Genomic DNA, 137,240 nt, shown 5'->3' on the forward strand with positions numbered 1-137,240 from the left:
TAAAACAAACAAAAACATCAGTCTGCAATAAAAGAAACATAAAACTGCATTTTTTAGATCTTCTATTTGAGCATTTTTTTTTTACGAAAACAAACAAAAACATCAGTCTGCAATAAAAGAAACATAAAACTGCATTTTTTAGATCTTCTATTTGAGCATTTTTTTTTTTTTACTAAAACAAACAAAAACATCAGTCTGCAATAAAAGAAACATAAAACTGCATTTTTTAGATCTTCTATTTCAGCATTTTTCTTTTACTAAAAAAACAAAAACATCAGTCTGCAATAAAAGAAACATAAAACTGCATTTTTTAGATCTTCTATTTGAGCATTTTTTTTTTACTAAAACAAACAAAAACATCAGTCTGCAATAAAAGAAACATAAAACTGCATTTTTTAGATCTTCTATTTCAGCATTTTTTTTTTACTAAAAAAAACAAAAACAACAGTCTGCAATAAAAGAAACATAAAACTGCATTTTTTAGATCTTCTATTTGAGCATTTTTTTTTTACTAAAACAAACAAAAACATCAGTCTGCAATAAAAGAAACATAAAACTGCATTTTTTAGATCTTCTATTTGAGCATTTTTTTAATAAAACAAACAAAAACATCAGTCTGCAATAAAAGAAACATAAAACTGCATTTTTTAGATCTTCTATTTGAGCATTTTTTTTATAAAACAAACGAAAACGTCAGTCTGCAATAAAAGAAACATAAAACTGCATATTTTAGATCTTCTATTAGAGCATTTTTTTACTAAAACAAACGAAAACGTCAGTCTGCAATAAAAGAAACATAAAACTGCATTTTTTAGATCTTCTATTTGAGAATTTTTTTACTAAAACAAACGAAAACGTCAGTCTGCAATAAAAGAAACATAAAACTGCATTTTTTAGATCTTCTCTTTGAGCATTTTTTTACTAAAACAAACGAAAACGTCAGTCTGCAATAAAAGAAACATAAAACTGCATTTTTTAGATCTTCTATTTGAGAATTTTTTTACTAAAACAAACAAAAACGTCAGTCTGCAATAAAAGAAACATAAAACTGCATTTTTCGACAGATTTTTTTTATGCTTGTAATCGTTATGTTCTACTCGATTATATATATATATATATATATATATATATATTATATATATATTTATATATATATATATATATATGAGCAAACAGTTAATAAAATAGGTTAAAATAACACTTTGAAATGAGTTAAAAACATATTTAATCTGAAAAGGAAACACTAGATAAATGGATAGTCTTTAATCCGCGGAGTTTCGAAGAAATACTTTCCTTCTCATCAGAGCGTAGGAATTAGCAAAATACAGGAGCGAATTTGTCATGCAGAAGTATTTGATGAAACAACAAGTAAGTCAAAGATCTATTATATATATATATATATATATATTTATATATATATATATACATACATATATATATATATATATATATATATATATATATATATATATATATATATATATATATATACGTTGATTTTTTTTTTATTATTAAGAGCGTAAAAAATACTCGCGGAAAAACGGTTTTACCCATAAATATGTTTAAAAGAAAAGTATAGCAAAAACATTTAGTTTATGCTTGCAAAAAAAAAAAAAAAAAAAAAAAAAACCGTAAATGTTTGAAAATAAGCAAGCAACAAAACGTAAATGTTTGGAAAAATAAAACTTAAACATGTTTGTAAAAACAAAAAACAAAAAAATGTAAATATGTTTGAAAAAAAATAAAACTTAAATATGTTTGGAAAAAAACACAAAAAGAACGTTTAAAATTAAAATATAACAAAAACATTTATTTTTATTTCAAGGGTGCCATTATATACATTTTGTGCTTCCATAACTGGGTGGACAGCTGTACGAGCCTTTTTCAAGTCTCACACAAAACACACATTCATATTTCAAGCTGTCATATACATACGCCCACACAAACATCGCGCCCACGTCCACACATGTACACATATTCACGTTCGCGTACATACACTCACATTCACGTGTATATACACACAAGCTTACGTATACACATGTACTCACACACGCACGCATGGATGACGTCACTTCCGCTTTCTAAGGAAATACACATGCGCAAAAGACACTCCGGAAACGAGTATAAAACAAGTTGACAAGCTGTTTCTAATCCCTTTTAGGACTAGCTCTCGGCTAGAGAGGTTGGGCTAACCAACCGCCTCCCCTTTGGGAGGTGCACGCTCGCGCGTCGTCAACACCCCTGTGACTATGTATGGGGCATGAGCTAAAGACTGTATGTATACATTCTCATTCTTTCTCTCTCTATCTACTACTGTTCCCTGAGAACACCTTTGCGTAGCTGACTACTAACTGATGACAACTCTAATATCCTCTTCTTTGTCTACACGCTGGACTACCATTCTCAATTTTCCTACATTTATTTCTCTTCCCACGCGCGAACAAACAATAGTGACCCAAACTTGAGATGAAAACACATTTCCTTTTCTTGCTACAACACCAGTCCTGCAACGAACATTGGTTACATACGCGCGGACATGTTATAACTAAAACGTTCATTTCTTTCAACAGCAAATAAACGACGTTTATCTTATCCATTAATTGAGTCTTTGTTTCCTTCAATTCCATTCGTTTCATTATTCTTTTGTAACGGGATTGGGGTATTTATATATCCTAGTCCCCTACACAGCTAGTAACGCCACCTATAGTTAAACGGAGGAAACATACTCTCTCTTTCTTCATGATTACTCCCAATTTAACTTTTAAAATCCTATTAAAAAAAAATAATTTTGCTAAAAATAAAAAATAAAAAATGCTCGTTAAAAAATGATATAAGCCTGAATTAACCTATCTTGGTGATAAAAAATGAAACAAACAGGGCCACAAGACCGCAAGTTCGGGATCCTATTTCCAGATTTTTATCATTGACTCTTCCAGTTTAATTTATATGTTCTCTTATTGGTACGTCCTGAACCCTTATCTATTTTGAAGTGTTCACTTCACACCTGCTTGGCAAAATTTACAGTTGAATATTAAAACACTGAACTTTTTTTAGACTTGTTTTGACCTGGCCGCTGTTAGCTGTGTATATCTTGCTAATTAATGTTTGCTTTTGTTTTTTTTTTGGGGGGGGGGTTCAATTTCTTCAAAATGAAATCTCCAGATTTTAAAGGAAAAAACCGCTAGGCGCTAGATCCAAAATTTACCCGCTAGATTTCAAACGAACTCTCCAGATCTAGCGGGAAGCCCGCTAAATTGGCAAATCTGGTGCACAGCAGGGGCAGACAACTTTTACAAACGAAGTTTTGCCCGGTCGTAAAATACACTTAAATATATTTCAATTCATGCAGATTTCGTATATATTATTATAGTCAATTCTCTATCGATTATTACCTATTATATTATACCCAATATATAGTAGTAATTTAAAAAATAAAATAAAAACTATGACTCAAGCCAGAATTGAACCCCAAACAAAAACTTATAGCTCTCCAACCAGAATCGTTATCATTTCAGCTATCGTCAGTTTGATAAATTGAACTAATAAAGTAGACACAAAGCAAAGAAATAACGGTAATAGCAAAGCGGGATGAAAAATAAGATGTTCAGTTCGTAGGACTCGTGGCGGAGTTACCAATCATAGGTACTGTCAACATATGGATTATCTTTCCTTGTTGTAATTCTTGCTGTAGGAATTACGTCCCTTATGAAAATAAAGATGTCTTTCTTGAGCTAACATGTCTCGTTTCGTCTCCTTAATATAACACATTCGTACTAATAATATTGAAAAAAGATACAACAGGTACATACCGTGCAGTCACTAACTTGCAAGGGTGTGAGTCGGCGTTCACCAATTTATAATCAGGATCTATCAAATTTTAGGATCAAAGTTGCAGGTGCAGGAATCTTTTAAAGTTATAAAGTAGAAGGGTATCCAAGGGACTGTTAAAGATAAATTTAATGAGATCGCAGACTAATAGAAAAATTTCACCAATTACATAAAAAAATATATAATCTGGAAAATAACACCACTTGAAAGAACTCAAAATCACTATATTAACATGAAATAAACAACATTTATTTACGTATAAAGAATATTAGTTCAAATTGTTCCAACATAAGTGTTTTTTTTGTGTGGAATGTTCATAATACAAGAATAGCAAAGTAAGGATTTTGTGAGAGTAGCATGAGGGTCGAAATTACTGATTTTTATGTACAGAGTGTCACGCATGGCTTGGAATTAATGTTATTATTTTCTGAGGAAAACAGTCCATAATGATAAGAGTGAGAGTGTACATTTGTGTTCATCTCGTAAGGACAGTAGGTTGAAATAAATTGTTTGAAAGAAGAATTAAATTGTCGTTCGATGTGGTAACTTTCCATGATGGGTGTTGAAGAGAAAAACTGAAAAAAACTTATTTTTTGTGGGCATTCTCAGCGAAGCTGTTTTACGTCTAAATAGACGGAGTCTGGTGTATGTGACGATTACAGGCAACAGTAATGGTTACTTGTAGAACTGCATCCCGGACTGTTTGAATTTTGGTGGTTAAATCTTTATATGAAGATGTTCTTGAAAGTTTCAGCCTGTTTATGTATGTGAGGAAATGTAACATAGTTCCTTTGTTCCATGTGTGCAGGTGGTCAAATCACAACGTTGTGTGCTTGTGCATTCTTCATATGCATAGGCATTGAAAATGGTCATTACTATGAAAATGTTCCTGCCGGAGATTTGTTCTGACCATATGTAATGGTTGCTCCAAGTTTAAAATGATCGGATATTGTGTTTTATTGTTTTACAAGAAAAGGGTAAAATGTATAGCAATGCATTTGGGAATGGGCATCTCGCGAGGTTGAGATTTTTGGGTTCTTTAAGTAGAAACTGGTAGACGGACGTCAGTGAGTACTGGAACAGGTAGTTGGACATCAGCAGGCACTGGTACGGGTAGCTGAACGTTAGTGGGCACTGGTATGGGTAGCTAGACATAAGTGAGCACTGGAGTAGGGTAGCTGGATGTCAGTGGGCACTGGAGCAAGTAGTCAGATGTCAGTGGGCAGCGGAACAGGTAGCTGGATGTCAGTAGTCTGTAGGATCTGGTGGCGAGAAGCATTGGAGCTGCAGGAGTGAGCTAGAGTTACTGGAAATGGCAGGAGTGAGCTGGAGTCGCTGGAGCTGCAGGAGTGAACTAGCAAAAAAAATTTTTCTGTATTTTTTTTTTCTCAATTACGTTGATCTATGGATTTGCACAAACAAATCTTTATAATTCTAACGCTAGGATGCTGCAAGATACAGTCTCTATGGCCAGTGATAGTGTTGCTAAATAATGAATGACTAATTAATTTCACACCACATTACTTATAATTAAAAGTGTCTTTAACTGTATTTATTTTAATTTAGGTTCGAAATAAGTCCTTTGATTCTATTTAGTTTATAAAAGATGAAGGTTTTGTGCTTTCTCTATGTTGTTTAAAAATGATCATTGCTATTTTTAGCACACGTGGTTGTGGTGTATTTTAGGAAGTGTTTGTCTATGCTGACTAGCATTTTCTTACAAACATAAGAGTGGTTAGCTAGAAAACCATGACACGGCCCTCTCACTCTATAATTGATCGTTATCAATTATCAAAACAAACTGTGTGGCAGACAGTCATATCAAAGGTTCGTACAGATGAGTGCAAATGTATGTGTGAGGATTGTTAAATTGATGAGTGCAAATGTATCTGTGAGGATTGTTAAATTGATGAGTGCAAATGGGTCTGCAAGGTTGATGAATAGATTTGTGGTGTTTGTGCTTCTGCATAGTTGGTTACAAGTGATAAGTGAGTACAAGTGGGTTTACACGATTGATTTTGTTCTTAGTCTACAAACACATCTGCAGAATCCAAGAGATGAGTGCAAGTGAGTTTGCACTTGTTGATTGTGTTATTCATGTTATGGAATGAATTGTCGAAATTGGTGGTACACTATGATCAAAATTAGTTGCACAAGGTTTGCAAGCAAGGCTGCAGGAGTAAAATGAGTCTGTACTGGTTGTTTGAAGTGATTGTGTCCTTAGTGCATTTATTGAATCATCAAAATTCCATTGAGTTTTTAGTGTGCATGTAGCAGCTTAACTTGTCTTGAACAACTGGTACAACTTCTTCCATCATGGTAGTTGGAAATACCACAACTTCTTCCATGTCTTGATGGTAGTTGGTGATATTTGTGGATTCTTGTGGTGCTCGATGTGAGAGTTTGGTTGTTGCATCTGTTATTAGTTTGGTTGTTGCATCTGTTATTGGTTTGGTTGTTGCATCTGTCATTGGTTTGGTTGCTGCATCTGTCATTGGTTTGGTTGTTGCATCTGTCATTGGTTTGGTTGTTGCATCTGTCATTGGTTTGGTTGTTGCATCTGTCATTGGTTTAGTTGTTGCATCTGTCATTGGTTTGGTTGTTGCATCTGTCATTGGTTTGGTTGTTGCATCTGTCATTGGTTTGGTTGTTGCATCTGTCATTGGTTTGGTTGTTGCATCTGTCATTGGTTTGGTTGTTGCATCTGTCATTGGTTTGGTTGTTGCATCTGTCATTGGTTTGGTTGTTGCATCTGTTATTGGTTTGGTTGTTGCATCTGTCATTGGTTTGGTTGTTGAATCTGTCATTGGTTTGGTTGTTGCATCTGTTATTGGTTTAGTTGTTGAATCTGTTATTGGTTTGGTTGTTGCATCTGTCATTGGTTTGGTTGTTGACTCTGTCATTGGTTTGGTTGTTGCATCTGTCATTGGTTTGGTTGTTGCATCTGTCATTGGTTTGGTTGTTGCATCTGTTATTGGTTTGGTTGTTGCATCTGTCATTGGTTTGGTTGTTGCATCTGTCATTCGTTTGGTTGTTCCATCTGTTATTGGTTTGGTTGTTGCATCTGTCATTGGTTTGGTTGTTGCATCTGTCATTGGTTTGGTTGTTGCATCTGTCATTGGTTTGGTTGTTGCATCTGTTATTGGTTTGGTTGTTGCATCTGTTATTGGTTTGGTTGTTGCATCTGTCATTGGTTTGGTTGTTGCATCTGTCATTGGTTTGGTTGTTGCATCTGTTATTGGTTTGGTTGTTGCACCTGTTATTGGTTTGGTTGTTGCATCTGTTATTGGTTTGGTTGTTGCATCTGTTATTGGTTTGGTTGTTGCATCTGTTGTGGTTTGGTTGTTGCATCTGTCATTCGTTTGGTTGTTGCATCTGTCATTGATTTGGTTTGTTGCATCTGTTATTGGTTTGGTTGTTGCATCTGTTATTGGTTTGGTTGTTGCATCTGTTATTGGTTTGGTTGTTGCATCTGTTATTGGTTTGGTTGTTGCATCTGTCATTGGTTTGGTTGTTGCATCTGTTATTGGTTTAGTTGTTGCATCTGTTATTGGTTTGGTTGTTACATCTGTCATTGGTTTGGTTGTTGACTCTGTTATTGGTTTGGTTGTTGTACCTGTTATTGGTTTGGTTGTTGCATCTGTTATTGGTTTGGTTGTTGCATCTGTTATTGGTTTGGTTGTTGCATCTGTCATTGGTTTGGTTGTTGCATCTGTTATTGGTTTGGTTGTTGCATCTGTTATTGGTTTGGTTGTTGCATCGGTTATTGGTTTGGTTGTTGCATCTGTCATTGGTTTGGTTGTTGCATCTGTTACTGGTTTGGTTGTTGCATCTGTTATTGGTTTGGTTGTTGCATCTGTCATTCGTTTGGTTGTTGCATCTGTCATTGGTTTGGTTGTTGCATCTGTCATTGGTTTGGTTGTTGCATCTGTCATTGGTTTGGTTGTTGCATCTGTTATTGGTTTGGTTGTTGCATCTGTCATTGGTTTGGTTGTTGAATCTGTCATTCGTTTGGTTGTTGCATCTGTTATTGGTTTGGTTGTTGCATCTGTTATTGGTTTGGTTGTTGCATCTGTCATTGGTTTGTTGTTGCATCTGTTATTGGTTTGGTTGTTGCATCTGTTATTGGTTTGGTTGTTGTGTCTGTCATTGGTTTGGTTGTTGCATCTGTTATTGGTTTGGTTGTTGCATCTGTCATTGGTTTGGTTGTTGCATCTGTCATTGGTTTGGTTGTTGCATCTGTTATTGGTTTGGTTGTTGCATCTGTTATTGGTTTGGTTGTTGCATCTGTTATTGGTTTGGTTATTGCATCTGTTATTGGTTTGGTTGTTGCATATGTTATTGGTTTGGTTGTTGCATCTGTCATTGGTTTGGTTGTTGAATCTGTCATTGGTTTGGTTGTTGCATCTGTTATTGGTTTGGTTGTTGCGTCTGATATTGTTTTGGTTGTTGCAGCTGTTATGGGTTTGGTTGTTGCATCTGTCATTGGTTTGGTTGTTGCATCTGTCATTGGTTTGGTTGTTGCATCTGTTATTGGTTTGGTTGTTGCATCTGTTATTGGTTTGGTTGTTGCATCTGCCATTGGTTTGGTTGTTGCATCTGTTATTGGTTTGGTTGTTGCATCTGTTATTGGTTTGGTTGTTGCATCTGTTATTGGTTTGGTTGTTGCATCTGTTATTGGTTTGGTTGTTGCATCTGTCATTGGTTTGGTTGTTGCATCTGTCATTGGTTTGGTTGTTGCATCTGTTATTGGTTTGGTTGTTGCATCTGTTATTGGTTTGGTTGTTGCATCTGTCATTGGTTTGGTTGTTGCATCTGTCATTGGTTTGGTTGTTGCATCTGTTATTGGTTTGGTTGTTGCGTCTGATATTGTTTTGGTTGTTGCATCTACCATTGGTTTGGTTGTTGCATCTGTTATTGGTTTGGTTGTTGCATCTGTTATTGGTTTGGTTGTTGCATCTGTCATTGGTTTGGTTGTTGCATCTGTTATTGGTTTGGTTGTTGCATCTGTCATTGGTTTGGTTGTTGCATCTGTTATTGGTTTGGTTGTTGCATCTGGTATTGTTTTGGTTGTTGCATCTACCATTGGTTTGGTTGTTGCATCTGTTATTGGTTTGGTTGTTGCATCTGTTATTGGTTTGGTTGTACATCTGTCATTGGTCTGGTTGTTGCATCTGTTATTGGTTTGGTTGTTGCATCTGTCATTGGTTTGGTTGTTGCATCTGTTATTGGTTTGGTTGTTGCATCTGTCATTGGTTTGGTTGTTGCATCTGTTATTGGTTTGGTTGTTGCATCTGGTATTGTTTTGGTTGTTGCATCTACCATTGGTTTGGTTGTTGCATCTGTCATTGATTTGGTTGTTGCATCTGTTATTGGTTTGGTTGTTGCATCTGTTATTGGTTTGGTTGTTGCATCTGTTATTGGTTTGGTTATTGCATCTGTTATTGGTTTGGTTGTTGCATCTGTCATTCGTTTGGTTGTTGCATCTGTCATTGGTTTTGTTGTTGCATCTGTCATTGGTTTGGTTGTTGCATCTGTTATTGGTTTGGTTGTTGCATCTGTCATTCGTTTGGTTGTTGCATCTGTCATTGGTTTGGTTGTTGCATCTGTTATTGGTTTGGTTGTTGCATCTGTTATTGGTTTGGTTGTTGCATCTGTCATTGGTTTGGTTGTTGCATCTGTCATTAGTTTGGTTGTTGCATCTGTTATTGGTTTGGTTGTTGCATCTGTTATTGGTTTGGTTGTTTCGTCTGATATTGTTTTGGTTGTTGCATCTACCATTGGTTTGGTTGTTGCATCTGTTATTGGTTTGGTTGTTGCATCTGTTATTGGTTTGGTTGTTGCATCTGTCATTGGTTTGGTTGTTGCATCTGTTATTGGTTTGGTTGTTGCATCTGTCATTGGTTTGGTTGTTGCATCTGTTATTGGTTTGGTTGTTGCATCTGGTATTGTTTTGGTTGTTGCATCTACCATTGGTTTGGTTGTTGCATCTGTTATTGGTTTGGTTGTTGCATCTGTTATTGGTTTGGTTGTTGCATCTGTCATTGGTTTGGTTGTTGCATCTGTTATTGGTTTGGTTGTTTCATCTGTCATTGGTTTGGTTGTTGCGTCTGTTATTGGTTTGGTTGTTGCATCTGTTATTGGTTTGGTTGTTGCATCTGTCATTGGTTTGGTTGTTGCATCTGTTATTGGTTTGGTTGTTGCATCTGTCATTGGTTTGGTTGTTGCATCTGTTATTGGTTTGGTTGTTGCATCTGTTATTGGTTTGGTTGTTGCATCTGTCATTGGTTTGGTTGTTGCATCTGTTATTGTTTTGGTTGTTGCATCTACCATTGGTTTGGTTGTTGCATCTGTTATTGGTTTGGTTGTTGCATCTGTTATTGGTTTGGTTGTACATCTGTCATTGGTCTGGTTGTTGCATCTGTTATTGGTTTGGTTGTTGCATCTGTCATTGGTTTGGTTGTTGCATCTGTTATTGGTTTGGTTGTTGCATCTGTCATTGGTTTGGTTGTTGCATCTGTTATTGGTTTGGTTGTTGCATCTGGTATTGTTTTGGTTGTTGCATATACCATTGGTTTGGTTGTTGCATCTGTTATTGGTTTGGTTGTTGCATCTGTTATTGGTTTGGTTGTTGCATCTGTTATTGGTTTGGTTATTGCATCTGTTATTGGTTTGGTTGTTGCATCTGTCATTCGTTTGGTTGTTGCATCTGTCATTGGTTTTGTTGTTGCATCTGTCATTGGTTTGGTTGTGTCATCTGTTATTGGTTTGGTTGTTGCATCTGTCATTGGTTTGGTTGTTGCATCTGTTATGTGTTTAGTTGTTGCATCTGTCATTCGTTTGGTTGTTGCATCTGTCATTAGTTTGGTTGTTGCATCTGTTATTGGTTTGGTTGTTGCATCTTTTATTGGTTTGGTTGTTGCATCTGTCATTGGTTTGGTTGTTGCATCTGTCATTAGTTTGGTTGTTGCATCTGTTATTGGTTTGGTTGTTGCATCTGTTATTGGTTTGGTTGTTGCGTCTGATATTGTTTTGGTTGTTGCATCTACCATTGGTTTGGTTGTTGCATCTGTTATTGGTTTGGTTGTTGCATCAATTATTGGTTTGGTTGTTGCATCTGTCATTGGTTTGGTTGTTGCATCTGTTATTGGTTTGGTTGTTGCATCTGTCATTGGTTTGGTTGTTGCATCTGTTATTGGTTTGGTTGTTGCATCTGTCATTGGTTTGGTTGTTGCATCTGTTATTGGTTTGGTTGTTGCATCTGTTATTGGTTTGGTTGTTGCATCTGTCATTGGTTTGGTTGTTGCATCTGTTATTGTTTTGGTTGTTGCATCTACCATTGGTTTGGTTGTTGCATCTGTTATTGGTTTATTTGTTGCATCTGTTATTGGTTTGGTTGTTGCATCTGTCATTGGTTTGGTTGTTGCATCTGTTATTGGTTTGGTTGTTGCATCTGTCATTGGTTTGGTTGTTGCATCTGTCATTGGTTTTGTTGTTGCATCTGTCATTGGTTTGGTTGTTGCATCTGTCATTCGTTTGGTTGTTGCATCTGTCATTGGTTTGGTTGTTGCATCTGTTATTGGTTTGGTTGTTGCATCTGTCATTCGTTTGGTTGTTGCATCTGTCATTGGTTTGGTTGTTGCATCTGTCATTGGTTTGGTTGTTGCATCTGTTATTGGTTTGGTTGTTGCATCTGTTATTGGTTTGGTTGTTGCGTCTGTCATTCGTTTGGTTGTTGCATCTGTTATTGGTTTGGTTTTTGCATCTGTCATTGGTTTGGTTGTTTCATCTGTTATTGGTTTGGTTGTTGCATCTGTTATTGGTTTGGTTGTTGCATCTGTTATTGGTTTGGTTGTTGCATCTGTCATTCGTTTGGTTGTTGCATCTGTTATTGGTTTGGTTGTTGCATCTGTCATTCGTTTGGTTGTTGCATCTGTCATTCGTTTGGTTGTTGCATCTGTCATTGGTTTGGTTGTTGCATCTGTTATTGGTTTGGTTGTTGCATCTGTCATTCGTTTGGTTGTTGCATCTGTCATTGGTTTGGTTGTTGCATCTGTAATTCGTTTGGTTGTTGCATCTGTTATTGGTTTGGTTGTTGCATCTGTCATTCGTTTGGTTGTTGCATCTGCCATTCTTTTGGTTGTTGCATCTGTTATTGGTTTGTTTGTTGCATCTGTTATTTTTTTGGTTGTTGCATCTGTTATTGGTTTGGTTGTTGCATCTGTTATTGGTTTGGTTGTTGCATCTGTTATTGGTTTGGTTGTTGCATCTGTTATTGGTTTGGTTGTTGCATCTGTCATTGGTTTGGTTGTTGCATCTGTCATTGGTTAGGTTGTTGCATCTGTTATTGGTTTGGTTGTTGCATCTGTCATTGGTTTGGTTGTTGCATCTGTTATTGGTTTGGTTGTTGCATCTGTCATTGGTTTGGTTGTTGTATCTGTTATTGTTTGGTTGTTGCATCTGTCATTGGTTTGGTTGTTGCATCTGTTATTGGTTTGGTTGTTGCATCTGTTATTGGTTTGGTTGTTGCATCTGTCATTGGTTTGGTTGTTGCATCTGTTATTGTTTTGGTTGTTGCATCTACCATTGGTTTGGTTGTTGCATCTGTTATTGGTTTGGTTGTTGCATCTGTCATTGGTTTGGTTGTTGCATCTGTCATTGGTTTGGTTGTTGCATCTGCCATTGGTTTGGTTGTTGCATCTGTTATTGGTTTGGTTGTTGCATCTGTTATTGGTTTGGTTGTTGCATCTGTCATTGGTTTGGTTGTTGCATCTGTTATTGGTTTGGTTGTTGCATCTGTTATTGGTTTGGTTGTTGCATATGTCATTGGTTTGGTTGTTGCATCTGTTATTGGTTTGGTTGTTGCATCTGTTATTGGTTTGGTTGTTGCATCTGTTATTGGTTTGGTTGTTGCATCTGTTATTTGTTTGGTTGTTGCATCTGTCATTGGTTTGGTTGTTGCATCTGTCATTCGTTTGGTTGTTGCATCTGTCATTGGTTTGGTTGTTGCATCTGTCATTCGTTTGGTTGTTGCATCTGTTATTGGTTTGGTTGTTGCATCTGTCATTCGTTTGGTTGTTGCATCTGTTATTTTTTTGGTTGTTGCATCTGTTATTGGTTTGGTTGTTGCATCTGTTATTGGTTTGGTTGTTGCATCTGTCATTGGTTTGGTTGTTGCATCTGTCATTAGTTTGGTTGTTGCATCTGTTATTGGTTTGGTTGTTGCATCTGTTATTGGTTTGGTTGTTGCGTCTGATATTGTTTTGGTTGTTGCATCTGTTATTAGTTTGGTTGTTGCATCTGTCATTGGTTTGGTTGTTGCATCTGTTATTGGTTTGGTTGTTGAATCTGTTATTGGTTTGGTTGTTGCATCTGTCATTCGTTTGGTTGTTGCATTTTTCATTGGTTTGGTTATTGCATCTGTCATTGGTTTGGTTGTTGCATCTGTTATTGGTTTGGTTGTTGCATCTGTCATTGGTGTGGTTGTTGAATCTGTCATTCGTTTGGTTGTTGCATCTGTTATTGGTTTGGTTGTTGCATCTGTCATTGGTTTGGTTGTTGCATCTGTCATTGGTTTGGTTGTTGCATCTGTCATTGGTTTGGTTGTCGCATCTGTCATTGGTTTGTTGTTGCATCTGTTATTGGTTTGGTTGTTGCATCTGTTATTGGTTTGGTTGTTGCGTCTGTCATTGGTTTGGTTGTTGCATCTGTTATTGGTTTGGTTGTTGCATCTGTCATTGGTTTGGTTGTTGCATCTGTCATTGGTTTGGTTGTTGCATCTGTTATTGGTTTGGTTGTTGCATCTGTTATTGGTTTGGTTGTTGCATCTGTTATTGGTTTGGTTATTGCATCTGTTATTGGTTTGGTTGTTGCATCTGTCATTCGTTTGGTTGTTGCATCTGTCATTGGTTTTGTTGTTGCATCTGTCATTGGTTTGGTTGTTTCATCTGTTATTGGTTTGGTTGTTGCATCTGTCATTGGTTTGGTTGTTGCATCTGTTATTGGTTTGGTTGTTGCATCTGTCATTCGTTTGGTTGTTGCATCTGTCATTGGTTTGGTTGTTGCATCTGTTATTGGTTTGGTTGTTGCATCTGTTATTGGTTTGGTTGTTGCATCTGTCATTGGTTTGGTTGTTGCATCTGTCATTGGTTTGGTTGTTGCATCTGTTATTGGTTTGGTTGTTGCATCGGTTATTGGTTTGGTTGTTGCATCTGTCATTGGTTTGGTTGTTGCATCCGTCATTTGTTTGGTTGTTGCATCTGTCATTGGTTTGGTTGTTGCATCTGTTATTGGTTTGGTTGTTGCATCTGTCATTTGTTTTGTTGTTGCATCTGTTATTGGTTTGGTTGTTGCATCTGTTATTTGTTTGGTTGTTGCATCCGTCATTGGTTTGGTTGTTGCATCTGTCATTGGTTTGGTTGTTGCATCTGTTATTGGTTTGGTTGTTGCATCTGTCATTGGTTTTGTTGTTGCATCTGTTATTGGTTTGGTTGTTGCATCTGTTATTTGTTTGGTTGTTGCATCTGTCATTTGTTTGGTTGTTGCATCTGTCATTGGTTTGGTTGTTGCATCTGTCATTGGTTTGGTTGTTGCATCTGTTATTGGTTTGGTTGTTGCATCTGTTATTGTTTTGGTTGTTGCATCTGTCATTGGTTTGGTTGTTGCATCTGTTATTGGTTTGGTTGTTGCATCTGTCATTGGTTTGGTAGTTGCATCTGTTATTGGTTTGGTCGTTGCATCTGTCATTGGTTTGGTTGTTGCATCTGTTATTGGTTTGGTTGTTGCATCTGTTATTGATTTGGTTGTTGCATCTGTTATTGGTTTGGTTGTTGCATCTGTCATTGGTTTGGTTGTTGCATCTGTTATTGGTTTGGTTGTTGCATCTGTCATTTGTTTGGTTGTTGCATCTGTCATTGGTTTGGTTGTTGCATCTGTTATTGGTTTGGTTGTTGCATCTGTTATTTGTTTGGTTGTTGCATCTGTCATTGGTTTGGTTGTTGCATTTGTTATTGGTTTGGTTGTTGCATCTGTTATTGGTTTGGTTGTTGCATCTGTCATTGGTTTGGTTGTTGCATCTGTTATTGGTTTGGTTGTTGCATCTGTTATTGGTTTGGTTGTTGCATCTGTCATTGGTTTGGTTGTTGCATCTGTTATTGGTTTGGTTGTTGCATCTGTTATTGGTTTGGTTGTTGCATCTGTCATTGGTTTGGTTGTTGCATCTGTCATTCGTTTGGTTGTTGCATCTGTCATTCGTTTGGTTGTTGCATCTGTCATTGGTTTTGTTGTTGCATCTGTCATTCGTTTGGTTGTTGCATCTGTCATTGGTTTGGTTGTTGCATCTGTTATTGGTTTGGTTGTTGCATCTGTCATTCGTTTGGTTGTTGCATCTGTCATTCGTTTGGTTGCTGCATCTGTCATTGGTTTGGTTGTTGCATCTGTTATTGGTTTGGTTGTTGCATCTGTCATTGGTTTGGTTGTTGCATCTGTCATTGGTTTGGTTGTTTCATCTGTTATTGGTTTGGTTGTTGAATCTGTTATTGGTTTGGTTGTTGCATCTGTCATTGGTTTGGTTGTTGCATCTGTTATTGGTTTGGTTGTTGCATCTGTTATTGTTTTGGTTGTTGCATCTGTTATTGGTTTGGTTGTTGCATCTGCCATTGGTTTGGTTGTTGCATCTGTTATTGGTTTGGTCGTTGCATCTGTCATTGGTTTGGTCGTTGCATCTGTCATTGGTTTGGTCGTTGCATCTGTCATTGGTTTGGTCGTTGCATCTGTCATTGGTTTGGTCGTTGCATCTGTTATTGGTTTGGTTGTTGCATCTGTTATTGGTTTGGTTGTTGCATCTGTTATTGGTTTGGTTGTTGCATCTGTTATTGGTTTGGTTGTTGCATCTGTCATTGGTTTGGTTGTTGCATCTGTTATTGGTTTGGTTGTTGCATCTGTCATTGGTTTGGTTGTTGCATCTGTTATTGGTTTGGTTGTTGCATCTGTCATTGGTTTGGTTGTTGCATCTGTCATTGGTTTGGTTGTTGCATCTGTCATTGGTTTGGTTGTTGCATCTGTCATTGGTTTGGTTGTTGCACCTGTCATTGGTTTGGTTGTTGCATCTGTTATTTGTTTGGTTGTTGCATCTGTTATTGGTTTGGTTGTTGCATCTGTCATTGGTTTGGTTGTTGCATCTGTCATTGGTTTGGTTGTTGCATCTGTTATTGGTTTGGTTGTTGCATCTGTCATTGGTTTGGTTGTTGCATCTGTCATTGGTTTGGTTGTTGCATCTGTTATTGGTTTGGTTGTTGCATCTGTCATTGGTTTGGTTGTTGCATCTGTTATTGGTTTGGTTGTTGCATCTGTTATTGGTTTGGTTGTTGCATCTGTCATTGGTTTGGTTGTTGCATCTGTTATTGGTTTGGTTGTTGCATCTGTCATTGGTTTGGTTGTTGCATCTGTTATTGGTTTTGTTGTTGCATCTGTTATTGGTTTGGTTGTTGCATCTGTTATTGGTTTGGTTGTTGCATCTGTCATTGGTTTGGTTGTTGCATCTGTCATTTGTTTGGTTGTTGCATCTGTCATTGGTTTGGTTGTTGCATCTGTCATTCGTTTTGTTGTTGCATCTGTCATTCGTTTGGTTGTTGCATCTGTTATTGGTTTGGTTGTTGCATCTGTCATTGGTTTGGTTGTTGCATCTGTCATTGGTTTGGTTGTTGCATCTGTTATTGGTTTGGTTGTTGCATCTGTCATTGGTTTGGTTGTTGCATCTGTTATTGGTTTGGTTGTTGCATCTGTTATTGGTTTGGTTGTTGCATCTGTCATTGGTTTGGTTGTTGCATCTGTTATTGGTTTGGTTGTTGCATCTGTTATTGGTTTGGTTGTTGCATCTGTCATTGGTTTGGTTGTTGCATCTGTCATTGGTTTGGTTGTTGCATCTGTCATTGGTTTGGTTGTTGCATCTGTCATTCGTTTTGTTGTTGCATCTGTCATTCGTTTGGTTGTTGCATCTGTTATTGGTTTGGTTGTTGCATCTGTCATTGGTTTGGTTGTTGCATCTGTTATTGGTTTGGTTGTTGCATCTGTCATTTGTTTGGTTGTTGCATCTGTCATTGGTTTGGTTGTTGCATCTGTTATTGGTTTGGTTATTGCATCTATTATTTGTTTGGTTGTTGCATCTTTCATTGGTTTGGTTGTTGCATCTGTTATTGGTTTGGTTTTTGCATCTGTCATTGGTTTGGTTGTTGCATCTGTTATTGGTTTGGTTGTTGCATCTGTTATTGGTTTGGTTTCTGCATCTGTTATTGGTTTGGTTGTTGCGTCTGTCATTGGTTTGGTTGTTGCATCTGTTATTGGTAAGGTTGTTGCATCTGTTATTGGTTTGGTTTTTGCATCTATTATTTGTTGGGTTGTTGCATCTTTCATTGGTTTGGTTGTTGCATCTGTTATTGGTTTGGTTTTTGCATCTGTCATTGGTTTGGTTGTTGCATCTGTTATTGGTTGGGTTGTTGCATCTGTTATTGGTTTGGTTGCTGCATCTGTTATTGGTTTGGTTGTTGCGTCTGTCATTGGTTTGGTTGTTGCATCTGTTATTGGTTAGGTTGTTGCATCTGTTATTGGTTTGGTTTTTTCACCTGTCATTGGTTTGGTTGTTGCATCTGTTATTGGTTTGGTTGTTGTCATCTGTTATTGGTCTGGTTGTTGCATCTGTTATTGGTTTGGTTGTTGCATCTGTCATTGGTTTGGTTGTTGCATCTGCTATTGGTTTGGTTGTTGCATCTGCTATTGGTTTGGTTGTTGCATCTGTCATTCGTTTGGTTGTTGCATCTGTTATTGGTTTGGTTGTTGCATCTGTCATTCGTTTGGTTGTTGCATCTGTCATTTGTTTGGTTGTTGCATCTGTTATTGGTTTGGTTGTTGCATCTGTCATTCGTTTGGTTGTTGCATCTGTCATTCGTTTGGTTGCTGCATCTGTCATTGGTTTGGTTGTTGCATCTGTTATTGGTTTGGTTGTTGCATCTGTCATTGGTTTGGTTGTTGCATCTGTCATTGGTTTGGTTGTTTCATCTGTTATTGGTTTGGTTGTTGAATCTGTTATTGGTTTGGTTGTTGCATCTGTCATTGGTTTGGTTGTTGCATCTGTTATTGGTTTGGTTGTTGCATCTGTTATTGGTTTGGTTGTTGCATCTGTCATTGGTTTGGTTGTTGCATCTGTCATTGGTTTGGTTGTTGCATCTGTTATTGGTTTGGTTGTTGCATCTGTTATTGGTTTGGTTGTTGCATCTGTTATTTGTTTGGTTGTTGCATCTGTCATTGGTTTGGTTGTTGCATTTGTTATTGGTTTGGTTGTTGCATCTGTTATTGGTTTGGTTGTTGCATCTGTCATTGGTTTGGTTGTTGCATCTGTTATTGGTTTGGTTGTTGCATCTGTTATTGGTTTGGTTGTTGCATCTGTCATTGGTTTGGTTGTTGCATCTGTTATTGGTTTGGTTGTTGCATCTGTTATTGGTTTGGTCGTTGCATCTGTCATTGGTTTGGTTGTTGCATCTGTTATTGGTTTGGTTGTTGCATCTGTTATTGGTTTGGTTGTTGCATCTGTCATTGGTTTGGTTGTTGCATCTGTTATTGGTTTGGTTGTTGCATCTGTCATTGGTTTGGTTTTTGCATCTGTCATTGGTTTGGTTGTTGCATCTGTCATTGGTTTGGTTGTTGCATCTGTCATTCGTTTTGTTGTTGCATCTGTCATTCGTTTGGTTGTTGCATCTGTTATTGGTTTGGTTGTTGCATCTGTCATTGGTTTGGTTGTTGCATCTGTCATTGGTTTGGTTGTTGCATCTGTCATTCGTTTGGTTGTTGCATCTGTCATTCGTTTGGTTGTTGCATCTGTCATTGGTTTTGTTGTTGCATCTGTCATTCGTTTGGTTGTTGCATCTGTCATTGGTTTGGTTGTTGCATCTGTTATTGGTTTGGTTGTTGAATCTGTCATTCGTTTGGTTGTTGCATCTGTCATTCGTTTGGTTGCTGCATCTGTCATTGGTTTGGTTGTTGCATCTGTTATTGGTTTGGTTGTTGCATCTGTCATTGGTTTGGTTGTTGCATCTGTCATTGGTTTTGTTGTTTCATCTGTTATTGGTTTGGTTGTTGAATCTGTTATTGGTTTGGTTGTTGCATCTGTCATTGGTTTGGTTGTTGCATCTGTTATTGGTTTGGTTGTTGCATCTGTTATTGGTTTGGTTGTTGCATCTGTCATTGGTTTGGTTGTTGCATCTGTCATTGGTTTGGTCGTTGCATCTGTCATTGGTTTGGTCGTTGCATCTGTCATTGGTTTGGTCGTTGCATCTGTCATTGGTTTGGTCGTTGCATCTGTCATTGGTTTGGTCGTTGCATCTGTTATTGGTTTGGTTGTTGCATCTGTTATTGGTTTGGTTGTTGCATCTGTTATTGGTTTGGTTGTTGCATCTGTTATTGGTTTGGTTGTTGCATCTGTCATTGGTTTGGTTGTTGCATCTGTTATTGGTTTGGTTGTTGCATCTGTCATTGGTTTGGTTGTTGCATCTGTTATTGGTTTGGTTGTTGCATCTGTCATTGGTTTGGTTGTTGCATCTGTCATTGGTTTGGTTGTTGCATCTGTTATTGGTTTGGTTGTTGCATCTGTCATTGGTTTGGTTGTTGCATCTGTTATTGGTTTGGTTGTTGCATCTGTCATTGGTTTGGTTGTATCATCTGTTATTGGTTTGGTTGTTGCATCTGTTATTGGTTTGGTTGTTGCATCTGTCATTGGTTTGGTTGTTGCATCTGTTATTGGTTTGGTTGTTGCATCTGTCATTCGTTTGGTTGTTGCATCTGTCATTCGTTTGGTTGTTGCATCTGTCATTTGTTTGATTGTTGCATCTGTTATTGGTTTTGTTGTTGCATCTGTCATTCGTTTGGTTGTTGCATCTGTCATTTGTTTTGTTGTTGCATCTGTTATTGGTTTGGTTGTTGCATCTGTCATTCGTTTGGTTGTTGCATCTGTTATTGGTTTGGTTGTTGCATCTGTCATTGGTTTGGTTGTTGCATCTGTTATTGGTTTGGTTGTTGCATCTGTCATTGGTTTTGTTGTTGCATCTGTTATTGGTTTGGTTGTTGCATCTGTTATTGGTTTGGTTGTTGCATCTGTCATTTGTTTGGTTGTTGCATCTGTCATTGGTTTGGTTGTTGCATCTGTCATTGGTTTGGTTGTTGCATCTGTTATTGGTTTGGTTGTTGCATCTGTTATTGTTTTGGTTGTTGCATCTGTCATTGGTTTGGTTGTTGCATCTGTTATTGGTTTGGTTGTTGCATCTGTTATTGGTTTGGTTGTTGCATCTGTCATTGGTTTGGTAGTTGCATCTGTTATTGGTTTGGTCGTTGCATCTGTTATTGGTTTGGTTGTTGCATCTGTTATTGGTTTGGTTGTTGCATCTGTTATTGATTTGGTTGTTGCATCTGTTATTGGTTTGGTTGTTGCATCAGTCATTGGTTTGGTTGTTGCATCTGTTATTGGTTTGGTTGTTGCATCTGTCATTGGTTTGGTTGTTGCATCTGTTATTGGTTTGGTTGTTGCATCTGTCATTGGTTTGGTTGTTGCATCTGTTATTGGTTTGGTTGTTGCATCTGTTATTGGTTTGGTTGTTGCATCTGTCATGTGTTTGGTTGTTGCATCTGTCATTGGTTTGGTTGTTGCATCTGTTATTGGTTTGGTTGTTGCATCTGTTATTGGTTTGGTTGTTGCATCTGTTATTTGTTTGGTTGTTGCATCTCTCATTGGTTTGGTTGTTGCATTTGTTATTGGTTTGGTTGTTGCATCTGTTATTGGTTTGGTTGTTGCATCTGTCATTGGTTTGGTTGTTGCATCTGTTATTGGTTTGGTTGTTGCATCTGTTATTGGTTTGGTTGTTGCATCTGTCATTGGTTTGGTTGTTGCATCTGTTATTGGTTTGGTTGTTGCATCTGTTATTGGTTTGGTTGTTGCATCTGTCATTGGTTTGGTTGTTGCATCTGTCATTCGTTTGGTTGTTGCATCTGTCATTGGTTTTGTTGTTGCATCTGTCATTCGTTTGGTTGTTGCATCTGTCATTGGTTTGGTTGTTGCATCTGTTATTGGTTTGGTTGTTGCATCTGTCATTCGTTTGGTTGTTGCATCTGTCATTCGTTTGGTTGCTGCATCTGTCATTGGTTTGGTTGTTGCATCTGTTATTGGTTTGGTTGTTGCATCTGTCATTGGTTTGGTTGTTGCATCTGTCATTGGTTTGGTTGTTTCATCTGTTATTGGTTTGGTTGTTGAATCTGTTATTGGTTTGGTTGTTGCATCTGTCATTGGTTTGGTTGTTGCATCTGTTATTGGTTTGGTTGTTGCATCTGTTATTGTTTTGGTTGTTGCATCTGTTATTGGTTTGGTTGTTGCATCTGCCATTGGTTTGGTTGTTGCATCTGTTATTGGTTTGGTCGTTGCATCTGTCATTGGTTTGGTCGTTGCATCTGTCATTGGTTTGGTCGTTGCATCTGTCATTGGTTTGGTCGTTGCATCTGTCATTGGTTTGGTCGTTGCATCTGTTATTGGTTTGGTTGTTGCATCTGTTATTGGTTTGGTTGTTGCATCTGTTATTGGTTTGGTTGTTGCATCTGTTATTGGTTTGGTTGTTGCATCTGTCATTGGTTTGGTTGTTGCATCTGTTATTGGTTTGGTTGTTGCATCTGTCATTGGTTTGGTTGTTGCATCTGTTATTGGTTTGGTTGTTGCATCTGTCATTGGTTTGGTTGTTGCATCTGTCATTGGTTTGGTTGTTGCATCTGTCATTGGTTTGGTTGTTGCACCTGTCATTGGTTTGGTTGTTGCATCTGTTATTTGTTTGGTTGTTGCATCTGTTATTGGTTTGGTTGTTGCATCTGTCATTGGTTTGGTTGTTGCATCTGTCATTGGTTTGGTTGTTGCATCTGTTATTGGTTTGGTTGTTGCATCTGTCATTGGTTTGGTTGTTGCATCTGTCATTGGTTTGGTTGTTGCATCTGTTATTGGTTTGGTTGTTGCATCTGTCATTGGTTTGGTTGTTGCATCTGTTATTGGTTTGGTTGTTGCATCTGTTATTGGTTTGGTTGTTGCATCTGTCATTGGTTTGGTTGTTGCATCTGTTATTGGTTTGGTTGTTGCATCTGTCATTGGTTTGGTTGTTGCATCTGTTATTGGTTTTGTTGTTGCATCTGTTATTGGTTTGGTTGTTGCATCTGTTATTGGTTTGGTTGTTGCATCTGTCATTGGTTTGGTTGTTGCATCTGTCATTTGTTTGGTTGTTGCATCTGTCATTGGTTTGGTTGTTGCATCTGTCATTCGTTTTGTTGTTGCATCTGTCATTCGTTTGGTTGTTGCATCTGTTATTGGTTTGGTTGTTGCATCTGTCATTGGTTTGGTTGTTGCATCTGTCATTGGTTTGGTTGTTGCATCTGTTATTGGTTTGGTTGTTGCATCTGTCATTGGTTTGGTTGTTGCATCTGTTATTGGTTTGGTTGTTGCATCTGTTATTGGTTTGGTTGTTGCATCTGTCATTGGTTTGGTTGTTGCATCTGTTATTGGTTTGGTTGTTGCATCTGTTATTGGTTTGGTTGTTGCATCTGTCATTGGTTTGGTTGTTGCATCTGTCATTGGTTTGGTTGTTGCATCTGTCATTGGTTTGGTTGTTGCATCTGTCATTCGTTTTGTTGTTGCATCTGTCATTCGTTTGGTTGTTGCATCTGTTATTGGTTTGGTTGTTGCATCTGTCATTGGTTTGGTTGTTGCATCTGTTATTGGTTTGGTTGTTGCATCTGTCATTTGTTTGGTTGTTGCATCTGTCATTGGTTTGGTTGTTGCATCTGTTATTGGTTTGGTTATTGCATCTATTATTTGTTTGGTTGTTGCATCTTTCATTGGTTTGGTTGTTGCATCTGTTATTGGTTTGGTTTTTGCATCTGTCATTGGTTTGGTTGTTGCATCTGTTATTGGTTTGGTTGTTGCATCTGTTATTGGTTTGGTTTCTGCATCTGTTATTGGTTTGGTTGTTGCGTCTGTCATTGGTTTGGTTGTTGCATCTGTTATTGGTAAGGTTGTTGCATCTGTTATTGGTTTGGTTTTTGCATCTATTATTTGTTGGGTTGTTGCATCTTTCATTGGTTTGGTTGTTGCATCTGTTATTGGTTTGGTTTTTGCATCTGTCATTGGTTTGGTTGTTGCATCTGTTATTGGTTGGGTTGTTGCATCTGTTATTGGTTTGGTTGCTGCATCTGTTATTGGTTTGGTTGTTGCGTCTGTCATTGGTTTGGTTGTTGCATCTGTTATTGGTTAGGTTGTTGCATCTGTTATTGGTTTGGTTTTTTCACCTGTCATTGGTTTGGTTGTTGCATCTGTTATTGGTTTGGTTGTTGTCATCTGTTATTGGTCTGGTTGTTGCATCTGTTATTGGTTTGGTTGTTGCATCTGTCATTGGTTTGGTTGTTGCATCTGCTATTGGTTTGGTTGTTGCATCTGCTATTGGTTTGGTTGTTGCATCTGTCATTCGTTTGGTTGTTGCATCTGTTATTGGTTTGGTTGTTGCATCTGTCATTCGTTTGGTTGTTGCATCTGTCATTTGTTTGGTTGTTGCATCTGTTATTGGTTTGGTTGTTGCATCTGTCATTCGTTTGGTTGTTGCATCTGTCATTCGTTTGGTTGCTGCATCTGTCATTGGTTTGGTTGTTGCATCTGTTATTGGTTTGGTTGTTGCATCTGTCATTGGTTTGGTTGTTGCATCTGTCATTGGTTTGGTTGTTTCATCTGTTATTGGTTTGGTTGTTGAATCTGTTATTGGTTTGGTTGTTGCATCTGTCATTGGTTTGGTTGTTGCATCTGTTATTGGTTTGGTTGTTGCATCTGTTATTGGTTTGGTTGTTGCATCTGTTATTGGTTTGGTTGTTGCATCTGTCATTGGTTTGGTTGTTGCATCTGTTATTGGTTTGGTCGTTGCATCTGTCATTGGTTTGGTCGTTGCATCTGTCATTGGTTTGGTCGTTGCATCTGTCATTTGTTTGGTCGTTGCATCTGTCATTGGTTTGGTCGTTGCATCTATTATTGGTTTGGTTGTTGCATCTGTTATTGGTTTGGTTGTTGCATCTGTTATTGGTTTGGTTGTTGCATCTGTTATTGGTTTTGTTGTTGCATCTGTCATTGGTTTGGTTGTTGCATCTGTTATTGGTTTGGTTGTTGCATCTGTTATTGGTTTGGTTGTTGCATCTGTTATTGGTTTGGTTGTTGCATCTGTCATTGGTTTGGTTGTTGCATCTGTCATTGGTTTGGTTGTTGCATCTGTCATTGATTTGGTTGTTGCATCTGTCATTGGTTTGGTTGTTGCATCTGTTATTGGTTTGGTTGTTGCATCTGTTATTGGTTTGGTTGTTGCATCTGTCATTGGTTTGGTTGTTGCATCTGTCATTGGTTTGGTTGTTGCATCTGTTATTGGTTTGGTTGTTGCATCTGTCATTGGTTTGGTTGTTGCATCTGTCATTGGTTTGGTTGTTGCATCTGTTATTGGTTTGGTTGTTGCATCTGTCATTGGTTTGGTTGTTGCATCTGTTATTGGTTTGGTTGTTGCATCTGTTATTGGTTTGGTTGTTGCATCTGTCATTGGTTTGGTTGTTGCATCTGTTATTGGTTTGGTTGTTGCATCTGTCATTGGTTTGGTTGTTGCATCTGTTATTGGTTTTGTTGTTGCATCTGTTATTGGTTTGGTCGTTGCATCTGTCATTGGTTTGGTCGTTGCATCTGTTATTGGTTTGGTTGTTGCATCTGTTATTGGTTTGGTTGTTGCATCTGTTATTGGTTTGGTTGTTGCATCTGTTATTGGTTTGGTTGTTGCATCTGTCATTGGTTTGGTTGTTGCATCTGTTATTGGTTTGGTTGTTGCATCTGTTATTGGTTTGGTTGTTGCATCTGTTATTGGTTTGGTTGTTGCATCTGTCATTGGTTTGGTTGTTGCATCTGTTATTGGTTTGGTTGTTGCATCTGTCATTGGTTTGGTTGTTGCATCTGTTATTGGTTTGGTTGTTGCATCTGTCATTGGTTTGGTTGTTGCATCTGTCATTGGTTTGGTTGTTGCATCTGTTATTTGTTTGGTTGTTGCATCTGTTATTGGTTTGGTTGTTGCATCTGTCATTGGTTTGGTTGTTGCATCTGTCATTGGTTTGGTTGTTGCATCTGTTATTGGTTTGGTTGTTGCATCTGTCATTGGTTTGGTTGTTGCATCTGTCATTGGTTTGGTTGTTGCATCTGTTATTGGTTTGGTTGTTGCATCTGTCATTGGTTTGGTTGTTGCATCTGTTATTGGTTTGGTTGTTGCATCTGTTATTGGTTTGGTTGTTGCATCTGTCATTGGTTTGGTTGTTGCATCTGTCATTGGTTTGGTTGTTGCATCTGTCATTGGTTTGGTTGTTGCATCTGTCATTCGTTTTGTTGTTGCATCTGTCATTCCTTTGGTTGTTGCATCTGTTATTGGTTTGGTTGTTGCATCTGTCATTGGTTTGGTTGTTGCATCTGTTATTGGTTTGGTTGTTGCATCTGTCATTTGTTTGGTTGTTGCATCTGTCATTGGTTTGGTTGTTGCATCTGCTATTGGTTTGGTTGTTGCATCTGTCATTCGTTTGGTTGTTGCATCTGTTATTGGTTTGGTTGTTGCATCTGTCATTCGTTTGGTTGTTGCATCTGTCATTGGTTTGGTTGTTGCATCTGTTATTGGTTTGGTTGTTGCATCTGTCATTGGTTTGGTTGTTGCATCTGTCATTGGTTTGGTTGTTGCATCTGTTATTGGTTTGGTTGTTGCATCTGTTATTGGTTTGGTTGTTGCATCTGTTATTGGTTTGGTTGTTGCATCTGTCATTGGTTTGGTTGTTGCATCTGTCATTGGTTTGGTTGTTGCATCTGTTATTGGTTGAGTTGTTGCATCTGGTATTGTTTTGGTTGTTGCATCTACCATTCTTTTGGTTGTTGCATCTGTTATTGGTTTGGTTGTTGCATCTGTTATTGGTTTGGTTGTTGCATCTGTCATTGGTTTGGTTGTTGCATCTGTTATTGGTTTGGTTGTTGCATCTGTCATTGGTTTGGTTGTTGCATCTGTTATTGGTTTGCTTGTTGCATCTGTCATTGGTTTGGTTGTTGCATCTGTTATTTGTTTGGTTGTTGCATCTGTTATTGGTTTGGTTGTTGCATCTGATATTGGTTTGGTTGTTGCATCTGTCAATGATTTGGTTGTTGCATCTGTCATTGGTTTGGTTGTTGCATCTGTCATTGGTTTGGTTGTTGCATCTGTTATTGGTTTGGTTGTTGCATCTGTCATTCTTTTGGTTGTTGCATCTGTCATTGGTTTGGTTGTTGCATCTGTCATTGGTTTGGTTGTTGCATCTGTTATTGGTTTGGTTGTTGCATCTGTCATTGGTTTGGTTGTTGCATCTGTCATTGATTTTGTTGTTGCATCTGTTATTGGTTTGGTTGTTGCATCTATTATTTGTTTGGTTGTTGCATCTGTCATTGGTTTGGTTGTTGCATCTGTCATTGGTTTGGTTGTTGCATCTGTTATTGGTTTGGTTGTTTCATCTGTTATTGGTTTGGTTGTTGCGTCTGTCATTTGTTTGGTTGTTGCATCTGTTATTGGTTTGGTTGTTGCATCCGTCATTGGTTTGGTTGTTGCATCTGTCATTGGTTTGGTTGTTGCATCTGTCATTGGTTTGGTTGTTGCATCTGTTATTGGTTTGGTTGTTGCATCTGTTATTGGTTTGGTTGATGCATCTGTTATTGGTTTGGTTGTTGCATCTGTCATTGGTTTGGTTGTATCATCTGTTATTGGTTTGGTTGTTGCATCTGTTATTGGTTTGGTTGTTGCATCTGTCATTCGTTTGGTGGTTGCATCTGTTATTGGTTTGGTTGTTGCATCTGTCATTCGTTTGGTTGTTGCATCTGTCATTCGTTTGGTTGTCGCATCTGTCATTGGTTTGATTGTTGCATCTGTTATTGGTTTTGTTGTTGCATCTGTCATTCGTTTGGTTGTTGCATCTGTCATTGGTTTGGTTGTTGCATCTGTTATTGGTTTGGTTGTTGCATCTGTCATTCGTTTGGTTGTTGCATCTGTTATTGGTTTGGTTGTTGCATCTGTCATTGGTTTGGTTGTTGCATCTGTTATTGGTTTGGTTGTTGCATCTGTCATTGGTTTGGTTGTTGCATCTGTTATTGGTTTGGTTGTTGCATCTGTTATTGGTTTGGTTGTTGCATCTGTCATTGGTTTGGTTGTTGCATCTGTTATTGGTTTGGTTGTTGCATCTGTTATTGGTTTGGTTGTTGCATCTGTCATTGGTTTGGTAGTTGCATCTGTTATTGGTTTGGTCGTTGCATCTGTTATTGGTTTGGTTGTTGCATCTGTTATTGGTTTGGTTGTTGCATCTGTTATTGATTTGGTTGTTGCATCTGTTATTGGTTTGGTTGTTGCATCTGTCATTGGTTTGGTTGTTGCATCTGTTATTGGTTTGGTTGTTGCATCTGTCATTGGTTTGGTTGTTGCATCTGTTATTGGTTTGGTTGTTGCATCTGTCATTGGTTTGGTTGTTGCATCTGTTATTGGTTTGGTTGTTGCATCTGTTATTGGTTTGGTTGTTGCATCTGTCATTGGTTTGGTTGTTGCATCTGTCATTGGTTTGGTTGTTGCATCTGTTATTGGTTTGGTTGTTGCATCTGTTATTGGTTTGGTTGTTGCATCTGTTATTTGTTTTGTTGTTGCATCTGTTATTGGTTTGGTTGTTGCATCTGTCATTGGTTTGGTTGTTGCATCTGTTATTGGTTTGGTTGTTGCATCTGTTATTGGTTGCGTTGTTGCATCTGTCATTGGTTTGGTTGTTGCATCTGTCATTGGTTTGGTTGTTGCATCTGTCATTGGTTTGGTTGTTGCATCTGTCATTCGTTTTGTTGTTGCATCTGTCATTCGTTTGGTTGTTGCATCTGTTATTGGTTTGGTTGTTGCATCTGTCATTGGTTTGGTTGTTGCATCTGTTATTGGTTTGGTTGTTGCATCTGTCATTTGTTTGGTTGTTGCATCTGTCATTGGTTTGGTTGTTGCATCTGCTATTGGTTTGGTTGTTGCATCTGTCATTCGTTTGGTTGTTGCATCTGTTATTGGTTTGGTTGTTGCATCTGTCATTCGTTTGGTTGTTGCATCTGTCATTGGTTTGGTTGTTGCATCTGTTATTGGTTTGGTTGTTGCATCTGTCATTGGTTTGGTTGTTGCATCTGTCATTGGTTTGGTTGTTGCATCTGTTATTGGTTTGGTTGTTGCATCTGTTATTGGTTTGGTTGTTGCATCTGTTATTGGTTTGGTTGTTGCATCTGTCATTGGTTTGGTTGTTGCATCTGTCATTGGTTTGGTTGTTGCATCTGTTATTGGTTTGGTTGTTGCATCTGGTATTGTTTTGGTTGTTGCATCTACCATTCTTTTGGTTGTTGCATCTGTTATTGGTTTGGTTGTTGCATCTGTTATTGGTTTGGTTGTTGCATCTGTCATTGGTTTGGTTGTTGCATCTGTTATTGGTTTGGTTGTTGCATCTGTCATTGGTTTGGTTGTTGCATCTGTTATTGGTTTGCTTGTTGCATCTGTCATTGGTTTGGTTGTTGCATCTGTTATTTGTTTGGTTGTTGCATCTGTTATTGGTTTGGTTGTTGCATCTGATATTGGTTTGGTTGTTGCATCTGTCAATGATTTGGTTGTTGCATCTGTCATTGGTTTGGTTGTTGCATCTGTCATTGGTTTGGTTGTTGCATCTGTTATTGGTTTGGTTGTTGCATCTGTCATTCTTTTGGTTGTTGCATCTGTCATTGGTTTGGTTGTTGCATCTGTCATTGGTTTGGTTGTTGCATCTGTTATTGGTTTGGTTGTTGCATCTGTCATTGGTTTTGTTGTTGCATCTGTCATTGATTTTGTTGTTGCATCTGTTATTGGTTTGGTTGTTGCATCTATTATTTGTTTGGTTGTTGCATCTGTCATTGGTTTGGTTGTTGCATCTGTCATTGGTTTGGTTGTTGCATCTGTCATTGGTTTGGTAGTTGCATCTGTTATTGGTTTGGTCGTTGCATCTGTTATTGGTTTGGTTGTTGCATCTGTTATTGGTTTGGTTGTTGCATCTGTTATTGATTTGGTTGTTGCATCTGTTATTGGTTTGGTTGTTGCATCTGTCATTGGTTTGGTTGTTGCATCTGTTATTGGTTTGGTTGTTGCATCTGTCATTGGTTTGGTTGTTGCATCTGTTATTGGTTTGGTTGTTGCATCTGTCATTGGTTTGGTTGTTGCATCTGTTATTGGTTTGGTTGTTGCATCTGTCATTGGTTTGGTTGTTGCATCTGTTATTGGTTTGGTTGTTGCATCTGTTATTGGTTTGGTTGTTGCATCTGTCATTGGTTTGGTTGTTGCATCTGTCATTGGTTTGGTTGTTGCATCTGTTATTGGTTTGGTTGTTGCATCTGTTATTGGTTTGGTTGTTGCATCTGTTATTTGTTTTGTTGTTGCATCTGTTATTGGTTTGGTTGTTGCATCTGTCATTGGTTTGGTTGTTGCATCTGTTATTGGTTTGGTTGTTGCATCTGTTATTGGTTTGGTTGTTGCATCTGTCATTGGTTTGGTTGTTGCATCTGTCATTGGTTTGGTTGTTGCATCTGTCATTGGTTTGGTTGTTGCATCTGTCATTCGTTTTGTTGTTGCATCTGTCATTCGTTTGGTTGTTGCATCTGTTATTGGTTTGGTTGTTGCATCTGTCATTGGTTTGGTTGTTGCATCTGTTATTGGTTTGGTTGTTGCATCTGTCATTTGTTTGGTTGTTGCATCTGTCATTGGTTTGGTTGTTGCATCTGCTATTGGTTTGGTTGTTGCATCTGTCATTCGTTTGGTTGTTGCATCTGTTATTGGTTTGGTTGTTGCATCTGTCATTCGTTTGGTTGTTGCATCTGTCATTGGTTTGGTTGTTGCATCTGTTATTGGTTTGGTTGTTGCATCTGTTATTGGTTTGGTTGTTGCATCTGTCATTGGTTTGGTTGTTGCATCTGTTATTGGTTTGGTTGTTGCATCTGTTATTGGTTTGGTTGTTGCATCTGTTATTGGTTTGGTTGTTGCATCTGTCATTGGTTTGGTTGTTGCATCTGTCATTGGTTTGGTTGTTGCATCTGTTATTGGTTTGGTTGTTGCATCTGGTATTGTTTTGGTTGTTGCATCTACCATTCTTTTGGTTGTTGCATCTGTTATTGGTTTGGTTGTTGCATCTGTTATTGGTTTGGTTGTTGCATCTGTCATTGGTTTGGTTGTTGCATCTGTTATTGGTTTGGTTGTTGCATCTGTCATTGGTTTGGTTGTTGCATCTGTTATTGGTTTGCTTGTTGCATCTGTCATTGGTTTGGTTGTTGCATCTGTTATTTGTTTGGTTGTTGCATCTGTTATTGGTTTGGTTGTTGCATCTGATATTGGTTTGGTTGTTGCATCTGTCAATGATTTGGTTGTTGCATCTGTCATTGGTTTGGTTGTTGCATCTGTCATTGGTTTGGTTGTTGCATCTGTTATTGGTTTGGTTGTTGCATCTGTCATTCTTTTGGTTGTTGCATCTGTCATTGGTTTGGTTGTTGCATCTATCATTGGTTTGGTTGTTGCATCTGTTATTGGTTTGGTTGTTGCATCTGTCATTGGTTTTGTTGTTGCATCTGTCATTGATTTTGTTGTTGCATCTGTTATTGGTTTGGTTGTTGCATCTATTATTTGTTTGGTTGTTGCATCTGTCATTGGTTTGGTTGTTGCATCTGTCATTGGTTTGGTTGTTGCATCTGTTATTGGTTTGGTTGTTTCATCTGTTATTGGTTTGGTTGTTGCGTCTGTCATTGGTTTGGTTGTTGCATCTGTTATTGGTTTGGTTGTTGCATCCGTCATTGGTTTGGTTGTTGCATCTGTCATTGGTTTGGTTGTTGCATCTGTCATTGGTTTGGTTGTTGCATCTGTTATTGGTTTGGTTGTTGCATCTGTTATTGGTTTGGTTGATGCATCTGTTATTGGTTTGGTTGTTGCATCTGTCATTGGTTTGGTTGTATCATCTGTTATTGGTTTAATTGTTGCATCTGTTATTGGTTTGGTTGTTGCATCTGTCATTCGTTTGGTGGTTGCATCTGTTATTGGTTTGGTTGTTGCATCTGTCATTCGTTTGGTTGTTGCATCTGTCATTCGTTTGGTTGTCGCATCTGTCATTGGTTTGATTGTTGCATCTGTTATTGGTTTTGTTGTTGCATCTGTCATTCGTTTGGTTGTTGCATCTGTCATTGGTTTGGTTGTTGCATCTGTTATTGGTTTGGTTGTTGCATCTGTCATTCGTTTGGTTGTTGCATCTGTTATTGTTTTGGTTGTTGCATCTGTCATTGGTTTGGTTGTTGCATCTGTTATTGGTTTGGTTGTTGCATCTGTCATTGGTTTGGTTGTTGCATCTGTTATTGGTTTGGTTGTTGCATCTGTTATTGGTTTGGTTGTTGTATCTGTCATTTGTTTGGTTGTTGCATCTGTCATTGGTTTGGTTGTTGCATCTGTCATTGGTTTGGTTGTTGCATCTGTTATTGGTTTGGTTCTTGCATCTGTTATTGTTTTGGTTGTTGCATCTGTCATTGGTTTGGTTGTTGCATCTGTTATTGGTTTGGTTGTTGCATCTGTCATTGGTTTGGTTGTTGCATCTGTCATTGGTTTGGTTGTTGCATCTGTTATTGGTTTGGTTGTTGCATCTGTCATTCGTTTGGTTGTTGCATCTGTCATTGGTTTGGTTGTTGCATCTGTTATTGGTTTGGTTGTTGCATCTGTTATTGGTTTGGTTGTTGCATCTGTCATTGGTTTGGTTGTTGCATCTGTCATTGGTTTGGTTGTTGCATCTGTTATTGGTTTGGTTGTTGCATCTGTTATTGGTTTGGTTGTTGCATCTGTTATTTGTTTTGTTTTTGCATCTGTCATTGGTTTGGTTGTTGCATTTGTTATTGGTTTGGTTGTTTCATCTGTTATTGGTTTGGTTGTTGCATCTGTCATTGGTTTGGTTGTTGCATCTGTTATTGGTTTGGTTGTTGCATCTGTTATTGGTTTGGTTGTTGCATCTGTCATTGGTTTGGTTGTTGCATCTGTTATTGGTTTGGTTGTTGCATCTGTTATTCGTTTGGTTGTTGCATCTGTCATTGGTTTGGTTGTTGCATCTGTTATTGGTTTGGTTGTTGCATCTGTCATTGGTTTGGTTGTTGCATCTGTTATTGGTTTGGTTGTTGCATCTGTCATTGGTTTGGTTGTTGCATCTGTTATTGGTTTGGTTGTTGCATCTGTCATTGGTTTTGTTGTTGCATCTGTCATTGGTTTGGTTGTTGCATCTGTCATTGGTTTGGTTGTTGCATCTGTCATTCGTTTTGTTGTTGCATCTGTCATTCGTTTGGTTGTTGCATCTGTTATTGGTTTGGTTGTTGCATCTGTCATTGGTTTGGTTGTTGCATCTGTCATTGGTTTGGTTGTTGCATCTGTCATTCGTTTGGTTGTTGCATCTGTCATTCGTTTGGTTGTTGCATCTGTCATTGGTTTTGTTGTTGCATCTGTCATTCGTTTGGTTGTTGCATCTGTCATTGGTTTGGTTGTTGCATCTGTTATTGGTTTGGTTGTTGCATCTGTCATTCGTTTGGTTGTTGCATCTGTCATTCGTTTGGTTGCTGCATCTGTCATTGGTTTGGTTGTTGCATCTGTTATTGGTTTGGTTGTTGCATCTGTCATTGGTTTGGTTGTTGCATCTGTCATTGGTTTGGTTGTTTCATCTGTTATTGGTTTGGTTGTTGAATCTGTTATTGGTTTGGTTGTTGCATCTGTCATTGGTTTGGTTGTTGCATCTGTTATTGGTTTGGTTGTTGCATCTGTTATTGGTTTGGTTGTTGCATCTGTCATTGGTTTGGTTGTTGCATCTGTTATTGGTTTGGTCGTTGCATCTGTCATTGGTTTGGTCGTTGCATCTGTCATTGGTTTGGTCGTTGCATCTGTCATTGGTTTGGTCGTTGCATCTGTCATTGGTTTGGTCGTTGCATCTGTTAATGGTTTGGTTGTTGCATCTGTTATTGGTTTGGTTGTTGCATCTGTTATTGGTTTGGTTGTTGCATCTGTTATTGGTTTGGTTGTTGCATCTGTCATTGGTTTGGTTGTTGCATCTGTTATTTGTTTGGTTGTTGCATCTGTCATTGGTTTGGTTGTTGCATCTGTTATTGGTTTGGTTGTTGCATCTGTCATTGGTTTGGTTGTTGCATCTGTCATTGGTTTGGTTGTTGCATCTGTCATTGGTTTGGTTGTTGCATCTGTCATTGGTTCGGTTGTTGCATCTGTCATTGGTTTGGTTGTTGCATCTGTTATTTTTTTGGTTGTTGCATCTGTTATTTGTTTGGTTGTTGCATCTGTCATTGGTTTTGTTGTTGCATCTGTCATTGGTTTGGTTGTTGCATCTGTTATTGGTTTGGTTGTTGCATCTGTCATTGGTTTGGTTGTTGCATCTGTCATTGGTTTGGTTGTTGCATCTGTTATTGGTTTGGTTGTTGCATCTGTCATTGGTTTGGTTGTTGCATCTGTTATTGGTTTGGTTGTTGCATCTGTTATTGGTTTGGTTGTTGCATCTGTCATTGGTTTGGTTGTTGCATCTGTTATTGGTTTGGTTGTTGCATCTGTCATTGGTTTGGTTGTTGCATCTGTTATTGGTTTTGTTGTTGCATCTGTTATTGGTTTGGTTGTTGCATCTGTTATTGGTGTGGTTGTTGCATCTGTCATTGGTTTGGTTGTTGCATCTGTCATTTGTTTGGTTGTTGCATCTGTCATTGGTTTGGTTGTTGCATCTGTCATTCGTTTTGTTGTTGCATCTGTCATTCGTTTGGTTGTTGCATCTGTTATTGGTTTGGTTGTTGCATCTGTCATTGGTTTGGTTGTTGCATCTGTCATTGGTTTGGTTGTTGCATCTGTCATTCGTTTGGTTGTTGCATCTGTCATTCGTTTGGTTGTTGCATCTGTCATTGGTTTTGTTGTTGCATCTGTCATTCGTTTGGTTGTTGCATCTGTCATTGGTTTGGTTGTTGCATCTGTTATTGGTTTGGTTGTTGCATCTATTTTTTGTTTGGTTGTTTCATCTGTCATTGGTTTGGTTGTTGCATATTTTATTGGTTTGGTTGTTGCATCTGTTATTGGTTTGGTTGTTGGTCTGTCATTCGTTTGGTTGTTGCATCTGTCATTGGTTTGGTTGTTTCATCTGTTATTGGTTTGGTTGTTGCATCCGTCATTCGTTTGGTTGTTGAATCTGTTATTGGTTTGGTTGTTGCATCTGTCATTGGTTTGGTTGTTGCATCTGTCATTGGTTTGGTTGTTGCATCTGTTATTGGTTTGGTTGTTGCATCTGTCATTCGTTTGGTTGTTGCATCTGTCATTGGTTTGGTTGTTGCATCTGTTATTGGTTTGGTTGTTGCATCTGTCATTGGTTTGGTTGTTGCATCTGTCATTGGTTTTGTTGTTGCATCTGTCATTCGTTTGGTTGTTGCATCTGTCATTCGTTTGGTTGTTGCATCTGTCATTGGTTTGGTTGTTGCATCTGTTATTGGTTTGGTTGTTGCATCTGTCATTCGTTTGGTTGTTGCATCTGTCATTGGTTTGGTTGTTGCATCTGTTATTGGTTTGGTTGTTGCATCTATTATTTGTTTGGTTGTTGCATCTGTCATTGGTTTGGTTGTTGCATATTTTATTGGTTTGGTTGTTGCATCTGTTATTGGTTTGGTTGTTGCATCTGTCATTCGTTTGGTTGTTGCATCTGTCATTGGTTTGGTTGTTTCATCTGTTATTGGTTTGGTTGTTGCATCTGTCATTGGTTTGGTTGTTGCATCTGTTATTGGTTTGGTTGTTGCATCTGTTATTGGTTTGGTTGTTGCATCTGTTATTGGTTTGGTTGTTGCATCTGTTATTGGTTTGGTTGTTGCATCTGTTATTGGTTTGGTTGTTGCATCTGTTATTGGTTTGGTTGTTGCATCTGTTATTAGTTTGGTTGTTGCATCTGTCATGTGTTTGGTTGTTGCATCTGTTATTGGTTTGGTTGTTGCATCTGTTATTCGTTTGGTTGTTGCATCTCTCATTCGTTTGGTTGTTGCATCTGTTATTGGTTTGGTTGTTGCATCTGTCATTCGTTTGGTTGTTGCATCTGTCATTCGTTTGGTTGCTGCATCTGTCATTGGTTTGGTTGTTGCATCTGTTATTGGTTTGGTTGTTGCATCTGTCATTGGTTTGGGTGTTGCATCTGTCATTGGTTTGGTTGTTGCATCTGTCATTGGTTTGGTTGTTGCATCTGTTATTGGTTTGGTTGTTGCATCTGTCATTGGTTTGGTTGTTGCATCTGTTATTGGTTTTGTTGTTGCATCTGTCATTGGTTTGGTTGTTGCATCTGCCATTCTTTTGGTGTTGCATCTGTTATTAGTTTGGTTGTTGCATCTGTTTTTTTTTTGGTTGTTGCATCTGTTATTGGTTTGGTTGTTGCATCTGTTATTGGTTTGATTGTTGCATCTTTTATTGGTTTGGTTGTTGCGTCTGTCATTGGTTTGGTTGTTGCATCTGTTATTTGTTTGGTTGTTGCATCTGTCATTGGTTTGGTTGTTTCATCTGTTATTGGCTTGGTTGTTGCATCTGTTATTGGTTTGGTTGTTGCATCTGTCATTGGTTTGGTTGTTGCATCTGTTATTGGTTTGGTTGTTGCATCTGTTATTGTTTTGGTTGTTGCATCTGCCATTGGTTTGGTTGTTGCATCTGTTATTGGTTTGGTTGTTGCATCTGTCATTGGTTTGGTTGTTGCATCTGTTATTGGTTTGGTTGTTGCATCTGTCATTGGTTTGGTTGTTGCATCTCTTATTGGTTTGGTTGTTGCATCTGTTATTTGTTTGGTTGTTGCATCTGTTATTGGTTTGGTTGCTGCATCTGTCATTGGTTTTGTTGTTGCATCTGTCATTGGTTTGGTTGTTGCATCTGTAATTGGTTTGGTCGTTGCATCTGTTATTGGTTTGGTTGTTGCATCTGTTATTGGTTTGGTTGTTGCATCTGTCATTGGTTTGGTTGTTGCATCTGTTATTGGTTTGGTTGTTGCATCTGTCATTGGTTTGGTTGTTGCATCTGTTATTGGTTTGGTTGTTGCATCTGTTATTGGTTTGGTTGTTGCATCTGTCATTGGTTTTGTTGTTGCATCTGTCATTGGTTTGGTTGTTGCATCTGTTATTGGTTTGGTCGTTGCATCTGTTATTGGTTTGGTTGTTGCATCTGTTATTGGTTTGGTTGTTGCATCTGTCATTGGTTTGGTTGTTGCATCTGTTATTGGTTTGGTTGTTGCATCTGTCATTGGTTTGGTTGTTGCATCTGTTATTGGTTTGGTTGTTGCATCTGTAATTCGTTTGGTTGTTGCATCTGTCATTGGTTTGGTTGTTTCATCTGTTATTGGTTTGGTTGTTGCATCTGTCATTCGTTTGGTTGTTGCATCTGTCATTGGTTTGGTTGTTGCATCTGTCATTGGTTTGGTTGTTGCATCTGTCATTGGAGAAAGTTGATAGGTCTTGAAGGATGTTGTTGATACTTGCTGAGCTTGACTTTTTATATCCAGTATGAAGTCAAGAGCTCAGTGTTCGTTTTGGGCTGAGTTTGTTGAGATGTTAGATCGTCACAGTTGGTCAAGTCTGGGTTGAATGTACTTTCTTTGCTAGCTGTTTGCCTGTGTCTAAGGATCATATTGGGGTCTCCACTTATTGCAGATAAATGAAAGGTGTGATGGTGCCAATCGACTTTACAACTAATAAGTAGACACAAGGCAAAGAAGTAATGACAACAGTAAAGAAGGATGACAAAAAGAGATGTTCAGTTTAAGACGATTGGATATTGTTTTATTGTTTACCAAGAAAAAGAAGCCTTCTCTATTATGACAAAAATACTGGGTAACCTAACAGAATTACCCCACCTTCAACCAACTTGTACACAGTATCAACTGGTCACAGACAGCAGCAAATATGTAGTAGGTGCTGCCTTACATCAAGTCATAGATGGAACCCCAGTACCAATAGGGTTTTTCTCGAAAAAACTCCCAGCAACACAGAAGAGATATTCCACTTTCAACCGTGAACTTTTAGCAGCATATTTGGCTATATTACACTTTTGCCACATAATAGAAAGTCGCTGCTTCTGACAGACCATAAACCAATATGCGGTGCATTTCACAGTCTAAAACCTGCAAAATCAGATAGGCAACAAAGACAACTAGCCATCATCACAGAATTAATTTCAGACATAGCCCATGTGAAGGGTGACCAAAATATAGTTGCAGATTGTTTATCTCGCCCAACATTTGCTGTACAAATAGATATGTACGATCTCCCAGCACTTGCAGATGCACAGAAAACAGACACCAAAATTCAGTCCTATCCAGACTTAAAGAAATTCACATTATCTGGAAAAGATCAATTTGTGTTATGTGATGCATCAACATCATACCCTAGACCTTTTGTACCATGTACACAACGAAAATCTATCTTCGACAGCTTACATTCAGTATCACATCCCGAAATAAAATAATCTATCAAAATGATTAAGGCTAGATTTTTACTGGCCACATATGGATAAAACAATCAAAGAATTATGTGCATCATGCACATCTTGTCAACAAGCAAAAATATACAGACATATCAAATCATCAATTCAAACGTTGGAAATACCATCATCAAGATTCCATACCGTACACATTGATATAATTGGACCACTACCCCCTGCAAAAAGCTCCAACAATCCTTACCTCAATCCATGTCGGTATGTTTTAACATGTATAGATCGAACCAGTTGGTGGATAGAAGCACAACCCATAACAGATATTACAGCACAAACTGTAGCAGAAGCTTTTGTAAACACGTGGATTACTCGCTTTGGTGTCCCACTACATGTCATAACTGAAAGAGGCACACAATTTGAAAGCGAACTATTCCTTGAATTGTCAAAAATTATTGGATTCTATAGGCTATGAACAACATCTTATCATCCACAATGCAACGGATTTATAGAAAGAGCCCACAGAATGATTAAAGCAGCTATAATGGCCCGAAAAGAATCTTGGATTTCAGCTCTACTAATAGTCCTCTTGGGAATACGAAATATGCCCAACTGCTCCAATTTTTCCCTATTTTATGCGGTCACAGATACACAAATGTTATTACCACAACTAATGATTGGTACAGAAAATACAGAAATAATTACACAAAATTTTACAAGAGAACTACACAAAACTATGGCAAAATTTGATCTGACAAACTTTTCAAACAGAGAAAAATCAACAAAGAAAGCATATGTACCAAATCAACTTCAAACCTGTGATAAAGTTTGGATTAGGATAGACCGCGTTCGAAAACCATTAGAAGCAACCTATTCAGGTCCTTACATTGTACTCGAACGAACACCGAAATATTTCTTAATAGAAACGAACCCAAACACGCATACACAAGTTTCAATAGACCGTTTGAAACGTTGCATTGAAAACAAGCAAAAATGTACGCAAAATACAACTACCAACAAAAATAAAAATCCTGACATTTTACTCCCTGAAAAAGTGCAAGAACATAAGATAAAAACAAGAACTTCAAGTAAGAGAGTTACATGGAAAAAAGATAATGAATACATTTATTATTAAAAAAATTAATTAAAAAAATAAAAATAAAAATATACATATATACATATATATGAGCACTCCATCTACTGGCAGGGTATCTCTCTGTACTGATCAAAGATTTAGGTCACAAAACCAAAATCACTACTACCATTCTCTTCAGCACTATATTAAACCTTCCTCTTCCCTACAGTGTAAAAGACAATTCTCACTCCTTAACCCTTCCTTACACCTAGTCACCCTGCTTACTGACTCCTCCCCTACCAGCCTGCTGCTACCATCCAAGTAGAGCATGCTGGTGCCTTTTCAACGAGAATGAGGCAGAGTTCACTGAGTCGACATCCAGTACACACATGTTTTGACGACTGCTATACTCATGTCATCTTACCATGTTCGCAGTGTTAACAGAAAATAAAATAATCCTTCAAATTAGTATTTGTGTTGTGTCTTATTCAAACGAGATAAAGCAAATATTACAGCGTCTTTCAAAGTTGAACATACGTTCATGAGGAGTTGCATTTGTAGTAGTGCACAGCAGGGAGCAAATAGCATTTAAAACATCCTGTAGAACATCCTGCCAAGCGCTAAGGGGTAATCGTTTAGATTCCAGAGCTAATAACAGATTTCCAATTAATGCCGTTGTAGCGTTCGCATTGACTGTTGCGTCTTGGGTTGTATGCAGTAGTGTTGCTGGATCCAATTCCAAGTTGCGTCCAACATTTTTTGAATTCTTCTGACATAAACGAAGTTCCTCGATTGGAATGGATAAATGAGGGGAGTCCAAATATGGAGAAAATATTTGTCAGGCACTGGATTGCGGTTTGCGAAGAACAATCGCAACAAGTGAAAGAAAAAGGAAATCGACTGTATTCATCAACGACAGTAAATAAGTAACGATATATTGTCGAAGATACCAAACAGGTCCTTTTTAGTTTATTGAGAGGCGCTGAAAGCGAGCAGTAGAATGGATCAGTGTATTATTAGTAGAATCGAAGAATTGAGGTTTTATTTTGGCACAATTCGTACATTCAGATGTCACATGCCGGACTTCATCAATTGTATATGGCATATTTTGTGATCTTACAAAATGCCAAAAGCACTGTACTCCAGGATGTATTAATGAATTGTGTAGTGACTTTAGTTCCTCCAAGAAAGAAGCAGCAGCACCACATACTCTCGATAATGCATCGGCAATGAAGTTTTCACTTCCAGGACAGTGTTTTATGTCGTATAACAACGAGAGAAGGCCCATTTGTAAAAGAGGTTTCAAACGCTCAGGATCTGGTTGCATAGTCCCGTTACAAATTTGCTACTCAAGCAAATTGATGGAATGAAGTGAAAACTTTGATTTATCTTGGTTTATTTCGAAGTTATATGTCCAGGCAACCTTTAAAAAACATTCCAAATTAACATCATGTTCCTCCTGAGTTTTACCGCAAATAGTAATATCATTTATATATGAAAAAGTTCCAGATAATTTGTTGTTAGAAATGAAAGAATTCATAAACCGTTAAAAACCAGAAACCCCATTAGTGGCACCCATGGGTATTCGTTTGATTTGTTACAAATGATTTCCAGCTTGAAAAGCCATGTAGGGCCGATCTTAAGGACAAATTTCGATCTGGTATTATGCTTTGGATAAGTCAATTGTACTAAATATACAATATTGGGCTATTTGGTTCATGAGATCCTCAATCCTGGGCAAAGGGTATGCATCAAGTAAGTTAATAGTTTGGAAGAAATCAACTACTAATCGTTTCTTTTTATTAGGCGACGAAGTCACAACAATCTAAGCACGCCATAGTGAATAACTTGTTTCAATTACATCATCCTCAAGCAGTTGTAGAATTTCTTTTTCAATGAATGCATCCTCCACACAGTAATTTCGGGATTTAGTAGCAATAGGTTTTCAGTCAGGGGTCAAGTTTCGAAACAATTTCACAGTGGCACAGCTGATCTTGGTTAGGGCACAGATTTTTAGAATATCCTGAGGTCCACCAAAAGAAATAGTGATACCCTGATGTAGTTTTAAAAAAGGGACTCCGAGTATAATATCCATACAGGAATCAGGAAGCAGTGTAAAGTCAATTTCTTTATACTCGCAACCATTGATGGAAATGTTCTCCGTGCAATATTCCGATAGTTTTAGGGAAATGGCGGATGATGCCATGGAAATTACGGAATTACATTTTGAAGTAGACAGCTTCATTGTTTTAACAATACAAGCACTGATAAAGTTATCAGAACTGCTGGCGTCTATGAGAGCAGTTAATTTTTTCCTTTTAATTCAACAATTTTAGTAATGGGAGTGCACCTATCAGCAACTTTAGCATGGGTTACCATAATAGCAGAAGTAGAATGTGAAGGTGTCGGCATAGTAGAATGGCAAACTTTGGAGAAATGACCGAGTTTACCACAGTTTCGACATACCTTATCCTGGGCAGGACAATGATCGTGATCATCCTTAAAGTGATGTCTCTCTCCACAGTTGTAACACTTGCCATGAGCACGAAGGGCAGCAGAAAATTGTACAGAGTCACACTCCATACGAGAACCAGTAGAATCAGCAAATTTAGTAATAGTGGCCTTGTGTTTGTTACAACTCTACTTTCAACTGAGTCGTTGTTTGTTTCGTTCACCACACTCTTTTCTTCTACCTCTTCTTTTACACACGTCCGTTCGCTTTAGTGACTAAAAATCGTCTGTCCTCCTGCTTTCCTTTCTTCGTTATTTATGGAACCAGAGTACGAGATTCCCCGAGATTCCACAAGACTTTTTTCCACATAAAAGCCTGCGGGCGCCATCTTGATTCTCAATTTGTGCTCTGCAGGCACAAATGCGCAGCCACTTTAACGGTAAGCCACTTCTTTCTCCACACTCCCCCCTGATCTCATGATCACAGAGACGGCAGGGGGGTGGCGATCGCTGCCGTCGGGTGCTTCTGCGAAGGGGGACAGTGCTGCTCTCGTCTTCGCGTGCGCTCTCATCCACCGCCTGATGGTCGGGGAAGACTTCATCTCCGGGGAGGCTACTGATATCAGAGTCACTTCTTGATAGAGATAATGCAAACCAAAGCAATGGCCCACTCGTCTCAGAGTCAGAGTCACTCTCATCATCCACTGGAGGTGGTACATGTGTCGCCGGCTGTAGGTCCCTAATGTGACGGGGTACGCCATCAACCTGGACACACTGCTGACTCACCACATTGGTCACTGTGCCCCGTTTATACATCGGTTTCCTAGCGGCTTCACCCAGACAGCATCCCCTTTGGCATATCAATTCCATTCTATCTCAGTGGCCACAGTTGTATCAGGGTGGATTCCTTTTTCTCGGACACGGTACTGATAGATTGCGTTTGCAGGTGCCGTTTCTGGAGAGACGCCATCCTTCGGCATGAGATTATACCAGTACACAGCTTTTGCGATGATGCACTGCTTCGTGGCTGCAATTGTTTCGATGCTGCAATGGCTTCTCTCAGCTATACCATTGCTAGAAAGCACATAAGCGCATCTAAGCCGCAGCCGCACACCCCATTCTTGTAAGAACTGCCTCATCTGATGGCTGCAAAAGGTTGGGTTGTTGTCCGTTAGCAATTCATCGGGCGCACCTCTTTCACAGAACACGGATGACATCTGGCGAATAATGTTGCAAGAATCCTGGCGCCCGAGGAGTCTCCAGACCGCGAAATGTGTAGGCCCACAATCGATGAGGGTAAGGAAGTGGTTGCCACCGTAGTGTGTGATGTCCATGCCCACTCTCTGCCACTTACCACACTCCCAACTCCCCTTTCTTCCATCGTGCTGGAGCTGGGTCGATGGATTGGCAGGCCTCGCAACTTTCCACCACTCTCCGTATATCTTTTTTTTCTACTCCTGGATCAATCATCTTGACAAAGTACAGTGTCCGCTTGATGCCAGGATGTCCACACTGTCGATGAATGTCCATGATGCGCGCTGCATCCACATTACACACAACTGCTGCACATGTGTTTTGCAGATTATCAGAATCTCTCCGAGCACCAGCCAGAAGCCAGCATTGAGGGACTCTTGTCAAATCATCTGCTCTGTTGAGCGCAGACCTGATCAACACTACGTCCACGGTCATGTCGTACTCTGTGATGGTGTCGACCAAGGTGGCAAGCCATCTTCAAATTAACATCTCACTCGATGCTCATGTCGTCAGCCATGCTCTTCCACTTAATGCATCGGTTATCCACCGATGAGTGCATGCCGAGTCAGTCATGATATGTAGAACCTTGGCTTGCCATTGAAGCGCCAAGTTAACGCCCTTCAATGTGGCATCAAGTTCGGCCAGGTTTATGTGCCTCGAATCATTCTCTGGCCGAAGCCAACAGGCATCTTCAATAATGGAATCATTAACTGCAAGGGCAACTCCAAGGGCCAGTCAACTAGCATCCACCCAAACCGTGAACTCATTTCATGTTAGGGCTTTTCTTTAGTATTTCTCGTGCCCGTGCCAATACTTCCAATATGTCCATCTCGTCCACTTGGGATGAGGCACGGAGCAGATCATCCACACTCTTAGGTAATCCTGCAACAAAGGCGCACACCAAGCCTTTGTCTGACATCCCTCCAAAAAGGACCGATAGTGTTTTTAGTTCAGCCAGATACACATCCACCGTTTCCCTGGGATGTAATTTTCGGGCCATGAATTCCTTCCATGCAGTAACTGGATTTAACACAAATGCTGTAAAAAGGGCGCACTTGGTGCAGGCAAAATCTGTTTTCTTCTCATCAGCCAACTGCTGGTATACTGCATATGCTCCCCCAGTGAGGCGCATTGGGACCACGCATTCCATAAGCTTCAGCCCACTGAGCTGACATATTAATTCTGCTTTTTCCACCCATTCCTGCACTGAGTGATCAGTGCTACTGCCATCAAACAGGGGAATTAGCTTGGGGTCAAATCCTGACATCATGCCGAAATAGCTTGTGTTCGTTACAACTCTACTTTCAACCGAGTCGTTGTTTGTTTCGTTCACCACACTCTTTTCTTCTACTTCTTTTACACACGTCCGTTTGCTTTAGTGACTAAAAATCGTCTGTCCTCCCGCTTTCCTTTCCTCGTTATTTATGGAACCAGGGTACGAGATTCTCCAAGATTCCCCGAGATTCCACGAGACTTTTTTCCACATAAAAGCCTGCGGGTGCCATCTTCATTCTCAATTTGTGCTCTGCAGGAACTTGTTCTAAAGCCCTAGCACATTGAGTAGCCTCTTTGAGAGTTAGCGTATCAGTTTCAAGTAGTCTAATACGTATTACTGAGAACCGGAGACCACGTATAAATGCATCATAAACAGATTCGCCCCTGTAAGTAGTAGCAGTAATGTTTTTAAAGTAACAGTCAGCGGCAAGTTGATTCAAGACCTGAAGATATTGGTCGACAAACTTGTTTTCTTGTTGCAGACGCGTGGAAAGCAAATGTCTAGCATGAATAAGGTTTGAAGACTTGCCGTAAACACCTTTCAGTAATTCGATAGCGTGTTCAAATCCTGAACAACCCTCAATAACGTCAGCAATGGTGGAACCGATGTTTAAATAAAGAACTTCGAGTTTATCAGGGTTGAACGAAGCAATAATTGATAAATAGTAGTTAAAGTTATGATACCACAATCTCCAAAGCTTGCTAGCCTGAGGGTCTGCCGAGGATACGTCAAATTTATCCAGATGAATGATCTTCTCCATGAGGGAAATAAAATTTTTGTTCAATAAATTGTACTGCTGTAAATGAATGAAGACGTAAAACAACCCTCTTTCTAAGGCTTTATTGAATAAAATTATATATATATATATATATATTATTAAAAATAACATTATATAATATATATTATTAAAAATAATGAGGCTTTATTGAATAAAATTATATATATATATATTATTAAAAAAAAATGATATAATATATATTAAAAATAATAAGGCTTTATTGAATAAAATTCATAGCTACGTGTTCCTTTTTCTTTAAAAGTAATAAGGCTTTATTGAATAAAATTATATATATATATATATTTTGAAAAATAAAATTATATAATATATATTATTAAAAATAATAAGGCTTTATTGAATAAAATTATATAATATATATTATTAAAAATAAAATTATATAATATATATTATTAAAAATAAAATTATATAATATATATTATTAAAAATAATAAGGCTTTATTGAAATAAATTCATAGCTACGTGTTCCCTTTTCTTTAAAAATAATAAGGCTTTATTGAATAAAATTATATATATATTATTATTAAAAATAAAATTATATAATATATATTATTAAAACTAAAATTATATAATATATATTATTAAACATAATAAAGCTTTATTGAATAAAATTCATAGCTACGTGTTCCCTTTTCTTTAAAAATAATAAGGCTTTATTGAATAAAATTATATATATATATTATTAAAAATAAAATTATATAATATATATTATTAAAAATAATAAGGCTTAATTGAATAAAATTCATAGCACGTGTTCCTTTTTCTTTAAAAATAATAAGGCTTTATTGAATAAAATTCATAGCACGTGTTCCTTTTTCTGTAAAAATAATAAGGCTTTATTGAATAAAATTATATATATATATATTATTAAAAATAAAATTATATAATATATATTATTAAAACTAAAATTATATAATATATATTATTAAACATAATAAAGCTTTATTGAATAAAATTCATAGCTACGTGTTCCCTTTTCTTTAAAAATAATAAGGCTTTATTGAATAAAATTATATATATATTATTAAAAATAAAATTATATAATATATATTATTAAAAATAATAAGGCTTTATTGAATAAAATTCATAGCACGTGTTCCTTTTTCTTTAAAAATAATAAGGCTTTATTGAATAAAATTATATATATATATTATTATTAAAAATAAAATTATATAATATATATTATTAAAAATAATAAGGCTTTATTGAATAAAATTATATATATATATATTATTAAAAATAAAATTATATAATATATATTATTATTATTATTTAAAAGAACTCAGTCTTTTAAAGAAAAAGGAACACGTGCAAAATGTTGTGGCAAGAAACTGAATTTGCATATCTTCTTTTTTTTTTTTTGAATAGTAAGAACAGAACAATTTAAATGAAAATATTTTAAACAGTAAGAACAAAATAATTTAAATGAAAATATAACAATGCTGCATGATCCAGGTTCAGGTCTGGACTGGAGGCCGTAGTGGAGGCTCAGAGCAACTTCTTTAAGTGAGCCATATTTTGCAAAGGATTCTCTAAGAGATTCAATTTGAAGTACAATATTTTTGTTTTCTTTGCAAAAAGTGACAACTGTTCTTGAACACTCTGTACAATATAAAACAATGATATGCCTAGTTAAGAAGTTGAATGAAAGATCTGATTTAAAAAAAACTTCTATCAAGTCATTCTATTTTTATAGATCGACATTTTCTTTGTTCAGTAATACCTATAATTTTAGAAAATAAAAACAATCAGGAACTACTTAAAAAATTTCTCTCAGATTCATGGTGAAAATTGCTGGGTACTTCAGCCTCACTTTCTTTCTCACTTTGAGCCAGAACTTTCTTTCGGAAGGGAGTTTTCTCTCCTCTCACTGTTTTCTCTGCTTGAGCAAAAGCACAGTCGCCTATCTGTCCGAGTTCGGTCTTTTATTCCTCTCAAATCTTGGGAATTCTTGTAGTTAGTCTCGCCCTCTTTCCTATAAAACCAATCACGCTTACCACTTCTTTTTCCTCTTCTTCCTCTCCTAGCCCCTGTGTGTTGACAGCAAACAGAACAGACTTTCTGTCTTTTAAAGGTGAGTGCATTAGAAGAATTACTACTACACATGGTTAGAGTCAAAGATAAAAGTCCAGTTCTAGAAATAAACCTCTTTTAGTTTTTCTACAATTTTTTTTTTTTTACAACTTGATTAATTCAAATACAGCAACACAAGTTACTTGTGTTATGGAGAAGGTCTAGGCAAGCAAAAGAACACAATGAGACAATCCCGGGAGAAAGTGGCCTGTATTCATGATGCCTAGGATGCGTCAATATTACATCTATCAGCCAGGGAAGCTAACCTATATTAAAATAGGTTAGACTAAAACCACAAAAAATACAATAAACAAAGCTGGCGAAAATAAGGTAATCAGGTCAATCGACACAGGAACTCTGACCCAGAGAGTTAGCAAAACAATAAACAAAGCTGGCAAGAGAAAGGTTATGAGGTCAATTGACATAAAAAAGAAGAGAGAAAAGACAGAGGGGAGACACACAGCGAAATACAGGTCGAGACAGAGTTCTGCAAACCCACCTCTCCACTAACCCCCACCGTGCTCCGATGCTAGTTGTCACTTGTATTTTGCTGTGTAAATAAACATCATCATCATCATGCAGTCCGTCAGCCTTGACGATGACTACTCAGGGCCTCAGGACTTTCCACCTTGGCTCCAAACTTGCTTGTGCAGTTTAGGTATAGTATCTGTTGCGCATCAGATAAACACCCTCTGAACCTCCAATGCTCATTTCCAGTGGAGTGAACCCGCGACGACTGGCAGCAGATGAGGCCGGAGCTTCTGGCTGAAAAAGTAATCTCAGTGAGATAGACAGTTGCCCCATTGTGTCTGCTACTACGCCTTTTCTTTCTGGATGAGGTTCCATAGCCTTTTAAGGAAAACTGCAAGGCAGCAGTAGGATTTGAAATCAGAGTTCCCATCTCTTAGCCTTTTGCTGTGATAAGATCCACAAGGCAGTGGTGTTTGATTTTGGGGTTAGTTCCCCTAGTCTTCGCCTAACCAAGGGCACCCACAAGACAGTGGGGTAGGGGTTGGTAGTGTGCCAGCGCGTGTCCACACATCGGCAGGCCATAACGCACTACCTCTGGGGTCCCCTACTACTCCGAGAGCTCCTACAGGTTTAGCCTGGGGCCGCATGGCACCCAGTTACCATGTGTGGCCAATGTGGAGGCACTGTAGGAGTCTTGATGATGGAGAGGCTATGTACTGGCAGGGAAGACTTATGCATAGCTGTTCCCTTTTCACTGTGAGGTTAGCCAGTGGTGTTAGCTGAAAGTGAGAAAGCATGCAAGCATGAACAACACTAACTTATACCTAACACACCAGACGCATCACATCCCCCTGCTGGATTAAGAATCCAAACAAACCTATATTGAAATAATAAGTGGCTCTTATTCATTTTAACATAAAAATAACTTTTAGTTATATGGCCAAGAGAACTTGACGATCACAGCCCATTCATATATGTAACATACATATAATTTTTTTTATGTTAATAAGTGGCTTTTCTCAACCTCATCCCCAATCGCTTGGCTGAATGCCATCGTAGGCCAAGGGGTCAAATACAGTTCTTTAATGAATGCTAAACTGCGCTTTGAGTGTTGCCCAGGTTTAGTGTGGTCTAGACAGGGACTATATCGAGATTTAGTGGTGGGTGTCTGCTTTGGACCCACTAGGGGAGGGGCTACAGTTCTTGGAGGAGACCAGCTCTCAGTAGAATTGGGTGCAATTCTGAATATTCTCTGACCTGTCGATTAGTTCGCAATGCGCTCAATGGAATGAGCTTCAGGATTGGTCAAACTATCAACCCCTTTTGCTCACGTTGCTGGGAGGATAAACTAGAAATGGTTGAACATGCATGTGTGGGGGGTCACTGCCTTCTCATTACGATCTGATTTTTTATTTGAAACATCAACTTCAAATCAAAATCAGATGTTATAGAAGGAGGTTTCCTCTCGCTGTATTTAAATGTAGGTGGATTCACACCACTAGTTTATGCATATTTGTTCAAAACAGGTTTGAGTTCCCTGCCTAAACATCACACTTGCCAATCTTGGGTCCTGAAAGCAAAAGACAAAAACAAACGTCCCTTAGTTGTGAGTCACATCCCTCATTTATTTTAAGTGTTAGAGGTCTTCCAGAATGCCCTTTCCTGATATAATTATTTTTCCTCGGACCACCCTGATGATACTTATGGAGGTTACCGAATACGCCCAAAACCCATCCCACCTTTCTTTTGTCCATAGACTGCCCACTTTCTCTCAGGAAATGTCTTTCTTGTTTTCGGCAACAGCCAGAAAACAAGGAGTACTTGATCAACTAGAATGGGTTGGGATGGTCCTTACTAACAAAATATAGTTAATATTTTGTTTAGTTCATTTCTTTTTTCTTGTTGTTATTTTTTTTTATTTTGGGGTGTTTTTAAGTCCTAGTGATATACCCCATCATTTGACATTTTTTTTTCTTTTCATGTTTAATTTTTGTTTTCTTTTATGTTTGTGCAGACATGTTTGATTCGTTGTCAATAAAAAATTGTATTTTTTGTTTTGTAAATAAAAAATGTTTATTATGTTTTTGTAAATTCATGTGAGGATATTTCAATAGCTTTAATTCACAGAGTGAATGAGGTATTATGGTGAGTGAGAAACCAGCTTAAGGAATAGACAAAGTGGATGACCTCCGGCCCTCATTCTCCCCCATTCCCTTTTGGCTTCATGCTACATTATTTTCAAGGACCCTCCTCATTCTTTATAAAATATTTTTAATAAAGTGCTGTATAAAAAAAGGAGGATCCTTAGCAATAAAAAAAAAAAATGGCGTATCTAAATATTGAATATTGCCGAATAAATTCTCAAATATCACAAAAATTAATATTTGCAAAATAAAAACTAAAAAAGAAATCCACAAAACGCAGGCACCAAATTTATGCATGAATTAATTTTAGAACCATTCTGAAGGAGAGATTGTGGAGGGTAGGTAAAAATGACACAAATTCATGAATGGGAAAAGTAGCACAAGATGAAAATCTTGCAAGTTTATAAAATTCTTTAAGAATATATATAAAGGGAAACATTAAGAAGTTTGTCAAATTATAAAAAAAATTATATCTATATTTAAAAGTAGATGAGGACCCAAAAAGATGAGATTATGCTTTTTTTTAGGCAATTATGTGTGAATACTTTGAAAAAAATATTTTAGAATTTAAAATGGGGTATAATTTTTAATCCCTCATTTCTTTGATATTCTAACTTTTTGGGGCAGGTAACTAATCTTTCATATCTGCCTAACCCTAAGTTTGTATTGCAATGTCATAAAACCACACAAAATCACCCTAAAAAATAAAACATGCAGAATTTATCTCCCATAGCAAAAAAAAAAAAAAAAAAAAATTGCTTAAGTCTTGAGTCCTAAACCGTTACAAAACCCTAGAAATAAAGGTGTTACTTAACATTAAATTGGGTAGCACTTTTAATGCCCATCATCATTCACAAGCGAGTATATTTTTGTCTGCTCTCAATATTTTAGAAATGAAAAACAATTCCGATTTAAATATTTGCCATTTTTACAATATCTTTTTATTTTTGGTTTATTCGTATTATTTCTTATTTTCCAAATAAAATTAACGTTAAAGTATATGTTCTGATACTATATTTTATCTTTTCTGTTCTTGATCAATTTAAGATTTTTAATCCTTTACAATTAACATGTTTCCCCACTCCTGAGTGCCTCTTTTTTGGGGGTAGCGGGATTTTCACTACATTAAAACAAACTTTGTGTCTAACTTTGCCATCGTAGGAAGGCAAGTAAAATATTTTTTTGTTTACATATAGAAAACTTTCTGTTTTTAATGTTTGCTAAAAAATTAATGTAATAAACTTAGCTGAGGTGTTGACATATGCTGTGTCTTAGAAAAGGTGGTTCATGCTGACAATTAAATGTAATAATAAACGGTGAAAAAATTAGAAAAATAGATAAAAATATGAATGATGGCTCTTTGGAGAGGTAAGTAAGTAGTCATTCACAGTCGTTCATTACAGAATAGTTAACAATCGAGAAATTGCAAACAACAACAAAAATCTATGAATAGCTTAAAATTCAATTATCTTTTATACATGCAAAACTGTTTTAAAATTTTTATTTCATCTCTTTTAGCTGCAACAAATAACTGGTTTCTTGTCGCTTAACCAATGAAAAATTGTAAAAAAACATCTATGACTACCACTAACTCTAAATTTGAGGGTAGAATAAGTCAGTTGTCTATAACTTTTCAGGAACTAAGCCTCTCCAGCAGATATTTGTTTCTTTTATTCGGTGTGTAAAACCCACTATAAATTGTAGAGGCGGAATCAAACCCAAGATGCCCAGTTATAAGATTGGAGTGGTCTTGGCGTCACACCCCCATAGAAGTAGACTCACCTGCTTGCATTAGAGGTGAAAGAGGGCTACTTAAACAAGACATTTCCGGCAATGAGTGTGTTTCCAAATATATGTTGTCTTGCTGATACTTTACATAAACAACGCATTTTGAAATTTAAAGAATAGTTTTAGCACATTAAAAGTATACAGGTTGATAGCTAATGAAATTTGGTATGAGTTTTTTTTTTTTTTGCTGTTGCTGCTTTTGCTTGTTCTTTTTTTTTTTTTTTTTACAATTTTCGACTGTTAATTTTTCTGCACAAGTGAATAAATACTTTGGTACTCATGCACTAGGTGTATCAGAATTTTTGTAGGAATTTTTGACACCCTTAACACGAAACTGTAAATAAAATATAAAAAACTCGTAATATCTCTTTTAAAGGTGGGTTGTTTATTTTCTTTATGGATTATACTTCCAAAATAAACTATTAAAGTTGTATAAAAAGTAATAGAAATATTTTTTAAAAAATAGTAATGAAATTAATTGAATATCACGAGTTCAGTATTTTTCAATTTTTAAACTTTAAAAATCTATCTAAATTTTTCTATTCATTCTACTTTTACGATATTTTCAGGGTCAATGTGAAATGTTATGCTCTTTCCAATAAACCGAATATAATATTTTAGACAAACATTTTTTTTTAAATTCACGCCCCCCATTTTCAAATGTCTATTAAAAAGTAAATAATTAATTTATGTACCAAAGTTTTATATATCACAAATTGAAGATAAAAGATCAATAAATAATATATTCAAATTTAAAAACAAAAAAAGTAGTGTTTTTTAGAAATTTACCTGTAAAGTCCGAAGTTTAAAACCTTTTTTAAAAAAAAACTGTAGAGGACTAGGATATATAAATCCTAATCCCGTTACAAAAGAATAATGAAACGAATGGGATTGAAGGAAACAAAGACTCAATTGATGGATAAGATAAATGTTGTTTATTTGCTGTTGAAAGAATGAACGTTTTAGTTATAACATGTGTTCATGTCCGCGCGTGTGTAACCAATGTTCGTTGCGGGACTGGCAAGAAAAGGAAATGTGTGTTCATCTCAAGTTCGGGTCACTATCGTTTGTTCGCGCGTGGGAAGAGAAATGAATGTTGTAGTGGAAATTGGAATGATAGTCCAGCGTGTAGACAAAGACAAAGAATGGAGAGTTGACGTCAGTTAGCAGTCAGCTACGCGAAGGTGTTCTCAGGGACCAGTAGTAGATAGAGAGAGAAAGAGTGTAGGTACTGTCTGTTGGCCTTTTGTCCCATATAGATAGTAGTAAGTGGGCGTGATGCACGCGGTCGGTCCGTAGACCGACCAACTCGAAAGCTCGGCCTAAAAGAAGGAGTCGCTTATTGCTCTTCCTTTTATACTCATTTCCGGAGTGTCTTTTGTGCATGTGTATATTTCCTTTGAAAGCGGAAGTGACGTCGTCCATGTGTGCGTTTGTGTGCGCGTGTGTGAGTACATGTGTATACGTTAGCGTGTGTGTATATATACGTGAATGTGAGTGTATGTACGCGAACGTGAATATATGTACGTGTGTGGACGTGGGCGCGTATGTTTGTGAGCACGTATGTATATGACATAGCTTGAAATATGAATGTGTGTTTTTGTGCGAGACTAGAAAAGGCTTGCACAAAACCCACGTTGTTTGTTTTTGTGTGTGTGTTTTTTTAATGAAACCTTGGTCCTTGCTCCTTTAATTGAAAAAAAAAATTAGGGCTTGAATGACATTTTTCGAGGAGTTATAAGCTTCAAAAGATGGCGGGTGGAATTATTTAATAGTTTTCACGAAATTTCTGACACTGCTACTCATGCACTTATTGATCCGTGCTGAAATAATAACGTTATTTAAAAAGCCATTCTTAACATGGGGAGGGGACGGTGTTTTGTATCTATTCTAAACTTACAATTGAATAAAAAAAAACATATCATAAAACTTTAATTAAACTTGGAAATATGATTTAAAAAATAGCGTGGAACAGTAAGTGCATTTAGCACCAATACTTTTAAATTAAGGGGAGTGCTTAGATCTTATTTTAAATGATAGAAACTCGAACGCCCCCCCCCCAATAAAAAGTATTTGGAAAAATCAATTTTATAGTGAGTTTTAAGAATGGTTAACCGAAGATAAATGGTGAAACAACAATAAATAAATAATGCTACTTTTTTAACTACCTGAATGAGTTTTGTAGCAGACGAAAATTGCAACAAGCAACGAGGAGCGAAATCTCATGGCCGGAGATTTTGAATCAATTTTCTTCCAGGCTTATTCAATCAGAAGCCAGCTCTGTCATGTGACCACTGACCAAGTGTATAAAATCTAAAATGTTTAACCAGAAACAGACTCTCTTCCTTCCTGGTTTTGCCTGACAGCGCACTCCTCTGTTGTTGAATCACGACCGCGTCTGGGCCTTTGGGTCATGAGTACATACAAGCCAACATGGCTATCTCCAAAACACGTATCCACTGAACTCTTTTCTCTTTCTTTCTCATTTAACTTTTCATATCTAATCTATGTCTCCACACCAGAAACTCTTTCCACGGCTACTATAGATACAAGCACACATAAACACTGTTCTCCTTCAACAAGCTAAAATCTACGCTTCCACACATTACACAAGAACACTTTCAGCTACGAACTCATTTCTTTCCTATATTCTTACTAACAAAAATAACCAATAAAGTTGCTTTTAAATGTTAGAATGAGACTTCTTTTCTTGCCTTTATTCAATAGTTTACTTGATGTTTTAAAGTATTTTCCAGCGCTTTTCTTTACTTTTTTAATTTTAAATTGTGGATGTGTAGATGTCAAATATCTCCAGATTTTCTAGAAAAAACACTAGCCGCGAGATCAAAATTTTACTCGCTAGATTTGCAATGCAAACGAAATCTCTAGATCTAGCTTGAAAATCGCTAAATTGGCAATACTGTTTGTGAAATTCGCATTTCTTCTCTTTGTTGTCTCCCTTGCGTTAAAGTGCCCGTATGTTGCTGCCTGTATAAATTCGAGTTTTCTTTTTGACATACTCATTAGGAGTGAAAGCGTCTTACATCTACTTCCCCTTTTCCTTATTTTTAAGCATATTAGCACGTCCTAAAAAATATTTGGTAACCAACGCCCATCAGATTTCAATATCAGTAATTAATTACCAAGTTAGACCAGACGAGTTTTTTTTTTTTTCACTTTAAAAATGAGATGTCTTCTGAAATCAAACCAACGTAAATTTAAATACATTAATATAAAAATATTTTAAATTAAATATTAAAAGCACAATTTTGGGCCTGGTTAGTTACTAACTTATTGGTTTGTGTAGATTTTATTTTTAAATTCTTTACATTGTTTGATGGAGGGTCATCCATATGTACAAATCAGAGACCTAAGACCCGGTATGAAGAGTCTAAATGTTATTTTTATTGTTCTGGATATAGGTAGGTAAACAAAAAACGTACAATATACTTACTGCCCCCTCCCTCTCGGGCCTGACTTTAGTATTTTTATTCTAGGCGTGTAATTGAACTCTTTTTTTTTTTTTTCACTCCCAATTTGTTTGTTTCACGTAAGTGTAAAAAAAAAAAAAAAAAAAAAAATTTACTCGATGTATAGTGTATGTACCCCATCTCCCTCACGAGTAGCGCCATAAGTAATATATTTCTCTGCCACAGGGTGGTGGGTTGGGGGGTAGTTTCTGTGACGTATGCAAAACGGAAGTGTGACGTAGAAAAACGGAAGTTGGGTTTTAGAATATCAGGCTATTTCTCTTCTGATTTAATTCTTATGTCCAGTATGAAAATGTTCTACCCTAAGGTGAGATTGTATCACACTCTTTAACTTGGATTTGGATTCCCTCACCCTTACCCTTACCCCCTAACGCAACTAAGCTTAAAATATTCTTCCACACCGCGTGTTCTTTGTGGGGCTGAAAATTTTCTAAGCTTTTTTACTGCCATCAATGGCGTATGATTTCACTACGCATTTGTGTCCTCGCAACTCCATTTATAATGTACATCTATTTTAATTTTACCCATCTAAAATACCAATTAAAATCTTTATTTTATGAAATTAAAAATATTTTCTAAAATAAAGTTAACCTTAAAATTAATGCAGTAATGTTAATGTTAAGATCGAGATTTTACTTCGAATTCTAGTGAAAGTCCTGTCTCCTTTAAAACGTTATTTTTCTATTAAAACATTTCTTTTTGTAGGCAAACCAACTCGTACTAAAGATGGGCATGATGTCAGGTCTTGTAAAGTTTCCGATAAATCCGGGTCGGTGAATGTCTCCGTCTGGGATGAAGCCGGTTGTTTGCTACAAACGGGCGACATTTGCAAACTGACAAAAGGGTAAGAACCATCTCAATACCTTACAGCCTTGTTATTGTTTTTACTGCCTTTATACTTCAAATTACTTCATAGGTGAACGTTTTGGAGTTAAATTTAATTTAATAAGGACGACGTACGTCTCATAGCTTTTTTTTCTTCTTTTTAAAGCGATACAAATAACTAGACTCCATGTGCAATACTGCACTCAATTTTGTTAAAATGTTGCTTTTTGTATTTTTTTTTTTTTTTTTTTTTTTTTTACATTTTCAGCATGTTATTCTTCAGATTGTGTTTGTAATACTAAAAGAAAAAGTATAATTTTTGATATGTGCAGTGCAGAATACTGACTACAGTGAAATAACGTTAGTAACCCATTCTTAACATGAAGATATTTTTTTACCTAACAATTTAATAAACAAATGTTAAAAATTGAATTTAACTTCAACATCTTACCCCCCTCCCCTTAAAAAAAAAGCACCGATTGCATTCTGCATATTTTTTTTTATTCCTTTGATTTTTTTTACCACATTTTAAATCGTCGTTTAGTCCTCATTTATTTTTTCAACTTCTCTCAACTCGTCCATTTTTGTTTTAATTTTAAATGTTTTTTTTATTTTTTTTTATTTCATCTCTAATATAAATACATTAATCGGTTTACCCAGCGGTTGAATTTCGCACATCAAATATGGCTGCCGTCATATCGTGTTCATGAATTTTTTTTCTCGTGGAGGACCCCCCTCCCCCCCAACAATTTATGAGAGCAAAAAGACGGATAGAGGACAAATTGGTTCACGTTTACGAGCAGTCAGTACCTCCCTTTTTTTTTTCTTTTAATTTTTCAACAATAAAGTCAAGTCCATATTTAAATATTTTCAATTTCTAATGCAACGTTCTAGGCTCATTCCATGGAAAGTGATCCAAAATCAAAGAATTTCAATATTTTTTTTTTTTTTTTTAAGACACCTTAAACTATAAAAAAAAATAAATTCTAATCTTTTATCTTGTGTGCTACTGCTGAACTGCTGAAGCTATAAACATCGGCTATTTAATGAAGTCAGAAAATGAATGCCTATTTTTCAGGCATTCATTTTTACTAATAAATAACAGAATTGTTTAATTCTATTTTTCATGATTGAGACATATAGAGATTTCAAAATAATTGAGGCTCTAAGTTTCTGTTAATCATTTTCACATTAAATTTTCATAAAGTTAGCCCGGTAATCGTGAAGAAAGAGAGAGCCTGTTTCCTCCGTTCGACTATAGGTGGCGTTACTGTCTGTCCACCCAGTTACGGAAGTACAAAATGTATATAATGCCACCCTTGAAATAAAAATAAATGTTTTTGTTATATTTTAATTTTAAACATGTTTCTTTTTTTTTTTTTGTGCAAACATATTTAAGTTTTATTTTTTTGCAAACATATTTAAGTTTTATTTTTCCAAACATTTACGTTTTGATGCTTGTTTATTTTTAAACATTTACGTTTTTTTTTTTTTTTTTTTTTTTGCAAGCATAAACTAAATGTTTTTGCTATATTTTTCTTTTAAACATATTTATGGGTACAACCGTTTTTCCGCGAGTATTTTTTTACGCTCTTATGATAATAATAAAAAAATCAACGTTTTTTCTTTTATCTTTTTTATGGCCCCCCCCTTTTTTTCTTAATTTTTCTGCACTTACTTTACCTTTTCCGCAAGTATATATATATATATATATATATATATATATATATATATTTGAAAAAGGATATTGTAAAACCTGAATCTTACTTGAAACTACTATTAAAAAATAGCGCGGTACCAATAAGTGCATAAGCAAACTTTTCAAAAAGAAAAATATTTCAAAAATATTTAGTTTATGCTTGCAACCCCCCCCCAAAAAAAAAAAACCGTAAATGTTTTAAAATAAACAAGCAACAACACGTAAATGTTTGGAAAAATAAAACTTAAATATGCTTGGAAAAACAAACAAAAAAAAACGTAAATATGTTTGAAAAAACAAAAAACAAAACTTAAATATGTTTGCACCCCCCCCCCAAAAAAAAACCATGTTTAAAATTAAAATATAACAAAAACATTTATTTTTATTTCAAGGGTGGCATTATATACATTTTGTGCTTCCGTAACTGGGTGGACAGACAGTAACGCCACCTATAGTCAAACGGAGGAAACAGGCTCTCTTTCTTCACGATTACCGTTAGCCCTATGTTCATGTAACACATGTGACGCTTAATCGACTTTTATTTTCTCATTCTTTAATAAACCCCCCCCCCCCCCAAGGAAACAATCCTTTCTGGTTATAAGCTAGTATTTTTTTTTTTTTTTTTTTTTTTTTTTTATTACATTGCCACTTTGGCGTAGGGGGGCTACTATCAGGGGCAACAACTACTGGGGTACTATGTAGGGATTTGGGCAGCAAGGTCGGTTCATGTTGCACTTGAACTTCTGCACGTCAGTACAGTTGGGGAAGCACTAAGCAGGGACCTGGAATGGAATTCCAAAGTCTAGCGGTTCTGTGGGAAGAAACTACTGGAGTAGAACGATCTTTTACATCTAGGGATCTCTACAGTGTGGGGGGTGTGATTTAGCAGTCTGTCGAGGGTGTTCATGTCGTGGGGGCACAAGTGCTTGCAGTTCGTCAGAGCATTCACCATTAAAATACTTGTAGAGAACAGGCAGAGGGATGCAACGTTTCGTCGATGGGACAGGCTGAAGCTTAGATGCCAGTTCAGGGCCTATCAGATTTGCAACTCTTTTGAACCTTGCCAAGGAGTGAGAAACTAGTAGCCGATGCACCAGCCCAAATATGACAGCAACACTCCATACATGGGTGAATGGTTGCCTTATAGAGGTACAGGATACTTTCGGGTGTTAGTAGTTTTCTAGCACGGTAGAGAGATCCCACCTTCCTTGCAGCGGCCCTGGCAATGCCTTCAATGTAATTGTTCCAACTCTTGTTTCCTGTGAACGTTAGGCCAGGGAGTTTTAAAGATGTACTCTTAGATAAAGAGTCATTGGCCATTGCTATAGGTGGTAGAGAAGGTTTCTTGTAATTATTGAATGAAACTAGTTTAGTCTTGGCGGCATTGAATGTGAACATCCATTTTTGTCCCCATTCCACTAGATTGGAGGTCATCCTCTAGTGTTTTTGCCATTTCTTTAGATATGTGTTCATTTGTTGTCCTGTGGTGTCATCAGCATATATACCCATCTCAGAGACAATTTTGTCGGAGGTCATTTATGAATTAGGAAGAGTAGAGGTCCAAGGATAGAACCCTGGGGCACTCCCGCATTTATATCATTTAGATGTACGACCGTCGAGGACAACCTGGATTTTTCTCTTATCTAAGAAGGGTTTAATTATGTTAAGTATTCTACCAGTGATACCGTATAATCTAATTTTCCTGAGGAGTCCCTCATGCCAGTCAAAAGCCTTAGATATATCTAGAGCTACTGCTCTGCCCTCCCCCGCTTTGTCCAGTGAATGGTATATATGTTCAGAGATTAGTTAGGATGTTTGCTGTGAAACGAGCTTGTCTAAATCCATATTGTTGGTCGGTCAGAAGTTTAGCATCTGTAAGGTGATGGACTAGAGCATGGTTAATTAAGGTCTCAAATATTTTGGCAAAAAGTGGGAGGAGGCTAATGGGGCGATAATTTACTGGGTCAGTTCTTTCGCCAGAATTCTTGAATACTGGTACCACAGAAGCAGTTTTCCAACAGCCCAGAAAGCAAGCTGCATTAAGGCATTTGTTGTAGAGTTTGGAGAGAACTGGAGCCACTTTGGCCGATCACTTTTTTAATAGCACAGCTGGGATGAGATCAGGTCCACATGCTTTTGAAGTGTCAAGGTTTTTTATGATAGCATCCACCTGAGCAGGGGTGATTTTCAGATCGTCTAGTGTGGCGTCTGTCCGCATAGGAAATTCAGGTAGGGGGTGGTTGGAGGGTCCAGTGTGGAGTTTGAGGCAATCCGACTGGCAAGCATGTTAGCCTTCTCGGTTGCTGAGCCAACAACCTCGTGATTATTATCGTATAATAATAATAATAATATATTTGCAAAATAATAGCAAAAAAAAAAAAATCTAGCTATTTTTTTCTTATGGAAAGAATACTTTGAATTTGTTACACACGTTACGTCACGTGTTACATTATGACCACAGAGATATAGAAGACCTGTTAACTAAAAAATGCCTGCTGGCAATGTAGGTAAGATTTATTAAAGTATCACTGTCGGATACTATATGAGGACATTTTTAAAGATTTAAAACGTTAAAAAAGAAAAAACAATTCCGATTCGATTAATAATAAAACTGAACTTTATTCAATATTATGTAAAATTACGTAATTTTAAAGCAATATACAATCTAATGATAAAACTGAATTATGAATTTAAGGAACAAACAAAGAAACATAATAAACACAAGTATTTCTTGGCCTTTGGGACAAGATCACAGTGTAGTATCTGTTTTGATGCTACACTTCACCTTTCCTGTCTTCGGTCGGTGGAGAAATCGTTCATGACTGAGATTATTTTTGTTCCTATCCAGAGTGCCCCTTATTGGGAAGCTGGATTTTCCCCACGAGATCATATGTTGAACTATTTAAATAACTATTACTTTAAATACATCCAATACATGATATTCCCAAAATAATTGCCTTTGATTCGCTGCCAGAGGAATTCTTGTAGATGACTAAGTTTTGCAAACACCTCATCATTCTTTTATTTTATTTTTTTAATAAAACTAACTTTAATTTTAAAATTTCGATGTTTGAAAAACAGTCCATAATATATATTTCATTATAAAAAGTTCTATTTTTGTTTGATAAAAAGAATACAACAGTTAGTAAATACAAAAAAAACAGTCCATTAAGTTCAAATAAAGACTGTTTGAATAAAACTTATGAAAAAAAAAAAGGGTTATTCTATACGGTTTTTGTCATCCATAGATAAAAATGTCAGACGTTACTTCCGCCAAATGGCTTTGTAAACAAAGGAAGGAGAATCTTCAACATTACCGAAAAGCACAAAGTTCAAGCCAAATTTAATTTTAAAAAAAAAACCCGGCTGAATTCATGAAATTTAGCCTTAAAATGTCCAGTTGTTCCAAAATAAAGAAATAACAGCATTCGACATTGTATCTGGTGCCTATTTGGCAATGGGGATCTAACTTGTGTATGTCAGTCCTGCTTTTTATTCATTTATTTATTTTTTTTTTTTATTACGTTTAAACGGTCTTTAAAAATTATGAAAGAAATTTTTTTTTTTTGGGGGGGGGGGGTTAACATTTAGAAGGGAGGGGTCGCTGGTTGAATCCAAGTTTAGCGTTACAAATTCCAGAGAATTTTTGGAGGAAGGGCACTATTGCCAAACAAATTATTTTGCGCTAAATAGTATTTTTTCTTTAAAACATTAACCATTGTAAGCAGAGAACAAAATATCGAAGCCAGTGATTTGTTTTCTTTATATCGCCATCTTCTAAATTGAAAATAAAAATGTCCACTTGTCACAAAGTCATCATTTAATCTGATTGGTCCATTTTTTTTTCTTCGAGAGTGACTTGCCCCTTCTTTTTTAGGAGGGGGGGGGGGGCTGTTGGGGCTAATGAGTGAAGAAAACTGCTGAACTTCGTAATATTTTTATGCCTTGTTCACTGTGCACTCACGGGACACCATGCATGCTTCACTTGTTTTTCTTAGATGCTTGGTCGCGTAAAAAAATACCTCTTTTGATGTTTAAGGTGCAGTCGACGAATCAATTTTTTAAAATGTTTTAACCAAAAACCATATTATGTACTTAATTGTCATGCCGAAAATAGTAATATATCCTAAAATTAGGAAAATTGAGTAAAAATTTCTAGTTTTAAAAATAATTGTTACGGAAAATTAGGTAAAATCGCATTGTGCTTGGATGTTCAGCTACACAAGAAACATAACTCCGAAAGGAACATTTTAGATTACATGTGTCATGGCAGAAATATTTGTTGTCGATAGCGATACTTTTTTTTTTTTTTTTTTTTTTTGTGCTAACATAACAACACCATAGTAATTTACATCCTAGAGAGGATTCATTTCTCCACTAACTCCGAAAGGAACATTTTAGATTACATGTGTCATGGCAGAAATATTTGTTGTCGATAGCGATACTTTTTTGTGCTAACATAACAACACCATAGTAATTTACATCCTAGAGAGGATTCATTTCTCCACTGACGATGGGTTATTACTCTAAAGGACCTTTGAATTAAATATCACCCACAGTTAAAATTCAGGTAGATAAATGAATGAATATATAATAAAAAAAGAAAAAAATATTGAATTATCTATTCATATATTTCTCACGACTGTACATTCCTGCATTGTTCTAGCCTTCTAAAAATACCTTTTATTCTCTAACAATGCTTCAAGCAAACTACGCCATACTTACAATAGTAGTTATTTGCATTTTCAGGATTTTTTGTATATTACTATTTTCGACATGACATAATTTTTGATATATTTCCAAAAATTGAATTTTTAACTATACCTTAAGCATCAGGATTTTGTAGAACTTTTTTTTTTTTTTTTTTTCTTTTAACAATCTTATTTTTGTTAATTAACATTGGCACTAATGCTAGAGGTGGATAAATCTGAGGGAGATAACTCCTATTTACTAAAAACAAAATGCAGGACACTAAACCATTAGTACTGGAAATGGTTGAAACAGTTTACAAAAATGAAATGCGTTAACAAACTTCAACAAAAACAAATGAAAGAATTTTTTTTTTTTTTTTAATCATAACAAATATTTATACATGAATACCATACCTGAACAATTATAATCAGTTACTCAATCAAAAAATAAAACAAATTGGCATTAGAAACTGAGCACCTCCTACAAATATTTAAATTAGTGTTGGGACGATTCCTAATTTTTATACGATTCCGATTCCGGGAAAATATTGATTTCCGATTCCTAGGGAATTATTGTTTTGAAATATACCAGGTAGTTTTATACTTATGGTCGGTAGTTCCCAAATATGTTCCCTAACTTTGGAAGAGATATTTTATGTCTACACCGTCGTGTTTTGGTTTAAATAAAATTATTATATAGTAAACTAAACGGAAAACTTAGCAAAATTTATTTTAGAGAAAATTTATTTTACTTAATTGGAATACAGAAAAAAAACTCAAAGAAAATAGAATTTATCCTTCAGAGAAAAAAACAAATAAAATAGAATTTATATAACAGAACAAAAACAAGAAAATTAGAGAATAAATACACACGATTCATTATTTTGGTCCTCATAATTAACAGATTTAATGAATTAAATAAAAAAAAATATAGCGGAAGAGAAAGAAAATATATACTAATTAAATATAAAAAAGATAAATATTTAATTTAATAATTTATAAATGAATGTGCGTAATGAAAAAAAACAATATACCATGTGACATGGCGCCGTAGATACAAAATAACCTTTCCAAAGTTAACGACCATATATGAGAAATACCATTAATAGAAAGTTTTTGTGTTTTATACCAAAAAGGTAGGTATAGCGAAAAGTTACAATTAAAGGAAATGGTGCTACCAGATCAGGCTGCCCTGTGGCTTCCTGAGACGAAATGCACCTACATTGACGTTTTTTTGTTTTCTGATCTTTTTTGTAAAACTTAATTATGTTCTGCAAAACCAAAAATAAAACAGCCTATTTCCCCCTCCCCTTTTTATTTTATTTTTTCCTACCTTACTCCCGGTCCTGGATATGACCTTAAACTACATCCGATGGTGAGGTCCAGCTTACGGGCTTGGGGAGTGTGGAGCCACCTCTTAATTGCCATTGCTCCCAGGTCCACCCTGACCCGGAGTGGTAGTACCTGTTAGGGTCCCAACTATGGGTTAAATAGAAACAGATTTTAAAAAGGAAAAGAAACAACAAAAAAAGAAAGAAAAAGAAAACAAATATATTCTATTAAATTATCTATTTATTTATTTATTTTTTTGCCCTGTTGGTAGGGCATGAGAACAAACCGACTGTCCCCCTGCAGAGGGTAAAAATCCCTCAATGGGGCAACCAGTTAGCCGTGGGTTGCTACCCGTAAAGTCTTAGGACGTGATCCTAGTGATTGAGCGAACCTAAACCAGGCTACATAGAAGTTTAGGCACCGCAACACATTACTTTGGCCCTTACTTCGATTAGACGGGCGGTCGGAGAGGCCCGATCCGACCAATCGGCCAGTCACGCCAAGCCCCACCATATATTGCCCATTCCAAAAACCCACTACTAATACAACACATCCCCCCCTCTCCCACAAATAACCCTACTCCCTAATATATGATGGAAAGCGGTGGCTGAGGGTCAATCGATTAGGTGTGAATATCGATGACGAGGCTGTAAACCCCTCAGGATTGCTACAGATCCCATAGCAATATCAAGAGAGAACAGATAATCATTATGATACCACCAAAGTCGGTTATATAATCATTGTATCCCTGTAGAGGCTGGGCGAATGGGTTTCCCCCCAGGCTCTTCCCAAATAGGACTCCGAGGTGGGTGGGGAACAAAGATGACGAAAAAAGAAAACAAAATATATGGCTTATTCCTCCCAAAAACCACCCAACCACCCAAAGAGAACCCACTCTGATGTCTCTGACATCAGTAGCTCTGACGAAGAGACTATAAAACCAAGGAAATCAACATTCGTAGTAATAGAATCAATGGAGGAAACTCCTTTGAGCAAACTATCACCTTTTAAAATTGAAAAAAATCTTAAAACTCTAAAACCAAAGTCTATTAAAAAAACAATTTAATGGCAGCCTACTAATAGAAACCCATAACGAAGAACAAACTAAAGAAATATTGAAACTAAAATTATTTGAAAACATCAAAGTCAAATGCTACAGACATCCAACCCTAAATACCTGCAAAGGAGTAGTGAAAAGCCACGAACTTGCACTTTGTCCCTTGGAGGAAATCCGGACAAACTTACAGAAACAGAATGTGTTAGATGTTCGCAGAGTTCAAATTAAAAAAGGTGAGAAAATCGATACCAATACATATATACTAACTTTCGATTCCCTCACCATACCCAAAGAAGTGAAAGTCGGATATATGAAAATAAATGTAGAAATTTATATTCCAAACCCCCTCCAATGCTTCAAGTGCCAGAAGTTTGGACACCATCAAGATCGGTGCACACGATTACCAGTGTGTGGAAGATGTGGAGAAAGTGGCCCACACATTGACTGCAGAAAAGATTTCAAGTGTGCCAACTGCCTGGGAAACCATGGCGCTGGCTCTAGATATTGCGAAATATGGAAAAGAGAAAAAGAAGTGACCAAACTAAAACATATAAAGAATATATCCTACCCAGAGGCCAGGAAAATCATCGAAACTAAAACATACGCAGATGCAACAAAAAAAACTACTCCAATCAACAATCAAAATGGTCATATACATGTAACGGATACAACTGACAAGAAAATTGATGTCCTAAGCAAACTAATAAAGGAAATGAAAGAACTATTAGAAGAAATGAGGAAAATGAATAGTGCAATGTCTGCAACCAATCCAAGGATAATATTAAGTAAAGACACTACTGAACCACAAAAAGAAACAAAACCACAAACCATTTCTACAAAAACAACCGATCAAACACATCACAAGCCAGAAAAGAATCAAAAATCCCCCCAGACAAAAAAAAAAAACAAACAAAAACAGGAAAAGAAAGATCCCGATCTATATCTCGAACAGGGACTCCGACAGAAAATAGATTTGAGGGATTGGAGACGATGGAAGTTGAACACAATTCCAAATGATGAACAAAATATTACAATGGAATATCAGAGGGATAAAAGCAAACCAAAATGAACTCACATTATTAATAACAAATATGAGCCCAGCACTTGTCTGTCTACAGGAGACCTTTCTGAAAGAAAATAATACCATCAACATAAAACACTACACATCTTACAACTACATAAATAAAGATACGGACAGAGCTTCTGGAGGCACATCAATACTTGTGAAGAATGAAGTCCCTCAAAGACAAATAAATATAAACACAAACTTGCAAGCAATTGCAGTTTCAGTGACTCTACATAGAACTATAACACTTTGCTTAATCTACATCCCTCCAAAAGATACAATCAACGAAACTGAGATAACTTAATTAATAAAACAACTCCCTAAACCCTTTTTTCTACTAGGAGATCTCAACAGTCACAATGTAATATGGGGAAGTAAAGAAACAAATAAAAAAGGAAAAGAAATAGAAAACATAATAAATAAAAATAATCTATGCCTCCTTAATAATCAAAACTACACCTATATGTACCCAGCAACAGGTACTTTCACCGCCATTGACCTTACCTTATGTGATCCTTCCATATATATGGACTATGACTGGAAAGTACACAATGACACCTGTGGGAGTGATCATTTCCCAATCATCCTGGAAAGTCTAAGTACTAGCACTGAACAAAAAACACCCAAATGGAACCTACATAAAGCGGATTGGGAAGACTTCCAGGAACAGTGCAAAAACCAATTAATTATCGAAAAGAATGATGAAGATGACCATTTGAACTACTTCATTAAAACACTCACAAACATAGCAAATAATACCATACCGAAAACAACCAAAACCAACAATCACAACAAACCTTGGTTCACAAAAGAATGCAAAAAAGCCATCAGAGCTCGACGAGCTGCCTTGAGAAAATTCGAAAAGTATCCAACAAGCGAAAATCTGGATTTCTTCAAAAACAACAGAGCAAAAGCCAGACGAATCATAAAGGAATCCAAAAGAACAACTTGGAGAAATTATATATCCAAAATTAATGTGAATACCAAGGCGAAAACAGTTTGGAACATGATGAGGAAAATAGAAGGAAAGTGTAGTAGTACACCAATATACCACATCTCTAAAGGCAACAAAATATACACCGATCAAAAAGACATTTCCAATAACCTGGCAGATAATTTATCAAAAATTTCATCATGTGACAGACAAACAGAGAAATTCAAAAAGATTAGAGAAAAGGAAGAGAAAAAGAAAATTCTATTTAAATCACAAAATACTGAAAAATACAACCAACCTCTTACCTTGCCTGAATTAAAAGAATCGCTAACCAAATCCCATGACACAGCTACAGGGCCCGATGAAATTCCATATGAAATCCTCAAAAAACTTCCAGAAACCTCAATGAAATACCTACTTGAAATTTTCAATATTATATGGTCCAGTGGAAACGTACCCGAGACCTGGAAAGAGGCCACAATAATACCAATCCCCAAATCTGAAAACTCAAACATCCAATCCCAATCAAGTAACGTCTCAGATCTATTGAATTTCAGGCCAATAGCTCTAACAAGCTGCATTTGTAAGACCATGGAAAGGATTATAAACAAAAGACTAATCTGGTTCCTGGAAACAGAGAATCTTATTACAGAATTTCAAACAGGATTCAGAAAAAACCGAAGTTCAATAGACCACATAGTCAGACTTGAAACCTTCATCAGAGAAGCCTTTGTAAGGAAGGAACATTTAACAGCAGTGTTTTTTGACATGGAAAAAGCCTACGATACTGTGTGGAAGTACGGTGTTACAAGGGATCTGAAGGCGCTTGGACTAAAAGGCAGAATGCCAATTTTTATTGAAAATTTTTAAAAAAATAGACGGTTCAGAATAAAGGTTGGCACAGCTCTCTCGGACTTGAAAGAACAAGAGAATGGAGTACCTCAAGGGAGTATACTGTCAGTGACCCTGTTCAGTATCCGAATTAACAACATTGTAAAAAACCTTAACCCTGGGGTAGATTGCTCCCTATATGTGGATGACTTCCTAATATGCTGTAGATCTAGATATATATCTATAATAGAAAGGAAGCTTCAATTGTGCTTAAACAAAGTAATGAGATGGACGGAAGAGAATGGATTTAGATTCTCCAAAAGAAAAACGAAATGCATGCATTTCTGCAAACTAAAGAACATGCATAATGATCCTGTCCTAACCATGGAAGGAATGCCCATACCCGTTACTGACCAGTACAAATTCTTAGGGATTTTATTTGACAAAAAGTTAACATTCATCCCACACATAAACTATCTGAAAAAAAAATGTAACAAAGCTGTAAATCTTTTGAGAGTGGTAGCACATACCGATTGGGGTGCAGACAGGGAAACACTCCTTAAATTTTACAGAGCACTAGTCCGCTCAAATCTAGACTACGGTTGTTTCATATATGGATCAACCCGAACATCATATATAAAAAGCCTAGACCCTATTCACCATACTGGCCTAAGATTGGCCCTAGGAGCATACAGAACTTCCCCCGTGAACAGTCTATACACGGAAGCACACGAACCCCCACTAGATCTAAGGCGAGAAAAGTTAGCCCTTCAATATTTACTGAAACTGAAGTCTTGCCCAAACAGCCCTGCATACCAATGTACCTTCTATCCTAAATATGAAGAACTCTTTAACATGAGAAGAAAAACTATCAAAACGTTCGGGCTCCGAATGAAGGAAAGCATTGAAGAATCGAAAATTCCAATCTCCAGCATTCACAACTTCATACTGCCTAAAACACCCCCATGGACCATGAAACAAGTTGAAATAAAACTCAACCTAAACAAAAAGTCCAAATCTACCACAAACCCTATTGAATACCACGACGAACTTCAACATTTAAAATTACAATATTCAGACTACACCTTTATCTACACAGACGGGTCTAAAAGCAACAATCACACTGGATGTGCAGCAACGTACCATAAAACCACAATGAAGAAAAATCTATATTCACTGCAGAGACTATAGCTATCGATCTAGCACTCAACATAATTTCAGAGGAAACCACCAAAAACTTCATCATTCTCACAGATTCTCTATCAGTCCTATTATCTATACAAAATCAAAAACAAGAAAATCCACTAACAACAAAATTAATAGAAAAAAATCAATATCCTTTCAACTACTAAAAACATTATTCTTGTCTGGATCCCCAGCCATGTGGGGATCAAAGGCAATGACAGGGCAGATACAGCTGCAAAAAGATCTTCTCACCTTCCAACTGACAATTTTAAGATTCCACATACTGATCTTAGACCCCAGATAAAAGCATACATACAGGAAAAATGGCAACTGCGGTGGAGTCGGCAAGAGGGCAACAAATTATACTCAATCAAACCTGAACTTAAGGAACGATGTCCGGACATCAAGAGATCACGCCGAGAAGATGTGATACTGACTCGGCTGCGCATAGGGCACACCAACTTTACTCATTCTTATATACTAAATGGAGAATCGGCGCCAGAGTGCATCCCATGCCAGGAGACACTCACAGTAAAACATATCCTAGTTGGGTGTGATGACCTTGCCCCAACTAGAAAATTATATTATACAGAAAGCAATATGGAAGACCTTTTTGAAAAGGTCAACTCAGCAAATATTCTAGCATACCTAAGGAAAGTAAATTTATATAAGAAAATTTAAGGAAATTTAAAGTCACCCAAATATACACATCCATGTATAAATACAACATTTAATTTCTTAGTTCAATTTTATAAAAAAAGGGAGGAAAGGCTGAAAAAGTCATTCCCCCCCTCCCAATAAAAAAAGTTAAAAGAAAAAAAAAAAGGACTCCGGCATTAAATGACCACATAGGTTGATATGCCGTAAAACCAATCAATCAATCAATCAATCAATTAAAGGAATTTCAAAAACGATTTTTTGTTTGGCTATTGATAGTTGTATTTGTGACGGCAGTTCTTCAGACCTCCATAATTCACAAGGAGTAGTTAACACCTATTATTTTTTCTTACTTTTCATTGCTTTTACACGTTGTTTCTAACGTGAAGAATAAGTTTAGCCAAACTAATTTTTGAATAGGGTATATCAAAGGAACACATATAAAAATGATACCACTATAAAAAACAAATGAAATACTAGATAAAATTGAACAAACAGAATTACCAAAATTACAGAAAAAGATTAAAATAAAAAAAAATGGTGAAGTTTGTTGAGTGAAATGAATTATTGAAAGAAAATTAATTGAACTAATAGAAATGTTAAATAAAAAAAAAATGTCGCATTTCAATATTTTTTTAATAATTAAATTCTCAGGGTTGTCGAAATTAAAAATTAAGTGATTTTTTTTTTATTAGACTTCTTTCGAAGCTTGTTACCTTGAAAAATACATTTAAAACCGTTTTTTTTTAATTATTTGAAAAATAAACGCAATTAAAAAAAAAAATTAATTGATAATTGAAACTTTAAAAACATATTAAACATTGAAAAATTACTTATCTCCCAAATTAATGTCCAATAAAGTAGATCCAGTCTTCATACAAGAATTTGGTTATAATAAATATATCTTTCCCAAACTTAAAAATTAAATCTTTTTTTTTTTTTTTTTTTTTTTAAGAGAGAGAGTGCTTTAAAATCGCCGGGGAGTGCCGCCTAAAATTTTAAAAAAGTAAATTTTAGGAGTTTAGTGCCTTTCAAAGACGGTTATCATAATTTATCATTTAATTTCCTTTTTTTTTTCTCCCCCCCCCACACCTTTCCACGTGGTTCAGTAGTTAACCAGTGCTCCTGTTGCTGTCAGTCAGCTATCTTTACCTAAGTTTTAATTTCTAGTTAAAAGAATTTTTCATGAATAGAATCAGCATTTTTAAAAATTATTTTTTTAGTTGTATATATTGTATTTACTCTTTGAAGTTAAGGAGGGTTAAAAAAATTGGTGACACCTAGATGGTGACGTAGGCAAAAAAAAAAAAAAAAAAAAAAAAGACACTGCGATTTCGACCCTCACTAATAAAACTGCTCTGAGTGACTAGTTGGTAATTTTTTGTTCCTTTTCTTTTTTATTTTGCTCCTCCAATTTATTTGGATGCTTCATAGTTAAATGTTTAACATGTTGGTTGTGGTCATGTTAGATGGTTTTATTCCTCGCGATATTTTAATTTGACAGACTTTGCAAATGGCTTTCAACTCATCGTCTTCATCAACTTCAAAAAGTTTCCATGCAAGACTTTTTTTGGACTTTGGCGTTGTGCGTTCTATCCCAACCATTATCAATGGACCAGAGGTCATCTCGTCAGCGTCAGACAGGGCCAAACTATTTGCAAAGAACTTTGCAGCTAATTCTACCCTATGCGACGAAGGCCATCAACTCCCCATATTTCCTCCTACAACACAGAACAAGCTAGGTAACATACAAATATCCGTGCATGAGGTCGCCAAGCTAATCAAGAACCTAGATTCTAGTAAGGCAACTGGCCCTGATGGCATCCCAATTATAGTGTTAAAAAAGCTTCAACCAGAACTTGCTCCCATACTTACGAAACTATTTAAGCGCTGCCTTAAGGAGAAGTGCTTTCCAACCCCCTGGAAGACCTCATCAGTTTGCCCTGTATTTAAGAATTCAGGTGATAAGTTCTCTCCCTCTCAGTACAGACCAATAAGTCTCCTGTGTGTTATGAGTAAGTTGCTGGAATCCATATTAAATAGAGAAATAGTCAACCACCTCAGCAGGAATAACCTTCTTAGTGACACACAATATGGTTTCCGCTCTGCAAGATCTACCGCAGATGTGCTGACGGTTATATCCCACAGGATTAGTGAATCTCTTGACAAAGGCTTCCTTTCTAGGGCAATTGCTCTTGACATATCAAAGGCCTTCGACAAGGTATGGCATAAGGGTCTACTTCACAAGATTTCCAGCTACGGTATAACTGGAAATGTTTTCTCAATCATTAAATCATTTCTCTCCGATAGGCTCATAAGAGTAGTGGTAGATGGACAAAAATCGGAGGCCTGCAATATAAATGCTGGAGTCCCTCAGGGTTCAATCCTGGGCCCAACTCTCTTCCTGATCTACATCAATGACCTCCCTAAACACATACTTAAATCATTTGTTGACATCTATGCTGATGACACGACCATCTACGGCAACACATCAAAGGCTGTAAATGACAAAGTTCTCTCAGATTCTCTCTCCTCTGATCTCGAGCGCGTGGTTCAGTGGGGGAAGATGTGGCTGGTTACCTTTAATACATCCAAAACCAAACTCCTATCCTTACATCATCAACGCTCTGATCCCCAGCTGGCATCAATTGTGATGGATGGCTTTCGTCTGGGTGAGGCCCCGTGTTTTGACAAGCTTCTGGGTTTGACCTTTACTCTTGATCTGAAATGGAACACGTACATCAAGTCTGTTGCCAAGGTCGCTGGAAAGATGGTGAGATCCTTCTACCGCTCCAGAAGATATCTCACTACTGATGCAATTCTCTATCTATATAAGAGCCATGTATGTCCACATCTGGGCAGGAGCTGCTAGAAAGGACTTATCCTGCCTTGACAGAGTTCAAAATAGACTTCGTAGCCTCTTTTCCTACAACTTTTTTCTCACAGAAGTGATGTTGCGAGTTTGTCTCTGCTTTATCATTATTTTCATGGCAGGTGCTCGACTGAGCTCTAATCAATGGTCCAAACTTTCACAAGAAACACCTGTCTTGCAGAAAACACTATCAATAAATACACCCACTCTTTATCTGTGCCTAAACCTAAACATAGATTCCATGAACAAAGCTTCTTTCTTAGAACTGCACGCCTGTGGAACTCTCTTCCGTCTGCCTGCTTCCCTCCGGACTACAACTTGGATGTCTTCAAGTTCAATGTTAACAAATTCCTAATGAACCACCCCCTTAATTAAACACTTCATCAAATCTCCACACTAACGTAATGTACTTGCAATAACCCTTATCCCTGAGTGGCTTCCGGGCCTTGGTAAGTGATCACTGTAAAAAAAAAAAAAAAAATCCGCTAAAAAAGACAAAAAGAAAAAAATATAAAGGGATGGGGCAGTAAATTGTACCAACCGGTAGTTAACAAAAAAAACTTATAGAATTTAATTTTTGAAACCAATGTATAAAAGTTTACATAATGAAATGCAAATATGCATTTTCTTTTGAATTTTTTTTTTGGTTGACTATGTTCAATTCACACATGGTTGATGCGGTTCAATATTGCTAAACTATAAGTCTTAAGTAAAATTCTATTTATAAATACTTTTTAAAATGAAATTATTTAATTAATCGTAAATATTATTTAGACATAAAAATTAATTGATTACAAAACCTTTTAAAAATATATATATTAATTTCTTTATCGTTCAGCAAAAAACTGCGCAAAACACTTAATTTTCAATTTAAAATTCTAGAAAAAAGATTATATTATTCTGCTTTTAATATAATCAAATTCAGGGTTTTATCTTTCTGGAGAAAAAAATTAAAAAAATGGATTTTATTTCAATGAAATAAAAAAAAAAAAAAAAACTTGACTGAATTGAATTAATTACCCTTGAATCAACAAAGGGGTTATTTAATAACTTTAGGTTTGGAAGAGATAGGTATAGGGTCGATTTTTTTGAAACTTCAAAAGAAGCCGACTATTGTCAAAACTTTGCGAAATAATACAACGTGATCAATTTCATTTTAGAGATATTTCTTTCAAAAGCCTTCTTTTAAAAAAAGAAAAAAGTACATTGTTCTATTAAACCGTTTACCGTTTAAATAATTTGACTTTGCTCGTTTTATTTTAAGAAAATATAAGTTGAAAAAGTATTTTCATTCAGTATTAGAAGATTTGCCAGTAAAAAAAAACAATGTCCAAAAAGATAAGCGTTTTTTTTATTTTTACTCGCAATGTAGAGCCCTGCATACTTCTTTTCAAGTTAACTCTTTTGTAGTTTTGATTACAATAGATCTGAATGAATGAACCTTGTAAGGGAGGGCCACTAAGCATTGCCCTGTTAATAATGAATTTCTTTGGTTTCTTTTTATAACATGCTACATTTCTCTCTTGCGGTAAGAAATATCAGAAATTTTTTTTATTTTTTTCAACATCAGACTAAAAGAATCGTAATGAAGGAATCGGAAAATTAAGATATTTTTTAACGATGCGATTCCGATTCCGATACCTCCCAAAATACACGATTCTTACGATTAACGATTCCGATTAATCGTCCCACCACTAATTTAAATATTGACTTTTCGATAATCTGGTAGATTAGTGTCCATTTGATAATTTGCTAATCTACCAAATTATTGAAAAAGTCAATATTTAAATATTTGTAGGAGGTGCTCAGTTAATGCAATGTAAACCAGTCACCCATTTTAGCACCACTTTACGTTTTTAAGCCAAATTTTGTGAAGTTAATCTTTTTTTTTTTAATTTCATATATGCATTGTCTTTGCACATATTCAATTTTTCTGTATGCGAAAATAAACTTGGTAACCAGTGGAAACTATGCAGAGTATATTGGATAATAAAGGTCTTAAAAACTATTTATTGGTAACAATTTTAAATGTGATATTCCTTCAAAACAGAACCGAAATGAACTTTTTAAAGGTAGATCTTTGTTGGTATTCTACCAAATATTAGATATTTTTTTTTTTTCATTATTAGTGTCCACTCAATCCGCTGGGGCTAAAATTTGAAATTTGACCTTAATGTCAAATGGTTCCAAAATGAAGGGTTGATTTATTAGACCGTTGTATTAGAAACTGAGCACCCATTACAAGTCTTTAAATATTTTATTTTGCTTTTTTATAATCTGGTAGATTAGTGTCCATTCGATAATCTGCTGAAAAAATTTTTTTTTTAAATTGTTACCACGCATAAATTTGCATCTTTTCAGTCCAGTGAAGGGCAATTGCCGACAGCAAAGAGGAATATTCTCTCCATATAATTTGTTGCAGAGTCTACGAAATTAAGACTGGTTCACCATTTCATGGGAAGCATTCTGGCTTCTGCATTCTGGTTTGGTGACCAGAGAATCCTCCTCGATGTAATGAATCCATTTTTTTAAATTTTATTGGTGAAAATTTAGTTTTTTGTGTAAACAAATAAGTTTTTAAAATTTTTAGTACTATAAAATTTTGTGAATTTTTATGAAAATAAAGCATCATAGATGTTAAATTAAAAAAAAAAATTTATATATATATATATATATATATATATATCCCCTAAAAAGTGTTAATGCTCAATATAACTCGAAAAATTAATTTCTAGAATTAACGATATTATTGAATTAAGCATTGTTTATTCAACGTTTTCATAAATACAATTGCAAAACAATATTTAATGTGGTTTTAATAAGTTTTGGAAAATTTTAAATAAATTTCCTAAATATTTCTCTTATGTACATTAGTAGGAGTATCAGAAACCGCCATTGAAAATGAATAAATGTCTGATTATTTCTTAGACTCTCTGTTTCAATATGAAAATGTAATTTCAAACCGTAATTTATTTATTTTATTTTTTTTTCAATAAAATGAGGAAAGACAGAATTTTAAAATGTTTAATTGAAAAAATACAATATTTTTCATCGGTTTTCTAAAAAAAGAAAAAAAAAAAAAAAAAAAAAAAAAAACTTCACGAAATACATTTTTTTTAACTGATACCAAAATCTATTATATATCAATGCCAAAAAATCACTTACCTGTAAAAAAAAAAACAAAAGAAAATGGGTGCTTCAATTGTTTTTTTAAGAATTGTCCATATTTATATTTTATATTCCATGTATTTTTTTAAATAAAAGGATTTTTTAAAGCAAGGGTAGCAGAAAATCGCATTTTCGTAACCCATTTTGTGGCATTTGGTAAAATCACTGCTCGTTATTTGGAAAAGATAAAATACGGATTCGTCAAAAGCACATAATGTCTTTTTTATTGCGTGCTGTTAACCAAAGTTAGTATTTTTGGTCCTCCGTAGTTTAAAAAAAAGCTCACATTCATATAATTTTTTGCCTTTATACAAATAATCCAATGAACCTTCTTCTTTCTTTTTTTTTTTCTTTTTTTTTTTTTTTCATTTTTTTTTAAATGAAATACACAAGTTTTTGCTAATTATATTTTCTTTCTACTTTGAGTGATTTTTTTTTAAAATATCTAAAAAAAGAAAAACATTGAATGTAAAAGAAAAAAATTGTCGTCACCGTCCAGTATTTATTTGATGATATAAGCATAACATGAGCTTTCATTTAAAAAAAAAAAAGTTTTACACTTTGGACTTTACAGGTAAATTTCCAAAAAACGCTTTTTTTTTTTTTTTTTTTTTTTTTATGTTTTAAATTAGAATATTTTATTTATCGATCTTTTATCTTCAATTTGTGATATATTAAACTTTGAGTAAATTAATTTAAATTTTAATAGACGTTTCTAAATGGGGGGGGGTGAATTTAAAAAACGTTTGTCTAAAATATTTGGTTTATTGGAAAGAACATAAACTTTCACATTGACCCTGAAAATATTGTAAAAATTTAACCAATAGAAAAACTTTGATAGATTTTTAGATAGTTTAAAAATTGAAAAAAATTTAACTCATAAAATTTAATTGATTTCATTGCGTAAAAAAAATGGCTGCATGAAGGCAACCCTGCATTTTTTTTTTTTTTTTTACATCTTGTAAACTGTTTTTTAAAAAATGAAAAATATTTCTATTTTTTAAACAACTTTAATAGTTTATTTTGGAAGTATATTCCATAAAGAAAATAAACAATCCACTTTAAACGGCAAAATTATGAGTTTTTTTTATATTTTATTTGTAGTTTCGTGTTAGGGATGTCAAAAATTCCCCCAAAATTCTGATACACCTAGTACATTAGTTTAAAAAAAAATTTTCTGGTCATTTTTGCACATACCTTATGAATAAAAAAAAATAAACCTATTTCCTATATCTTGATTTTTAACCACAAATAGCAGTTATTAAAAACAGAAGTATATAGAACACAGGAAAACGCAAACAAAAGAAAAAAAATGGTTGCCTTTTTCAGGGCTAATATTTTCAAGATATCTATTGCGAACAATTATGCTGTGGTCTGGTCTCTAGTCGCAAGTCTTTCTATCCCAGTGCTCAAATTTTACGAGCATTTGAAGAACTTTTGACATTTTGATGTCTTTTAGATTTATCTAATCTATTGAACTCAAATATACCCCATTTTTTTTTTTTTTTTTTTTTTTAACTTTAATATATATTATCTTAAAATTATGTTCAATAAATTTAATAAATGCATACCATAATATCATTCAAGCTATATATTATTTTTATTTATTTTTTTTTCAGGCTTTAGTTTTGTTCCTATTGACATATACATATTTAAATTCTATCCATCATATATACATTAGGTGTATCAGAATTTTGGCAAGTCGGCATTGCAAACATTTGAATTTCAAACCCTAATTTTTATTTCAATAAAATGAGCAAAGACCAAATATTTTAAAATCATAGAAGATTTAATTGAAAAATATACAATATTTTTTTTTTTTTCATCGGTTTTCTTTATAAAAAGATTTCACGAAACGCAACAGAAGTAACTTGAATCGAAATAACTGTCAAAAAATCACTTACCTGTTCCAAATTACTAAGCTATGGGTGCTTCTATTCTTCCTGTATAAGAATTTATCCATATTTATATTTTATATTCCATATATTTAAGTGAAAGGATCTTTCAACCAAGAGTCATGGTAAACTGTCTTTTCGACAATAGTTTATTCACCATTAGAGAACCCGGATGTTCTTCGATTTGTCAGTTTGTTATGTACGGAAGCATCAAAGTGACAAAAATAATTATTTCAAAAACGTAAAAACACATTAGTAATCTCGATAGGGTAAATATGAAGAATTACTCCACCCTCGAAAATTCCTTTAAAATTTCCACTTTTATAGGTTTTCGGGGGTGCTGAATTGTATTTTTGACATTTCATTTCAACTACAAAGTGTTGTAGGTATGTGCTACCATACTTGCAAAATAGTAACATGTGCTATCATACTTGCAAAATAGTAACATTTCATTCATGCATTTTGCCCGATTACTAAAAATTGGCTCGATCAAATGTTGATTTTTTTTTTTTTAAATTATTTTTTTATTCTCATACATAAATTTTTGATATTAATTCTCATACATAAATTTTTGATATTAATGTTTTAGTTCTACTTTATCGAGTGAATTTTTTTTTTTTTAAATATCTAAAAAAAAGAAAACATTGAATGAAATCAAAATTGTCGTCAGTGTCCAATATTTACTGGACAATATAAGCAGAACATAAGCTTCGATTTAAAAAAAAATTGTGGTTTTTAAAAAGTGTTTTACACTTTTGAACGTTACAGGTAAATTTAAAAAAAACACTTAATTTTTTTTTGTTTTCAATTACAATATTATTTATTGATCTTTTATCTCCAATCTGTGATATATAAAACTTTGAGTAAATTATTTAAATTTTAATAGACATTTCAATTAAAAAAAAAAAAAAAACAAAAAAAAAAACGTTTGTCTAAAATATTATATTCGGTTTATTTGAAAAAGCATAACCTTTCACATTGACCTTGAAAATATTGTAAAAATTAAACCAATAGAAAAATTGATAGATTTTTAAAGTTTAAAAATTGAAAAATATTTAACTCGTAAAATTCGATTGATTTCATCACGTAAAAAAAATGGCTGCATGAAGGCGCGCTGGCATTTTATAAAACACTTTTTTAAAAAATAAAAAATTTCTATTTTTTTAAACAACTTTAATAATTTATTTTGGAAGTATATTCCATAAAGAAAATAAACAACCCACTTTAAACAGAAATTACAAGTTTTTTTTTATATTTTATTCGCAGTTTTGTGTTAGGGGTGACAAAAATTCCCCCAAAATTCTGATACACCTATATATACATTTATTTATATATTGGTTCCCCCTAATTTATCTGAGAGGGGCTTATGTTTTCGGTGGCGTCCATCTATTATTCCAGACGATTGCCAGATAACCGTCCATTAATTTTTTCATTAAATTTTGCCACAAATTAAATAGTTGTGCACAGTAAAAAAAAAAAAAAAAAAAAAAAAAAAAAAAAAACTTCTGAAAATTCCCGTTGCATCCCCAGGGGCTCAAAAGATGTCAAAGTGCACTAAAATAGCCAAAAATGACACGTTTCGCCTCATAACTTTTGTGTGGATCCCATTATTCTTAATATAAATCCAATATGGGTGACCCTGCCAAAATTCTGGTTTGTGTCCCTGGTAACTTTTAGTGCTAAAAATGACCCTTTTTGGCTCTTTTTTTCATATTTCTTAACAAAAAGTTTGTCTATATAGTGTTTTTTCACAGTGGTCAACTTAAATATGTGTTAAGGCCTGAAACTGCACCAGTTATCCATTTACACTGGGATTCGGCATCACCAGGGGCTCAAAAGAGGTAAAAGAAAATGACACTTTTTGCCCCATAGCGTTTGATCCATTTATTAGATTTTCCTGAAACTTGGCCAAAATGTGAAGGCCATTGTTAATATAAATTCAGTATAGGTGACCCTGGCAAAATCCTGGTTCGCATCCCTCTGGGACTTTTAAGGCTAAAAAAAAAAAAAATATGCCTTTTTGGAGTTCTTTTTTCATATTACTCAAAAACTTGATATGTAGGTTTATATAGTGGTTTTCCATGGTATTGAATTCAAATATACATGTCTTAAGGCGAGAAACTGCACTGTTTGTCCATTTTCATTGGGATTCGGCATTCCCGGGAGCTCAAAAGGAGTCACAAATGCTCCAAAATTGCAACAAAAAGAAAACACTTTACCTCATAACTTTTGCCCCATTCATTAGATTTTTCTGAAACTTGGCGAAAATGTGATGCAACATTGGCCCTTCACACATTACCAAGATGGCTACCAGTGATAACATAAGAAATGACATTGCTTAATATCTGGAAAACTACTTACTTGCAGAAAATTTAAATGCGATATTCGTTTTCAGCATATCCTAAAACCTATAAAAGTAATCATTTTAAATGTTAAGGTAAAAAAATTACCTTTTTTTTTTTTTCTTTGTTTACATAATTGAATTTTCAGTAAAACAAAATAGAAATGACAAAAATTAGCATCAACTGGTGAATATATAATTGTTGCTTATCAGGATTCCTGGTATCCTGGGTCTGTGAAAGTTTTATTGAGGATTCATGTAGAGTATGATTTATGGTTGCATCTCACAAAATAGGGGTATATTTTGGGCCAGATAGGGTTTACAAAATTGAAACTTGGACTGGTCCCGAAATGCATAAGTTCTGGTTGACTATGGGAATTTCCATCTTTTTACAGAAATCCAAAATCTACATGAAAAATTTTCTTTGATTTATTTCTGAGATTAATTCATATCTTCTCAAATCTTTTTTTCTTTGAGGGGAGTAGGCATTCAATGGCTACACCCAAGTCTTTGGTGAGAAGGCAGGAAAATGCCTATTCTCAATAAAGTTATATTTAAATACCACTATAATACTTAGCTTTATTCGTAAATACACCCACTATATAATACCATGCGCCAGTTTAAAAAAAATTGAAATTTGTACATCTGAATTTATAATTCATGGCTCATGGTAAAGAGATACATCAGATTTGACTGCATAATCAGAAAGAGTACACAATTTTACATAAGACAGCCAAGTTTTATGAGAATAGCTTGAAAAATAAATAAAAGGTAGCGAACAGGCCTAAATTTTGGCACTTAAAATTCTCATAACTTTGAACTACTGATGGTATTTGCATAATTCAAACGGTTTTAAGCATCTTTTACATAGCTCTTTTCATGCAAGTTGATGAAATAATCTAAAAAGTAAAAATTAACGTGTAATGCTAATATAACAAGTGAATTTTCCAAGTGGCAACTAGTAATAAAATGTTGTTTTTTTTTTTGTTTTTTTTACACTGACAATCTTTCAAAGCTCATTACTGAGTGAAAAATGTCCTTTCAACCTTTGTTTTTTAATAAAATGAGTGAAGTCAAATTATTTAAACAAAAAATTTAATAGAACACTATACTTAACAAAAGCTGTTTTAAAAAAAAAAAACATCTAATGGAATTTGAATGTGCATAACTCCCAAGTTTTGACATAAAATTCAACGCATATTTAGAATTACTTATTTAAAAAAGGAATACAAAAGAATCTTTGTGTACTCTTCACATATGTAACTTTTATAAATTTATATTATCAATATAACTTTTGTACCATTTTAAAAGGGCAAAATAAACTAGTAATTTAAAAAAAAATTTTCCATTGTACGAAAATAATGAAATTGTGAGACAAATCTTTACATAATTTACGCTTTAAAATAATGTTCCCATGTAGTAGACATTCCGAACGTGAAAACACACCCGTGTTTAATAAATCTAGCAAAAATCAACTAATGGTCAGATTTTCATTAAATTTTCAATACTTATCCATTTCAGAATGAAATTACATACAAAATGCAGTTTCCATAAAATATGAGGGGAAATATTTTAGTGTGTATCCCCTCCCCCCCTATTTATTTTTTCGAAATTCGAACAAAATGTTTAAATCTATCGAAATTTCTATTTATTATGAAACAAGAGTTCAAGGATGGAATACTGCTGCCATATCTGGACAGGAGCTGCTAAAAACAGCCTATCCTGCCTTGACAGAGTACAAAATAGACTTTGTGGCTTAGTGGAGGATGCCCTTTTCTCTACCCTGCAACCTCTATCTCACAGAAGAGACGTTGCGAGCCTATCCTTGTTTTATCGTTATTTCCATGGCAGGTGCTCGTCTGAACTCCAATCTCTGGTCCCCCTCGCCAATCTTTCACGAAAAACACCCGTCTAGCTGAATCCACTGTGAAAAATTTCCCCCACTCTTTATCTGTGCCTAAATCAAAACGCGGATTCCATGAACAAAGCTTCTTTCTTAGAACTGCACGCCTGTAGAACTCTGTTCCGTCTGCCTGCTTCCCACCAGACTACAACTTGGATGTCTTCAAGTCCAACATTAACAAATTCCTAATGAACCGTCCCCTTAAGTAAACACTTTATCAAATCTCCACACTAACGTAATGTACTTACAATAACCCTTATCCCTGAGTGGCTTCCGGGCCTTGATAAGTGGTGACCACCTCGTGTAAAAAAAAAAAGTACTTTTTTAAATACATGTATTGAACAAAAACTTACCTTGAAATTGCAATTAAAAAATTGATATAAATGTAATGTTTGTTTTTTTTAAATAGCGTTTTTTCTAATTAATATATGCTATAATCAGTTGAATTGCCAAGAAAAAGTAACTTCTTAAAAATTAACTGATTTTTAAAAGATTAAAACTATTAAAATTCTATTTCAAAATATCCGCTACAACATAGATTTTTTTTAATTCTGTGAAAATTTATTTAAAAATATAGTCATGATATAAAGATGGCTACCTGCCATGCCACCTATTTTTATGGCCAGATTAAATCCGATTCAAAATTAATATTGTGTTAAAATCTAGTTTTTGTACATGCACTGCGATATTCTTATCTGTCTTGTTTTATGAAATAAAATATGGAAGCATAGACTAAACAAAAATAAACTGGTTGATTGGAAAACGTTCACTTCTGCAGTTGCGTTCACCATTCTAATACTTCACAGCTTAACTCAATTATTCTGTTAGTGTTTATTAAAAAGTAACCAAATTATCTATTAAACGTAAGTTAAATTATTTTTATAAAGTTTTTTGCTTGTGTTTTAAGTTTAATTTTAAAGTTTAAGCTCCCCCCTCCCCTCCCCCATTTTAGATACTTTAAAAACTCAACTTTTTCGCTAACGTTTGTTTTTCATTTTAGTAGTAATGAAGTGGTCGGAGGCACGAAACTGGTAAAAGGGGAAATTATTCCCAAGTAGCATTCAGGGGGGGGGGGATGCTCTTTCGTATAAATAATTTAAATCGTTCCAAAGTATCAAAAACTTAAACAAATAAGTATAGAGTAAACTAACAAACTATTTTATTGTCGCTTCTGCTCTTTCGTAGATGTAAAAAAAAATCACATAACATTTTATTTTTGTTTTCTACCCCCTACTGAAAAACCCCCAGATTTTACTTAATTATTTCTAACAATAATGAATCTTTTTTTACATTTCAATAATTTAATCTTTAAGTAAACTATTTGAATGTAAAATAAATTCCTATTAAATTACAGTAGTAAATAAGTTAAAAAAAAAAAAAAAAAAAAAATTGTTCGTTGTGGCTCGCATCAAGCACATCAATTGATGACGTCACCAGATCATGTGTACATTTTGGAAAAGTTCACATAAAAATGATAGTCCCTACAATACTGCATCATTCTTGATTTTACACAAGAATTTGGAAATGCCTATTGACCACCTATAGTTCAGAATAGCTTTTGTGTCCAGAAACTTAAAATTCTCACTGTATACCTTATGGGTTTTTGGAATCTTAAAAGTTGCTAAAACTAAAAAAAACAATTGCGAAAATATCGACCGCTGTAGCGAAATCAGAAAAATTATGAGATATGCTATGTAACAGGACTCCAAAGCATTATTCATATCATATACTTGGATGTATAAGAAGCTCAAGACTAAAATAGTATCATTCATTATTCATTCAGGGAATATGCTTTTGTTTTTCTTTTTTTTTTTTATTATCTATTGGTCGTTTCGTTTTCTTGGTGTTGGTATATAATTATTTTTTTTTTTCTTTATAGCAGCAGCCCACTAATCTAATTTTTTCATAACAATTTTAGTATTTGTATGGGAATAAGATTTGGCCAGGGTACACTCTGAAATCTACAAGTTTTTAAACTTATGTAATTGCAAAAAAGGTTTTACAAATGTTTACCCAATGATGTGAATAATATAATTGAAGCCAATTCAGGAAGCTGTGTGTGTGTGTGTGTGTATGTGCGTGTGTGTGTGTGCGTGATAGAGCTTGATGTACTTGCTAACTGAAGAGTGGCCTGTGATTTAATGATTATGAGAGCTGAGGGTACACTTTCAAGCAGCAAATTATGAAAAGATTAAATCTTTATGTAGAGTGAAGTGATGTTGATTTCTTAATTTTAAATACAGTTTTACTCTTTTTCTAAAATTGTTCCTGTTTTGTGTTGAATTCAAGTGCATTATGAAAGTTTGTAGCATCTTTTTATTGCATCATTTCTCGAATGTGGGGGTAGGGCCCTTTTCAGATCTAGAAAGAAATCTAGATTTTATTGGCACAACATTTTAGCTAATTGTAACCTCTGCCCTCATGTGCATTTTTTATTGAATACATCGACCCTATTAAATTATGAATAAACTCTTTATTTAATACCCAAAGGTAGCTTACCCCCCCCCAATCTTAAATCTGTTATAAGATAATATCTAGGAGTAGACATACAACATATATTGAAAAAAAAAACTAAAAGGAGTTTAAGAAAAAAAAATTTATTAAACAGATAAACAATAAAAACATATCTACAAGAAAGTATCCTGTACGAACAAAGTTTGAGAAAATATTACTTTAGTCAGAATATAAGATCAGAAAATCAATCTTTACCAAGAGTCTGGTTCTTCGTGATGGTATTTGCAATAGGCTTGTTTCAGAAAATTCCTCATGACCAGATTTTATCCCAGAAAATTGTCCGGAGTCATAAATAGTTAAAACTTAGCATCCCTTCTCAGAACTAATTTAATAACTGGTTATGGCATTAGTGTCTATTTATGGTCATGTGGATTGGAAGCTTCTGGAATTTTCAAAATGTAACACTTTGACTATAGAATATTTTGAAGCTCTCTTGAGAAAAAAAAACTTGTTCTATTTTTAGATCTCTCAAAAACACTTAAAAATCTCTTTATTTTCTAATTGTAATATATTTTAATAGTTAAAGTTTTATATTATATATTTGATATTATATAATATATTATGGTATATTTTAATTTTATATTATATTTATATATACTCATATTTTATATTATGTAAGTGTTATGGGGTACAAATCACCCCTATTTGAGAACTAAATGAAATCAACCAGTCCTATGAATGCCACTGGTTTCAGAGACTAGATGGAGACCTTCATACCATGTTTAGTGGCTTCTCTTTTACACAAGAGGCAATCATTTTAAATAAAGTACTCAGATTACACACAGATTAACACATTGAGTTTCCAGAAACATTGCCACTTGTAGATAACCATTATTTCTTCCTTTTATAAAAGCTAAACATTCCTTTTTCTTGCATTACAATTTACTAACATTCTTTCTGTATACAGGGATTAAAATATTACAAACAACTGATCATGCAACTTGGCTTTTCTGTTATTTGGAAGCCTTTAAACTGTCTAAAATGGTTACTTCCTTTTCAAACATCTACATAAACTTTTTCTTTTTTTTTTTTTTTATTCCTACGGGATCACTACAGTCAAAAACCCAATTTTTGTACCTCATAATTTAGGATGCTCGATCCGACAATATTTTTTTTTTATTTAAAAAAAAAAAACAAAAGAACTCTGCAACATTTTTTTTTTTATGTAATAAAGTTAACATTAATAATACAAAATGTAGTCTGCACACCAACTATAAAAGAAAACCAACAATAATTAGATGAAAACATTTAAATAAGTGGTGGCAACTTTAATTAAAAAGTATATTGTATGGTTATTAAAAGATTAGTCTTAAACTTTAAAAAAAAATACAAATCAAACTTAGAAGTTTAAATGTAACATAAACAAATGTTTTGTAAATCTTTCCTAGACATGGCCCCAAATAGTAGTGCCCTTATGTTGAAGTGCCGATATGCATTGTAAGGAGTGAACATGAGTAAAAAAACGGACAAAACTTTTACAGCTGCCTTTACAATTTCTCTACAGCTATCGTCGCATTTTAATTTTTTTTTTTTACAGTGATCACCACTTATCAAGGCCCGGAAGCCACTCAGGGATAAGGGTTATTGCAAGTACATTACGTTAGTGTGGAGATTTGATAAAGTGTTTACTTAAGGGGACGGTTCATTAGGAATTTGTTAATGTTGGACTTGAAGACATCCAAGTTGTAGTCTGGTGGGAAGCAGGCAGACGGAACAGAGTTCTACAGGCGTGCAGTTCTAAGAAAGAAGCTTTGTTCATGGAATCCGCGTTTTGATTTAGGCACAGATAAAGAGTGAGGGAAACTTTTCACAGTGGATTCAGCTAGACGGGTGTTTTTCGTGAAAGATTGGCGAGGGGGACCAGAGATTGGAGTTCAGACGAGCACCTGCCATGGAAATAACGATAAAACAAGGATAGGCTCGCAACGTCTCTTCTGTGAGAGAGAGGTTGCAGGGTAGAGAAAAGGGCATCCTCCACTAAGCCACAAAGTCTATTTTGTACTCTGTCAAGGCAGGATAGGCTTTTTTTAGCAGCTCCTGTCCAGATATGGCAACAGTATTCTATCCTTGGACGTACTTGGCTTTTATATAGATAGAGAATTGCATCAGTAGTGAGATATCTTCTGGAGCGGTAGAAGGATCCCACCATCTTCCCAGCGACCTTGGCAACAGACTTGATGTACGTGTTCCATTTCAGATCAGGAGTAAAGGTCAAACCCAGAAGCTTGTCAAAACACGGGGCCTCACCCAGACGAGAGCCATCCATCACAATTGATGCCAGCTGGGGATCAGAGCGTTTATGATGTAAGGAATAGGAGTTTGGTTTTGGATGTATTAAAGGTAACCAGCCACATCTTCCTCCACTGAACCACGCACTCGAGATCAGAGGAGAGAGAATCAGAGAGAACTTTGTCATTTACAGCCTTTGATGTGTTGCTGTAGATGGTCATGTCATCAGCATAGATGTCAACAAATGATTTAAGTATGTGTTTAGAGAGGTCATTGATGTAGATCAAGAAGAGAGTTGGGCCTAGGATTGACCCCTGAGGGACTCCAGCATTTATATTGCAGGCCTCCGATTTTTGTCCATCTACCACTACTCTTATGAGCCTATCGGAGAGAAATGATTTAATGATTGAGAAAACATTTCCAGTTATACCGTAGCTGGAAATCTTGTGAAGTAGACCCTTATGCCATACCTTGTCGAAGGCCTTTGATATGTCAAGAGCAATTGCCCTAAAAAGGGAGCCTTTGTCAAGAGATTCACTAATCCTGTGGGATATAACCGTCAGCACATCTGCGGTAGATCTTGCAGAGCGGAAACCATATTGTGTGTCACTAAGAAAGTTATTCCTGCTGAGGTAGTTTACTATTTCTCTATTTAATATGGATTCCAGCAACTTACTCATAACACACAGGAGACTTATTGGTCTGTACTGAGAGGGAGATGACTTATCACCTGAATTCTTAAATACAGGGCAAACTGATGAGGTCTTCCAGGGAGTCCGAAAGCACTTCTCCTTAAGGCAGCGCTTAAACAGTTTCGTAAGAATGGGAGCAAGTTCTGGTTGAAGCTTTTTTAACACTATAATTGGGATGCCATCAGGGCCAGTTGCTTTACTGGAATCTAGGTTCTTGATTAGCTTGGCGACCTCATGCATGGATATTTGTATGTTACCTAGCTTGTTCTGTGTTATAGGAGGAAATATGGGGAGTTGATGGCCTTCGTCGCATAGGGTAGAATTAGCTGCAAAGTTCTTTGCAAATAGTTTGGCCTTGTCTGACGCTGACGAGATGACCTCTGGTCCATTGATAATGGTTGGGATAGAACGCACACTTCTGTTCAGGATCCTATTTGTTATTTGCCAAAACTGGTGGGAACCAAGCCGCTGATCAGCTACCTTGGATTTAACAGACTGGGCATATAGCTCTCTTGCATTTTTTATTACTCTTTTACAGTGGTTGCTGGCAGTCCTGAAAGCAGCTTTAGTCTCAGTGCATCTATTATGTTGGTAGCTATGGAAAAAGTGATTTCTGTGCGCGATAGCAGCAGCACATTCTGGGGAGAACCATGGCTGGCTGTTAGGTTTTTGTTGGAATTTTTTAGATGGTATGAATTGGTCTATGCCTACAATTAACCATTCGGTCATATCTGATACTAATATTGTTATTATAAGCTTTATTGCAGTAAAAAAAAAAAAAAAAAAACGCTGTAGCTTTAAAAGTTTTATTCTTTGTATTTTTTATGGTCAAAGACTAATTTTTAAACCTTACTATAACATTTAATTAATTTAAACAAAAGTTGCCACCGCTTTGTTTTTACATCCAATGAAAATATTGTTGGTTCTTTGGTTTTCTCTTAATAGTTGCGTTCAGATTACATTTTATCAACTTTATTACATTAAACAAAATTCGTTGCAGCTATTTTTTTTTTTTTTTTATATTAGTATTTCATAAAAAATATTGTTGCATTGAGTGCTGTAAATTATGAGATGAAAAAATACACGCATCTCCTAGTATAAAAAAGTTGTCTCCCTCTACACAGTGAACGAGTGAACGATTGGAAACAAATGTCCAAATTAATATTGTGATGTACTTTTACAGTAGGTTTTATCAAAAATAATTGATGCAGCCATAAAGTTTTCCAATGATTACATGTTTTTGGTTTTATAAGTTAACAATAAAAACATTTAACAATAAAAACATTTAACAATAAAAATCGTTTTATAATTTAATTATAAAAACATTGAACAATAAGAACAATCAAAATTGTTGGTTTAATTTTATAGTAGATACATTTCTGTTTACATTAAGCGATTTATTGGTGTCTACCGAACGAGTTCCTTTTACTGATTACAGCATCCGAGGACATATTGTACTACAATATGGGAGATGTATAGAAGTGTTATTTCAAGGGTGATAATGTCATGTTCGTCGTAGCACAATCTGCTAAAGCATTTCCTTTTTATTTTTTTATTTTTTATTTTATTAAACATCCTTTCACTACACGTGTTACATGTTTGAACCTGCAAAATGCGGCTAATTTACGCATACTCTCTATTTACATTTTTATAGGAGGTGCTTAGTTTAACTTTTTTTTTCTTATGACTCACCCGGGTACTAAAATACAGGTTTTGTTTTTATTTGGGAACGCAAATAGATCACTAACCAAAATGCATTGTTCTTGCCTAATTCACATTTTTTTTTTTTTTTAATATAAATTTTAGGTATGGATTGTGAAAAATATTTGAGTACTTACAACAATTATCACTATTATTGAATTTTTTTTTTATTTTACACAAAAATACAACGCAAAACATAATACATTGTTTTCGTCCAATTTCCCCCAATTTTAGTTCCTTTCAACTGTCTGCAAACTATATTTATTTCCAAATTATAACACAAAAAAATGTTTATCTTGTCTAACACTTGAAATTTTAAAAGGTTTACTACCACTGGGCAATGCCGGTTAATGGGTCCTGCTAGTATGTTAATATAAAACATTCAAATATTAGTACTATACATGTGATAGATTCCAATATAATATTAATAAACTCCAATATAAACTATAGTTTTATTTAATGTAATAGTGCAATAACATGTCTGAGATGAAAGTTATTTCTATGGTGAGCATACATTCACCATTGACTGAAAAAAAAAAAAAAAAAATTATTTCAATGGTTATGTATTGCTGTGGTTCTACTATACAGTATCTAATCTTGTTAGGTGGATTATCCGGCTCCGAGTCATCTGATTTGACAATACACTTTTGTGACGTGTGGTCAGGAGATAGTGAATGTATTTGTATTTTTAGATCTGGAGTGAGTGATTGAGTAGGTGTGTATGTTTGTGTTAGGGAATCTCTTGTACTCATATATATCATGGGGGTAGCATGCTCTTGTTCCCTCAGCCATGACTGAATAGAGGTCCTAAGTAATTCGCAATTGTATTTGGTCACCCACACTGAGAATTGAATTTTCAAACTTCAGGAGAATATCACCTTTACAATTGAATTTTCCAAGTTCTCTAACCACTGTGCCATGAGTCCAAATAATACGAATAACCAATCCTCATCTCAAATTCAGAAATTCTAACCTTTAATGTTCCCAAAAATATCAAAATAGGATATCTGATAATAAACACAGAACCATATATTCCTAACCCATTTAGATGTCATAATTGGCAAAGATATAAACCATCAAATAACCTAAAATAAATCAATTGGGAGTGCCTATATACATCACTAAATATCATTGATAAAGCTTTAATAAAACTGTTGTAAATCGCAGCATACTCTGCATATGATTTTATAGATATTAACTAATTAAAATAAAGTATTTATGGCAGTGAAATAATTATGTATTAACAAAGTGTTGCTAGAGTGAAAATAGATTGCATAAACACACACACACACACAATGCAATATTCATTTCGAACAATTTCTTTTAATATGGTGTGATTGTGGTGATTGTTTGATTAGAATTTTTAAAGGCAAAACTAAAACAAATTTAATAAAATACATTTTTTTACATATTTATCTATTTCACCCAGGCAACATCTATTAAATACAGCTAGTATGTGTATCGATATAATAATCCAGTAGTAGCCTGTTTTTGCTAGACTGTACATCAAATCTGTTGCCAAGGTTGCTGGAAAAATGGTGGGTTCCTGCTACTGCTCTATTAAATATCTCACTGCTGATGCAATTCTTTATTGATATAAGTCAGGTACATCCAAGGGAGGAGTATTGTTGCCACATTTGGGCAGGAGCTTCTAGAATGACCTTATCCTGCCTTGGAGTTCAAAATATTCGTAGCCTAGTGGGGGATGCCCTTTTCTCTTCCCTGCAACCTCTTTCCCACAGAACAGATGTTGCGAGCCTGTATCTGCTTTATCATTATTTTCATGGCAAGTGCTTGTCTGAGCTCCAATCTCTGGTCCCCTCTTGCCAAACTTTCACAAAAAACACTAGCTGAAACCAATATCAATTATTTTTCCCACTTTTTATCTGTGTCTAAACCTAAATGTAGATTCCATGAACAAAGCTTTTTTTTTTTTCTTAGAACTTCACGCCTGTTGAATTCTCTTCCATTTGCCTGTTTTCCAGCTGACTACAAATTGGGTAGTCTTCAAGTCTAATGTAAACAAACACTTTGATTTCAAACTTAAGTCACACAAGAAACAACAATGCCTTAAAAGAAAAAAGCAAATCGAACCCTCCTCACCCCCCCCAAAAAAAACACAAGTCACACATGCATTTAATGTCTGTAAACGTTATTTTTCAGGGTCATAAAATCATAAGTTGTCTTAGAACAGTGGAAAAAATAGTTTCCATATTACCTTTTTCCTTCGTTCGCATTTTGGGTTCGAGCCTGCCTGCTTGGCTAATTTTTTGTGATTGCTCGGGCACTTGCGATTTTTTTTTTTAACAAAAGTTATTTATTTGGGAGGGGGGAGTCTTTCCAGCAGACAGACAACAAAAAGTGCTCAATATCCAGCGAATAGTTTCTTTTTTTATCCCTTCTACTGAAATATCTGGTGGATTGGGTGCGATTTTAAAAATTAAAAAAAAAAATAAAAGAATGGAAACATGTAAATGTAAATTTACATGTTTCCATTCTTTTATTTTTTAAAATTGTTGTGGTGGGTATCAACGTTGTCCATTATGAAAATGATTAATATCCTTAGTATAGCAGTATGTTCTAAACGGAACTTCATGTCGACCCAGGCAATGCCAGCTATCCATGCTAACTAATTAGGAAGAAAATAACTTCAAAGAAACCTGATCAAACAAAGTTTTTAAGTTAATTTCTGAAAGATGTCCAACACGTAAAACTGATATTAAACTTCTATATATTGAATAACAAAATGCATATTAGGATTCAATTTTGTTTGCCCCCCCCCCCCCCCCAAAAGAAAAAAAAATCTTGGATTTTAATTTATTTGTAAGTGATTTATCTTTAACTTTCTATCACTTTCATTCTCTCTCCTTGTATGTTTGCCTCTGCTTATTCTATACATTTTTTTTTTTTTTTTTAGTCAAGGGAGAGAGCCATCAAAAATGTTTTTCTATTTAAAATCACAAATTGTATCCAATGATGTGAACAAAACGATTGAAGCCAATTCAGGACCCCCCCCCCCATTTTTTTTCTTCTCCCCCCCCCCCCCCCCCCCATTTTTTTTCCAATCATCCTGGAGGGTGGCCTGTGATTCAATGATTATGAGAGCTGAGGATACATTCTTCATCTTTTACTCTTTCTTACTGTGTTTTGATAAACGCTTCAGTAAAGACCAATGATTGGAAAGATGAACTAGAGAAATAATCAAGAACATATTACAATTTGATTCCCTTTCCTTTCCAACGAGACATAACGTATGAAGACAGAATCTGTCTGGCTGAACAGCTGACTACTATGATATTAAAAGGTAGTTAGCTGCCACACTTTGCTTTGCCCTTTCTTCTATTTGACTGATAAAAGAAAAATTTCTAACTGTAAGATAAATTCAAATTGTTTTTCTATCTGCTCTTTTATAACAGACTAGCAGGGGTTACCCGGCGTTGCCTGGGTGATCGGCCCCCTTCCCACTCCGAGGGGTAACAAAAAAAGTCACCCCTCTGGATTTACATGCTTGGTGCCGGCCTCCCCCCTTCAGGGAGAGATAATCCCCAACCCCACCTTCAGGGAGGAGGGTGCCTGGAGGCTTCTCCCCCCCCTCCCCCACCCAAAGAAAAAAGTCACCTCCTCCTGGCCTCTTTGCCCCCACCCCACCCTTGGGGGGGACACCGGCTCCCTCCTTTGGGGGGAGAAACTGCCAAGCTCCCCCCTTTCGGGTGAGAAAATGCCAGGCTTCCCCTTTTGGTGGGGGGATGGTGGCGTAGCCTTCGTTATAAAGATGGCCGGCCAGCTGAAAAAATGACGTCATCGCCGAGGTCCCAACAAGCAAGATATGTGGAACTCTTAAACTGTCAATAATCAACAGTAATTTTTACAGACAGCGTTACAAAACTTCAAAATTGGATTGAAATAAAGAACACGATGATTTATACTGAAACTCATCTAATATTAATAATAAAATAAAAAAAACACAAGTTGTTTAAGTATTATAAGGAATTGAATATTTCGTTGTATTATAGATTTTAAAGATTAGAATGCGTTCTTTAATTACTTATAAATTACATTTTAAAAAAGTGAAGGAACACAATTTGATTTGTTGTAAACTTGAAGTTTATTTAATATAATTAAATGAAAATTATGCATGTAAGATTATGAATATTTGAAGCAGAACACAAGCAAAACATTTGATATGAGTTAAGACAATAAACAAATATTAAAATAAAACTATTTTTTTAATCAAAATGATTTTTTTTTTTAAATCAAAATGAATGTAGGCTTGTATTACTGTACACATAGATTCGAAAAAGTTGTCAAAAAACAAATATATAACAAATAAATGTTATCAAAGGCAAGATAAGTTACTTTTCTACCAAACTGGATATATTTTTCGTATTTTTTGTTCAATGTAACATGTTTATTCAGCTCGAAAACCATACAGTGTTTACCGATGTATTGGAAAATTCAAGATGGCGTCTGACTCCCTCTTTAACACGGTAAGTTTGGAAAAAGGTGTTAGAAATAAAAAACTGGATAAAATACTGTTAAAAACTCGCTCAATATATGTTACCGTGACATAGGTTGACATATATTCGGCGGATTTTTAATAGTATTTTTTCTAGTTTTTTATTTATAACACCTTTTCCCATACTTACCGTGTTAAAGAGGGAGTGAGGCGCCATCTTGAATTTTCCAATACATCGGTAAACACTATGTTTTTCGAGCTGAATAAACATGTTACATTGAATAAAAACACGAAAAATATATCCAGTATGGTAGAAAAGTAAATTATCTTGCCTTTGATAACATTTATTTGTTATATATTTGTTTTTTGACAACTTTTTCGAATCTGTGTACAGTAATACAAACCCGTTTTTCGAGCTGAATAAATGTTACATTGAATAAAAACACAAAAAATATATCCAGTTTGGTAGAAAAGTAAATTATCTTGCCTTTGATAACATTTATTTGTTATATATTTGTTTTTTGAAAACTTTTTCGAATCTGTGTACAGTAATACAAACCCGAAATGAATTTAAGACCACGAGTGAACGTGCGTTTTTTTTTTTAGTTTAGTTTCATATATATATATATATATATATATATATATATGTATAAAAATAAGTTTTTTTTAATTTTATCTTTCTAGCTTTAAAAAGTTTTAAAATTTTATCAGCCGGCATAATTTATTTTTAAATATTGAAAAATTTCAGGAAAATTAATTTTTGCTAGATTTTCAAAACGTGTGTCAACAGCTTAAAAAAAGCGTCTCTTCAAAAGAACATGTTTTAAAGAAGACGGTAGTGAACGTGTGTGTGTGTGCGCGCGTGTGCTGGGTAGAACAGCGTTTGTTTTCGTGTTGTGTGTGCGGCTAGCGCCAGAATGGCGGACGTGATGTCGGAGGTTGGATTGTTAGATTGTGTAAGTTTCGTATTTTTGTAATTTGTAAATAACAAGTTAGGAAAAAATTAAACCCTTCCAAGATGGACAATAAATAAAGCCATAATATTTTATGGTAAAGTTAAGAGCGTAGGAACCATAGTTTTTTAGGAGATGTGATTATTGGATTAACCAATCAGAAATCGTCTGTGGCACACACATCTCTGTTTTTATAGATATATAGATAGATAGAGATGAATAAAAATACTTGGTCATAAATTTTCAAAATGATTCGTTGTACAATTTTAACTTATTAAACTATAAATATATAAACGGCTTGTACATGTTAAATATGTTGAATTGATCTATACAGTAACTTAGTTTTGTGGTATATTTGTATTTTTTTTTTTTTTTTTTTTTTTTTCAGAATATTATTTTCAAATCCGTTAGCAATAAAGCATTATTTTAAACTGAAATATTGAAATTAAGAACTAGATGTAGCTGGCGTTGCCTGGTATTAAATTCCTTTAAAAAAATAAAGTAAAAAAAAACAAAAAACAAAGACATATGCATGTGCGTGTTGTTTTTTTTGTAAACGGTTCTTTTCTTGTAAGTAAAAACAAAAAAAACTTAAGCTGAGGTCCAAACTAAAATCTAAAGAAGTATAATATTAGACCAGCTTACTATGATCTTTTAAAGTGTTTTCAAACCTCATAAAACAATTGGCAAACAGATAAAAATAATTTTTCAATTTTCACCACTTAGCAACCCTTTTCTAGGATGAAACATGATCAAAGTTTTCCATGTCTTAATGCCCTATATACCAAATTTCAAGTCTGTAGATCAGAAATTCGAGTATATAGGTTGAGAAATGTCCTTACATGCACATTCTCACTTGAATTAGGTATCCCAAACCAAAATTTTATTTTCATTATATCTAAAACAAAATTAATGTGGTGATATAGATTTTTGTAAACCATAAACAAAAGTACCAAATTTATTTTGGTAGCTCAGTTAACCATCAAGTAATGATCGTTCAAAGTTTGTCGGAAAGTTGAAAATTTGCTATCATGGTCTAGAAGCTAAATTTCATAGTATATAACTAGCAATACACATAGCCGTTAAAACGCTTTGGATAATCAGATTTCAAGGGGTTTCTGCTAAAATAGTCGTATTTTAAAAAACCAAAGCACTTTAAGTCTTCAAAATACCACCATTTTGTGCAGAAATGAATATACTTTCAAATGAATTAGTAAATAACATACATTACATATTTTTAGAGTTTTAAGCAAATAAAGTGATAAAAATGTGAACATCATAAAACGGTATTTTCGGTAAGATTTTGTAACTACCCCCCCCCCCCCCCCGGATTTCTAAACATTCATACTGTGTTTCTGTTAAGAATGTTTTAATGAAATTTGGAAATTAGCCAAAAGAAATGTTATTTTTAATAATTTCGAGTGTCCGAAATTTATTTGACCATTCATTTTTTGGTTGTTAAAAAAAAAAAGATTTCAAAATGAATATTGAAAGTTTTGAAAAATTTCTTCGGACACTCACTATTAAAAAAATCTACGGTACATAGCAATTTAAAAACATAATATCCGAAAAAATCGTTATGAATTTGAATCAAGACTTCTGTATTAGTGACCATAGCACTCGGCAGAAGCAGCAGCGATAACATGGCGTAAACAGACATTTGTTTTTGTTGTTTATTTTTATTTCAAATCGATTTTTTTTCTTTAATTGAAAATCTGGTTATAAAAAAAAATTCTTACATGTTTAGTTAGAGCTATTTTGTTGTCAACCACACAAATATTTTTAAAAATTGGGTAGTAGTAAATTTTAAAATATTTTAACAAGTGAAAATGTGAAATATGATGTTTTGGTTCACGTGTACGAATGGTACACACACTTCTAATTTTCGTCCCTTAAAAAATGTTTTCAGTGAATTATCGAATGGAAACTAATCTACCCGATTATTAAAAAAAAATAAATAAAAAAAAAATAATCAATATTTAAATATTTTTAGGAGGTGCTCCGTTAAAAAATAACAACGGTAGGAAAAGACATGAAATGTAATTAAAAATCAAAATAACATTAATTCAAAATTTTTAACAATTTGTCAGCTTTAGCAAAAACTTGTTTCTTTTTTTATATTTAAATAAAATTTAAATACTTGATATTTTCCCAAGCATCATGTTTTCTGTTAGAGGGACGTTACTTTTTTAAATAACATTTATTTTTGTCTGTTTGTCATAATTCTTGTAAAGTTTCACAATGGGTATAAAACACCCTCTTAAAAAAAAAAAACTCGCTTAATTCTATGTCTAATCCTAGGTACGAGTGGCAAGCCTCCTCCTAAAACCTTTAGCCTTAACAATAACGCTAAGTACAAGTGGCAGAACTCCCCACTAAACAAACTTCCTCTGTGAGCTCATATAAACATAAAAAAAAAAGAAAGCATAAAAAACGTTTAAAGAAAAGTGCACGATTAATCCCCCCACCCCAATACCAGTCAACTATCCTAAAACGCTAGGATTGTCTTGAAATGATGAATTATTTTACATATATGTGAAACCAACCCCCACTCTAAATTCTAAAATTGTTTTGTTTCTATCAATTCTTCAGGATGTTCACACATAATTTTCCTTAGCCCTATCATTAACCTAAAGTCAGAGTGGCATCCTCCCTACCTTCTGATAATTGCACAAAGACCCTCTTAAAACCACGCATATTCACCTTTTAGAAAACAAACAAAAAAAAAACACTCAGGATTTATCTATCATAGGAAAAGGTGGGGGGTAACTGCCCTAAAACGCTTGAATGATTCAAAATGAGAAATCATTTTACATTAAATTCTAAAATAATTTTTGTTTATTTTTTATTAAAGTTTTTCAAGTTGTTCACATGCAATTGTCTATAAAGGTAGAATCACATTTTGGAGAGGTGGTCAGATGGGGAGGGGGTAACAGAAGTTATTAATCTACAATAATATCAAAGAAATATTGCAATATATTCATTTTTAACCAATCCTAGATTTCGATTTCAGTTTTTGGCACATAAAATGCATTACAACTAAACTTTGAGTTCTCTAACTTCTTTTCTTTTAATGAATACATGGCATTTTTAAGCAATAGCTGATGTTGAAGCATTTCTCTTAACAAATACCCCGGATATCTTAGCACTAAGTGAGACTAACCTACACTCCTCCATTCCCTCTAACCACTTTAACATGCCTGGATATCTCCCACTCTGCCGTAAGGACTCTGACAGACATATGCACGGACTTGGAGTTTACATTCGTAATACCCTTCCCTTGACTAGAGAAACAAACCTAGAAACAGATGATCAAGCCTTTATGTGCTTTAGACTAAACGTGCAACACAGTATTAGCTACTATTATTTTCTCTACCGCTCTCCCTCGACTTAGGACTGCTCCATAATAAACAAAGTATCTGACAGCATAGACACGGCACTGTCCCTCGACACTAGCGCACAAATACATGTGTTTGGTGACTTTAATGTCCACCACAAAAACTGGCTTGGATTCTCTACTCACACAGATGCAGCGGGCAGCACAACTCATAGCTTCGCTATATCTCACTCCCTATCACAAATTGTTACGTTTCCAACCCGTTTCCCTGACCAGGAAGAACAACACGCATCACTTCTAGATCTGTTTTTGACCACAGTTCCCGATGACTGCATAACGAAGGCCCACAGCCCACTCGGGAACGCTGATCATGCATTGATAATGGTTGAAATCGCCCTAAACTCTAGACCCAAAACTGAAGAGCCAGTGCTCAAAACAACGAGATATTATAATAAGGCTGACTGGGAAGCCATCAGGGAACTAATTAGAGATGCTCCATGGAAAAATATTTTCTCTCTCCCTGCTGAACAATGTGCAAACGAGACCACTGACTGGTTCAAAACTGCAATCGAAGCGCATGTTCCCATGCGGAAATTTTATAGTAAGCCCCACTCTCCCCAATGGTTTACGTCAACTTGTGCAACTGCCATTACTCAAAAGCAGCATGCATACCGTAGGTTTAACCGACATAAGTCCAGTTCAAACAGACTGAAGTATATAGAAGCTAGAAATAACGTTAAGAAAGAAATAGTGACAGCTAAGAGAGAGTTTACGGAAACCACTAAAAAGTGCATCGAAGCACAAAAACTAGGAACTCGAGACTTCTGGAAAATCTACAACAGTGTAATAAATAATGGGCAATCAACAATTCCCCCAATAACCAACAATCACGAGGTTGTCTCCTCAGCAACCGACAAGGCTAACATGCTTGCCAGTCGGTTTACCTCAAACTCCACACTGGACCCTTCCAACCACCCCCTACCTGACTTTCCTATGCGGACAGACGCCACACTAGACGATCTGAAAACCACCCCTGCTCAGGTGCATGCTATCATAAAAAACCTTGACACCTCAAAAGCATGTGGACCCGATCTTATCCCAGCTGTGCTATTAAAAAAGTGCTCAGCCGAAGTAGCTCCAGTTCTCTCCAAACTCTACAACAAATGTCTTAATGAAGCTTGCTTTCCGGGTTGTTGGAAAACTGCTTCTGTTGTAATAGTATTCAAGAATTCTGGCGAAAGGACAGACGCATCAAATTATCGCCCTATTAGCCTCCTCCCACTTTTTGCCAAAATATTTGAGACCATAATTAACCATGCTCTAGTCTATCATCTTACAGATGCTAAACTACTGACTGACAAACAATATGGATTTAGACAAGCCCGTTCCACAGCAGACATCCTCACTGTGATCTCTGAACGTATATACCATTCACTGGACAAAGCGGGGGAAGGCAGAGCGGTAGCTCTAGATATATCTAAGGCTTTTGACAGGGTATGGCATGAGGGTCTCCTCAGTAAAATCAGATCATACGGTATCACTGGTAGAATACTTAACATAATTAAATCCTTCTTAGATAAGAGAAAAATCCAGGTAGTCCTCGACGGTCGCACATCTAAACAATATGATATAAATGCGGGAGTGCCCCAGGGTTCTATCCTTGGACCTCTATTGTTCCTGATATTCATAAATGACCTCCCCGACAACATTGCCTCTGAGATGGGTATATATGCTGATGACACTACACTCTATGGCAGACACGACAGGAAGACGAATGAACACATTTCTAAAGAAATGGCAGAAACACTAGAGGAAGACCTCCAATCTGTAGTGGAATGGGGACAAAAGTGGTTGGTCGCGTTCAATGCTGCCAAGACTAAACTAGTTTCATTCAATAATTACAAGAAACCCTCTCTACCACCCATAGCAATGGCCAACGACTCTTTATCTGAGAGTCCATCTTTCAAACTCCTTGGCCTAACGTTCACAGGAAACATGAGTTGGAACAATTACATTGAAAGCATTGCCAGGGCCGCTGCAAGAAAGGTAGGCTCTCTCTACCGTGCTAGAAAACTACTAACACCCGAAAGTATCCTGTACCTCTATAAGGCCACCATTCGCCCATGTATGGAGTATTGCTGCCACATCTGGGCTGGTGCATCTGCTACTAGTCTCTCGCTCCTTGACAAGGTTCAAAAGAGAGTCGCAAACCTGATAGGCCCTGAACTGGCATCTAAGCTTCAGCCTCTGTCCCATCGACGAAATGTTGCATCCCTCTGCCTTTTCTACAAGTATTTTAATGGTGAATGCTCTGACGAACTGCAATCACTTGTGCCCCTACGACGCGAGCACCCTCGACAAACCCGACAGGCTACTAGATCCCACCCCCACACTGTAGAGGTCCCTAGATGTAAAAGATCTTTTTACTCCAATAGTTTCTTCCCCAGAACCGCAAGACTCTGGAATTCCATTCCAAGTCCCTGCTTCCCCAACAGTACTGACGTGCAGAAGTTCAAGTGTAACGTGAACCGACACCTTGCTGCCCAAATCCCTACATAGTACCCCAGTAGTTGTTGCCCCTGATAGTAGCCCCCTACACCAAAGTGGCAATTTGCCTTGTTTGGGGTGAAAATGTAATTAAAAAAAAAAAAAAAAAAAAAAAAATCGTAGCATATTTATGTGCATTTATTGCAGATTATTTGGAAACCATTCCTTTCTGGAGATTTTCGATAGAATATTCAGATTCCTTGCACAAAAATACACTTATATTGGCAAATTTCATTGAAGATATCCTGAGATTAGGTATCCCAAACCAAAATTTTATTTTTATCATATCTAAAAAAAAGTAATGTGGGCATGTAGATTTTTGTAAACCATTTACAAAAATACCAAATTTATTTTGGTAGGTCAATTAGCCATCAAGTTATGATCATTCAAAGTTTGTCGGAAAGTTGAAATTTGCTATCGTGGCCGAGAAGCCAAATTACATAGTCTATAACTAAAAATGTAAGCTACTAACAAGTGAAAAATCCTTATAAATGTAATGTCATCTTGTAGTAGATGAAAATTAATACAAATTTAGGCAATAAATATTAGATGAAAACAACTTAAACATTAGGCAAAATCCCTCTATCAACGCGAAAACAGTGAAAATACGACACGGAAAGGCAACTTTAACTGTTCATATCAATTTCATTTTAATAGCTAATGTATTGAATCTTCTTAGTATGATTCAAAACACATTAGAGATCAAGATAATTCTTTCTTTTAGTTATAAATTGATAAAACCACTCAATTGTGGACCATGTAAAAGCAGTCAAACAGGCAATTTTGTGAAAAGGGCAAAAAGGGTAAAAAAAAATGTCAAAAGTATACGTTACTGAAATTGCTGTAAAAATGTAACCATTGAAGTTAGGAGCTTGAAACTTTGCAACTTTACTAATTTTGGGGTGAGGAATTAAAAAAAAAATGGTTGCCTTGTTTCTAATAACAAAACTTTTTGCCACAGAAATACTTTTACTTTGGGAAATTTAAACTCGCCAAAAAAGCACCGACGACAATAATATTTAGAAATTTTTTATACAAAAAAAAGGCACAAATCATTTTTTTTAAACATTGAAAAACTTTCAACTTAAAAAAACAAGAAAGATATTTTAGGTCTTACTAGAATTCCTTTCTTATCGATCTTCTCTCAGAATTCTTTCATAGGCTTCTGTTATGGTAGATATCTTAGGAACCCTCCAAATCCTACCATCACTTGAAACTGGCATTACCTCAAAATCCCATCTGTAGACAAATGCTGACTCTACTTGTGCAATGTCCTCTGATAAAGGCCATCGAAAATAATCTTTTCTACTTTTTGTTTGCATTAAAAATTTTACTACAGTGCTGGATGCAGATATAATATCAATGACTTGGCCAATGTAAAAGTTGGTGTCATAGTAGACAGCTACCCATTGTCCTTGATGTTCATAACTGAAGATATCCTGAGATGGATCTTCATCACAACTGCAGGAGTTATCTGAATGTTCAGCAGATTCACTTAGGGAAGACATTTTTTGTTGTTTTGGTGGAGGTAGAGATGAATCAATTGGATTTCTTTTCAAGTAGTCAGAGAGAGCAGCTTCCAGTTGAACTTTATTTCCACTGGTGTTGATTTTGACACCTAAAACAACCTTGAGGTATCTCAATTGGTCTTTGAGTGCTTCCAAACCACTTTCTGAAATTTTTTTAATCTGTTTATCAGACTTCACTGGACCACCATGCTTAATAACAGAGTTAATAATTCTCTCTTTCTCAGCAGCAGCTTGACATTCTTTTTCCTTTTTTAATCTTTCATTTTGTGCAATTTTTCTTGGACACGAAGTTTCACAAGGGCTTCTTGTTGTGCATGTTTTTGTCGCAAATGTTTTGCATGTTTTCTGGAGATGCTCAGAATGGATTGCCTCTTTGTTGATGGTATTACTTCCAACCAAGCTGTTGTCCGATTGCGCTTAAGCATATTTGAAGATGATCGATTATGTAGTGATGCATGTCGTTTTGTTTGCATGCTAAAATCTAAATCTCCAAAGGCATGCTCACCTGACAGATTTGTTAAAGGGCAGCTCTTCAAGGCATCTCTCGTCTCCTGATCTACATCTTTTCCAAAAGCACCTCCTTCTAAAAAATCATGCAACTGGTGCTTAGTGACAATGAGGAACTGAGTATCTTGCGCAAACATTCTAAAACAAGTTCAGGGGCCGTGAGACTAATACAGAGAGACACATTGCCTTCCTCAAAGAATTCCCCATTAAATACACCTTTACAGTCAGATTTTAATAACAACTGGGGGATTGTTGATCCAGCATTCTAAACTTAGAGCCATTTTCTTGATATAGTGATAGAAGTCAACATACTGAACAGTGCTGTTAACAAGTTTCCAGAAAGGTTTGGTCAAATTAATGTTCAGCAAACCAACTGCAGCAAATAGGGAATGTAGTCTCTCATCAGAAATGTCAGCCAAAACACTCTGTAATTTCATATTGCAAGATGTTGCAAACACAGATAAAAATAATTTTATGTGCTCTTTATGGTGATATATTGCCAGGGCATTTTCAAATAGAGAATTAAACCTATTTGCCCGATAACTTGTGATTTGAGATTGGTACCCTTCTTTGCTGCAGAATGCCAGCCATTCTGCCCTGCAACCACTTTTATTTATGAGTGTATGTACGGGTGACGACAAAAAAAAATTAATATGCGTTCTGTCACAATTTCTGTTAATGCTGACATAAAAAGTTTTTATGTAATTATTTTCAAATTTTAGGACAAAATAATTTAATATATTTGCTAATATATAGCCTTGGAACTGAGTTTTTATATTTAGTCAGTTTTTTTCTACAAAGCGTAAATGTTGACATGTTTTACGAATCCAAAACAAAGAAACAAAAAATAATAAATAAATAATGCTTATTTTAAGTAATTTATTTTAAATAATTTTTTTTTAATTCTCTTTTTTTTCATAATTAAAAAAACTTATGTTTCTGAACAATAACAAAAACATATACTTTATCGTCATAAGTCACTAGCTGAACGTTTTGTTTATGGAATTTAATTAAAATAATTTAACAATGCTAAAGTTTATCCAACCGAAAAAAATAAGTTTCCGTCAGTCCCACACAACTAAAAATGTTTTGTACACGGTTTTATTAATTAATTTAATTAAAATAATCTAACAATGCTGAAGTTTATCCAACCGTAACCGAAAGAGAAAGCGATGAAAGAACATATGAAAGTTTGAAAAAAGCTATAGAAAATAAACTGGCATTATTTTTTAAATTGTAAATTTTCATTTTTTTTAATGACGTTCTAAAAATATTAATTAAAAAAATATCTTTCTATAACTTTTAAATAATAAAGAAAAAACAAACTCACCTAAGAACTTTGATAAGTCCATAGTGAAACGAGTTATTTGTTTGTTTTTCCGTTCAGTCAGTCAGTACGTTGTGCTGCTGTGTGACTACTGGCTAGCTGACAGTTGATAATTGGTCTCTCTGGCATTAAGTTGAAAATCTCTGTAGGTACCCTAACTTTTATTAGTGTGCCTCCTTGATTTATGGGGCCATAAACATGACACCAACAGATTATTAAAGAGGAGATATTCCTCTACAAAATTCTTATTCTTACTATAAAATTTCTTTCATGTTTCTTTCACTGAAGTTTTCAAGTTGGATTTTTTTTTAGAAAAAACACTTATAACCTTTTAATAACCTCACCATGTTATTAAGTGACCTTTTTTCTTTAAAATGATACCATTTTTATATACCTAGAGACTCACAATATGAAGCTCAACAAATGTGAAAAACATCAACATTTTTTTTGTGTAAAAAAATAAAGCGACATTTACCAAAATTAGAGGCATAACTTGAAAAATCCTGAAAAAAAAAAAAACTATTAAAGACAAGAAAAAGAATTATATATCTATAAAGACAAATGATTAAATTTTATTTAAATCAAAACCATATCAAAATAACCCAAAAAACAAACGAGATATCGCAAGTTGAAGTTAAGGGAAATTTTACTTTATTTACTAGTTTTCGCACCTAAACTAGGCCAGTTTGGGATACCTACTGAGATGGTTCTTCATCACAAGTGCAGGAGTTATCTGAATGTTCAACAGATTCACTAAGGGACTTTTTTTTTTTTGTTGCTTTGGAATGGAAATGAATTAATTGGATTTCTTCTCAAATAGTCAGAGAAAGCAGTTTCCAGTTGAACTTTATTTCCACTGGTGTTGATTTTGACACCGAACACAATTTCAATTCAAGTTTATCAAAAACACCTGATAGAACATATAGGTCTCGGGGGGGGGGGGGTACTTCTACAGTTTATCGCCAAATATGGAGACGCCCTTTTATTTTATTTTTTTTTATGCACCTGTCTTTAAAATCCGAGGGAGAAATCGGTATTTTAAACTATGACCGAAGCATGAAATAACAAAAAACAAAAAAATTAGATAATTTTTCAGTTTCATTTAAATTAATTTGTTGTTGACCCTTTAAAGTTGCTTTTAATTAAAAAAAAAAGTTTCATTAAAATTATTTGTTCGAAAAAGAAACTATTTTAGAAAAGTCCAATGTTGCTTTCATTACAGAATTGTTTTATTAAAATTATATTTTCTTAGCAAACTTTTCAGTAAAATTTTTGACAATTATATTTTGATAAATTTTTATGCAGTAAATGTTTTGGTTTTCAAATGGCGCTCGCCCAGTTTAGACAATTATTAATGTCATTTTAATTTTCTGTTTTTAATAATAAAAATACATGTTTCATGAGTCATGAAAAACATTCCCGTTTTCATTAATTAAATCAAAACATTAGTTCTTTCCAGAAGTAATTGATATCTAGTTTCATTTTTTGTTATTTATTTCTAACTTTGGTCATAGTTTAAAATACGGATTTCTCCCTCGGATTTTAATGACAGGTGTGCGAAAAAAATTGGTGTCTCCATTTTCGGCGATAAACTGTAGAAGTACCGTCTCGGGAATTATTAAATAAACAACAAAAATGATTTTTACAGTGAAATTAATTTTCCACGTGCACATATATTTTCAGTTATTTTTTTAAGTAATGTAGAGTGTAATTGAAAAATAATTTAACAAAATCTTCAAATTTATCAAAAACGCCCGGTAAAACAAACAAAAAAATGCACATTTTTACGCAAAATTAATGACTTGTTGCACGTAACTTAAAACGTAGCTATATTTATTTTTTTTTTTTTTAAGCAATGTCTAATACAGTCTAATAAAAAAAAAAAAATAATTTAACAAAATGTTAGATATATCAAAAATGCCCAACAGAAACAATTTTTTTTTTTTTTTTTTTGTTTAAAATGTACCCAGTTTAATTTTTAAAAGATAATTTAACAATGCTGAAGTTTATCCAACCAAAAGAAGATAAAGCAAAGAACATGAAAGTTTGAAAGGAGATATAGAAAATAAAAAAAACTGACATTATTGTAAATTTTAATTTCTTTTATTTACGCGCTTGTTGCACTAAAAATATTATTTTAAACAATAACTTTTAAATAAACAAAAACAAATCCATAGTTAAACAAGTCGTTTATGTTTTCAGTGGGTCATGCAGCTCGTTCGTGCTGACAGTTGATTTTCGTGATGATACTTCCTACTTCGGGCACTTGGAATTAAGTTCTAAATCTCGAAGTCACTTATTACTGGCGCTCCTTGATTTATGAGCGTAGTAATAGGACACCGACAGATTATTAAAGATTTTTCTCTATAAAATGGTGCGATTTTCAGAATTTTTTTGATTAAATTTCTTTCCTATTTCTTTCACTGAAGTTTTCAAGTTGGATTTTTTTTGTGAAAAACGACTTAAAATCCTTTAAGCTCACCATATTGATAAGTGACCTTTTTTCTTTAAAATAGTACTATTTTTTTTATACCTAGAGACTTGCAATATCGCACGCACCAAATTTGAAAAACACCAACATTTTTTTGTGTAAAAAAAAAAAAAAAAAAAAAAAAAAAAAAAGCGTTCACCAAAATTAGTGACATAACTTGAAGAAAAAAAAACTATCAAAGACACAAGAAAAATAACTATGAGGGGGCGTGCAATAAGTAATGCCCCTGACCCACTTCCCATAGCAGTAGAGCAACGAAACTTGCCACAGTTGTTAGTCTTTCTCTACATAGGAACCACCCAGATTTATGCATTTCTCCCATCGTTTGAAGCAGCTCTGGACCGTTTTTGTAGAACACCCTAGGTTGGTCCTCCAACCACGACGTTACTTCAGAAATCAAGGCTGCATCATCTGGAAAACACTTTCCTTTCAAAAACAACTTCATGGCTGGGAAGAGGTGAAAGTCAGAGGGTGCAAGGTCAGGAGAGTAGGGAGGATGAGGAAGAATTTCATAACCACACACCGGTGCTTCTGATCTGGTGACATGCGAATTGTGGACCGGAGCATTGTCCTGCAGGAGGAGGGTAGCTTTGCTGATCTTGCCCCGCCTCTTGATTTTGATAGCTTCCCTTAATTTCCTCAAAAGTGAAGCATAATAGGCTCCTGTAATTGTGGTACCTTTTGCCAGAAAATCTGTCATCACTACTCCGTCCTGATCCCAGAAGACTGTGAGCATGACCTTGCCAGCGGAGGGCTGCAGCCTTGCCTTCTTTGGAGGTAGTGAGTCCAACTGCTTCCACTGCATTGACTGGGCTTTGGTCTCTGGATCATAGTGATGGACCCAGGTTTCATCCTGTGTAATCAGTCTTTTGAAAAACTTTGACTCTTCTTGGCACATCTCCAAATTCATCCTTCACATTCTCACTTCTGGAATGGTGTGAGCAACCTGGGAATCAATCTGGCAGACACCTTATGCATATGCAAATGGTTATGAATGATAGTTTCCACAGACCCTGTACTAATCTTGACATCTTGGGCTATTTGGCTAATAGTAATGCGCCGATCTTCCAAAATGGCAGTTCAACTTGACAGACACATGCCTCATCAATGGCAGAAGGACTGGGCAGGTCTGGGAGCTGTTTCCACAAACCTCCGACTATGTTTGAATTCATGATGCCAGCGTTTTACAAGGTCATATGATGGGGCATTATCACCATAAATTTCTTTCATTTTATCAAGTCTCCTGTGGTGTGCATCCTTTCAAATACAAAAACCGGATCACTGCTAGACATTCAACAGGCTCCATTTCACACCTGACTCAGTTCAAATACCTGTAAAACAGATAACACAATTAGTTCAGAGTTGTAATTTGTCACATAATTCGTAGAGATATAAATCATTGCACATGCAAAATTTCAGCCAAATCAGACAACTGGAAGTGGATCAGGGACATTACTTATTACACACCCCCTCGTATAAAGCAAGAAGATTAAATTTTATTTAAATCAAAACTTTATCAAAATAACCCAAAAAATAAACGCGTTATCGCAAGTTGAAGTTAAGGGAAATTTAACTTTATTTACCAGTTTTCACATCCTAAACTAGGCTAGTTTGGGATACCTACTTTAATAGATTACTGAAACATGCCACTGTTTAGTCATTTCAAGACAAAAGTCATTAAAGTTCTGTATTACAAAAATGAAAGATTTTATTAAGATATATTGTTTTGGTGTATTCAATTCTCTAAATGTATCCATTAAAAAACATTCTAGCTTTATATTCGGCTACAATGACCCTCCCCCCTACCCCAATGAATCAATTGCAATTCTCTGAACACTATCACAAAACTTAAAAAATATTTTCTTCAGATTCAATGTTTTGTTTAGCTCTTTATTTTTTTTAATGTTGATACTCAAAATATATCCTAGGGATAATAGATTTTCACTTTTGTAATTCTGAATGGTGTTTTTTTTTTTTTTTTTTTTTTTTTTTTTTTCCCTCACTTTCTTACTTTTTAACTAATTTCACTCCCTTCCTCTCATCTTCAGTTTCTCAGCTGTTCTCGAAATGCTAATTTAGTAATTTTCGCATGCTCTAAACTATTTGCTTATGGGAGGTAGACTTCTGTTTCATCAAGTACGTTTTTTTTCCTAATGACTTTTTAATTTAATACACAAAAACAAATTTATAGGTAAAAAGGAAGTTAAAATGTATCAGTTTATACTTTTAGTATGAAGACAAAATCTAATTGAAAATTGCCTCTCCTGAAAATTCTACTTTACAAAAAAAAATTTAGCTTATGTTGAACACCATAAACTTAAAGAAACATTTTTATAATTTAAAGTGGAAATCTGTTTCACATAAAATGACCCATTTTCGGGCCAATATAGTGTTAACAATTTTTTCTATGGAAGAAGTATGTTTTTTGTTTGGCGGTATGCTTGCCATTCAAAGGGTTTTAAGGGGTAGGGCTTACCACTTGGATGTGTGGTTAGTAGAAAATTTATTTTGAATATAAACAGGCAGCACGATCTTACTAAAAAAAAAAAAATCCCATATATATATATTTCGTCAGAAGAAATAGCAACTATCAATCCATTAAAAGATAAATTAATTTGGGCATGATTACAAAATCTAAAATTTGAAAGATCTTGCAATTACCTTTTATTTATATTCATCGATTGATATAATAATTAAGTGAATGATTTTGCACTATGAAACATGAACTTTCATGATGTTGCCATTCACAATTCTTGACAGCAACTGTTTCATAGTGCAAAATCATTCACTTATATCAATCGATGAATCTAAATAAAAGATAATTGCATGATCTTTCAAATTTCAGATTTTGTAATCATGCCATTTATCTTTTAATGGATTGATAGTTGCTAGTTCTTCTGGCGAGTTAAGGGCAGAATAGATTCCTTCAGTGAATGATTTTGCAATATGAAACAGTTGTCAAGAATTGTGAATATCATCGTAATTAAAGGAAACTTTAAGATGTAAGATGGTCAGCATGAAATTTGAAATATAGACTTATCTTTTGTTTATATGTTCTGTATTTACATAGCGCTTCATAGATTAAGGATTAGTATGTAAAAAGTGAAATATAATTGAAATATCTTCACAGATATATATAATTTCTTCTATATCTACAGACTAGTGTTTGATGCTTATGCAATCATCAGCTAATTTAGTAATTTGGGTAATTCCTGCTAGTTGGGAAATTCAAACCCAGCCATAAAACCACCTTTGACTCCATGTTGACTGTGACAATACTCCATACATGAGCGAATGGTGGCCTTGTAGAAGTCCAGAACACTCTCGGGCATAAGTAACTTTCTAAGATGGTAGAAAAAGCTCACCTTCTTTGTAGCAGTCTTAGCAATGCCCTACATGTATCTGAACGTTAAGCCAAGACGTTTGACTAAGTATTTTCAGGTAATGTATCATTAGCGATGGCTATTAGTGGTTGAGTAGTTAAAGAATCTTAGTCTTGGCAGCATTGAATGTGACCATCCATTTTTGTCCCCCGACTTGTGTTTCTGCTATTGTCTTGGATACATGTTCATTCATGCATGTTACAGAGCGTGGTGTTGTCAGCAAATATATCATCTCAGTTATGAATATCAGGAATAATAAAAAAAACATGCACAACTTTACTAGTCCCAAAATTTACTCCCTTAACCTCCGACTTGCCTGATTGCAACCCATGAACTTTTGTGTGCAGCGAAGTCGACAAGAACTAACAGCATCAGATTGATGTTCAGATGTTTCTTGAAGCATACGGTGAATGCTGTATGGCTTGGGTTTCTTGGAAGTTTGCAAATTATCCAGTTTTAAAATTGGAATCAAAATTAAACTTAGTAAGATTTAAAACATGGCAATTTAATCTTTAAAAAGATTAAATATTATTAAAAATGTCTGTCTTGCTTGATCTATCTACTCAATTTTAATATGGAGTTTATGGCATGTAAATTGACTTGCGCATCGATTCTATTTCCTATTATATAAAATAAAGCCAGTTTTTTGTTGATAGCTTTCTTTCTATAAAATCAATATATGATTGTTATATGCTGTAACATCATCAATATATGATTGTTATATGCTTAATTCTTCTCAGAAAATTTGACAATTTTTATATTTGTACATCCAGTTACTTTGGAAAAACAGTTTCCGGAAAAGCTAAACAAATTGCAGTGGTGGCAGATAGTATATCCGGACTATAATTTTAACTTTGCTTAATGGTATTTTTAGAAAGCTTGCTAATAGGTTTGAAAGAAAGGTTGTAGGGAAATATGTAATTACAATGTTAACAGTTCATTTGCTATAATTAAGAATCGTGCTACAAACATTAGTCAAGAAAGCGTACAATTGGCTACATACAAGTCAGTGTTGGTGCTACCAGATCAGGTTGCCTACTGGTTTCCTGAGACGAAATGCACCTACATTGAATTTCTGTTTTTGTTTTCTATTCTCTTTTGTAAAACTTAAATATGTTCTACAAAAACAGCCCCTTTCCCTTCCCTCCCCCTTTCTCCCCCTCATCTCCTTACTGGCTTCCTAAATTAAAAGTCCAGCCAATAATACTACAACCTTTTTCCTTTGCAAAATTTTCTGCAAGGTTGAGAATGAAAACAATCCACCAGGAACATCAAACTTATGATTAAGAAAGGAAATAATAAAAACAACCAAACTAAAATCCCAGAATGTTTATTTAAAGAACTAACTACCTGTTGGCCGTAGGTAGCAACCTGTAATATCTTGGGATGGGATCCTGGCGGTTGAGCAGTCCATGACTAGGTAATACAAACGCAATCGTCTTGGAGGTAAAATGTATAAGATTTCGTAGCTAGCTATTAGGTTTTTTTTCTCCCAGTTATAGGAACAGCTAGTTCGTTGGGATTTGGAATTGTAGTCATTAAGGTCAGGCGCAGAGTGTTGCATCTACTCAGAAAATTAGCCCTAGTATCACAGCTGGGATTATGTATATTGCAGTTACAAATATAGTGACAGTTAAATTTTGAGCCACGTGCAGTGGTTTGGTATGGTATGGGTATCATGGAGGACACTTTAATACAAGCAAGCGTACGGTGATTGCATATATTACGTATACTACTTAAATAAAGTTCTTCTGTCTTCTATTGTATAAAGAAAGGTATTCCTAGCTCTGTTCTGTATTTTTGTATAGACTATTCGTTTCCGAGTAAGTTCTGTTCACAAAACGGCTCGCATGGAACTAAAATGTTAAAGACCATTTCTACGCATATGTAATTAGAATGCATTAAATAAATAAATTTAAAGAGAAGGTATAAACAGTTGGTTAAGGCTAAAAGAGGAAAAAAAAAAAATAAATAAAATAAAATAAATAAATAAATAAATAAAAAAATAAAAACAATAAAAAATAATAGAAACAGCTCGCATGGAAGCAAAGAGTTAAATACAATATATGCGCATATAGTTAAAATACATTAGTCAAATTTTAAAAAAGCAGTTGCCATTTTGGTAATATTAGGATTTGTTAAATTTAAAACTTATCTTTGTTTGCCCATTTTCAAAATTGTCGCGTCTGTCAGCGAGCGTAACCATGTTCTTAGTGTGAACGGTAGGTGGGGGCTTCACTTCCTTTCCCCGGATTTTGTATCTATTTATAGTGCGCACATGTGTATGATAATTTTACTTTTTTATTTTTTTATTTTTTACTCTCCCCAATGGTTTACGTCGACTTGTGCAACTGCCATTGCTCAAAAGCAGCATGCATACCGTAGGTTTAACCGACATAAGTCCAGTTCAAACAGACTGAAGTATACAGAAGCTAGAAATGACGTTAAGAAAGAAATAGCGACAGCTAAGAGAGAATTTACGGAAACCACTAAAAAGTGCATCGAAGCACAAAAACTAGGAACTCGAGACTTCTGGAAAATCTACAACAGTGTAGTAAATAATGGGCAATCAACAATTCCCCCACTAACCAACAATCACGAGGTTGTCTCCTCGGCAACCGACAAGGCTAACATGCTTGCCAGTCGGTTTACCTCAAACTCCACACTGGACCCTTCCAACCACCCCCTACCTGACTTTCCTATGCGGACAGACGCCACACTAGACGATCTGAAAACCACCCCTGCTCAGGTGCATGCCATCATAAAAAACCTTGATACCTCAAAAGCATGTGGACCCGATCTTATCCCAGCTGTGCTATTAAAAATGTGCTCAGCCGAAGTAGCTTCAGTTCTCTCCAAACTCTACAACAAATGCCTTAATGAAGCTTGCTTTCCGGTCTGTTGGAAAACTGCTTCTGTTGTACCAGTATTCAAGAATTCTGGCAAAAGGACAGACGCATCAAATTATCGCCCTATTAGCCTCCTCCCACTTTTTGCCAAAATATTTAAGACCATAATTAACCATGCTCTAGTCCATCATCTTATAGATGCTAAACTACTGACTGACAAACAATATGGATTTAGACAAGCCCGTTCCACAGCAGACATCCTAACTGTGATCTCTGAACGTATATACCATTCACTGGACAACGCGGGGGAGGGCAGAGCGGTAGCTCTAGATACATCTAAGGCTTTTGACAGGGTATGGCATGAGGGTCTCCTCAGTAAAATCAGATCATACGGTATCACTGGTAGAATACTTAACATAATTAAATCCTTCTTAGATAAGAGAAAAATCCAGGTTGTCCTCGACGGTCGTACATCTAAACAATATGATATAAATGCGGGGGTGCCCCAGGGTTCTATCCTTGGACCTCTATTGTTCCTGATATTCATAAATGACCTCCCCGACAACATTGCCTCTGAGATGGGTATATATGCTGATGACACTACACTCTATGGCAGGCACGACAGGAAGACGAATGAACACATTTCTAAAGAAATGGCAGAAACACTAGAGGAAGACCTCCAATCTGTAGTGGAATGGGGACAAAAGTGGTTGGTCGCGTTCAATGCTGCCAAGACTAAACTAGTTTCATTCAATAATTATAAGAAACCCTCTCTACCACCCATAGCAATGGCCAACGACTCTTTATCTGAGAGTCCATCTTTCAAACTCCTTGGCCTAACGTTCACAGGAAACATGAGTTGGAACAATTACATTGAAAGCATTGCCAGGGCCGCTGCAAGAAAGGTAGGCTCTCTACCGTGCTAGAAAACTACTAACACCCGAAAGTATCCTGTACCTCTATAAGGCCACCATTCGCCCATGTATGGAGTATTGCTGGTGCATCTGCTACTAGTCTCTCGCTCCTAAACAAGGTTCAAAAGAGAGTCGCAAACCTGATAGGCCCTAAACTGGCATCTAAGCTTCAGCCTCTGTCCCATCGACGAAATGTTGCATCCCTCTGCCTTTTCTACAAGTATTTTAATGGTGAATGCTCTGACGAACTGCAATCACTTGTGCCCCCACGACGTGTGCACCCTCGACAAACCCGACAGGCTGCTAAATCCCACCCCCACACTGTAGAGATCCTTAGATGTAAAAGATCTTTTTACTCCAATAGTTTCTTCCCCAGAACCGCTAGACTCTGGAATTCCATTCCAGGTCCCTGCTTCCCCAACAGTACTGACGTGCAGAAGTTCAAGTGTAACGTGAACCGACACCTTGCTGCCCAAATCCCTACATAGTACCCCAGTAGTTGTTGCCCCTGATAGTAGCCCCCTACACCAAAGTGGCAATTTGCCTTGTTTGGGGTGAAAATGTAATAAAAAAAAAAAAAAAAAAAAAAAAAAAAGTTGTGGCCCTGCAACACACCACTTTGGCCTTTACCTCGACTAGACGGGAGGGCGGAGAGGCCCGATCCGATCAATCGGCTAGTCATGCCAAGCCCTAACACTTATACTGGCAAATGTTAAATAAAAAAAAAAATGAAGCCTAAAGATAATACAATATCTTACTACAAATGCAGGCAAACCAAGTAAGTGTTAGAAGGCGGTGGCAAGGGTCAATCAGTTGCTGAGATAAAGCCACACAACTGTTCCCTACCCGATGTTTCTCTTAAACTAGGAAAATGAAACTAAAGGAAGAATCGGGAAGCGCTGGCACAAATTCAACCGATTGAGTATATCTTTTTGTATCCTTGGGATGAAAGGGCGAATGGGTTTCCCTCCCTAACATCTCCCACATTTGGGCTCCAAGGAGGGTGGGGAGCAAGAAAGATGAAAAATTAATCAACTATACATGGATCTAATTGCTAAAAAAACCCCAGAAAAACCAAAAGAACTGACTCTGACGTTTCAGATGTCACCAGCTCAGACAGTGAGCAAGAACCCAATCTTGAACATATTGATAAAGAAAACTTGCCAAGATTCATAGTTATTGAAACCTTGGAACGGAAAAAAGGCCAGCGATCTGTCTCCATTTTTAATATCAAAACAGCAATTCTAAAACAGTTAAAAAATGGCAACCTATTTGTTACAGTAGACAATGACAAAGATGCAAAAAAAATCTCCTCAGAATGGAAAAATTCCATATTTATAAATGCAAGACTTTTGCCCACGAAAGGTTCAACACTTCAAAAGGCGTCATAAGAAGCCATGAACTAACATTAGCTACAACAGACGAAATCAAAAATGCTCTAAGAAAACAAGGATTGACCATGTCCGAATCAATATAAAAAGGAACGGTCAATCCATACCTACAACGACGTATATACTAACATTTAATACTCCTAAAATTCCAAAAGAAGTAAAAATTGGATATACAATTGAAAAAGTGGAACTGTATATACCAGCCCCTCTGAGATGTTTTAAGTGCCAAAAATATGGGCACCATAGAGAAATTTGCAGAGGATACAAAATATGTGGAAAATGTGGTCTAAAAGAACCCAACCACACGGAAAATGAATGTCCCAATGAAACAAAATGCCCAAATTGCCTGGAAAACCATCCAGCATACTCCAAAACATGCAAAATCTTCAAAAAGGAAAAAGAAATTTTGGAAGTAAAATACAAAGAAAATATATCCTTCCCTGTGAAGCAAGGAAAGTGATAGATTCCTACCAAAAAGTAAACACTTACGCAAACATCACAAAAAATTCAAGCCAAACTAACCAAACCAACTAACAAGAATTACTCAATAAACTAGTTTCTGAACTCAAAAATCTAATTGAAACTTTAAAAACAAACCAAAATGAAACTAACAAGAAACAAATCCTAGTATCCTTGAAAACTCAATTAAGTGACCAAAACCAAAAACAAGCTCCTTAGAGCAAAATAGAATCCGATCAACAAAAACTATAAATAAACCGATGTGAAAGATCCAAGTCACGAACAAGGACAAAAGCACACATTAAACACAATATCAAGAAAGATGGAAACAGAACAAGGAAACACAAAACCCTTTCCAAAAACCAAAATAATCAAAAAACAGAAACTGTATTAATTGAAAATGAAAATAAATTTGAATTGATCCAGAGCCTGGAAGGACACAGAGCAAATCAAAAAGCCCCAAACCAAAACATTAAAAAAAAAAAAAAAAAACTCAGCAAGATCTCTCAGCTGAGACACAAACACTAACAGAGACACACCCTCGACATCTAAAGAGATGGAGATAGATGAGAACTAAAAAAAGATAACTAAACCAGAAACACCCAAATAACAAACTAAAATACGAAACATGACACAATAATATAATCCAGTGGAATTGTCATGGTTTAAAGGCAAACCTAAATGAACTCGCTATTCTACTTGATAAATTACTCCCAGTAGTAGTCTTGTCTCCAAGAAACCTTTATGAAATCGGATGACAATATAAAAATTAAAAATTACAATCAGTATAACCATATACACAATACTGAACTCAGAGCTTCTGGAGGTACATCAATCTTTATTAGAAATGGCATACCCCAAAGTCAAATACAACTTAATACTAAACTGCAGGCTACTACAATAAAAGCAACATTCCACAAAACCAACATTTGCTTGCTATACATACCCCCCCCAATGAAAGCATCACAGAAACAGATTTGAGCAGTCTAATACAACAACTTCCAAAGCCATACATCCTTATGGGAGATTTAAGCAGTCATAATGGAAAGTGAAAAAAACGAGCAAAGGGGTAAAAACTATAGAAAATATAACAAAAACCTATATCTGTTTAATGATAAAACACACTTATTTACGCCCAGAAACTGGTACATCCACATCAATTTATTTAACATTGTGTGATCCAACACTTGCCTTGGATTACAAATGGAATGTACTAGAAAACTCATATGGAAGTGACCACGTCCCCATTACACTTGGAAACAATGATCCAATGCCAGAAAACAAAATACCCCAATGGAACTTACAGAAGGCTAATTGGGAAAAATTCCAAAATTTATGCCGCAACATCGGATAATATCCAAGCCAAAACAATATCATATATTTTATGATATCATATATTTTATGATATCATATATTTTATGATATCACATTTTACCAATACACTGTATAATATTGCTGAGGAATGCATTCTAAAAAGCTCTACCTCCCCAAAACATAATAAACCCTGGTTTGACGAAAAATGCAAAGCAGCCATCAGATCTTGTTAAGCTATGCTAAGGAAATTCAAAAAAGAACCAACTAAGGAAAATCTCGATAAATATAAAAACTGTACAGCTAAAGCTCGCAAAACCATTAAAGAATCGAAACGAACATCATGGAAAAACTATGTATGAAAAATAAATACAAATACAAAAAGGTCTGGGACATGATCCAAAAAATCTCAAGGGAAAAGTAACAGCAACCCTACTAAACACCTGACAAAATTACTAGCAAGAAAGAAATGTCTTGCTGAAACTTTTGCAAAAAACTCCTCCAAAACGAACAAAAAATTCTAAATTATTAAGGAAAAAGCAGAAAAGGAAAAAACTCCAGTTTCAGACAAATAATACATATAATTTAATGATATTTGGGAAAGTGGCGATGTCCCTGAAATATGGAGGCAGGCCATAGTAATCTCTATACTTAAATCATCAAAGGACTCTACAAATCCCATGAATTACCGACCTATAGCACTCACTAGCTGTATTTCCAAAATAATGGAAAGAATGATTAACACCAGATTAGTATGGTACCTTGAGACAAATAATCTGATTACAGATTCAGTCAGGATTTAGGAATGAAAGAAGCCCCATGGACCACCTAATTCAGCTAGAAACCTTCATCAGAAAAGCCTTTATCAAGAAAGAACACCTTACAGCAGTCTTTTTCGATATTGAAAAAAGCATATGACTCAGCATGGAGGTATGGCATTATAAAAGATCTATAAGAGCTTGGATTAAAAGGCAGAATTCCCATTTATATCACAAATTTTATAAATGATAGATAATTTAATGTACAATTAGGTGATACTCTATCCATCAGTAAAAAAAAAACAGAAACAGGGGTATCACAAGGAAGCATCCTGTCTGTCACGCTTTTTAGCATTAAAATAAATAACATTTTTAAAAAATATAAATGTAGGAACAGAATGTACCCTCTATGTGGATAATTTCCTGATCTGTTATAGATCAAAATATATTCCAAAAATTGAATGCCATTTACAACTGTCTAAACAAAATAAATGGATGGACAACAAAAAATGGGTTTAAATTTTCAAAAGAAAACAAAAGCCATTCATTTCTGCCAAATCCGGAAAATGCACCATGACCCAATATTGAAACTGGACAATGAAATTATACCTGTAGTTGATCAGTAAATATTTAGGCATCATATTTGATAAAAAGCTTTCATTCTTCATCTTAAATACCTCAAACAAAAATCCAACTCTTAAAAGTAGTAGCTCATAGAGACTGGGGTGCAAACAAGACTCAATAATTAAATTATACAGATCCCTAGTCAGATCCAAGTTGGATTATGGATGCTATATCTATGGATCTGCAAGAAAGTCCTACGTAAAGGAATTAGATACAATACATCACCAAGGGCTTAGATTGGCTCCAGGAGCCTTCCCCACCTCCCTGAACCCTCATTGTCACTTAAAAGAGAAAAACTAAGACTACAATATTATACAAAATTGGCTTCATGTCCAACTAATCCTGCCTATAAATGTGTCTTCAAAAACCTCTTTGATAAAAAAGAAAATGCTGTAAAGCCTACGTATGGAAGTATCCATAAAGCCCAGATAGACATAGACAATCTGTAAAACTGAAATATTCCCCCCTGACAAAACAACCAAAAATAATATCAGACCTAATTAAGTATCCTTAAACAAAAACCAATCCAATCATATATCAAGAAAAATTCCAAATAATTAAAGATAAATATTCCGAACGCTCAACAATTTATACAGACAGTCCAAAAGATGGAGACAACGTTGGATGTGCAGCCATACACAATAAAACAATCCTAATAAAAAGATTACCAGACAAAGCATCCATCTACAGTGCTGAAGTATCGGCCATTGGTATGGCACTTGATCTTATAGAATTCTCCAAAGATAAAGAATTCATTATCTGTTCAGATGCCAAATCAGTACTCGAAACACTGGAAAACAGGAAACTAACTAATCAGCAAAACCCTAAATAGAACTGACGATATTTCCAACGATAAAAACGTCCTTTTCTGTTGGATACCCAGTCATATTAACATAAAGGGTAACGATAGAGCTCACAAAGGAGCATTAAAATTTACCCCAACCAAAGATAAGATCCCTCATACCGATCTAAAACAAACCATTAACAAATATTAGAAACACATGGCAAGAGTCGTACTAATAACAAGCTATACCAAATCAAAGAAACCATAGGAAAACAGAAACCAAACAAAAGAATGACCAGAAAGGAGGAAGTTATAACAAGACTCCGAATAGGTCATACCTCTATAACACACTCCTACCTACTCAAAAAAGAAGCCCCCCCTACTCTGCATACCCTGCCAGGAACCATACACAGTAAATCACATTAACAAGATGCGAAGACTTGAAAACAAACCGACTGAATCTATATAATGAAAAAACTGTAAAGGACATATTCACTCATGTAGACCCAACCACCCTTCTCAAATATCTAAAGATAACAAGTTTACTCAACAAAATCTAAAAAAAAAAAATACCTTATCTAACTATGCAAACATAGACACTGAACAGCAGATACATACATAAAACTTATAACTATTAATGTATATTAAAAAAAAAAAAAAGAAAGACCCCGGCATTAAATGACCACATAGGTTGATATGCCATAAAGTCAATCAATCAATCAATCAATTCAGAGTGACTGCACTTGAATTCACAAATCAAAATATCCCTGGATTTGAAATGTGTTGTGAACAAGATTTGTTTTTATTTTTTTATGTAGAAAATATTTTTTTAGTTCATTGCAAAAACCTTATAGATTTTTAAATTTTTCTTGTAGATATTCCTCCTTATGGAAAGGCTGTTTGACTCTCTACACTGGAAAGAATGGTGAGATTACAAAAATTGGGGAGTAAGTAGCATTCCAGCACTTCTGGTTTGTTTGCAATCAATATTTTCTAGTAAAACACTTCTGAGTATCTTTTGCTTGCTCCTATCAGCCATTATTTTATATTTAAAAGATTTTTAAGGATCCAAAATTATTTGTACTTAAATCTACTTTCAAGCTTAAGTTTACTAGTTTAAAATTTCTTAAAGACTAAACAAGTTTTTGAAATAAAAATTATCACTGTCCACTCAATCGGATTATTTGTTGGTGATTCTTCAGGTAAAAAAAAAAACTTGTTTTCAAAGTCAACTTTTTTAGCCAAATGAAATTCTAATTTCAATGCTCAGTTTCATCGTTTTATTTCTTTCTCTTTAACAGTAACATTTTCTTTCTTTCAGATTCACAATGCTATTTTGTGAACTTCCAAATATGAGTGAAGTCAACCAAGATTTCAAAGTAGGTTGTGTGAATGTGTCCTTTTTATACAAAATTGTCAGTTTTGCAAATAGAATTATTCTAAAAGCTGTTGCTTTAAGTTTTAAAAAAAATTAAATCTCTTGTAAATTTTATTTGTAAAAGTTTTCTGCTGTTTTTAGCTGGAAGCCATGTATAGCATCAGGTCTGGTGCTTGATCTTTTGTGTGGAGACAATTTTAATTTTCGTTACAATCCAGTGTTCCTTTAAAATACATCTTGTATTGAAATTTACTCATAAAATTTGAAACTTTTGGTAAAGTTTCTTAAAGGCCTGAGTTACCAAATTTAAATGTCTTTTTCCTCTCTCTCTCTCTCTCCCCCCCTTCTCCCAAGGATCCATCTGGGCAACGCAAATCTCCTCCTTCCGAAAATCCAGACAATGGGAGTCATCCAATCAATCAAAGTGGACCAAATCAATCCATGATGTGTCGACCATCTCAACCTGGAGGGCAAATAACAGTCACAACCGGTAAGGAAAAATGTATTAAAAAAATATCCTTGTTCAGCTGAAGGGAATAGAATACTTTAAACTTGCTTGAATTTCAATAAAGTTTTGGACTTGTGCAGCATATACAATATATTTTGGCATGTAAGCCGACCCTTCAAGTTAAAAAATCATCTTTAAAAACCAATATTTCATAAGATATTGGGTGTTGCAATCTCTAGCCTAGGCTAAACAAACATGGTTTTGTGATTTAAGTCGTTTTATTCTACCGATATGATAAATTTGCTCCAATTTTGTACGCCGTCTCCTGGCAGTCGCTTTATACACTGAAATATACAGTAATTATTCTGAGATTGTGGGTATGAATTTTAGTGTTCGTATATGAGGAACTATTTCAGACACAGGTTACATAACAGCACAATGGCAGTAGCAAACACATATATTATTTAATTTCACAAAACAGCAACGGCAAAATTTTACACCTAATGCGTAATGTCTCTTATGAGCCATAATTTCAAACAATTATATGGCAGGAAATAGAATAACTTTCTGATTGTCGTCTGAATATTTTTATACTCAGTTAAAAATGGTTAAACTTTAAAATTAAATTATGTTTCTGTTAAAATAGGCAAGATTAAATTTGTTGCTGAAATTTTAGACTATTTAAACTCTGCATCTCCTGAATGCGTTCACTGCAATTACTGCCTTCAGTACTACTGAAGGCAGTGAATGTAGTCAGGAGATTCAGTTACTATCCGTCGTGGTTACCACCTGACGAAGGCCAGGAATAGTTGACCGAAATGTTGTGAAACAACTTATGAAAAGATGAGGATAATTGTCTGCAATAAATAAAATAAATACTCATCTCAATGAATGCCAATTAAAATAAACTTAGATGATTAATTCTACTAGAATTTGATTTGTTTCTGTGATCACTGGAAGCAAAGTTATTTAAAATTTCGAAACTGATGAGTATCAACTTGCATAATTAAGATCATTATAAATCATAGTTTTAAAATTATATGTAAATATTTCATAATTTTTAATTTTTTTCATTTTTTCTAAAAATGTATTTTCTGCTGAACTGAAATACTAAATTTATAAACAATATGCCCCCTCTTTTCATAGCGACATAACGTATATCTATTTTTTACAGTAGCAGCCCCCCCCCCTTTCTGATTTTTAAAATTTAAAACCTTATCTCTTTATTTTATTCCCAAATACTACAATGCAGTGGCTGAGTATTAAAGATTACAAAAATATTTTTTCTATTTTTGTAGGAAATGGTCAGATGTCATCTGGTAACTATAACAACCGCCTACCACGTCCCAATATGTCTCAAGGAGGTGCAGTGAATGGCCGGGGCAGAGCTGTTCGTCGATAACCCATAATTTCTTCATAGCCTAAAAAAGGGGTTCTTAAATTGTTAATCCAGTTATTTGTTCAGAAATTTGTGACTTTGACCAGATTTTTTTTTTGCGCTGACTTAAATAAAAAAAAAAAAAAAAAAATTTTTTTAATTGAATTCTCAACAAAACTTTATATTATGATTTTATAAGATAGCTGCATTTTACCAAAATATTTCAAATGTTAGTGACTTTTCTAATGGAACTCTAAAAGGCTTAGAATTTCATTTCTTTTCTCAAAAGTTACTTTCAAGTCAAAATTTTATTTGACATTTCATCAGCATTTAATGTCTCAAATTAATTTTTTTTTTTCAGTGCCAGCATTTTAAATTTTCAGTCTGGAAATTGGTTTCACAAATATACATGAATTGGATAAAACCACATAAACTATGTATTTGTAATGACTGGGTTAAATGTGGATGTTATCCCCCTCCCGCCACACACACACACACACACACACACCTTATGAATGGGTGCTAAACTTAGCCAAATCTTTCATCTTTCTGAGTATGTGCAATTTAAAAATTTATTTGTGAATAATGTTTTTATTCTATCCAACATCTATAAGTTGGGTTAAAAAAGATTTCTGCATATATTTTTTTATCTTATGAAATTTCTTTTACTAAAAACAAAAACTGTACAGTTGGGTTTTGTATAATTGAAGAGACTCACATCTGCCACTTAAATTTTTCCTGATGCCATTTAAAAACTTTGGAAAGATGATTTTCCAAATTACTAATCCAAGCAAAGTTTTCATGTTTTCAAAAGTTAATTTGAAGCCAATTAAATAATCCTATCTTTTAGCTTTTTTTTTTTTCATTTTTCTTAAACTTTTTCTTCTAGGGGATGGGACATCCAACCAGATGTCTGACATTTACCCCTATTTTAGTGAGTCCAACCAAGAGATCTTTTCAGGATTCTAGCCGTCCCTTTCAGTGCAATCGTTTGTATTTCACTTGCACTTGGTTCACCGGGTATGCTTGCTATGTACTTTTTAAAGTTCTTTTTCATAAGCCCAGTTGCTCCTATGATGACTGATATAATTGAAACGTCTTTTAATTTCCAATTTCGTTTCATATCATACATAAGACCTTGATACTTTGTAGTCTACATTCAGATGTGACTTATGAAATCTTAGATTAAAAAAAAATAAAATAAAAACAAGTTTTGTTCTCAATTCTTTAAAGTTTGTAAACCCTCAGTAAAAATAAAAATTCTGTGGGTATTATATTTTTTCTTTTCTCTACAATTAAACAAAATAAAGTTGTTTACAGGAGTTTGAGACTGAAATAGAATGAACTTTTCAAACAATTTTCTCAACCTATCCCTTGATTAGTAAACTGAAATTAACAAATTAGAATTATTGAAATTTTTCAGAACTTAAAGTTCACATGTATTTGATATGTCTTAAGGTGGCCTATTATTCGGATAATCAAAGATAAAGTATTCGATCTTGCCTCTCGTCAAATGTCAAAAAAATGTCATAACAGTGTTGAACCTGAAAACAAATCGTAACATCCGGTGAAAGGAATAAATACACACTATGGTTTGAATACTGAAAGAGGTTTATTTACGTATTTACAAATACAGCTTGTTAATGTCAGGGAGAAGTCTGTTTTTTACAAGGGTCCGGTGAAATCCGGTGATTTTGTTCCTTATGTAGAATGTTCCAGGTTGGTTACCTATCTCCACATAACACCGTTTGTTTTTAGGTCTGGGGCTCAGTTGGTTAACTTATCTTTTCACCCTTGTACTTTTTCTCCTCAACACCGTTGGGGGGGTTGGGTTAGCTGTTGGTGAAACATACTCTCTGACTTGGAGTAGAAGATACTACTCTTGGAGTAGGTTGTGGTATGGGTAGAGGAATATTAAAAAAAGTCATACAGTACCTCTAAGGGCAGTTCATTATCTTCTGACTGTTTGTAGTCATCAGTGTGTCGAGGTCTTAGCTGATTCATATGCTGCGACAGTCAAATTTACTACTTCTTACTGAATATAGCATGTGCCCAACTCTTTTCATAATCATCCCCTCCTCCCAAAAGCTTTTCCCAGTCCTATATTTGGAGAATATTTTGTCACCAGGTTTGTAGAACTTTGTCGAGTGATTTTCTCTTGTTGCTGTTCTCTTGTTTGCATTTGGTAAAATCCTATCAAATACGGATCTGATTTTCCGTGCGAACATTAGTTCAGCTGGTGACAAACTGGCATTTGTGTTTGAGTTAGGAGTGATCCTGTATGCAGACAAAAAATTTTCAAGATTCTTCTCATCAGTTTGCCTTGGTGTTTTCTTAAAGCTCTTTTGAATGTGTCTACAAATCTCTCTGCGAGACCATTTGACTTTGGATGGTATATTGCTGTTGTTCAATGCATAGGGTCTTGCAGAATTCTTCAAACTCTTTGCTGATAAATAGGGTGCTGTTGTCACTGACAATAGTTTTAAGTACTCCAAAATGACTGAAGAGATGCTTTAATGCATATATAGTACTAGTCGATGTCGGATGTTTACACTTAAGCACTTCTGGCCATTTTGTAAAGCTGTCGACAACCACTAAGAAGTAATGTCCATTCAACAGACCTGCATAGTCAATGTGTAACCGCATCCATCTTCGGCTACAGTTATATCTGTACAGGTGGTGCCTTTGTTGCTAGCTGACACCCTCAACATTTTCTTACCACATTTTCGATGTCCGGTCCATATTAGGCCAATATGTATATCCGCGCATCAAGGTCTTTATTCTGGACATACCTGAATGACCGCTATGAAATTCTTTTTTGCAGTGTGGTCTGTATGACAACTCTGTCTACATACAATAAAGTCTGCGAGCAAATCGAAGATGGCAAAATTTTTGGTTATCCTGACGCTCCGCACTTCTTTGTTTACCTTGGAAGTGACGTCACACAAATCTTATAATACGGATGGCTACAATTGTAAAAATAATTTGTTTTATTTTTCTTTCATTTTGAGCTCCTTTTTTCTTCTGTTTTTGTTTTCTCCTGTTTGTTTTTGTTTTCTACAATTAATAAACCAGTTTACAAGTAAAAAATAATTTGTTTTACTTGTATAGTTTTTTAACAGGTGCTTATGCAGTTTAATTAACCGTTTTAACATAAGTAACGTGCCGACATTAACCAAGCAGAAGAACTGTTATTTTACACCGCTTCCCACCAAATGTAAACAGGTAATTTTAAAGAATTTTCCGATGGTAGAAAGGAAGCCCCCCCACCTCCCCCCTAAAAAATAAAAAAATGTTAAATTATTATAGAAAAGTGATCCCCCACTTTTTAAAACTAACATTTCTTCATATCTTGGAAACTACTCGTTTGCTGTAATTTTAAACGTTATTTCCGTTTTCAGCGACCCCCGAAAACCTTTAAGAGTGATAATTTTTGAGGGTGGAGTAATTCTTCATATTTACCTTTTTTTTTAATTGAATTATTTGGTGAAAGTACAGAATAGTTACAATACACCCTCCCTTCCCCATGTTAAATAATAGGTTTCTAAATAATAGCGTTAAAAAATAGCTCGGGTTATAAAGTGCAGGAGTACCTATAAAAGGTAACGCCGGATCAGAAAAAGAGCTCAAAATGAAAATAAAATAAATTCTCTGCTCAAAATAAGAAATGGGAGAAAGAAAAATAAAACAAATTATTTTTACAATTGTAGCCATCCGTATTATAAGATTTGTGTGACGTCACTTCCAAGGTAAACAAAGTGCGGAGCGTCAGGATAACCAAATTTTTTAGTCTTTCTTTGACTTTTTCATTTAGCTGCACCTGGTTTTTTGTTCTTAAAATGAATTCATCTGTTTCTGCTGCCTTATTGATGTCATCCAGAGTCACTGGTAACTCTCGAATTGTGTTGCACAGCAGTCCGGAGAGTTCTTTTTCCTCTTTTAATGCAGCTATCACTGTGTCCTCTAAAGGTTCTACACACTTTTGAATCAATCTGGATAGTCCATCTGCATGTCTGATTTTTTTGGATGAAATGTACTCCATTTTAAAATAATAATTCAACAGAATTATACTCCATCTTTGAAGTCTATTTGCAGTGTGAGTGGGTATGCCTTTTTTAGATCCAAAAATATACAAGGGCTTGTGGTCAGTCTGCAATGTGAAAATCCTGCCATGAATAAATCTATGGAATTTTCTAATTGCATAAATTATTGCCAAACTTTCTTTTTCAATTTGAGAATAGTTTCAGGCAAAAGTGATCTGGAATCATGAACTGTTGGCTTCGTTGAACCGTCTTCCAGTCTATGGAGAAGTACTGCTCCTATACATAATCACTTGCATCTGACACCACAATCAATTCCTTCCGTGGATCGAAGTGTGGCAGTGCTAAATCAGATAGCAGACATTTCTTAATCTCTTCAAATTCACTTTGGCACTCCTTTGACCAAATCCACTTTCATCCTTCTTTTAATAATTTGTTCAACGGTGCTCTCAACTTATGAATTTTTGGGATATAGATAGCATAATATTGTGCTAAACCTCACAAAGATTGTAACTGGGCAACATTGCTAGGTGTTGGCATTCTCTCAATGGCTTTAGTTCGCTGAAAACCCGGTCTTCTGCCTTGGCTGTCAGTGATTTGACCTGGATATTTTATCTGTTTTAAAAATAATTCACATTTTTCAGCACTCAATTTGAAAGCAAATTCCTCAATTATTTGGAAAACTGTTCTGATAGGCTCCTTATGTTCCTGCACATTTCTACTCTTTACAAGAATGTCATCCAAATTTGCAATTGCAAAATCTAAATCGTCAAGCATTGTGTCCATTATTTGCTGAAATAACGCTGGAGCTACTTTCAAACCAAAAGGGAGCTTTTAAGTCTGAAGAGTCCTAAGGTTTGGTTTTGTTTTGGCTTAACGGCATATCAACTCTTTTCAGGTTATTCAATGCCAAACTCAGGATTAAAAAAAAAAAAAAAATTATGTATTCAAAGAACTTTATGACGTCGAGTATCAATCAATTCTGTATAGTTCAATAGTTTTGTTTGTTTTAATATCTAACGATCTTTTTTTTTTTTTTTTTTTTTTTTTAGGTTTTATATATCCTCATATATTCATTCATAAGTTTTAGTTGGGTTGATTCAGAGAATGATTTATATTTTTGTAAAGATCCTTGTTACTCTTAAAAAGGATAATATTTCCTCTAGACAGTTGTTTTCGAAAAGTTTCTTCATGCTGTTGTGTTTGAGGTATTGTTTTCTATCTTTATCTAGAGCTCTACATTCCACAAAAAGATGTTTAATGGTGCAAGTTTTCTGGCAGAATGGGCATTGTGGTTGTTGTTCTTGTTTTAGAATGAAGGAGTGTGTGAGTTTTGTATGGCCAATATGTATTCTAGTTATAACGACTTGTTCTTTTCTGGATTTGGGGGGAGTTTGTCTCCATTTTTCCAGTATGGGTTTGATTTGGTATAATTTGTTATTTGTGTTGTTATTCCATTGTCGTTGCCATTTTGCATGAATTAATTGATTAATTTTGGGTTTGAAGTCAGTATATGGTATGTTTATTGTATCTGGTTTTAAGTTTAGAGCTGATTTGGCCGCTAAGTCGGCTCTTTCATTTCCTCTTATCCCAATGTGACTTGGGATCCAACATATAAATATTTCTTTGTGTTCGGATAATGAATCAATTCTATTTGTTAGTTTGATGATTAGTGGGTTTTCAAGTTTTTTGTTATTCAGAGATGTCAAAACGGAAAGTGAATCTGAAAAAATTAGGAATTTCCTATGTTCATCTTTTTCTATAATGCTGAGTGCGAGGTCGATGGCACATATTTCGGCAGTAAAAATAGAGCTTTCTGTTGGAAGAGCTTTTTTTAAGAGTTTTTTTCATTCGACACTGCAGCACATGCCACTCTATTATGGTCTTTAGAGCCATCGGTGAAAATAGGTAGATGGTCTGGATATTTTAGGAGAATATCATAGGCTTTTTCGTGGTAGATATTAGGGTGGGATTTCGCTTTTGGGAGTTCATTCAAGTTTAAGATTACTTTTGGTTTTTTAAGTATCCAAGGTGCGGTTTTAGGTAGTATATGTTCTTGGATATTTTCTACAGTCATTTCTGATTCCTGCAGTATTGCTTTCATTCTAAGACTAAAGGGCTTTATGGCCTTTCTTTTTGCTTCAAATGCCTCTTTATATCTCGGATTGAATGTAGCTTCATATGCTGGATTATTTCGTTGTGCTTTTAATTTAGTGTAATATTGTGCACCCAGTTTTTGACTCCTTATATTTATAGGGATTTCGTTGGCCTCTGCATGAAGGCTTTCAACTGGGGATGTTCTAAAAGCACCGAGAGCTAACCTCAGTCCTCCATGGCAGATTGGATCTAAAATCTTTAGGTAGGACTTTCTGGCTGATTGGTATATAAAACTACCATAGTCGAGTTTTGATCTTATCAAAGTCCTATATAATTTCATTAGTGTTTCTTGATCGGCTCCCCATTCTGTATGGGCTATTACCCGTAGTAGTTGCAGTCTTTTGTTGCAACTATTTCTTAGATTCTTCAGGTGGGGGATGAATGACAGTTTTTTTGTCAAATATAAGGCCCAGGAATTTGTGTTCTTCTACGGTGGGGATTATTGTTCTTCCAAGCTTCAATGTAGGATCATTATGAAGTTTTCTCATGTGGCAGAAATGAACGCATTTGGTTTTTGATTGGGAAAATTTATATTCATTTTCCATTGCCCATTTGTCTAATTTATTTAAGCAGTGTTGGAGTTTGCGTTCGATGGTGCATATATACTTTGATCTGCAGAACACCAGTAGGTCATCTACATATAAAGATCCCTCAACACCAGGGTCCAAACATTTCACTATGCTGTTCATTTTAATATTGAACAGTGTCACAGATAAAATGCTACCTTGAGGTACTCCTTCCTCTTGATTTGTGGTGTCTGAGTAAGTAGTTCCAATGCGGACTCTAAACTTTCGGTCAGATAAAAATCCTTTTATAAATTGTGGGAGTCTGCCTTTTAGTTCAAATTCGTGCAAGTCTCTCATAACTCCATATTTCCACGTAGTGTCGTAGGCCTTCTCCAGATCAAAAAATACTGCTGATAGGTGCTCATTTCTAATAAAGGCTTCCCTTATGGCTGTTTCCAATCTAACCAAGTGATCTGTTGTGCTTCTCTTATTACGGAATCCACATTGTAGGTTGGAGATAAAGTTGTTGGTTTCTAGGTACCAAACCAATCTATCATTTATCATTCTCTCCATTATTTTGCACAAGCAGCTAGTCAGTGAGATTGGTCTGTAGTTTTGTGGATTCGAATGGTCTTTTCCTGGTTTTGGTATTGCTATTATTGTGGTTTGCCTCCACGAATCAGGAAATTCACCTTCTGTCCATAATTTGTTGTAAATTTTTAGTAGCAACTTCAATGATTCCAAAGGGAGTTGTCGCAGGAATTCGTAATGGATTTCATCAGGTCCTACGGCTGTGTTGTGGGATCTTTTAATAGAATCTTCTAATTCAGTTAATGTAAGTAGTTTATTATAATCTTCTAGGTTTTTTGATTTAAAGTTTAGTTTGTATTGTTCGATATTTTGTTTAATTGTTATAAATTTAAAGTTATGGTTTTGGTTAGATGAGTTTTGAGAAAAAGTTACGGCTAGTAGGTCTGCTATATTCTTTTCATCGGTTACTCTGGTGTTGTTTTTAAGCAGGTGTTTAATTGGTGTTGATTGATGTTTACCTGAAATTTTTCTAATCATCTCTCATACTACTCTCGGTTCTGTAGAGGAATTTAGTTTATTGACATACTTTTCCCAACTCTCTTTTTTAGCTGCTTTTATTACCCTACGAGCTTTAGCTCTATTTAATTTGTATTCTATCAAATTTGAAGTTGTGGGTTGTTTCTGAAATTTCTTCAGTGCAATTTTTCGCAATTTGATGGATTCCCGACATTTATTGTCAAACCAGGGTCTGTTGTACCGATTAGATGCTGAAGTTTTAGGGATGCATTCATTTGCAATTTCTACTAGTGTTTCTGTAAAAAATTCTACAGTGTTGTTTGTCTCTGAATCATTCAACTTATGTCGACATTTTTCTTTGTATAATTGCCAGTTGGCCTTATTTAGCTTCCATCTGGGAAGTTTTTCGTTGTTGAATTCTGGAATTTCTATCACTAATGGAAAATGGTCACTGCAGCAAGTGTCATCATATACTTTCCAGGTTAAGTCCATATATAGTAATGGATCACACAAGCTAAGGTCAATGGCTGAATGGTTTCGACCAGTTGGGTTGATGTGTGTAGGTGTTCCATCGTTGAGGAAGCATATATCGTTTTCATTGATAAATTCTTCCAACGTTTTGCCCTTTTTATTGGTGTCTTTACATCCCCATAGTATGTTATGACTATTGAAATCTCCTAATAGGGCGAAAGGTTTGGGTAATTGATCAATCAATTTTTTTATCTCGTTTTTATCTATGTTATCGGTTGGAGGTATATATAGTGAATATACTGTCATTGGTTTATGTAGTGTGGCATTAATAGCAATTGCTTGGATATTGGTTGTTATGTTTATTTTGCTATGGGGTATATCGTTTCTGATTAGAATTGTTACTCCCCCGGAGGCCCTGCCCCCAAAGTTATGAGTGAAATTAAAAATTTCATATTGCTTAATATTAATTTTGTCTCCTGGTTTCAGAAAAGTTTCTTGAAGACACACCACTGCAGGGCGCTCCTGCGCTAGTAGCAGAAGCAGTTCATTCATGTTTGTTTTTAAACCGCGACAGTTCCACTGGATTATTTTTTGTTTTTTGTTAGTCATTGGTATCAGATCTTCGGTCTTCTATGTCCATTTCTTCAAATCTGTTTTGTGTAGGGATTCTTGGTCTGGAACTTGAGCGTGATCTGTCTAGTTTTGTTTTAGTTTCTTTTTTGAGTGGAGGTTTATTTCTTTTCTCTTCATGGGCATATTTTGGTGTCTGTTTTTTCCCCTCTGTAAGTGGAGATGTTTCTATGGGTGTTGTATTTTGGGGTTTTATGGGTTTATTTGATTTAGTTTTAGCTTGAGAGGTTTGTTCAGTTATAGGAACTTTTTTTTCATTGTTGAATTGTTTTATAATTTTTTTAAATTCTTCCATAAGTTCCTTCATTTCATTAAGTAATTTAATAATGTCCTCGGATTTAATGAGTGAATTTATTTTTGTTTGTTTATTTGGTTCGGTAGTTTGCTTTTTTGTTATTTCAGAATATTTTGCATTTTCTGATAGTTCGCGAGCTTCTTGGAAGGTAATATTTTTTGTATATTTTATTTTCTTGATTTTTTTTTCATTCTTCCATTTGTCGCATTCTTTTGAATTGGCGCTATGGCCTTTTTGACAATTGATGCATTTTGGCTCTTTTTTACAATCTGTATGAGGTTCATTATCTCCGCACCTTATACATATTGGAGGGCGGGTACACCGGTCTCGATGGTGTCCGTATCTCTGGCAATTGTAACACCTGAGTGGGTTTGGTATGTAGTGTTCAACGTTTACCATTTCATACCCTATTTTAATTTTGTTTGGAATTTGGTGAGTATTGAATGTTAAAATGTAAGTATTTGTTTTTATTATTTCGCCAAGTTTATTAATTTGGACTCTTTTAACGTCAGTGACGTTTTGTTTTTGTAGGTTAGTCTGAATTTCTTCCAAGGGGCACAGTGATAATTCAGTACTGATTACGCCTTTGCTAATGTTCAGAGATTTGTGAGGGTAAATTTTAACATCTTGATTGTTAAAACGTTTCCATTTGGAAATTTCAACAGCATATTTTTGGTTTTCTACTTCGAGAAGTAATGTACCATTATTTTGTTTTTTAACCATTTTAGGTTTGATGCTAGATAGAATCTTTTCAATTTTGAATGGGGATATTTTGGTTATTGGTTCCCCTTCAGTTGCTTCTATAACTATGAAGCGGGGAACATTGTTTTTTTTGATGAAGCTCTGTTTCAGTGTCAGAACTACTGGCATCAGATACTTCGGTGTGGTTTCTTTTTTGAGGCTTTCTGGATTCCATTAATATATTTGGTTTGTTTCATTTTTCATGCTCCCCGCCCACCTCGGAGTCCTATATGGGAAGTGTTGGGGGGGATACCCATTCGCCCCAACCCAACAGGGATACAGGAAAAGTATACTCTTCTTGCTGGTGGATTCAAGCACCTGTGGTTCTTCAATTTCTTTCTGAAGGCCTCGTTTTCAGTAAGAATTTCAGTTTTTCAGTTGTGTTTAGTCCATTATTCAGCAAGTTGATTGGCCCTCCAGCCACCGCTTACTAAATCAGTTTATTGTATAGTGTGGGAAGTGCAAGCATAGTTTCTTGTTATGTCTGTCTGATTTAGGGCTAGGCATGACCAACCGATTGATTGGATCGGGCCTATCCAACCGCCCGTCTTAGCTTAAGTAAGGGCCAAAGAGGTGTGTTGCATCTCATGTCCTTAAAATATCCTGGACATGATCTACTCAACCACCAGGATTCCGTTCGTAAGCCTTACGGGATGCCACCCACGGTCAACAGGTGGCCCCATTGAGGGACTTATACCCTCTGCAGGGGGGCAGTCGGCATATTCTAATGCCCCACCGACAGAGTCAACCGGGAAGTAGGGAAGGAAAAAGAGAGGAGGGAAGGAGGGTTTTTGTTTTTGTTTTTCGTAGAACATAATTAGGTTTTACAAAAGAGAATAGAAAACAAAAACGAATCAATGTAGGTGCATTTCGTCTCAGGAAGCCAATAGACAGCCTGATCTGGTAGCACCAGCGAAGAGTCCTAAATAGGTATTGACACACAAATACTTCAACATTCTTCACTGACTTTTACCTGAAGGTAAGCCTCGGATAAATCAATTTTGGAGAAAATTTTCCCTCCATTCAGCTTTCTAAAAATGTCTTCAGAGGATGGGAGTGGATAACTATGATCCATGACAGTCATTGAGGCCTGTAGAAAAATCAGCACATACCTGAATCCTCTTATTTTTCTTTTTAACATATACAGTGGGGCTTGTCCACTCAGAATAGTCAACTTTTTCGACTACATTTTCCTGCAGTTCAATTTCAGTATCTTCTTTTGAAGAAAAAGGCACATTTCTTTTTGACTTTCACATTTTGCTTTAGTTCAAATTCACTTCAGTCTTAGTACACATACCTAACCCCTCAGAAAAAACCCTGGCGAATTCACTTTTCAAGATCGTAAGAAAATCCTCATTTTATTTGGAATTTTTCCTTTCAACTACACTCACTGTTACAAAATGAATTTATGGGTAACTCCTATAAATCAAACAAAACGATCCAATCAATTCCGAAAAGGCAAGAACAACTGACGCTTTTGTAGAAAAAGTTTTCGATCCAAGGGATACACTGCAATTAAATTCTCTCATGAATTTTAATCTCTTGCCAGATATTCCTTTGGTAATTTTAAATGTTTTTTTCTAGTTTTGGACACCCAATCCTCTTCCAGGGCACTTCGTCAATAATTGAAATATTGCTACCTGTATCCAAAAGTAGTTTCACTATGTGACCATTTATTTTGGTAATGATAAATTTTCTTGTCTCACTTCTTTTGACAACACCAGATTTACTTTAGACTTAAATTTTTGTTTTTGTTTATTTTGTTTAGTTCGGCACTGGGAACCTCGGTGTCCGATTAAACCACATTTGGCACAAGGTTGGTCTTTAAAAGGACAATTTTTTCTTAAGTGTGAACCCGCACAACTCCAACATTCAAAACTTTTTCCTTTGTTCTTAGGAAATGTTTTATGTTTTACCATTAGGACGTGGGATGTAGTTTTTCCCTCTATCCTAGTTGTATCCCTTTTCACATTATCAATTTCTGACATTCTTCTGTCACTTTTTTGCAAGTTAATTTCTCGATCTTGCTCCATAATCGATAAAATCCTTGACCTTAAATCCTTGTCCTTCAGTGCTGTCAGTCCCTGAACAAATATATAACACTTAAACATGTCAACTGACAAACCTTTTAATTTAAATAGTTCACACTGGGCGTTGACTTCACTCGCATATGTGACAATATCATCAGTTTCTTGTTTTTGCATGTTCAAGCACTTATACCTTTTATGAAAAAGGCTGTCTCACGAAATATCGAATACAAAATTCAAACAGTTTTCGAAAAAGAAATATCTTCCGGTTTCTTTGGTAAAATCAAATTCGTAAATTTTATTTTCCTCCGTACTCGATTTCTGAAGTAGGAGTGTGATTCTTTCCTCATCCGACCATTTCTCATGTCTTTTTGTAAAAATTCTCTCTAACTTATGATAATATGAGGCGATACGTTTCCTAGTTCCTATAGGAAATAGGGAACGTATCACCTCGTTCTGGGTCGTATTTGAACTCCGAAAAAAATGTAGATGCGCCATTTTCAGATTTTTCTGTAGTTTGCTGAATGACGAGTGATTCAAAACGTTCTTGCTGAATCAACATCCGTTTTTGAAATTCAATTTGAACTTTTCGCTGAGCGATCAAGCTTTCAGCTATCATTTTCGTTAACTCTGTTATTTGTTCAGAAGACTTTTTTTCTTTTTTTTTAATGCACAAATACAAAGTCAACGTATACAAAATTTTGTTCCAAAAAATTAGATGTTCCCCTTCAGATCTTGTCATGAAAAAAATTGTCAGCACTTACGAAGTGTTTGAAGAGAAAAAAAAATTCACCATACAAAATATCAATAGTTTACCAATTTTCAGAGATCCTTTTCGTCTTTTCCAAGTAACCTTTAAGAATTTCTTTATGACAGAAAAACAATTTCCACAGTACAATTTGTTTTATCATATTAACCAAAAACACCTCCAAATCGCTTTTCAAAATGAGACAGTATGCCGTCAACTTTTCAGAAAGTTTAAAAAAATAAAAAAAATAAAAAACTGCAATAAGAATATAAAAATTCTTTATACTTGCATGAATACTCATCTTTCGCTTTCTAAGTATTTCCTTAATCGGATATAAACTCTTTAAGAAATTTTTTTTTTTTTTTTTTTTTTCTTACGGAGTTTGCATCTCGTCTCCATTGCCAATTTGATATGTCCAAAGGTGGCCTATTATTCGGACAATCAAAGATAAAGTATTCCGTGACAGGAATAAATAAATATACACTGTTGTTTGAATACTGGAAGAGAAGTTTATTTACATAGACAAATACAGTATGTTAATGTTCAGGGAGAAGTTTCTGTTTTTTGCAAGCGTCCGATGAAATCCAGTGTCTTGGTTCCTTATGTAGAATGTTCCAGTTTGGTTACCTATCTCCACATAACAGTATTGTAATTAACCTGTTTGCTTTACTGATTAAAATTTAGAGATAGGGAGAAATGTGATGCTAATTTTGATGCCATCTTGAGAAGACAAAAGTAAACCCAAGAAATTGTTATATCTAGAATTACAGATCAATTTTACTTTTTTTTAATTACATATGCAATGTATGTATGAAATAATCTTTAAATTTTACTACATTCAATTTGTACCTGATATCTTGTACTTTCTAAATTTTGAAAACTATTTCCATGTTTAATTTGTCGTGAGTGAATTGGGTGCAATTCTATTTGCAGTATAGTGGAACTATGGACAACTAGTTTGTATGCAAGAAGTAATCGGGATAAGTGCAAACTCTGATCTGGAGAAAATTTATGGCAAAGTTGAGGTTGCTCAGAAATATTGTTACTTCAGTGATATTATTTGGACACTGGGTTTAACAGGTGCTGGCTAAAATAAAGAGTGACTGGAAAAAGTTCATGCAACTTTTGTCACTTTATTTGTGACTACTAACCAGCAGAGTTGCTATAGTTGATCAGAGGGTGGATTTGTTTTAGTATGTGGTGATAATTTTCAATTGTTGCAGTTAGGGAAATCTAGACAGAACGGGACTACAGTAGCATGGATGTGTTGTGGAATGAATTAAAGTAGTAATCTTCCCACAGGCAAACGTTAAGGAAAATATTGAAGTGATGCTGATGGAGTTGAGAGAGGAAAGGATAAATGAAAACCTGGCTGTAGATAAGCTTTGAAGTCAATTTCTAAAAGCTGTTCAATACATTTCAGCATATAAAACTCAACATGATCACAAGGGAATTCAATCATTTATAGAATTTGTACATAGGTTGTGTTTATTTGCTCCCCCACTGAGCAAGTTAGGCACAAGGCCGATTTTTAATGTGAGTAGTGAAGGGGACATAGGTATGGATGTCTCTTTCATCTGCTGCAAAATTTCCTTTGCTACAAATAATTTTCAGGAAAGCTGCACATATTTTCTAAAGTTTCACTGAAATCTCAGTAAAAAAATCTTTAGATGAAGCTAAACTTAGAAGTTTTATGCATTGTATTGTGAATCAGATGATGCAGAATGCTATTCAGTTTTATTCTGGAAATTTAACATCTTTCTGCACATTTTTTATTTTTCTCTTGGGAGATGTCATTTTCAAATCAAATTGATTTATCTTTGATAAATTTAAATGGGTCAGAACCAGAGATGCTGAATGTGTCTGCTCTTCTGTCATATTTTTCTTCCTTTTATTCTTACATATAGTCTCAAAGACTGGCAATATCCAAAGTACTCTGGTCTCTACTTTTGCCATAGACTTAACTGGAAAGTCCGTAAATGACCTCTTATTCTTTTCCTCCTGAGGCTGGGATTCTAGGAGCTCATCACACATTGCCTAGTGCTCACAACAGTGATACAATGTTGAAGCTCAATTTCTGAGAAATTCATACTGCCTGCTCCTCTGGGCATACCTGTAAAGTGTAATTTTCATTGTATCCATTACTTCTGATCGATTTTAAATAGCAGTATTTTTTAGATTCCTTCTCTAATCCCAATATTTAGTTACACTTATTTGATCAAGCTAGAAGCAATTTTTTGCAATAGGATAAACTTCAAGTGAAAACCAACATTTTTTTTATACCATAACGTTAAATGATCTCTTCCAGGTTCTTATAGAAATGTCGGTTCGTCTTAGATGTGAAAATTTAGCTAACAAATTATTAATGCAAGAAGCAAAATACCCCCCCCCATATTTAAGCCCTTGCATACCGACTTAAAAATTCTTATACATATTTATATCATTTAGCCTAAAAGTTGTAGAGAAAGTTTTTTGTCTTGTTTTTATTTTTTTGTCCTGACCTCAACCGGTTTTGATTCTGTGAAAATAATGATGCCCCCTCTTTATTCAAGTGTTAGGAAGTAAAATAAAGGGAATATAACAAAGAAATCATCAGATAATGCATCAGAATTTTGTTCTTTAAAGCAAACAAGAGGTTGGGATTCTAATTCAAGTGACTAAAAAAAAGGATGAAACATGTAGATATGTTTAGATGTGGTTTATGGGCAGGTTAGGGAGTGGTTATAGTTTGTTAGAGTTGAGTTTTTATTATAGTGGAGAAGCTAGTGTTTGTAACATTAGTAATCGTCCAGTTGTCAACTAGACGGCCGTTGGAGAGAGTTTGTGACTTGAAATAGCAAAACGACTTAATCAACAGACTGATGCCTGTTATGTATATGTATCCATATATAAATTTGTATTCCTATTTGCTCACAGTTTGATTAATATATACAAAAGATCCATTAGCTAATTATTTCAATCATTTCTATATATAGTATGATTCTTGCAAAATATACGATTAGAAGGTGACCTCATTTGCATATTAAATCAGGGAAAATCGATTTTATTAAAAAGCGGTATATTAGTTATTGTTTATAGTGAGAGAATTGTTTTAAGTGTTCGATAAAAGTTTATTTAAATTTAATTTATATTGATAACATTTATTTTTACCGACATTTTTTTTTTTTTTCACCCCCAGAAATCGGTTTGAGTTATTTTCCCTGGACCCCAACTTAGTTCTTTTTCGGCAGATATTAAACTAAAAACAATTCACACAAAATTTCAAGCATTATTTTTGGAATTAGTTTAAATAAAATAATTACCAACGTGATTTTTGCAATTAACTTTGTGGTTTAGTGGGTTTATTTATTTATTTCTTTTTAAATAAACAAACAATCCAATTTAACTACGATTTTTCTTTTTTTAAAACAAAAACATTCATTTAAATTTTTTCTTTATTTTTTTCTTCACATTTTTTTTTTTTTTTTTTTTTTTTTTTTTTTTTTTTTCTTTTAATAACACTAAGTCATAGCTCATCATTTTTATAACATAAAAACGTGTATTCTACTTTGGTATTTTGGAAATTGAATTATTTAGTTTTTGTTGCAACAGACCGTAAACAAATCTCTCTAAACTGAGGCAGCATTAAAGAAATTCACTTGAACTTTTATATAGTCATAAAAAGAAGCTCAATATCTTCTCTTCATATTCATTCTGCTGATATATCTGGTGGATAATTTGTCACATACTTTCTGGAGGGCGATTTACATTTTCATGTTTTCATCCATTCCTTTATTTTTGAAATTTTTGTTGGGGTAACGATGGAGTTGAGATAAAGTAATAAAAAAACTACACATTATCCTTATAGCAGGTGTGTAAAAACATGTCGATCCTGGCAATGCTGGGTATCCATACTATTGTATGTATATGC

At 35.1% G+C, this 137,240-nt stretch overlaps 1 protein-coding gene across 2 annotated transcripts; it reads left to right on the plus strand.

Annotated features, from left to right (window-relative positions):
* Positions 1-53,086: 53,086 nt before the first annotated feature.
* LOC145247888 (SOSS complex subunit B2-like) lies at positions 53,087-121,517 on the plus strand. Of its 2 annotated transcripts, none has more exons than XM_080109499.1 (6): positions 53,087-53,213; positions 54,958-55,096; positions 118,340-118,411; positions 118,786-118,843; positions 119,197-119,332; positions 120,589-121,517. In XM_080109499.1, exons 1-6 carry the CDS (start codon positions 53,195-53,197, stop codon positions 120,690-120,692), a joined length of 528 nt encoding a protein of 175 aa, XP_079965625.1. In that variant the 5' UTR covers positions 53,087-53,194; the 3' UTR covers positions 120,693-121,517. The 2 variants fall into 2 exon arrangements, with proteins under 2 accessions (XP_079965625.1, XP_079965624.1); XM_080109498.1 differs by lacking the exon at positions 53,087-53,213 and adding an exon at positions 53,955-54,183.
* The last annotated feature ends 15,723 nt before the right edge of the window (positions 121,518-137,240 follow it).

Source organism: Euprymna scolopes, chromosome 26, assembly GCF_053919585.1.
Source record: "Euprymna scolopes isolate OS-2025 chromosome 26, ASM5391958v1, whole genome shotgun sequence".
NCBI classification, from domain to species: Eukaryota; Metazoa; Mollusca; class Cephalopoda; order Sepiida; family Sepiolidae; genus Euprymna; species Euprymna scolopes.

Bases quoted from the DNA above. Each gene is read 5' to 3' on its own strand.
- LOC145247888 (XM_080109498.1), top strand. From the start codon at position 54,099: ATGGAGGGTCATCCATATGTACAAATCAGAGACCTAAGACCCGGTATG. The intron at 55,097-118,339 runs GTAAGAACCATC...TTTTTCTTGTAG, and splicing joins ATTTGCAAACTGACAAAAGG to ATATTCCTCCTTATGGAAAG. The intron at 118,844-119,196 runs GTAGGTTGTGTG...CCTTCTCCCAAG, and splicing joins AAGTCAACCAAGATTTCAAA to GATCCATCTGGGCAACGCAA.